Source organism: Mesoplodon densirostris, chromosome 11, assembly GCF_025265405.1.
Source record: "Mesoplodon densirostris isolate mMesDen1 chromosome 11, mMesDen1 primary haplotype, whole genome shotgun sequence".
Classification (NCBI taxonomy): domain Eukaryota; kingdom Metazoa; phylum Chordata; class Mammalia; order Artiodactyla; family Ziphiidae; genus Mesoplodon; species Mesoplodon densirostris.
In genome coordinates this window covers 71,549,908-71,694,086 of record NC_082671.1, presented here as the reverse complement: position 1 = coordinate 71,694,086, position 144,179 = coordinate 71,549,908, and the positions used below count along the sequence as shown (strand labels likewise).

Below are 144,179 nucleotides of genomic sequence, written 5' to 3'. Positions count from 1 at the left end.
TCCCAGTGTCCACTCTTGTCCTTCTAGGGTTCCTTCTCTGCATGATGATCAAAGTAATCTATTCACAACCTTCTAGCAGCTTCCCATTACGTACTTGGAGTAAAATACAAATATCTTCCTGTGGACTGTCTGGTCCTGGCTACCTATCATCTTTATAGCCTGCCATTTTATACTCATTCTCTGCTAGCTATCATGCTTTTTTTTTGGCCGCACTGCATGACTTGCAGGATAGTTCCCCGAACAGGGATCAAGTCTGGGCCCCGGCAGTGAAAGTGCCGTGTCCTAACCGCTGGACCACCAGGGAGTTCTCAATCATGCTTTTCTTTTTATGCCACAGGGCTGTGGTGAGAATTAAATGAGTTAATGTAAGTTCTTGGAATGGTACCAGGCACATGGTGAGCGAGAGTGAATGAGGACAGGGCAAGGCTACTCAGAGGGGTGGTTGGTTGAGGACACAGGCTAGTGAAGATCTAGGGGAGATGTATTCCCGGCACCAGGGAACAGCAGGTGACAAGGTCTCAAGGCAGGAAGGAGCCTGAGTATGACCCAGAAGGAGGAAGTGGCCACGTAGAAATGTGCAGTCCATGGAACAGAGTATGGGCTTTTATCCTCAGGATAAAGGTAAGCTACTGAAGGATTTTGAAGTGGGGAGGGAGGGAGGTCATGCCCTGATTTAATGTAAAGGAGGGTCATCCTCCTATCCAGTGGAGACTGGATAGGCAGAAAGAAGCAGCAGAGGCGTCCATTGAGAAAGGAATGGAGGGAAGATCTTCCACCCAAGCCCAGGGACCCATAATTGAGAATGAGGCAGACACTCCAAATCCTTCTTCATCTGGGGTGGGCAGAGACCTCACAGCCAAAATGGAAAAGACGATGAAACTCTGACACAAGAGAGAGACTGCGGCAGATGGCCTGTGGGCCCACAGCAAAAAAAACCCACCACCACCAAAAACCAAAAGACATGATCCGAGCAATTCAGCAAAAGTACGTCTCCCCCTATATTTTAGCACATATTACAACTTACTATTGATATTGAGTACATTATCATTAACTGAGTCCTTATTTATGTGCCCAGGGTAATGTGCTAAATTCATTTTCTCATTTAATTCTCACAAAACCCCATCATTCATTCAACAATTCCCCAAATATGTGTCACCAGGCACTGTTCTGGGTGAGACAGCAAAACCTCTGCCTCACGGAGCTGACACTCTAGAAGCAGAGACGGAGCCTAAACAAGGAAACAAAAATATTTCAGAGCACGAGGAGAACTATGAAGAAATGAAGCAGAGTTGGAGGGCGAAGAGGGATGGAGGGAGAAGCAGCCGTCTTAGGAGTGGTGGTCGAAGATCTCATTGAGGAGATAACTCTTGAGCAGACACAGGGCTGATGAGACCAGGCCAGCCGTGAGTAAATCTGGGTTCATGTATGTTTCTTCTGTCACATGGAGCACCCCGAGGGGGTGGGGGTAGGGCCTGTGTTCTCAGCTGCTAGAACAGTGTCTGACATAGAGCAGGTGACCAGTAAGAATTTGTTGACTAAATCAATGAATAAAGGGATCAAAATTGGTGTGAGGTCATTTATTCAGCTTGCATTATAAGAACCACCACTTTTGCAGCAGGACCCTGTGTATATAATGATCAATAGTGAGAGTCTTGCCTTCAAAGAGCTTCTGTTCTAGACGAGGGAGTGACTGCAAAAGCATTTTCTAAACTAAAAAGGGGAGACATAGGTGTCTGCCAGGCCCTCCACATTCATACCCTTACGTTGTGTCTAGAAGCAAGAGGCACCATTATTACTGTTTTCTGATCAGCCCTTTGTGCTGTTCTGTTCTGTCCTGTCCCTTCCAGATAAAACAAATGCATTTTCTAATAGGAACCTCCAATGTTCTAAAAAGGGAACCAGCATTTATTGACTGCGTACTATATGCCAGATGCTGTGCTAGAGCTTTACATAAATCGTCATCTCTTCAATTCTTTCTAAGAGTTCTCTGAGACATTCATGCAGGAGGGAGAAGCAGGCTCAGCGCAGTTGGGTACTTGGCCCAGTGAGTAAGTGGCTGCACTAGGATATGAGAGCAGTTTTGTACCCTTAAAAGCTCCCATCCCTGGCTCCCCTGGTGGTGCAGTGTTTGAGAGTCTGCCTGCTGATGCAGGGGACACAGGTTCGTGCCCCAGTCTGGGAAGATCCCACGTGCCGTGGAGCGGCTGGGCCTGTGAGCCATGGCCACTGAGCTTGTGCATCCGGAGCCTGTGCTCCGCAACGGGAGAGGCCACAGCAGTGAGAGGCCTGCGTACCGCAAAAAAAAAAAAAAAAAGCTCCCATCCCTTCCAGGGTGGTGGAGAAGGGCTTTCCTGAGGTTTGGGTTTTCTTTTTCTCACCACTCTTCTGTCTCTTGCCTCTGCTCTCTGATTTACTCAGACCCTTCTTATCCTGGATATCAGTGGCAGGTCCAGAATTTCTCCATGGGAAGGGAATAGTGAGAGCAATCTGGTGGAAAGGGGGAGCCCCGGGCTTGTCTTGAAGCTGTGTTTGCATAGCAGATGTCCTGCTTTCACTGGGGTTGTATGTTTATTTGGGGAAGGCACTCTGGAGACTGTGAGGAGGCTGAGCCTGCTCCTTAAGCCATCTCCTGGCAGAACTGCTGAGCATCCAGAAAGGACAGAACTGGGAGAAGGGGAAGGGACGAGAGGACAGCACCGATTTCTCGAAGGCTTTCTATGTGTGTGGCATCTCATGTATTTTGATTATTCTAGACTGTGAGGTGGAAGGTTGTTGCCAGCATCTGTAGTATTCTCTGAGAACTTGGCCAAATTCAGGGTGACCATATAATTTACCATCCAAATTGGGGCACTTTTTGGGAGAGAAGGGGTCACTATCAATAATTATGCCAGATAAAAGGTATAAACGGGGACTGTTCCTCGCAAATTGGGAGGTATGGTCACCCTAGGCAGAAAGGAAATAAAATTGGCCTCTGTTCTGGTCATCTGTTGCTGTGTAACATCTCTCCAGAACTTGGTGTTTTACAACAATCTGTTTATTCTCTCTCTTGGTTTCTGTGGGTCAGGAATTTGGGAAGGGCTTGGCTGGGTGCTTCTGGCCTGGGGTCTCTCAGCCAATGGTAGATAGATGTGGGGGGAGCTGGAGTAGCTGGGGGCTGGCCAGACAATTCTCTTTTTCTCGCCATTTCGTCTCAGGGTCTCTCTATGTGGTGAGTCCACATGGAGAGTTTGGGCTTCCTCACCACATGGTGGTCTCAGGACAGTCAGACTACTTATATGGGGGCTGAAGACTTCCAGAGGAAGTACTCTGACTAGTAATCTGGGAGCTACATGGCCTTCTACGATCTGGTCTCAGAGGTTACACAGCATCAATTCCACCCCTTCCCTGGGTTACCAGCGAGTCACAGGCCTGCCCAGAGTCAAGGCACAAGGTTCTAGAAGAGAACGTGGAGTGGGAGATGCTATCGTGGCCATGGTAGGAGCAGAAAATCTGCCGCAGATGTAAACTGGCCTTTTGTAAGAGTCACCAGTTGGTTGTCTGCAAATGTGTGGCTGAAGAGTTGGGGACACATCAAATGCCAGAGTTTCTGAGCGAGTCTGGCTGGAAGGAGTCCTGGAATGGTTTATCAAGGGAAACTGATCACAGGGAATGGAGGAGGGAATGGAGATGTAGAAGGGGGAGGGTCCTGGAGCCAGAGCTGGCCCTGTCGAGGGGGCTGGAGTGTCACCCCCATTTCCTGGGCAAGAATGTCCCCTCAAGCTCCCTCTGCTGATGAATGCTTCTTCAGAAAAACGCTGCCGCTTGTTTGGACTCCCTCCTATCATGACCATGAATCCTCGCTGAGCTTTTACTGAAGGGGAGTATGTGCTGGTCAGGCCAACAGAGGCGCCGGGTCCTGCTGGCGGCTGTATTTCTTGTGTTGTCTATTAATAGATGGATCATCTGTTTATGCGTCAGCCTTGCAAGCCCCTGCCTTGTGTGCAGACTTACCCCAAACTGCAATGGACTCACCAAGGCCTCCTTTGGGGACCTGTCAGTGTGGCCACCCTCTTCCAGTGCAGCAACCTTGTGTGCCTTCTAGGAACCAACACAGGGATTACCACCCCATTTTATAGACTTGAAAACAGAGGTGCAGTCAAAAGGAATGTCTTGCTCAAGGTCAGCCAGCTGGTAAAGGTGCAATTGGAATGGAAACCCAGATGTGCCTGAAACCGAAGCTGGCACTCATATACAATTCCAAGGTCCGAAAAAGCTCTGAAAACCAAAAGCTTTCTCATGAGGTTGGGGCAAGCATTTGATAACAAACCCGATGTGAATTGGATGTGAGGTTATTTATAGTCTTTCTTTTGTCCCACTTAGCATGAATATGTATACATTTTTTTTGTGTGTGTGTGGTATGCGGGCCTCTCACTGCTGTGGCCTCCCCCGCTGCGGAGCACAGGCTCCGGATGCGCAGGCCCAGCGGCCATGGCTCACGGGCCCAGCCGCTCTGCGGCATATGGGATCCTCCCAGACCGGGGCACGAACCCGTATCCCCTGCATCGGCAGGCGGACTCTCAACCACTGCGCCACCAGGGAGGCCCAGAATATGTATACATTTTGCTGTATAGGAATATTAAAGAGTTTATACTGTGTATGAAAGGGTTTATGGCGTACTGCCCCAGAGCTTGCTGGGCATGTTGTGTAATATACAGTAGATCCACCATAAAACCTTTCTGAAATCCAAAGAATTCTGTTAGCAAACACATTGAGCCCCAAGTGTTTCAGATAAGGAATCGTGGACTTGCACCAAACTTTTCTGTCTCAGTGATGCAAAGGACACTACCTCCATTTTACAGATGAGAAGGACTGACTATGGGGGAAGTGGTGCCCAGGCCAACTCTGTGGAACCGCAGCATTTTATCATCCTGTAGGAGGGTGCGCCGGGAGGAAGGGAAGCCTTTGAATCACCAGCCTACCCTAGCCTCCTAAGAGCCTTGTTGCCCCAGCAAAATTTTAAAAATAGAAAACCTGGAAGGATTAAAGCATCCCAAAGGATGCTTTAAGTCCCCTGGAAGAAAGGGAGGCTTGCTGTAGGTTCTGATGTTTGGCATTCAAATTTATTTTTTTATCTCAGCTGGATGTACACTCACCCATCACAGGATCAGTTCTCAGAATAGAGAGGTACCTGTTGAATCAAACACCCCACTTCCTGTCTGGTGCGGGCATCTCTCCAAATGCTGAGCCATCCACTTCTCTGCTGTGGCCTGAGATATATCAGGATTTGCAGCCCTGGTGACAGGAGACAAAATAGACTCCCATTTCCTTCGGAACCATTTAGCTAGTTTAGAGAGTGCTTGACTGTTTCAATGGGATGAGCGAGAACCAGGCTTCTCCTGGCTCCTCCTTTCTGCCCTATACATTTTCCTTTGTTAGAAGCTGGGGTTTGTTGCTCTGGGGTAAACGGTAAACACTGACTTTGGCTTGATCTAGCTGTATAGTCTTGGACTAGTACATACCCCTCTCTGAACCTCAGGTCCACTTTCTGCAGTGCATGCATTGTTCTCTGTTTCTGCCTCATGCCCTGGCTCCCACTGTCCTTAAGACTGGAAACCATACCTGGAAGCTTCCCAGAGAGCTTTATCCCCGATAAGTGACTGCAGGTGATATTTAAAGGGGGGGGGTGCGTCTCATGGGGCAGTATGATATCACAGCAATGCAAGCAGAAATTTGTGGAGACAGACTGCCTGAATTTGCATCCTAGGTTATCACTAGCCACGTGACCTTGGGCAAGTTGTGCGACTATCTGAGCCTCGGCATCCTCATCTGTGAAATAGACAGAATCATAGTAGGTAGGTAATGGGAATTAAGTCACATAATATGTAAAGTGCTTAAACAGTGTTTGTGTGCAGTAAACCCTTAATCCATGCCAGCTGGATTGGCATGGTCACCAGAAACCTGTAGGGATTTGACTGGGGCAAGATATTGCAGCATTTCAAAAGCAATCTCTTGTCACTTGTAGGGAACCAGTTCCTGGGCTGCTCACTCAGAGTTCAGAGAGAGAGAGACCCAGTTGTGCTCTCAAGCAGCCCAAAGTCTAGTGGGAAAGTAGGTGTGGCTAATCCAGGGGCTGCAATACCTATGAAGTGCTTAATGAAATAGATTTTGAACTACCTTTAAAAAGCAGATTTCACATAAAAATCCAGAATTTTGGCTTCTCTTAAGATCGAGCAACACTGGGTTGGCTTTTCTGCCTGAGGATAAGAAACTGGCACTGCATACGGGCTGCCCACAGACCAGGGGCTCTCTACCACAGTCCCCACTATTCCTTATTGCATCGTATTTGACCCACTTCACGTTCATGAATGTGCGCTGCCTGGCCCCCTGGGAATTCGCAGATAAATTACAATGCAATGCTGTGAGTGCTGTGGGAACAGGATGAGGGATAATAATTCAGCCTTGGGCAGTCAGGAAGAGCTCCTCAAGGGAGGCGAAGTCACAGCCGCTTCTCTCTAAAACCTGCAGAAACCGCTGAGCACCCTCATCTTTATGGCTCAAGGACACTAACAGAGGACACAAAGGCAGAGCTGGCAGGGATCTCTGACATAACCAAAGCTAAGTGGCCTGGCTGAGGATGGCACAGCTAGGGCTAGAACCAGGACTGTCAACCAGAAATAGCTGGGGGCCTTGGGTGTCAGGAGAATTTGTACTCTGGAATCTTCTTCTTCTTTTTTTTTTTTTTACATTTGTTTATAGTAGGCCCTGAACTGATACAGTAGTTAATAGAAAATTTTAAACAATTGTGTGTTTTCAGGTTGTTTCTGTTCTTTGGTTATTATGAATAATGCTACTATGAACATTCATGTTCAGGTTTTTGTGTGGCCATACGGTTTCTTAGTTATATGCCTAGGAATGGAATTGCTGGGTCGTATGGTAACTCTGTGTTTAGTTTTTGAGAAACTGCCGACGTTTTCCAAAGTGGCTGCATTATTTAAAAAATCTCACTACCAGTGTAGAAGTTTCACCCTTCTCTCATGCCTTGCCAGCATTTTGATATTGTCCATTATGTACTCTGGAGTCTTGAATTTGAGGCCTGTCTCTGCCACTTACTTGCAGCATGACCTTGGATAAGTTGTTTCATCTCCTAAAACCTCGGTTTCTTCATCTGTAAAAATCTCTAAGGATTCTGACCTCAAAGGAGCATCGTGAGGGCCAAATAATGAGAAAATGGATAGGGGGACACTCATAAACTCAAGAGGGCTCTTGACACATGAGGGTCATTATAATTGTTGCAAATTAGCCACCTTCCCCTGACAGATTTGTCACCATCTCTTCGACAGAGACCTTGAAGGGGACCTGTCCCCCATCTGCCTTTGCCAGTGCCTTGTGGGAGCAGGCATGGCCTTTTTCCAGGTGTGGACCCAGGAAGGGAATGTTTTGAGATTCTCTTACCTTGGCTGTGAGCAGGACTCTGGGTGCAGAGCCCAAGGGCTCCCCTCTTCCAAAGTCAAAGGAGGTACTGAGCTAGAGATGGGAAGGAAGCAGAATTTCCTGGGAAAAAGAGGAGAAATGTCAATAATTCCTTAATTTTCTTCAAGATCCCTACCCCTGCATATCAGGGGCTACCTTGAAACCCCTTGTCAGTGGCTGGAACTATTGAGGCAGTATAACATTGTGGTTGACTATCTCGATTTGGGGGTCACCTTGTCCTGAGGTCAAATCTTGGCCTTCCTCCTTACTAGTTGAGTGTGTGTTTTGGCAAAATTGTAAACATGCCTAAACCTCAGTGTTCTCACCTGCAAAATGGGATTCTTTTTATTTATTTATTTTTATTGAAGTATAGTTGATTTATAATGTGTTAATTTCTAGTGTACAGCAAAGTGATTCAGTTATACATATATATACATTCTTTTTAAAATATCCTTTTCCATTATGGTTTATCATAGGATATTGAATATAGTTCCCTGTGCTATACAGTAGGACCTTGTTGTTTATCCATTCTCTGTATAAAAGCTTACATCTGCTAACCCCAGCCTCCCACTCCAGCCCTCCCCCAACCCCCTCCACCTTAGCAACCACCAGTCTGTTCTCTCTGTCTGTGAGTCTGTTTCTGTTTCGTAGATAGATTCATTTGTGTCATATTTTAGATTCCACATATAAGTGATATCATATGGTATTTGTCTTTCTCCTCCTGACTAGTATACTTCACTTAGTATGATAATCTCTAGTTGCATCCCAAAATGGGATTTGTAAAAGTACCTATCTTATAGAGTTTTGTGAAATTAAATGAGATTATACCATAAAGGGTTAAGCACAGTGAGAAGTTCAATAAATGCGTTATTAGTATTATTGGAAATAGTAATAACTATCATTTTTGTACATGATTTTACCATTTATGAACTAGTTGTGCTTTTCTTATCCCATTTGATCTTCACAAGAACTCTTTGAGGTGGCCAGTGTAGGGATTATGACCTCACTGCACAGATGAGAAAACTGGAGCCCAGAGAGGGCAGCAGTCTGCTCAAGGTCACACAGCTTATGAGTGACAGAGCCAAGTTCAAGTCTTCTCAGATGAAGGAATGACAGCGTTGTTCACAGCGCCAGGCCAGTCCACCTGCAAAGGTGGCTGGGCTGCTCCTTGGGCACACCAATTTTCCCAATGACCTCTTCATAGAGAAATAATCCAGTGTTGCTTCAGACCCTCGTTGCCCCGTTTATACTCTGAGCCTGTACCACCTCTGAGGGTGAAGAAATTTCTCCTTGTTCTGTGGTGTCAGACTGATTTTTCCTTGCATTTGTCCTAAAACGACCTCCATGGGTTCCCAGCCATCCCTTCCCAGCCTGATCCCTGTTGACCACCGGGAGGTCCATGTGTTCTGAGTTCTGGCCACAGGATGGCGCTGCTCCCCAAGGCATGAAGAGTCCTAACCAGCACTTGGACTGCATTTCAATGCATTGACGATCAATTAAACACCTACTATGTGCAAATCACTGTGGCTGCTGAGGAGAGGGCTTCAGTTATTTATTAATGTTATCATAAGCTATATAAATAACAACAACAGTAATAATAACATTGGTACAGATTTTCATAGTTCATTGAGCAATTCTCATACGTTCCTTTTGCCAAATAATCCTGATATTTTAGGTGAGGTAGGTCTCCTCACCCCCACTTGGGGAGGAGACTGAGGCACAGAGAGGTGACAGGACTTGCATAAAGGCACAGAGTGACACATGGCAGGCACTCGATGAATCATAGGTGGTGGATTGAATGGGGTGGACCCGGCAACCATCTTTTCCATGCCATTATTTGTCTGGGAGGGCAGGGACTATCTTATCTGCCTTTCTGCCCCAATACTAGGATGGTGCCTGGTCAAGGGCTTCAGCAGAACTCTGCAGCAGGGAGAGGGGGAGCAGGGGGCTCCCTGCAGGCTGCTCAGTCTCCCTGAAACCGCAGTGCTGAACAGCCAGCCAACTGCAGCTCCCAGGCCAGGCCTGGAAGGCTCTCTGGGTGCACTCAGGCTGAGAGATGCAGCCTCTGGCTTGGAGCTGGTGGAAGACACTGCAAAGAGAGGTCACTGCTTTCACCACAAGGCATGGGCAGGGCATGAGTGACTCACCATAATTTGCCCCCTGACGGCTGCCAGGTGGCTGAGGGGACAGGAATTGCTCATTTATTCATTCACTCATTTATTCATTCAACAAACATTTCCTAAGACCCTGCTGAACACTAGGGATACAGAAAATGTATCCATACATTTGAAGTGAAAAACGCAGCCCCTGTCCTCTTGGAGATTTCAGAGCAGTAGGGGAGACAGAGGGTAAATAGTGAAGAATACAGATTGATAGGTGTTGCTCAGAGGTCTGTTCTAAGTGCCATGGGGGTGACTGAGTCCACCAGGGGCAGGAGGACAGGCTACACAGAGGAGGGAACTTTTGCAAAGGCCCTGAAGGATGAGATGAGTTTGCAGATTACCAGGCAAAGGGAGTGCAAAGGTGGAGGGAAGGAAAGAGTCAGGGGTGATGGCAAGTGCACGGAAACAAGAGCTGTCAAAGGCCATTGGGCATTTGAGGATTGGGTAAGAGGTGCAGCCGAAAGACGGGGGGGCAGACAGAGAGGGGCCATGAAAGCCATCCTCATGACAGTGAAATGTGTCTCGTAACCGTCAGGGAATGTTTCAAGAGTTTTAATCATCATGCCAGGAGCTGTGCTAAACTCTGGAATCCAAAGTGGAACATTGTGGTTCTCACCGTCTCCCTGGTCAGGGAACTAAGATCCCACAAGCTGCGCTGTGCAGCCAAAAAAAAAGGAGCTCAGAGTTTCATGGAGAAGGTGGACAAAGAGAAAACCATCAGTCATGTTTCCTGAGCCCTGACTGTTTGCCATGCATGGCGCTAAGTGCTTCCTGAGCACTGGTTTATCACCTACCTTGCAAGATAGATACTGTGATCACCCCCATTTTACAGATGAGTAAACTGAGACTTGGAGTACTTAAGTACAGTTGTCCAAGGTCAGAGAACTAGTCATGGTGGAGTCAAGGCTTGTCATTTTGGCCTTTGAATGGTCACCTTTACTAAAGTTAATTCAATCATGTTACATAGATTTTTTATGTATATGGTTCCAAATTCAAAAGATGCCCAGTGAAGTTGGTTTCGCTTACATCTCTGCTTCCGGCTCTCCCTCCCCAGAGGTGACCACTCTTACTGGTCTCTGGTGTTTCCTTCTAGAGATGTTCTATCCAGACTCAAGCACAAAAGGTAAGAAAAGACAAGTGCATGTGAGTCACAGGCGTGGGCTTTGAGAACAGCCTGCAGGGGGCTGAATCCTGACTTTTTTGTCTGAGCTTTAAGAGTGTTATCATTATTTGAGCAGGGGGACAGGAGGGCTTGGAGGGCGGGCAGGAGGTGTCAGGGTGTGTGTGTGACAGTGCTGGGCTGGACTTGGGGGGACGGTGTGGTGATGGAATGGAGATGAGGGAGGGAGGACCGTGGGACCTGGAGAGAGACTGAATGGGGGCCCAGCAGGGAACAGAGGCTGCAGAGGGGTTGTCATGCCAGGCAGGTGTCTGGCAGGGCTGGAGGTACGCTAAGAGGGACAGAGATGGCCCCTGGGGCCGGGACAGTCCATGTCTGAGGCCTCGTGTGAACTCCTGGAACAGTTCCAGCTCATCGGGCCACACACCAGAGCTGAGATGCTGGCAGTGGACTGACAGGGAGGCCGTGGGCTCTGGAGCCTGGAGGTCTGGCCCAAGTGGCCCACAGGGCAATCTGGGCAAATCCTTTCCCTCCCCAGGAGTCAGTGCCAGTGAGCGCTTCACAGAAGTTTATCTCCCTTACTGTTTTTCACTATGGAGGGAAAGGTGGGGTCGGGGACGGGGAGTGGAAGAGTTTGGGAGATGCTCAGCCTGGGATAGGCTGTGGGCTCAGGATCCTGTTCTGGAGGTTTCCAGGCTGCATCTGAATGAGTGTCCACAGTGCCTAGAGCTCTCCTAGGCAGGGTCGGAAGCCTACCTATGGATAGAATACTACATGTTATGCTAATGTGTATGTAATATGTTAATAACATGTAATGCATGTGGATTTTATTTTGTTTGATTATCACCTCTCCTCTTCTGGAGCCCCATCCAGTTGGATACTGAGCCTTGTGACCCAGCCCTCAGGAGTCTCTGGTAACTCGCTGGCTTTCTGGAAGAACAATGTTCCAGACTCATCTTGTGCTTTCCCTTCCCCAGTCCTGGAATCAGCCTTTTCTCCAAGGAGCCCTGGTTCCCTCCCGTGAGGAGTGCTCTTTGGGGGCTACGGCCCCAGGGGGAGAGACGGAGGGAAGTGGCAAGTGCTGGGGGGAAGAGCCTCTGATCTGGGCAGCCCCTTAGCTCTGAACAAGTCCCTCCCGCTCCCCCTGGGGTGGGGGATTAGAAGACCAGTTAAGTCCTTTCTCAGACTCGACTGAGGCCTAGAACAAGATGTGGGAAATATTCACACTGTGTGCCCTTGGGCGGCAGTGGCACCGTGGAAGCCCACGGACCTAGATTCAAGCCCTAGCTCTGCTGCCATGTGTCTGAGTGACTCTGCATGCATTACTTAACCTCTCTGAGCCTCGGGGTCCTTGTCTTTGACAAGGGGATAATAGCACCTACCTCACAGGACATCCAGGGGGATTACATGAGACGACACGTGTAGATTTCTGACTTGTCTCACCTAGAGCAGGTGCTCAGTGGATGCAGATGCCCTTCCTCAATCATGTGACTTCAGCATCCCAGGAAATGAGGACTGGATTACCGGACGGTTTGGGAGGGGGGAAGAGAGGAGGCTAGGGAAGAGGAGGAGATGGGAAATAGAAGTCCATGGACAAATAAAGAGGAGGGAAGGTTAGCTCAGAATAGGGAAGATGAATCATTGTCAAATCTGTCCAACAAAGAAGGCTGTCATTGCTTGGGGGAGGTGTAGAGCCTCCTGTCACCAGAGGTGTGCAAATGGAGGCTGAGGGACCATGCGCCATAGAGATGTTTCTGTGAGGACTCCTGCATTGGCCAGGAGGTTGATTCATCCACTCAGCGAACTTCTGGAGAGGGCTGTCCTTGTCCGGCCCTCTAATGGGACAGGGGATGCCAAGGTGAATGGGACATCACCCCTGGCCCAAGGAGTGCCCAGTCCAGGGAATGAGCTGGCCTTGAGGGTCCCTTCTACTCTGCAGTTCAGTCCTTTAAAGCATCCATGCCTTGGAGGGAGTTGGCTGAGGATTTTCAATATGTGCCTTTTGGTATTGATCCACTGGAGCCGAAGCCGGCCGGGGAGCGGCAGGAGAACGCCGCAGTGTTATTAGTGCGGAGGACACGCTGTAATCTGTCAGTGTCACCCTGGTCGCAGCTGGCCGGGGAGCCATCCTGCTGTTAACTCCTCCCTTCCCAGCAGCCGCCGACACACAACCTGCACAGCACCCTCGTCAGTGCCTCCATGTGTTCCTGTAGGAGGCGGAATGTGGGTGTTTACTCTTCTTCTATTTTCTCTGGCATGAGCCCCCTGCCCCAGTCACAATGGTTTAGTCAGTGTTTTCCAAACATACCTGGGACATTCCTACCTCTGTACCTTCAGTTAACAGCTTTCCCTACCAGCTATGGTCACTGAATTTACTTTCCATCCATCCATCCATCCATCATTTCAGTAACTAAAAAAAAATCTATCCATTTTTCCACTTCTCAAACCAGCTCTCCATCATCCATCAATCCATTCAATCATCCATCTTTCCACCTATCCATGAATCTATCCAGCCAGCCAGCCAGCTATCCACCCACCACCCACGCTCCATCCATTCAACCTTGCAATTTAGTTCAGTCCAGTTCAGTTCAATTCAGCTCAGTTCAATTCGGCCCACCTTTATTCAGTTCATAAGATTCCTAGGTCTTGCCATGTGCCAAGCAAGTGAAAAGTGAGTCACGTCTCTGCTGTCAAGGAGCCCAGGGAAGAGGCCTCCTCATCCTTCACAGCCAGCTTTGTGTCTCACTTCTGTTAACCCTTTGCCAGTCCCCTAAGCAGAAGCAATTGACTCTAAAGGGCTGTTCTGTGGAAGAAAGTTTAGTCTGGTTTTCACAAACTCCACAGGACAGAGCTAAGGCAAGGAGAGAGGCAGAGTGTGGGAAGGAGGTGAGAGTGAGGTGAGCCAGTGGGGCAGGGGGAGGGAGCTTCCATTCAGTGGTGAGCACTCTAGCAGACAGAGTGGTTGTGTACTGGGGGATGGAGGTAAAGAGAAGGGGGCGAGGAGATCACTACTGGAGAAGTAAGTTCATGTAGGGGTGAAGACATGAGCTCTGGAGTCGACAGACTGCTGGGCTTACTGTCTAGCCTCTACCGTATTGTTGCTGTGTGTCCTAGGGCACATATCTTAATCTCTCTGAGCTTCAGTGTCCTCATTTATAAAATGGAGATAATAATAGGATCTAGCTCATCATGTGGCTGTTATCGTTATCATGGAAAATGCTTAAAGCCTGGCACAAAGGGAAAGCTCAACAGCTTCTAGCTATGATTATGATCACTCTTTGTTGAGTACCAGCTACCTCAGGGCACTGTGCTAGGAGCTTTCACATTCAGTGCCTCCTCAGAGCATCCCAGCCACTAATCCTACATAGAGATCATTGAACCCATTTTGCAGATGAGGAAATGAAAGGCTCAGGGAGGCTGTTTATTTTTAATTTTAATTTTTTAATTTTTTGGTTGTGCTGCTCAGCATGCGGGATCTTAGTTCCCTGACCAGGGATCGAACATGCATCCCCTGCATTGGAAGCACGGAGTCTTAACCACTGGACCGCCAGGAAAGTCCAAGGCTGTTTCTTGTTCACGTCACGCAGCTGGTTAAGGATGGAGCTGGGCTTCAAATATAGGCTTTTCTAACTCTACCAATGCTCTCCTGCCGGCCCTTTTCTGCTGCCTTTCAAGGGGTGCGTGCTCTCAGATGCCAGGATTCAAAGACTTTCATCTCAGTTTCTGTTTGGGACACTCTTTTGGCCTTCCGTACTTTTAGCCTTGATTGTTAATTATTGTTGCATGTGTGTTTTCTCTCTTTTCCAGAGAGTGTGAGATCAAGAAAAAAATTTTCTTTTCTACAGCAACTGAAGTGTTGACTTTGACCATGAAAGCTACAGAATTTATGATGTTTCTCTTTTTGCCTTGCTTGTCAGGAAGCTTGTACTTTTGTCACATTGCTTCCTTCTCCTTTCCATGGTTTGGGTTTCTACCTTTAACATCCTTTTTCTTTATGTGTCTTTTGCTGTAAGCTCTTTCACCCTTGGGAGGAGCTTTTCATAAATAGACATTAATTGAATGGAAAAGGGCAGATTACAAATCACCAGTAAATAACTCAAATAAAACTATGAACTTAAGGAAAGGGATGTGTTTTACTTATATCTGTCCCTCCCACTGTGTCTAGCCGTGGCTCTGGCTTGGTGAATTTTGTATGGAAACCTCAGTGGTGATTTTTCATGTCATTTCTGGGTCAGGGGCTGTCTTTGTACTTGGAATAAAATTCAAAGGTCTGCCCCATGAGGACCAACCCCTGCCCATTTCTTTCACCTCCTCCTGTGTCACTTGTCTCTTGCTCACCTAGGATAAAGATTGGATCATCTTTTAGATCTACTCACAGGCCAAGTTCTTTCCTGCCTTAAGAAATGAGTATTTGCACATGCTGTTCCCTCTGCCTGGAGCCTCCCCCTCTCTTCCATCCCATTTTCCTGATCCTCCCTCCTTACCCTTCAAATTTCAGCTGAAAGCCAGTGTCTCAGAGAGATTTGTGATTATATAATTATTTGATTCTTAACTTGCTAATTTTTCCTCTTCCCCACTTGAACATGAGTCTTCCTTTTTTCTTTTTTTTGCAGTACGTGGGCCTCTCACTGTTGTGGACTCTCCCGTTGTGGAGCACAGGCTCCGGACGCGCAGGCTCAGCGGCCATGGCTCACGGGCCCAGCCGCTCCACGGCATGTGGGATCCTCCCGGACTGGGGCACGAACCCGTGTCCCCTGCATCGGTAGAGGGACTCCCAACCACTGCGCCATCAGGGAAGCCCCGTTCTAATGCTTTTTATTCATTAACTTCCTAACATAACTTAACCTTAACATAACTTAACCTTATGTATTAGGTGCTATTATTATTTCCCTTTTGCAGATGAGGAAACTGAGGCATAGATACCTTGTCCAAGGTTGTGCTGCTAGTAAGTGGCTAGAGCCTGGTTTGAGCCCGGGCAATGTGACTCCAGAGCCCACCCTCTTAACCCCCAGAACTTTCTGCCTCTCTGAGCCTCAGTTTCCACATCTGTGAAGGGGGTGACAATACTTGCTTGCTAACCTATAATAGTATGTGATTTGGTAGTGCCTGGCACATTGTAGGCTCCCCCAAATTCCAGTTTGCTGTGGCAAGACAGATAACCAGGAGTCTGGCCAGGGAGGGCATTAAAGCCTTTACTGTGAGGGCACTGGGGAGGTTTTCGAGTAAGGGAGTGACATAAAGAAGCAGTGGTTTAGCTCAAGTCCTACCCTTTCCTTCCCCTGGCTTCCTCCCTCCTCTCCCCCAGGAATCACCCTCTGACAGCTAACTACATCCTGCCTGACGTTGCTGTCTGAATTTCACATCCTTATGTCTTATCACCCCCGTGAGATCTTGAACTGTTTAAGGGCCATGACAGGCCATCCCAGACTTCCTGACCTGAATTGGATGGGAAGGGCTACTCTCCTTCTCCCCCTCATTACAGACATTCTTGCTCTTGTCGGGCTCATCTCAGAGGGCTGCCTCAGAGAGCACATCTGTGGGCCTCTTTCCTTCTCTTCTTTGAGTAGTAGAGGTGGAGAGAGGTGCCTGGGGTGATCTTACCATTTGCTTCTTATTCCCTTGGGATCCTTTGCATAGCAGTGTGGGTGAGGTGAGACAGACGGGTAACTTGGTGGGAGAGGAAGGAGGGAGAGAAAGCGAGGGAGACTTGGGGAAGGAGAGCCAGAGCAAGAGAGAGAGGGAGGCTGAAAGAGAGAGGAGGAGGAAGGCTGGGCTTATTGCTTCAGGGCTGGGTACTCCTGGTGACAAAAATGGGCCATCTCACCTAGTGTGGCGTTCCTTTGTTCTGACCGATGTTTTGAGCACGTATGGACACATGAACATACACATATGCTACATGTGTCCATATAGATGCGAGCACTTACCTGTGCCTGTAAATGCACAGATGGGTCTACAGGTGCATGTAGATTAAGTACGTAGAGAAATCCTTGCGGCGGGGGGCACATCATGCTGAAGCACCACCTGCTCTGTGTGCCCACCCATGTTAGTTCACCCTTCTCGCCACGCCTTTGTGCAGCTTATCGCATTTCTCAGCAAGCCTCTGTTTCCCTGTCCATGATCCTGTCTCTACTGAGCGCTTCCTGCAGGAAGGTCCGTGTCCTTGTCATGTCTGTACACTTGGGACCAAGATCAAGACCTGGTGGAGGGGATGTGGTCAAGAAAAGTTGACAGACTGAATGGATATGTTTGTGTGAGTGGATCTAATTCCATAAGTGCATGTTTGTGTGCACTTGCACACGCAGGCATGCATACACATAAGAATACGTACATGCACACATGCTCACCGGCACACCCACTTTAGGGGCTATGAATGTGCCTCAGAGGTGTGCATGAGTGAACATATATGCACACACCATAGCTACAGCCTTATGCAGTGATATGTTGGTGTTTGACAATCGGCTCTCTATTAAAAAAGAATTGCCTGATTTGTAACATTTGCCCATTTCTGTGGTGTAAACACTCCTGTCACAGCCAATTTCAGGGTGCCAGTGTGTTGTCACTGAACTCAGAGTGGAGAAGAGATGCACGTGGTGGGTTCGTGTGAGCCTGCAAGAGGTAGCCCTTGCACACGCTGGATTTCTGTCTGTGAGAGAGTGGCGGAGAGGGCGGGCAGGGCCCAGTTCCTCTGGCCTGGCCTGGGGGAAATCCCTGCAAGCTGGCCCCCAGACACTTCTTTCCAGAGCCTGTGCACCAGGGGAGCGGGGCAGTCGTTGGCTACCAGCTGCCTTTCTCACCATCGGCTTGGAAGCCGGTCCAAACTGATGCTCCTTGTTAGGCAGGTCTAGACACTCACCAGAACAGCAGCCTTCTCTCACCCCCGGCAGACACTCTCAGAGCTTTTGGAGTTTGGTGAGGTCAGCACTCCTGCGAGGAGGAATCTCTAAGCTTGGAGCATGAACGGAGGAGGGGGAAAGAAAGCTTCAAACCTTCATCAGATGGGGTGGCTGGGGAAGCCAGAGGTCAGGTTCTGGGGCCAGCAGCCTGCTTGAAGCCAATTCACTTTGCAAGTCTGGTTTGCAAGTTGCTTGACCTTTCTGGGCTCTAAATAGTACCTTTTTCCCATGAAGGGATAGGTCTTCTGAGCTCTACATCCCCTTACCTGACCCTCCGGGAGTAGGAGCCCTTGGATTGGACCGTGAGATCTATATTCAAAAGCCAGAGAGAGGATAAGCTGCTCCCAGACATGGACAAGAGGGGCCCTGGGCTTTAGGGGACCTTGCTCTGGCCCTCCTCCCACCATGCCCCTCCCTGTGGGGGGAAGAGTCCATAGGCCAATGCGATGTGCTCACCCTGAGCCCACACCTCTCTTGTAGCCCTTTCTCTCTGGTGCCTGCTTTTCAGAATTTCTGCCCAAAGTCTCCTGAGCTGGCTTCCAGGGCTGGCCACCATCTGTCTTGAGTTTGGACTGGCCTGAACAGTGGCCGAGGAGTCGCTGTTTCAGGCGGCTGTAGCTGGAACTTGGATATGCAGGCTGGGATGGGCATCCCCTTTGCAGGAGAGGCCCTGCATGTGCCGGGTGGAGCTGCAGATGGGAAGGGAAGGGGGCCGGGCGGTAGGCTCCAAGCCAGGGTGGGCTTGCCCTGTGCCACTTTTGGGAACAGAATTCAGAGGGGGGTAAGAATTCTAAATTCGAACCTTGTATTTTAGGTCATCAAGGAGATAGATTTGTCAGGATAGAACATATTTTAAAGTCAGTTAGTTTGATTTGTAGCTGTTAAATATTTAGATTGATGGTATGGGGGCCCCCATTTGACTCTTGCTCTCGGACCAGCAAATTTTTTTAAAAATTATTTATTTATTTATTTATTTATTTATTTATTTATTTATGGCCTTGCCATGTGGCATGAGGGATCCTAGTTCCATGACTAGGGATCGAACCCACACCTCCTGCTTTGGAAGCTAGAGTCTTAATCACTGGACTGCCAGGGAAGTCCTGGGACCAGCAAATGTTAGGGGTGAGCTTGGAGGAAGAGATGCTTGAGATTGATGGGAAGCTTGGCAGTGTGGCCCAAAGGCTGAATTGAGCAGGGAGTTGTGAATGTTGGCCAATTCTAGAGGGGAGTCTTCCGGGGGCCCCGGGGTGTAGGGCTGGCCTTCTCTTAGGTCTGTGTTACTCAGGCCTCCTCTACATGCCCTCTCCTTTCTCTTGAGCCCCAAGGAAAGCTGTACAATGACTAAGCTTCCTGCCCTGCATCTTAGACAATGTCTTGTCCCCAGAGACCCTACCTCCTGGAGCTCATGAAGAAGCCCTGGTTTGTGTCAGGACTGGGGTTGTGACGTCTGGGACCCTCCCTGGTCCCCATCACTGTGTGTTGTTATGGCTATATCTAAGGTGACCTGGTTACCCCTCATAGATCACACATCTGGCTCTCCAAACGAAAATATTAAAATAACCAGGGCAGTGAATCCCAGCCATTGTAATGAATGAGACCTCCATGCATTTTTTTTTTTTTTTTTTTGTGGTACGCGGGCCTCTCACTGTTGTGGCCTCTCCCGTTGCGGAGCACAGGCTCCGGATGCGCAGGCTCAGCGGCCATGGCTCATGGGCCCAGCCGCTCCGCGGCATGTGGGATCTTCCTGGACCGGGGCACGAACCCGTGTCCCCTGCATCGGCAGGCGGACTCTCAACCACTGCGCCACCAGGGAAACCCAATATGACAGTTTTTAAAGTCTAAATGAACTAAATTAAATGTATTTAATGCATTTTGAGAGGAGCAGGGAGTTGTGAATGTTGGCCAATTCTAGAGGGGAGTTTTCCAGGGCCCCCGGGTGTGGGGTTGGCCTTCTCTTAGGTCTGTGTCACTCAGGTCTGCTCTGTGTGCCATCTCTTTTACAGCTTTCCTTCAAATAACTGACCCTGACAGTTTGACCAGAACAGGGCCGAATATTGGTGTGTTAGTTCTTTAGCTGCCTTCAAATGGGGCCTTTCTCTCATGTCAAGGGTCAAATCCTCCTGAGAGATTAGCCTCCTTTAAAGGCTGAATGTTTGTGTCCCCCCAAAATACATATATTGAAACCCTAACCCACAATGTGATGGTATTTGGAGGCAGGGCTTTGGGGAGGTAATTAGGTTCAGATGAGGTCATGAGGGTGGGGCTTCCACGGTGGGATTAGTGTCTTTATAATAAAAGAAGAAAGCCCAGAGCTCGCTCTTTGTGGTGTGAGGAGAACACAGTGAGAAAGTGGCTGTCTGCAAGCAGGAAGATTGTTTTCACCAGGAATGGAATCTGCCGACACCTTGATCTTAGACTTTCCAGTCTAAGAAAGTCTAAGAAATAAATGAGAAATAAGTGTCTGTTGTTTAAACCACCCAGTCTGTGGTACTTTGTTACAGCAGCTTGAGCAGACTAAGACACATTCCATCTTGCCTTTCACATTAGGAGAGTCCCAGGGCCCCCTGCTAGACCCTCCCCATTTGTCTCCCAATCCACAGTCCCCTCCAAGGAGCACCCCTGTATAGGGGCCATCGAAGTACAGCGGCAGGGTCATGCCCATTACGGGCTGCACACTTTCACGGGGAAAACTGAAACCCTGGAGTGTCACTGGAATTTTGATGGGGGCTGATTTATTCTAAAACTGAAAACTCAAGGATGTCATGCTCATGGCCTTCAAATATCCAAGGGACTGTTGTGCTAAAAAGGGAAGGGATTCATTCATTGTTGCTGGAGTCAAAGGAAGAAGTGGATTGAAATTCATTGTGGGGAGGAGACTTTTACCAATGAGCACTACCCTGCACGGGCTGGGGCTGCCTAAGGAGGGAGTGATCCCTCTGTCACTGGAGGTGTGCAAATATCAGTAAGGGATATTTAAGAGGAAACTTATGACCTGGGGACTAGGGTTATTCTACTGCCTGGCTTCTAAGCCTCCCATCCCTCAACTGAAATCTGAGAATGTGAGTTCTCAGATTTCGGCTTTAGGATGGTTTTAAATGAGATGTCAGAAGTTGGGAAAGCAATGAAAGAAATCCACCAAAGTGAGGACCAAGCTATAAAAAAAATCTTTATTTCATGTACCAGGATTTTTTTCCTTTTTTTTTTTCTTTTTTTAGTTTTCAGCTTTTTAAAATTTTTTTTCTGTTAACAGTTTGAAAAAAAAAAAGGACCCACCAACAAAATAAAATGGAGGTTGGTTTCTTGAACTGGTTTGAGCTGGACATGAGCAATTGTCCACCCTGGCAAGCTGCGCCTTTGCAGTCCTGAACACAGCTCCTTCCCTCCAGGCCCCCTAGCCCTTTCACCCCACACCTGGTTGGCCTTCTTCAAGGGAACCCAGGCTCCAGGTCTCATGGCCTGGGAAGAAACGCTGATTGCCATCCCAGACACTCTGCCAGAACTCAGAGAACTGGGACCAATTTTCCTCTTTGGACCATGCCCATGCGTTTGCTGTTTTCTTTCTTTCTCCCTTCTCTCTAGTCCTTGATCCTTTCAGGTTTGGGATCTGATGGGGGCAGTGGGCAAGGTTGAAGTGGGGAGGGAGAGATTGTGATTTCTGCCCAGACTGAGAAATACTGGGTGACCACCACACCTGGCATTGGCCGTCATGGCTCTGTCCTGGGGCTCCCAGGGCCTCCCGTGCACTTCTGGGCTGGCAGACAGATGTTCTGTCTTGTGGCTCAGGCTGGATTTAGGGTCCCAGCTGCTACTGACCTAAGAAAAGAGCTTTCCTTTCCCAGACAAAAGATGGAAAGGGCAGCTGAGAGTGGGCAAGCCCCCAAAACTTTTCCAGCCACTCCCCCCAACTCCCCAGAGCTCAACATAAGAAGCTTCAGGACAGGCCAGTGTTAAGAAAGAGACCAACCAAGCCATGTTGATGGGGACAGCAGGGGCCCCACCTTCAGCAGAGTGACTGGCAGGCTGGGCTGAAATTTGAGCTTGGGAAAGTGATTGGCTTTCTTTCATTCTGAAGTGGCCTTGTTGCTCTGGGAAGAAAGGGGAGCAACATGGGATGCCCCCAAACTTTAGTCCGTGGTCTAAGTTTAACTTTGGGGGTTGGTCCTCATGCTGGGACCAAACTTTGTGAATCTCTGCTCTCCATCCCTCAGCCTTCACCCCTCCCAGCAAACCTTGGAGGACCCTCCTTTTCCCTGACCTCTAAAGACAGTGGGGGAAGCCTGGTGGCTGATCTTCTCCCAAGGAAGTCCCCTCTGCTCTCTGTGACGGGGTTATGGCATTCAAGAAAAGGGACACAAAATCAAGAGTGGCTTTGGGGACTTCTGGTACCTTTCCCTCTCTGAACGGCAGAAGACGTTTGCTCACATGTGTGTATTTTTGCTTTGACATTGGATGTGGGGGCAGAGGGTTGGGAGCACAGTGAGGAGGCATATGGGGTGTGTGTGTGTGTTGTGTGTGTGTGATGTGTGTGTGATGTGTTGTGTGTGTGTTGTGTGTGTTTGTGTGTGTGGTGTGTGTGTGTGTGGTGTGTGTGTGGTGTGTGTGATGTGTGTGGCTGAGTGGCTGATGTTTTGGGAATGTTCTCAATGTCTGGGGGCTGGATGGCAGCTATTTTGGTCATCCCTTGGCATCTTCCTCTGGGCAGGTGGCAGATCTTAAGAGTCATCGACACCAAGAAGAAGAATGGGCCTTTGGAGTTTCATCTGGGTCAATCCACATGCTTACACAGGGGGAAACTGAGGCCCAGGGAAGCCACACAGCCAGGGATTCCAGAATCCAGAGCTGGATTCTAGACTGGTGCCCTTTCCTTGCATGCGAGCGGTGTGTGTGTGTGTGTGTGTGTGTGCACGCGTGTGCGCACGTGTGCATATGTGACTGTGGTGTGGTGGGAGTGCGCACATAGCATAAAGGCCAATATAGAGCTTTGTCGTCAATGGCTTTGGTGGGCATGAGTCAGTCTTCTCTGAATCCTGCCTCTGGTTGGGGAAGGGGATGGAAGGATATGGACTGAGTGTGTGTCCCCATGAGTGATTCCAGTGCTGGGCTTCGAGGACTGTGCATGCGTGTGTGTGTGTGTGTGTGTGTGTGTCTGTGTGAGAGTGGGGTGTGCGATCTCACTTGTGTAGACTGATTCTCTCTCTTTCACTTTAGTAGCATTTTCCTGGAGTAAGGAGGAAATCTTTTCTATCAGCCCCGTGCAGCTCCCTGGGGCCTTTCTCCTCTCCCTCCTGCTTGAAGCCCAGCTCTCATCTCTCACAGCAGCTTGTTTGTTTGTTTCTTAAAATGGATTTGTATATTTGTTTTCTGTTTTCTCTTTACAAGTTCCCTGCTAAATTTTAAGTCCCCCACCCCACCCCATTTTTTTGTTTGTTTTCACAGTTTAAAGCTGGAAAAGAATTAAAAGAAAAATACTATCTGATTTTCTTGCAAGTAAATCCACTTATTATATATTTACATTTATTTATAGTCTGTGGTTTTTTTATTAAAAAAAATCACCACTTGTTTTTCCTTTTTCTTTTGTAAAAAGAAACCTTTTTGCAGTGTCATTGTTGGACCCGCTGGGCCCTGAGGGGGCTTCAGTGAGTCCAAGGACCCCCAAAGGGTCTGTGAAACCCCTCCCAAGGGGCTGGGGGCTTCTGAGTCTGGGGGTCCACCATCGCCCCAGGGTCATCGCGTGGCCCTGAGGTGAGGGGTGAGGAGGGAGAGATGCTTTATATCCCCCGGGGGGTGGGCATCTCCTGCCCCCAAGGACAGGAGCTTGGGGCAGTGACCCCAAGAGGCTCACCCTGAGGATTCCGGGGTTTTCCGGGCATCTCTGCAAGCCACCAGCAGCCATCTCCTCTCCTTCCCTTCCCTCAAGGCCTAGGAAGTCATCACAGTGGGTTAAGGACCATTAAGGACTGGGAACCCTGGGGCCGGACAAGCCCCAGGTGCACCCCCCTCCAGGCACCTTTCGGATAGGAGGGACCAGGGACTCTTGGGTCACCTGGAGGCTTACAATTGCCCCATCAATGCTGGGTGGAGCCAGTTTGCAAGCCACCTAGCGTTCCTAGGGCACTCATGCAGAAGCTCCAGGGACCTGGCAGTGACCGGGAGGCTCACCTGGCCCCGGGGCTCCTGAGTCTCCACCCCCCCCCCAACTCACCCAGTGCGGCAGAGCCAGCTTGGGGTTAAAGGGACCAGAAAAGTAACTCTTCCGCATGAAGAAAAAGTAACATAAACCCCTGATAAATGCAAAGAACATTTCCCTTCCTTTCTGCTCCTTCTCCTTTTTTTTGCTTTAATATTATCTTGGTTCCCTTGTATGTTTTCATTTAAATTGGTTTTTATTAAACGTTAAAATAATGGTACATGGGAAATCATGCATTTTCTTTTAGATTTATTTTCTATTTTTAATTTTTATCCTCTCTTGCTTTTTTTAAAGTTTGTTTTTCCTTCCCTCGTTTATAGTTTTGCACATTTTCTATTGTTTTGCTTCTTTGTTCCTCTTATATGTTGTTCTTTTTTTTAAAAATTTACTCATGTTTTTCTCTTTTTTTGTTGTTTTTGCTTTTGGAAGGTTTGTCCCCCGTGGATGTTTTCGTTTCCTCCCCCTCCCCCCCACCCCCTGGCCCACCCCGCGGGCCACGCCCCGCTTCCCGGCTCTGCCCGGGACCGCGGCGGCGGCGGCGGCGCCGGCGAGGCCCGCGGGAGCTTCATACGGGGGTGGTCCGGCGGTTGGCTGCGTTGGAGTGGAGAGAGTCTTTGTTCTCTTTCTGGATACAGTTGTGAACTTGGAGGAAGCTGTTATCCCTGTCGGAGTTGTAGGTGGCGGTGGGCGTGGTGGCGGCCTTCAGGGGGTCCCTGCTGAGGGTGTACATGGAGATCTCCGTGGACGGCAGGGTGTTGAAGCCCTTGATGCCCGCGGGGGACGCGTCCCTGGAGTGAGAGGGCTCGCTGGAGCGGGAGCTGGAGCGGCTGCGGCGCTGGTAGCGGTAGCGGTAACTGGGGATGCGGGTGATGGCGGAGGCCTGGAGGTAGTCCGTGGCGCGGGCCGTGGCCCGCAGCTGTTTGTGCCGGTCGATAAACATGTGCACGGCCAGCACCCCGACCATCTCGGCGATGATGAAGGACAGGGCTCCGAAATAGAAGGACCAGCCGTACGAGTAGCTATTCTTTTTGGAGTCGCTCTTGGAAGGGTCTCCGGCATTGGCAGATATGTACACTATGATGCCAATGATGTTACTCAGACCTGCAGGCAGAGGGTGGGCGCGGGGTGGGGAGGGAAGCAGAGGGAAGGATCGTTAGTTTCCAAGGAGGATGCCAGGCCCCGGGCAGGATGAAGGGACCAGGAACAGCTGGAGGGTCTTTCCCTGGTCCAGCGTTTTCATGGAGAACAGATGGGCCGGTCTAGAGGGGTGTTGCAAGCATCACCGTACTATCCTATTATTCCATTTGGAGAGAGCTGCAAAGGGAAGAGCTAGTGGAAACAGAGCTATGGGAAGAAGGGAAAGAAGCAAGGGGCATCCTACAGTGTATTGAGTAGTAATAATAATAGTAATAATAATAATATTGTTTATTGAGCATTTACTACCTGCTTGCACTGCTGAGTGCTTTTCAAGGGGTTTGCAGATGAGAAAACAGATTGCAGAGAGGTTAAGTAACTTGCTCAAGGCTGCACAGGGATTTGAAGCTGGTGTAGCAGGGGGTTAAGACTGGCTCCTAGAGCCAGACTGTCTGGATGCAAAGCCTCTGGCAAAGGAACTGTTGTTTGAGTTTCCATATCTGTACTGACGAACCTAGTTGCAGGGCAGGAATAAAGAGGTAGACATAGAGAATGGACTTGAGGACATGGGTTGGGAGGGCGAAGCTGGGGCGAGGTGAGAGTAGCATCGACATATATACACGACCGAATGTGAAATAGCTGGCTGGTGGGAAGCAGCAGCACAGCACAGGGAAATCGGCTCCGTGCTTTGCGATGACCTAGAGGGGTGGGAGAGGGAGGATGGGAGGGAGGCTCAAGAGGGAGGGGATATGGGGACATGTGTATGCATATGGCTGATTCGCTTTGTTGTGCAATAGAAATTAATGCAGTACTGTGAAGCAATTATACTCCAATAAAGATCTATTAAAAAAAATAATAGGACTTACTTACTCCTGTCGGGTCATGGGGAGGATTAATATATTTGAATACATATGAGTTGATGCATGTGAGTTAATACACATGAAAGCTGTTAAGTCTGCATGTGGTAGGTGCTGCTTAAACATTAGTCGTTCTTATTAAATGGCTCATACTACAGCCCATGTTCTTTTTCTGGCATCTGAAGCCAATGTGACTTGTCACGTAACTGGGCTGAGAAATGTGGTTTTGGGTGCCTGCCTGCTCCCACCTGGGTAGGACAGTGAGAGGAGAGGGCAAGTGAGGATAAGCCTAGTGTCCTGAGAGGATCCTGAGATTGGGGCCTTTTTCCAGGAGGTGGGAGAAAGATGCATCGTTGGGCTAAAGGACATGGTCTGGGGATGGTCCTGGAGGACTCCATGGGGGGCTCGGGCATTGCGTTGGGGTGGGAGCCCCAGCACAGCCTGTCTTCCTTGCGGCTCAGCCTGTTGCAAGGCCTGGAAATTCCTCTCTGTTCTCCCCTCCTCTCTGTGCCAGGTCCTCCCAGCCACTGGGCACCCAACCTCAGCCTTCTCCCCACCGGTGGGCCTGGACTCTGGCCCACCTGGCTCAGCAGCTGTTACCTGCAGACACAAAGAAGATGCCGGCACTCAGGATGATGTTGTGTCGAGTCTTGTAGAACTCGCTGGCTGCGATGCAGAGTCCACCCATGAAGAGCAGAATCACACTCAGGATGGGGAAGATGCTCGAGGCCCTCACAGCCCCTGGAGAACATGGCGGGTGGGGGAGAGAGAACGACAGGGCTATGAGACAGGGGTTGGGGGGGAGGACACAGGAGGGAGGAGTGAGAGCAGTCCACAGGAGCCGGCTGGTGGGTGGGTTATGGACACAGGACCAGAGTGGAGGTTGTTTCGCAATACTAGAGAGGGAGGGAGAGGGAGCAATCCACTGCCTGGCTCACAGCCCTTCAGGGACGCTCCACTTCCTCAAGGATCAAACCCCAGCACTTCATGAGCCCCACAAGGCCCCGTGGGACTTGGTCTCTGCCCATCCCCACATTCCCTCTCATCCAGCCATGGCAAACTTCCCATGACTCATTAATGCACGTTTCTGACTTTTGACATACTGAGCTTTCTTCCTAGAATGTCTTTCCTGTTCTTTTTCACTCAGCAAACTTCTATTCATCCATCAAAACCCAGCTCAAAAGTCCCCTCCCCACCACAAAGCATTTCCTGACTTCCTTAGGCAAAGTTATTAGCTCTCTCCTCTGCACTTTGGGGCACTTGGGGCACATGGAAAGGCAGTGTGTTTTAGTGGTTGGACGCTGGCTTTGGCGTTTATTAGCTGGATAAGTTTAGGTAAGTCATCTCACCTTTGTGCCTCGATTTCCTCACCTGTAAAATAGGGATGGTGACAGTGCCTGCCTCCTAAGATTGCTGTGAGGATTAAATGAGTTAATTCTGATGATGTACTTAGATAAGTCTCTGAAGGCACATAGTAAACATTTGATAAATGATAGTTATTATAGTAAATATGTGCTTATATATATGTGTGTCCACCATAGGTCATGGGTTCCCATGAGAGCCAGGATGTAGCTGTTTTTTCAATTCTCTCTCTTCATTCGTTCTGTCCCCACCATCTAGTTCAAAGCCAAAGACACAGTAAGCCTCTGATACAAGCTTGCCTTGTGAATAAACGTGGAGAGGTGGTCCAGGAAGAGGAAGAAGCTGACACATTGCAAAGAAAAAAGAAAAGAAAAAGAAAAACAAAAAGCAAATTAAAAAACCCTTCAGGATAAGTTAAGAAGGAAGGGCTAACAGGCAGGAGAAGAAAATATTTTAATGACTATTTTACTCCTGCGTGTGGGAGGATGAGAATGGAGAGGGGCACAGGCGGCTGAGGGCAAAGGGAAGGCGGCAGAGGGTCTATAGAGGGGGGGACAGTGTCTGAAAGATGACCCAGAGGGGTGAAGTCCTCTACAAAGTGTGTCTGGAAAGTAAAATATTTTTTTCTATCCAGATTCAAATAGGCAGAGAGTGATCTCAGGGCTCCTGACTCCCTGTCCTGGGAGCTATGGACAGGCAGGAGACAGAGGTGTCTGGAGGCTAGTGTAAGGAAAGGGATGCTTTCTTGACATGTTTGGGTGGCTTGAATGGTAACCTAGGAAGTTGAGTCCTTTTAGACAGAGGGCCCTTTGGCTCGGCCCAGAGGTTGGCTGGGGGGTCTATGTTTTGGAGGGGAAGTGCCTCCCCAATGCCCCACCCCTGTTCCTTTTGGTGGCAGTGTGACCACGAAGGATATGTGAAGAAGATAATTTTTCTATATAGCACTCGAAGAATTTTTCTAAGAGTTTCAGGCAGTTTGCTGTGATGTGTGATGTAAAACCCTTCTCTTCTCTCCCCCCTGGATCTTCTTCAGTAAGGCTACACTGCTAGTGATGCTCCTGGATGAGTGGATTGTTTTGAGGGGCCTTGAAGAAGGGTGGAGCTCTGCATCCGGGGTTGGGGGGACCTTGCTGCCCGTATAGAAGCAGTGGTGAGAGGGTGGAGGACAGCTGTGTTACTCGGCAATCCAGTACCCCTCCCCCACTGCAGGCAAGGACAGTGCTGCCTCCCGCCCAGACCCGAGCGGATGTTCTCTTCCTGCAAGTCATTTCTGAGATGACAAGCTATATCCCCAACCCGATCCCCCAGCCCACACCCCCCCGCACAGACACGCATGCCCAGACGTGCACACTCATAGCTACCTGGATGCCAATCTTCATAAGCACACAGAGATGGTAAGAACGTATTGAAGCACAAGAGATAGTATTGGTGAAGCACCCACACCATGCTGGGTCTGATGTACATGTTATAATTTAATCCTTGTAACACCCCTGCAGGGTGTATTTTTTGCCACAATTTACAGATGAGAAAACTGAGCTTCAGAGAGGTGAAGTAACTTGCTCAAAGCCACCCAGCTAGTAAGTCAGGATTCAAGCCCAGGTCAGCCCAACTCTTGGACTACCCTGGACTCTCTCTCTGGGGATTTCAAAGAGCCTGGGAAGCATGCAGGGTCCAGAAATCGGGATTCTGATCTCAGCTCTGCCACTCACTTGCTGTGTGGCTGAGATAAGTACCTTGCCCTCTCTGGTCTCCCCATGTGTAAAATGGGTGTGGACCGTTAGCCGATTTCTAATGCTTTTGCCCTCTCCACGTGGATATGATTTCTGACCAACTGGAAAGGGGGACGACAGCATAAAGAAAGAAAGAGAGACTGGTGTGACTTCCAAGGGGCAGTGGTGACCGCTCAGATGAGCAAGGCAGATGAAGTTCTCTGACCTTCTCCCTCCAAGAAAGCAGGTTCTTCCTGCCCGCAGTATGCTGCATTTGGCAGACTGGGACTGTGTCCTCAGAGCTCATGCCTCACAGCAGCCCTGGGCCTGACGTTTCCAGTTCAGTCTGGTCTGCTGTGGGAGCCTGGGTGCCCCACCTCAGCCTTCCTGCCGGTAGAGAGAGGGAGCACCAGCTGTGGAGGGAGATGAGAAACTGTGTGTGCGCGCGTGCGCATGGGCATGTGTGTGTGTGTGTGTGTGTGTGTGTGCGTGATAAAGAGCGGGGAGGCTGGAGGGAGAGGTCTGTTGTATTGCAGCCAGCAGAGAGCAATGTGGAGAAAACAGGACCACTTCACAAGGTATCAAAGCAGCTTATGATATGGTGACAAGCAGGCAACACAAACAGAAGCCTCTTCACTCCGGCCAACCCAGACACTAGCTTCCCTTGGAAGAGGCCTCTTTGCCCAGAAAAAAGGTGACAGGGGGAAGCCGGTAAACAGTGCCAAGCCTAGGAAGGCCGAAGTCCGCAGGACCCAGATTCAGGCTGGCAGGAAGCTGGTTTGGAGCAGGCAGGGACCCCTACACTGAAACAGTCTCTCAAAAGAGGTCTTTCTGGCTGGGCAATGTCACAGACAGAGTGGGGATTTTGGAGTTAAGTCACACCTAACTTCAGATCCTGGCTTTGTCACTTACTAACTGTGTGACCTTGGTCAAGAAATTAACACAACGTTGTAAATCAACTATACTTCAATAAAATTGAAAAAAAAAGAATCTGCATTTTAACAAGATCCTGGTAACAAGACTTGTATGTGTCTGAAAGTTTGAGAAGCACTATTGTAAGGGTTAAATTGGATAAGATCTGTATTGTTTCTGATGCTAGGCGGGCAGTAAAAGGTAGCAATTTTTCTTTCTTTTTTTTTTTTTTTAAGAAGATGGGGGTAGGAGTTTATTAATTAATTTATTTATTTTTGCTGTGTTGCGTCTTCGTTTCTGTGCGAGAGCTTTCTCTAGTTGTGGCAAGCGGGGGCCACTCTTCATCTCGCTGCGCGGGCCTCTCACTATCGCAGCCTCTCCTATTGTGGAGCACAGGCTCCAGACGCGCAGGCTCAGTAGTTGTGGCTCACGGGCCTAGTCGCTCCGCGGCATGTGGGATCCTCCCAGACCAGGGCTCGAACCTGCGTCCTCTGCATTAGCAGGCAGACTCTCAACCACTGCACCACCAGGGAAGCCCTTTTTGTTATTTCTAATGTCCTTTCCCCTTCATGCCAGACACATGAATTGTCCTGACTTCCCACTAAGGCTGGGGTGGTCTTACCGCTAAAATCTATCGTGAGGGGCAGAAAATATCTCATTTATTCAATGCACAAGTATTTATTGATCTCCTATGAGTAAGCATATTAACACCTACTGACATTTCTGGGGCTCTTCCTATGTGCCAGGCCCTGTGCTAAGTACCTTCCATGGATGAACCCACTTAAACCTCCTACCAACCCCATGAGCCATGGGCCTTGGCTTAAAGGAGATTACAAATACCTAAAGCAGGCACTGGTAAACTTTTTCTGTAAAGGGACACATCGTCAATGTTTCTGGCTTTGCTGGCCATATGGTCTCTGTTGCAATTACTCAACTCTGCCCTTGTAGCCTGAGAACAACCATGGGCAATATGTGAACAAATGAGTGTGGATGTGTTCCAATAAAGCTTTATTTATAGAAACAGTTGGTAGGCCAAATTTAGCCTAACCGTTGCAATTTGGCCACCCCAGGCGGAGAGCATAATACACTGTACTGGGGAAAATCTGTGTGGTTCAGAGCGGGGAGATGCTTTGCTCTTGACTGAGTGGCCATCACCGTGCCTTGTTCCAGGCTGGGCACAGAAGGCATAGGGGAGCAAAACCAGGCCTGGTCCATGCCGTTAGAGGGCTTTCGTTCTCATGAGGGAGATACAGCACAGATGAACATGTAATTACCAACCAGGATGAAGTGCTGAGGAAGAAAGGTACCCATACGGCACCGTGAAGGCAAGGGACAGGCTAATGTCACCTGTAGATGGCTGATGTTGCTTGAGGGATCAGAGTATGGTGGGACTGTGTACATATAGTACACTGCTTTCATTTACAACTCCATGAAGTAAGTGCTGTAATTATCCCCATCACACACAGGCTAAAACTGAGGCTCAGAGAGGTTAAGCCTTCACTCAAGGCCACCCAGCGAGGAAATGGAGGAGCTGGGTTGTGAACCCAGGGATTCTGAGTCCAGGCTCTGCGTGCCTAACAACTGCACCCCCTGGCTCTCAGAGCATCCTCTGAACTCACATGGGCAACAGGGAGGGTTTCCCTGAGAGGGTGATGTTGGTGCTGAGATGGATGGATAAGAGAAGCTAATTGGGCAGAGTAGAGGCAGGGTGTTCTAGGGAGGATGTGGCATGAGCAAGGGCTGGAGGAATCATGGCTCATCTGGGGACGTGAAAGGGCTGGTCACAAAGAGTCAGTGCGGGGCCTTGGGGAGCTCTAAGGAAGATGAGGCAGGCTGGGGCCAGGCCACACAGGAACTCACGGGCCGTCTTTAAAGAATCCGCCTGCCAATGCAGGAGACACGGGTTTGAGCCATGGTCCAGGAAGCAACTAAGCCTGTGCCCCACAACTACTGAGCCTGCGCTCTAGAGCCCGCGAGCCACAATTACTAAGCCCACGTGCCACAACTACTGAAGCCCGCATGCCTAGAGCCCGTGCTCCGCAACAAGAGAAGCCACCGCAGTGAGAAGCCCGCGCACTGCAACAAAGAGTAGCCCCCGCTCGCTGCAACTAGAGAAAAGCCCGCACACAGCAACGAAGACCCAGGGCAGCCATAAGCAAACAAATAAACAAACAAATAAATAAATTTATAAAGGCCTTAAAGCCGACAGGGCTGTCATGATCTGATGTGCATTTTAATAAGCAAATGAATATGTCAATCCCAATCTCTCAATTTATCCACCTTCCTTACCCCCTAGAAACCACAAGCTTGTTCTCTACATCTGTAACTCTATTTCTGTTTTGTAGGTAAGTTCATTTGTACCCTTTTTTTAGATTCCACACATAAGCGATGTCATATGATGTTTGTCTTTCTCTGACTTACTTCACTCAGTATTAGAATAGATAACTAATAAGGACCTACTGTATAGAACAGGGAACTCTACTCAATACTCTGTAATGGCCTATATGGGAAAAGGATCTGAAAAAGAGTGGATATATGCATGTATATAACAGATTCACTTTGCTGTACATCTGACACTAACACAACGTTGTAAATCAACTATACTCCAAGAAAATTTAAAAAAATAAACAAAGCAAATGAATTAAGAAGGGGTCCAGGGTAGCTACAGGGCACCAGGCGTAGGTGCTGCTGACCGGGCGATGGTGGTACTTGGACCAGGGTGGGTACAAAGAGTGTGGGCAGAGGTGGCTGGATTTGAGGGATGTTTAGGAGGTGAAGTAAAACGTGGTGATGAGTGGATATGGGTGGAGAAGAGGGTGGCGTTGAGGATAACTTCTGGGTCTCAGGTTTGCTGGCTGGCTGGATACAACCACTTATGCAACTGGGAGAGGATCAAGCCTAAGGGGTGAGGGGAGGGAAATCAAGGTTTGGTTTGGGGCACGTGGAGTCTGAGATGTTTTGGGGACACACACGTAGAGTGTGGAGGGACAGTTGAATGTGTAAGATTGGGAAGTGGAGGTGCACTCTGGGCTGAAGCTGTAAACAGGGGCGTCACAGACACAGGTGAGCACAGCAGAGCTTGAGCTTGGAAGAGTACAAGGGTTCACCTTGAGGCTTGGGGAGCCCCAGTGTTCAGTGACTGGCTCGGGAAGACCTCGGGCCAATCTCATGGTGTCCCGGGGCCTTCACTTCCTTGTCTGTAAAATGGGGCTGAAAATTGGAACTCTGTCTAACTTACAGGGTGACAGTGGTTAACTAGGAAGAAGAATGTGGAAGCTTTTGAAAATACAGAGCCTTGGTAAACTATGAACAATTTATTGTTTTCTATGCTGGTGACAGAAATGAAGAGTGTCATAAGTACCCAGGAGGGAATGACATCTTGCCTTTTGGAGGGGGCGGTCTCAGCCATAACCTCGCTCACCCTCTTTTTGGCCAAATTCTGTAGACAAACCATCTCGTGATCCAGTGCCCTGTGGGCCTGGCACCTATGGTGTCCTGCTGTGGTGGACACAGCTGGAGGACAGGCAGACAGCTGCACACAGGGGCTCCACTTCCTCACTCAGTCTGGCAGGGGTGGTCCCTGGGGGTGGGGAGAGGTGGGCAGACTTCTTCCTGGGGCCCACTCTTTGCCTGGCCCATCCTGGGGCCTGAGTGTGGGCTTTCCCTTCTTTGGGTCTCAGGTCTGGCTCAGATGAGGTTGGACCAGGTGACGCCTAAGGTTGCATCCATCCCTGGTGGTCCTGTGACCCCCAGACCTCTGCTTAGGGACCACTCAGCCAGGCTGGCCAGGTGCTGGTCATGCCTTTGATCAAAATAGTTGCCATGATCAGGTAAACAGAAGGCAGGCTCCTTATTTTCTGGGCATATTTAACTTTATGCCTGTTATTCCATTTGGAATTCGATCCATTCTAATGGGATAGAATCGCAGATGTGCTGGCGTTGGGAGGAGCTTCTAGGCTCTGGGGCATCTCTCGCCCTCTCCTCCTGAATGCTGTGAAAAGGGATAGACTGCCGTAAACGCATGCGAGAGTGAGTGTGAGAAAGTGTGAGTGTGAGAGAGAGAGTGATGGGAGAGAGAGGAGGAGAGGAGGGGAAAGGCAGGGGGAGGGAGAGAGGGAGGGAGGCAGAGCCGTCCTGAGTGGTGGTTAGGAGCGTGGGCTCCTGATGTGGACTGCTTAGGGTCCCATCCTGGTCCCCCCACTGGCTGTGTGGCCTCTGTGCCTCTCCTTTCTCATCTGTATAATGGGGACACCAACAATACCCACCTCCTAGGCTTGTTGTGAGATGAATGAAGATAACCTATAAAGTGTCAGGCCAGGCACACACATAGTCAAGTGTCCCATGAACGTTTGTGATATGTACGGACATAGGAAAGGGATTTTGGTGTCCAGCAAGCTTCCTCTGGGAGCACCACCTGTGCAGGTGCTGGATGCTTTCCCACTTCCTGTGGTCTCTGGGGTGGGTGATCAGCTGCACGAGCTCAGGAGAGACGGCCTGAGTGCATCTCACTTGCTGTGCTGCCCGCCACCCCCCTGAGCCTCCATTCTCTCCTCTGCTGCAGGGCAACCATCAGCACACCCAGGTCCCAGGGCAGCAATGAGGGCTGTTGAGTCAATGCATCCGAGGCTATTAGAACAGTGCCTGGTACCCACTGGCAACAGGAGATGTTAGTTCTCACACAGCAGAGCGTATTATTGCTGCTTCTCATGGGCCTGGGGTTACCTCCACTGATGTTTCCTAAAGTGCAGGTCGTGGAGTCAGCGTGGTGGTAGCTGCATCCAGCACTTAAATAAATGAACCAGGACAGAAGAGAAACTGTCTCCGTGGGCGGAGGGCGCGAAGGGGAGGCGCCGTTCGAGAAGCGTTCGTTCTGGTTGCGTGGATGTGAGTTAGTACGATTTATAGCTTAGATGTTTCCTGACTGCAGGATGTGGTCACACCCACTGTGGTGATCTCTGGAGGGAATGTCCCTCACGACGGGTTTGCTGGAAGGGGCTTCAGGTCCGGGGCAGAGGACAGGAGCACGCAGCCTGGAAAACCATCACAGAGGCAGATGGCATCCCAGAAAGTGTGCTGGGCTGGGGTAAGTCACTTTCCCTCTCTGGGTCTCGTTTTTTTTTTTTTTTTTTTTTTTGCGGTACGCGGGCCTCTCACCGCTGCGGCCTGTCCCGTCGCGGAGCACAGGCTCTGGACGCGCAGACCCAGCGGCCATGGCTCACGGGCCCAGCCGCTCCACGGCATGTGGGATCTTCCCAGACCAGGGCACGAACCCGTGTCCCCTGCATCGGCAGGCGGACTCTCAACCACTGCGCCACCAGGGAAGCCCTCGGTTTTTTTCCTCATCTGTAAAGTGGGAGGATGGGGCTGGGTGACCCTCGGGGCGTGTCTATCTCCAGCATTTCCGGAGCTGCAAGGATGTCTCCTTGAACTTCTAAACTCTAGTGGGAAGGAGGGGGTGGTGGACTTCCCTTAGTGCTCCCCTGGGGCAGCTGGGGAGCCCTAACAAAGCACCTCCCTAACCCTTGTCTCAGTGTATCCTCAGAGCCCCCTGGGGGACTGGTATTCATCGAGGCTCAGAGAAGTTGAGTAACTGATCCAAGACCACAGAGCAGAGCTCGCCTTGGATTCAGGACCTTTCACTCCAAGTCCCAAGCTCAGACCTTGACTCCTGGCATCCCTCTCACCTCCCACCTAGGAACCTGCTGTGTGCCTGGTGGGACTGGCAGAGGGGAGTGGAGAAGGGGGAACAGGGAGGAGGGGGGTTCTCCGAGGCTGGGAAGGGTGGCTTTGGCTCAGCTTGAGACCCTCCATCCGCCTCAGTCCTCATTCTGGGGAGAGGGTGAACGTTCCAGGCGGCTCTAGCGAGGGTGCTTCCTCATTCATTCACTCAGCAAGCATCTCCTGGGCCTGACTGGGGGCAGGCCCTGTGCTGGCCGGGGTGCGAGCAGACCCCCTATTTGCAGCTACTCCCTGCGGTGTCCTCAAGCTGTTCACCATCCAGTGGGAAAGAAGAGTCCGCAACAGAAATCGTGACGTGCAGGCTGGAAAACAGAGCGGTCACCCCCCTGCGACCCAGCCTTCTCGACATTCCCAGCCTCAGAGAAGGGCAGCACTGTCCACTGTCTCCCAGCCAGGATGCCTAGGTGTCCTCTTGAGTCCTCTTTCTCTCACCTCCCCCCGTGCAGGCTGTCAGTAACACCTGCCGGCCTCAGAACCGGCCCCCTTCTCATCTACCTCCCCGACTTCCGCCCTGGCCTGAGCACCTGTGTGTCCAGCCTGGATTCTGGCCGTCACCTCCTACTGGTCTCTCTGTTTCTGCTGGGACCCCGTAGTCAGTTCTACAGCAGAAGCAGAGCGGTGCTGTCAGCGTGGATGTCAGTCCTCGCCTCTCTGCTCAGAACCTTTTCGTGCCCCAGTCTCAGAGTAAAGCTGACACCCACAAGTCCTGGCCTGGCTTCCCACCCACTGCTCACACCCTCTGCCTCGCTGCATGCCATCCTCAGACACTTTGCACTGGCTGTTCCCTCTGCCTGGAACCCTCTTCTCAGGGCACCTGCAGGACCAGACTCGCTCCCTCACTGCCTTCAGGTCCCTGTTCAAACATTACCTCCCCAGTGAGGACCTCTCTGACCACTGTACTGAAAACTCTCACACTCCCTCTCTCGCTTCCTTAATCTTTATCCTTTGTACTTTTCACTGTGTAACATACCGACAATAATGGCTAACGCCTCATGAATGCTTACTGTGCTCTGGGCTGGAGGGAAGAGCTGTCTTATGCTGACTCACTCAAGCCTCATTACAACCCTGCGAACGTAGGGATGAACATCCTCCCCATCCGGAGGAGTCTGAGTACCAGGGAGTTAACTGATAAGTGGCAGAGCTGGATTTGAACCCAGGCAGTGTGTGCTAAAGCCCGCTGTTATGTTCTCCTGTCTCCTACTGGTGGTAAAGTTCTGTAAATTTACCCCCAAATAATCCTCAAGGTCCTGCCTGCCTTGGCTGCTTTCCACCTCCCTTACAAATGGCCCCTCTGTCTCCCTTACAGGTGTCCGTTCCTGACACACGGCTGCCCCCAGGGAACTCTCCTCCTGCCTGTTCTTGCTCTCAGGGGGTCAGTGACTCTGGGAAGATGTCAACTCCCAGTTCAAGCGTAATCAGGTGAGATCTCTCTTGAGGGGGAGGAATAGGCCCTGTCCAGAGTCCTCCCTCCCTTCCTCCTTCTGTCCACTGCTGACTCTGGAAAAAGAGTAGTTGGCATGGCAAGACCCTGATACTGCAACTCTGATGTGTATGTGTGTGTGTGTGTGTGTGTGTGTGTGTGTGTACATGAACGTGTGACCTATGGGGGCCAAACCCTCCCCTCCCCCTGGGCAGAGTGTGTCAGGGACAGTAGCCGTTGCTGGGACCATCACCCCCAGCCCCAAGCTCTGACTGTGGGGTGGGGAGAGCTTCACCCTACCCTGCAGTTTGGGGCCACACTACAGTGGATTTTGAGGTCTAGCACACAGTAGGTGCTTAAGACATGATTGTGGAAGGAGACTAAATTCTTCTGAATCTTCTTCCCCACTCCAAATCTCATTGGGACAGCTGGGAAATACCACTTCCCATCTCCTGGACGCAACACACACACACACACACACACACACACACACACCACGAAGAGACCCACGCGCACACAAGTGGACACATGCAAACACACAGGCACTTACATTTAGACTGATAGCCACTCAGACGCATGGACATGCAGGCATCAAAAAACACGGAACACAGTACCGACTCATGCCCTTGTGCACAAGACACAGACACACCAACACACCCTGAGAGTCATAGGAAGTCACATCCTGGTCACCACTGCCTCTGTGCTTCACCAGCTTGAGGTAAGGAGCTTTGGTAAGGAGGGAGAGGGCTAGGGAGGCGCCACACACCGCAGACCCAGCCGATGGCCCCGCAGAGCTGCCTGGGAAAAACAGGCTGGTCACCATTCCTTTGTGGGTAAGGTAGCAATAGGTGGGCAAGGCTTGTATCAGCCACATCTTCTTGGGGCCAGAGGTCCAGTGGCCCAGAGTGATGATTGGGACCGGCTACAGCTGTTCCTCCCTGGACTCTGCAGCTCAGGAGAAGCTGCGGACCTCCTCACATACTCATGGAGACTGGGGAGTAAGAGCATGCATGCATTCATTCAGTCATTCATTTGTCCCATCAGATGTTAATTCGGCACCTTCCTTCTGCCCTATCCTCCAAGAGGCGCTGGACTTGCCTGAAGCTTGGCCTGCTGGCTTGAGAGCAAGGGAGCCCCACTTTCTCTGCCAGCCCAGGAGATAAGCTCTGCGCTCCCGGCCAGCCACGCCCTCCTAGCATTCTCCCTCCTCTCCCTCTGCTCCAGATCCTGCATCCAGCTGGTGGATCATGGATGGCAGGGGTTAACCAGGCCCCCTCGCTGGCCACCCCTCCTCATCTTCTTCCCTGGGGCCTCCTCCTCTGCCTCTAAGCCTTGGAGTCTGAGGCTCAGTTCGGGCACCTCTTCTCTCTCTGCACCACTCCCTTGGTGCCTTCATCAAGTCTCACGGCTCTAAATATCATCCCCATGCTGACAGCTCTTAGACTCCTGTCTCAGGCCAGGACACCTCCCCGCGGGCCTCTGTAACTTAGTGTGGCCGATACTGAGCTTCCCTCCTTCCCCGTCCCAGCCTGCTCCCTCCACGGACACAAACCTTGGAGCCATCCTTGATTCCTTCCTGTCCCTGGAAATCCTCATGCCGCCTTTCAGAAAACCCTGTATGCATACCCTTGGGAATACTTTCAGGCTCTGACCCCTTCCCACCTCCTTCACTGCCACCACCTTGGTTCAAGCTGCTGTCATCTCTTGTCTGGATGATTATAACAGGTTCCTTGCTTTTTGCTTGTTTCCTTCACCAGAATGTAACCCTCACAAAGGCTCTGACTTTCTTTGTTTTGTTCACCTTTGGGTTCCCATACCATCAACAGTGTCCTGTACATGGTGAGTGGTAGTGAGTGTCTCCTGAGTGAACGAATGAATGAATGAATGCTTCTAGAGTCCAAGTCTCTGCATTGGTGCCACCTTCCTTAGGGAACCCTTCTGGAATGATCGCCTCCAGTCAGGCTCCCTCAGCACCCCACACTGCCTTCTATCCCTGCCTGAGGCGTCTATGTTAGGTTCATGAGTCTGTCTAGCCTTCGTGGCAGGTGTGCTGTAGGTTTAACAGACCAGAACCGGAAGCTGACTCAGGCCCCGCCCACCCGGGTGCAGCTCCACTCACCTCCCTGGGCCAAAGGCACACCCATCTCCAGGAGAAGCTCCGCCCACCTCGCTGGGCCCCAGCTTTGCCCACCTCATTGGTCCAGAAGAATGACCTCTCTCTTCTAGCTTCTCTAGCCAATCAGGTTAGAGCTTAATGGAGGATGATGGGAACTCACATCTTCCAGCTTTAAAACCTAACTTCTGGGCTTCCCTGGTGGCACAGTGGTTGGGGGTCCGCCTGCCGATGTGGGGGGCACGGGTTCGTGCCCCGGTCCGGGAGGATCCCACGCGCCGTGGAGCGGCTGGGCCCGTGAGCCGTGGCCGCTGGGCCTGCGCGTCCGGAGCCTGTGCTCCGCGACGCGGGGGGCCGCAACAGTGAGAGGCCCGCGTACCGCAAAAAAAAAAAAGTCACTTTTGTTGTCTGGCCCAGACTGGCATATTACAGATCAAGGGTCAGCAAACTCTGCCAGATGAGGCCTTCTGCCTGTTTTTGTGAGTGAAGTTAAGTTTCAATGGAGCAAGCACAGCCGCGCTCACGTGCTTCTGTATTTGCTTTTGTGCTGCAAGGTCAGGTATGAGTAGTTGGGACAGAGACTGTATGGCCCACAAAGCCTGGAATATTTACTATCTGTCCCTTTACAGAAAAAGTTTGCCAATCTCTGTTACAGATGCTCAAAAAATATGGTTGGATTAAGTCAATTCAAGTTAGACCCTCGGAAACCTGCACTGCTAATGTACATTCAAGTCTTCTGTCCGGAGACACCAAAATGAACCAAACACTCTAAGCAATTCTCTCTTTAAAATTAGGGAAATGGAGGTATAGACTAGGTAGGAATAGCCACTGAAGAATCCTATATCTTTCTTTTATTTAACAAACAGCATTTATTGTGAACCTACTATATTCCAAGAGCTGTTCTAGACAGAGCAAAGAATGAGACAAGGGTCCTGTCCCAACAAGCACTTGGCATCTGGCTGATAAAGCATCACGCCCTCACTGTGTTCAGCCAGTGCAGCTTTGGGTGCTGGCTCTGCTTCGCCCCTCCTTCCACCTCTGCCCTCGGGTGTGTCTCTGCCGGCCCCTGCATCCCAAGTCCAGCTGTTCTCAGAGGGTCCTCCCGCCAGGCTGTGCTCTACCTGCAGCCACGGACTGTGTCTCATTCATTCCTCTGGATCACCACAGCACTGAGTACGGCCTCTGGCATACAGAAGGCGCTCAATCTGCCTTTATGCCACCACCAGGCTCCTTTGAGAGCCCCAGACCTGGTAATGGGGATGACAACCAAATGACCCTTTAGGAATTCCATCTAAGAGCAGCATCTTGCAGGAATTCATACAGGGAAAGGATGAGCTTTGTAAGATATTTCCCCCCTTTAAAAATAAAGTGGTCAATGACGTGATGTTTCCTTCCCTTCTCTTCCCAGCCGCCTGGCTGGCTTCATGTTCCATGGGCTTGCAATGAAACCCAGATTTCAGGCTGACCTGAGAGTTAGGTTTTATGTGAGGAGTAATTATTGAAAGTGACAGGGATGATCCATACAATAAAATGCCCCCTACATTTTTCATAAAAGTGATCCAAGGGTAATACTAACTGATGCTGTGGGGGGATGGGAAGGAGGCTTTGGCCCGGGAAGGGGACCTGGGAGCAGAAGAGGGGGACAATGCTCCTGGGAGGAGGGTAAACTCCCTCAGGAAATGCTGCCTGAGAGCCTGGAGCAGAACTTTCAACCACTTCTGCTCGGGGCGGCTTTGCTGTACCAGGCATCAAGGACCTTTAGCCCCTCTCCTGGAAATCCTTTTCTCCCAGAACATTTTGCCTTGTTAGTTTTTGCTGATTCTTGAGAGATTTCCTTTGGGTCTCAAAATACTTTCTCTTGATAATATGTCTCAGGTGGATTTAAGATCACAGCTATTACATCAGGATTTAACTTGGACTTGACTTGTGGGGAAAGAAAAAAAATCTCATTGTTTCAGTAGAAGTTCCAGTCTGGCACAGCCTGATGAGTTTCTTCACTGGGTTATTCAAGAAATAGCTACTGAGTGCTTTTTACGTGCCGGGCACTGGGCTGGGAATACAATCATGAACGAGATAAGTAGAGTTATCAGAGTCCTAGTGGAGTTGGCAGCACTGTGAGGGAGCTGGTTGCTCAAATAGACAAGGACCCCACAGTGTGATAAAGGTGCTAGGTTCTGGGAACCCCTTCAAGGGCATGGAGGACTTCTTGGAGGAGGTGATATTTCAGCTGAAACCTGGAAGATGAGTAGGAACTTGCCGACAAAGAGGGGAGAGAAGCGTGTTGCAGGCAGAGGGAAACAGCATGCATGAAGGTTTGGCCACTGGGCAGGAGGGGAGGAGGGAGGCTCAGCTTTTTCCTGCCCTCTGTGGTGACAGGGACCTCTAGATAGTCCTGGCCTTTGACTCTCGAAGGATGGAAGGGCAGGACCCACCACGAGGAAGGAGATAAAAAAAAAATTGCATGCACTCACGGAGGAAATATTCTGCTGTGTCAGCTTCGTAATCTGCATCCTCTGGGAAGTGATCGATTTGCTTGCAGAGGCCTTTGAAGTTCCCTGGAAAACAAGGGAAGAAAGAGCTCGTCAGACATCCTAGGCTCCGGGGATTCAGAGCCCACCGGCCTCTTCCAGACTTCTCGCTCTTCTGAAGCTGGCTCAGCCCTCTCCCTCATCCCCGGAGGAAGGTATCGCTTTGTCTGTTTGGACATCTGTCTGGTGAATCAAAACACACACACCCGCAGTGCTGTGGAGAGGATCTAAGGCTTAAGACTTCAAAACCCAGCCTTCCATCTCTGCATCAGGGCTTCTGAGGATTAGCTGAGGCATGGCGGGCAGTGGAGGTTTGAATCTGTGCTGGGGACTGTCACGGAGGAAGCTGGTGAATGTCAGTACACCTGCCTCTGCGCCCCAGCCCGGCTGGGAGTCACCTCGTGTCTTACATGCGAGAAAGCAGATCGCTTTCCAAAGAAGGCCGACCCCAGACGGGGCTGGAGAACATTCCCACAGACCTTTAGATGAGCTTGCAAAGCATTTTCTCACTGGCAGTTACATAGAATTCACTATATGGAGCCCCTGAAAGTTCTGAAATACCCCTAGGGTTGAGCCCCGCCTCTGCCAGGCTCTTGGACTACGACTCAACCTGTGAGAGGGGTACTAACATCTCCATTTTACAGATGAGGAAACTGAGGCTCAGGGAGGTTAAATGACTGAATAAGTACTCATGGCCAGGAAATGATGGAATAAGGGCTCAAGCGAAGACCTTTTGGTTCTAAAAATTTCCTTGGTGATTGCTGAGAAAGTGAGAGCTGGCTCAGATGAAAACCCCTAGCCCAGTGTCCAGTGGGCCCCCAGCAGTGATCACTAAATGAATGAGTGAACTATTGAATGTGAACTTCATAAAAACACATGTGGAGACTAGAATTACAAGCATGGCTGCTTCGTGACAGCAGAGACTTCGTCTGTTTTATTCACATTGTATCCCCAACACCAGCATAGGCACTATGGATATTGCTTAACTTTCTCTGAATGACTGAACCCTCGGACCTGTGTAGGGAGATATGGCAACAGCGGGTGAGAGGCAGGCTCTGCGGCTGGACTGCCCGGGCCTTGGGTCTGGCTCAGCTTCACGAAGACGCCTCAGTTTTCTCAGAGGAAATTGGAGATCAGAGCAATTCTTCCTTCACGATTGTCATGGGGCTTACACGAGTTGACATGTCTAAAGCGCTCAGAGCAGTACCTGGCACGTTAGTAAATGCGCTGGGGGTATTGACGTGAGAGAGATATGAACCTTGACTACATTTAGCCCCTGACATTCAGGATTTTCCTGTGATGGTAGCTAATGTAACCTAATTAATACAGTCCCCAATACGTGTTAGCAATTTCTTTTCTTATTACAGGATATTGAATATAGTTCCCTGTGCTATACAGACCTTGTTGTTTATCCATTCTATATATAATAGTTTGCATCTGCTAATTCCATCCCTCCCGCATACACCCTCCCCCTTGACAACCACAAATCTGTTCTCTATGTCTGTGAGTCTGTTTCTACTTTGTGGATAAGTTCATTTTTGTAATATTTTAGATTCCACATATAAGTGATATCATATGGTATTTGGCTTTCTTTTTGACTTCCTTTATTTAGTATGATAATCTCTTGGTCCATCCATGTTGCTGCAAATGGCATTATTTCTTTCTTTTTTATGGCTGAGTAGTATTCCATTGTATAAAGAAGTTTTATTATTATTATTTTCAATTTTATTTATTTATTTATTTTTGGTTGCGTTGGGTCTTCGTTGCTGCATGCAGCCTTTCTCTAGTTGCGGCGAGCGGGGGCTACTCTTCGTTGCAGTGTGTGGGCTTCTCATTGTGGTGGCTTCTCTTGTTGCGGAGCATGGGCTCTAGGTGCGCGGGCTTCAGTAGCTGTGGCTCGCGGGCTCAGTAGTTGTGGTACACGGGCTTAGTTGCTCCACGGCATGTGGGATCTTCCCGGACCAGGGTTCGAACCCATGTTCCCTCCATTGGCAGGCGGATTCTTAACCACTGCGCCTCCAGGGAAGTTCCTCTCTGGAGGGCCCGAAAGCCACAGACCTCCCATTTTCAGGAACGACTTCCAGCCCGCTGGCGTGGAGCTTAACACTCCCGCCCTCACCCGAAGGAGCAATTTCTTTTCTTATAGAATCCTGAGCCTTTGTAGCCCATGGAGTAGGTTTTATCATGTACTATAGAAATTATTTAGGAATTTTAAGGCATTAGTACACAGACCTGTGTATCTCACATATAGCTGTATACATAGGATACAGGTGTGCTTATATATCTAAGTATTTTAGGTATTTCTTGCTGTTATTATGTTACGTAGGTAATTCTATACTACATATTACAGAGAAGATGGTTGATCCTTACTCTCCAACCCCCCCTTAACTGTCTCTGTACCAAATCCGCTTCCTTTCCCAACTTTTGCAAGAAAAACAATTCCCCAGAGCATAACGGAACTTCAGGTAGCTTCACTGCAGCTTTGTAGGATCCGAAGAGCACAGCGTTTCACTGCAGATGCTCCCATCAGGGCAGGCGTCTTCCAAGTGTGGTGGGCAATCTCTTCTCTTGCTCAGCACCCTCCCCACCCCACACCTTGCTGTCTCCCCCTCCTCTGTTGTCCTGATCACGTCCCACTCTGCCCTCAGCATCTTGCTGCCTTAACCGGAGACCTCCCGCTCCCCCTACTAGCTTATCCTCCATCCAGCCACACACTCTTCTCTCCTGAGAAGAGTCTTTGTACCCGCTGCTAAGAGGATAACATAGCCTCCCCATTGTTAAAAGTACAAATCGGTGTATTTACAAAGCACTTTGCAGAGCACTTTCATTTTCCCTCAATTCGGTCTGACAAATATTTCGTCAGTGCCAGCTTGGTGCCCGGCATCTTTACAAGGAATCCGTACAGGAGGTGAGGCGCGGAGAACGGTACTGACGTGCCCCGAGGCTCCTAAAGAATTGGGGGCAGTGTTCAACCCCCAACCAAGGGATCACAGGTGGTGCCTCCACGTCTCTCTTCTAAGGGCCCCACCCTTCGGGCTGGTGGACCACACCTGAACTTTCTCCCCACGCAGCCTGGCTGTCCCGCTGCCCCAGCCCGTGCCTCCGTCAGCCTTGGACCGTTGGGTCCCAGCATGGTGGGACCTAGCGCAGGAGAAGCACTCCGGAGATGCTTGTTGAGAGGCTGTGTCAAATACTCAGCAGCCAGACCTCTCCGGTGAGGTCCAGACCTGGGTATCCAGCTGCTTGTTTGATGTCTCCTGGTGGATGTTTTAAAAGCACTGTACACTCAGCAGGTCCACACTGGAACTCATGATCTGTCCCTCAAGCCTAGTCTTCTGGAGGCACCAACTAGGTCAGCCAATGCCTCACCATCGCTCCCTTGTGAAAACTGAGCCTAGCCATCATCGCCAACATCTCCTCCTATTCCCTGCAGGCTCCATTTATCACGACGTCCTGTCTGTATTAGCTCTCAGTATCTCTCAAACCCATCGATTTCTTTCCAACAATAGTGACACCCACTGCCAGGTGGGTGCTTCCTTCCCTGGATGACTGCGGTAGGCTCCCCACTGGTCATTTTGTACCCACTGTTATCCGTCTCTACAGAGTAATCATAGTGAACCTTTGAAAATGCAAATCTGTTCAAGCCACATCCAGTTTGAAACACTCAACAGCTTCTCGATGCTCTTAGGGAAAAGCTCAACATCTTTAACTGGGCCTGACCCCGACTTCTGTCTGGTCTCACCTCCCTCTTGGTGCGTGTTCCATCTCTGCTGTTCTTCCTGCCATGCTTGCTCCTACCACAGGGCCTTTGCACACGCTGGTCTACCTTCCTGTGCCCCCATCATATCCTTTGTTGTCCCTCTCTCAACCTTCTTTGGCCCTCCTGCACTGTGCTAGTGGGGTGTCTGCCACTATGCTGGCTGCTCTGTGTTGGGGGGAGGTGTTAAGGCATGAATGATGCTGGTGGGAATGTTCTGGTAGAGAGGGAAGAATTGATAACCCAGGGAGGGGATGGAGCAATGCAGGAGCAATGTGAGAGGGGATGAGGTCTGGGACACAAGTGCAAGGTTGGCCTTATATGGACGATGGTGTGTCCACCGCACCGGGAGGGAAGGGGCATCTGTGGATACAGATGCAGGGGATGAGTAGGCGTGGTGGGAGCTTGGGACACTTCTCTTCTGGTTGCTTTTCTTGATGAAATGGGAAGCATGCTCATCAACTGAGAATGATGAAGGGGAGGAAGGGTTGGAGATTTGAGGGAAGTGGAAAGTGAAATTTTTCTCCATGAGAGTGGGAGAGGGAATGGGCCAGGCTTGAGACATGAAGTATGGGTGTTGGTGGCTTGAAGGTCCCTCTTGAGATTCTGTGGTTTTCTCTGAACACATTTAGAATGTGGCTGCAGTCTAGCTGGAGAGTTGCCTTTAACCAGGATGAGGGTCAGTGAGATGAACGCAAGAAGGTGAGGGGAGAAAGGCAGTGATTCTGACTACTTTTTTTTTTTTTTTTTCTTTTGCGGTACGCGGGCCTCTCACTGCTGGGGCCTCTCCCGTTGCGGAGCACAGGCTCCGGACGCACAGGCTCAGCGGCCATGGCTCACGGGCCCAGCCGCTCCGCGGCATGTGGGATCTTCCCGGACCGGGGCACGAACCCACGTCCCCTGCATCGGCAGGCGGACTCCCAACCACTGCGCCACCAGCGAAGCCCTAAGGCAGTGATTCTGAAGATGGATCAGATCCTAAGCTGGTAAAGGGGACAGTGAAAAGGTGGTGCGATCAATGTGCTGGAAACGTAAGGTGAGGGTCAAGGGATGGTGGCGGGAGTGAGCTGGAAGGATGGGGCATGGGAGTCAGAGAGCAGATGCAAAAGACTGAGATTGTGGAAGGGGCATGGTTATTGGTAATGTCAGGGTCAATGATAAGACCGTGAACCGGGTGGCTCAAGTCGGGTGGAGGTAGGGATGTCATTCAAAGCATTTAGCAAAGCTCATACAAATTAATATACAAGACAAAACTAAATAACTTTTGTACATAAAACAAAACTAAATGTTTGCTTTTATTTCCTATATACATCAATTACATATTATAAAACTGCTTACCAAGTTAAATGTTGACATGCAAATGATTCATCAAATTATTCTAATAAGCCCCAAATCAATGGTTGGTTTTTAGAAATTATTGGTGTGATCTTTTGATGATGAGGCTCTTACAAGCTAAATGATGGCCCTGTCTGGACCGAGATTTGACACAGGGAACCACACCAGATGCTCTGGCCTTTCTGTGTTAGAGGAAGAGTCATCCTGTCTCTGTGATACAGAATTTTCTCCTAACCTGCCTGTTGCAGTTCAGGTGAGGACTTCTCCGAGAAAATAGCCCTCTGTCCTGGAAAGTGCCAGAGCTGGGAGTGGTAGAGTGGGCGTGGTGGTGGAGGTGAGAAGGACGGAAACCTCAAGAGGCGGTGCTCTTGTGGGCAGTGGGGTGAGCACAGCCCGGCCCTGCCACTCAGGGCCCTTCGAAGGTTCTGTTCTTCTTGGGTCCTTGCCTACCCCCTGCAGAGCCAGATGTACCGGAGCCTGTAGTGGCACAGAGCTCACCCTCCATCCATCCTTGGGGAGCGGGGAGAGGCCATAGGCCTCAGTCCCAGCCCCTTCCTTCTGTGCCTATCACAACCCTGCTCAGCCCTCTTCCCCATACTTGGTGGGGCTGATTGATGCTATGGGGTTTCAGTATTAAACAAGCAATGATGCAGGACTTGTAAGGGCTGGCTGGGCGTGGGGGAGAGGCCAGGTGCTGGGAGGGCTCTCTGCCTGCTTGTGAAATCTCCCAGAGGAGGACCACAGGAGTAGCACTAGGGAATGAGGGAGCAGCAAGTGGTAAACATCTCAAAGAGTGGTTGGGGGGAATGCCCGGGAGGCAAAGAATAGAGGCGAGGGGGAGTCAGGGTAGAGAAAGCTGGGATGAACTTCAGGGAGAAAGGATTTTAGGAGAGAGGCCGGGAGATGGAAACAGCAGGGAGGGTCCCACCACCCCCAGGCCCAGGGGTGTGGGTGATAAAACACCCCCGTGTGGGGGAGGGCAGGGGGTGGTGTCCTCAGGCGAGGACAGGTTTCCATCAGAGCAAGAAGAGAAGAGATTGAGAACAAGGGGGATTTTGCCAACATCAGGACAAAATTCCTGAAATCCCAGAGCAAGGATTTGTGGGGCTGGGGGAGCTGGAGATTGGGTCAGAGCTCTGAGGGATGAATGGTTGGTAGTGAGGAAAGACCCAGATAACCTGGAACTCAGGCTATGGCAGGATTGGTCCCAATGGTCTCTGAGGTTGATGGTGATGATGAGGCTGTGAGTGTCAGCTGGAAGCATAAGGGGTCTCCAGCAGCACTGGGGGCTCTGTGGCCCAGGACTCAGTCTGACTAAGGTGGGGCTACCAGTAGCACCCCATCACTTTTGGTGGGATTTAAGTTTGGTAGAACATCTGTGTCGGCAGACGTTACAACCAAGAGCGAAGAGGGGTGTCATCTTGTTTTCCTGATGCCAGCCTAGAGTTCTGCTGTATTTCTTTCTGGCTGGTGGTCATCAAGCCCAGGAGTTGACACAGCTTCAGGCATAGATGGATCCAGGTGCTTAAAAATCTGGTGTCTCTCACCATCTCTGATCATCCTTCCTATCTCCCCAGGGTAGAGACTAAGGGCTGACTAAGTGCTTGGGCCTGGTGTGGTGGAGGGAAATCTGACCTGATTCTTGCCCTTCAGGGGCACACAGTCTGGGAGGAAAGACAGAAAGCATGGAATTTACTAGAATGTAATGTCTCACGTCGTATATTAGAGGGATGTATAAGGTCTTATGGGAACATAGTTGTTCAGCTGACATTTATGTAGCACCAACTGTATGCCATGTTTGTGCGATCTGCTGAGGACACAAAGAAAAAAATATACTTTCTCCCACCGAGCATGTCATCTATGGGAGACAGAGAACAGAGGCTGTGGGGTAGCAGGATGTGTGTTGTGACAAAGCAGGACGTGTCTGGGAGCACACAGAGGGCTGCAGATCCAGGTGTGTGCGTATGCAGGTGTTGACACAGGCCTCTTAACTTGCAAGGTGGAGGAGTTAGCCAGGTGAAGCAGGTAGGTAGGGATGTGTGTGTGTGTGTGTGCACGCATGCGCGCGCGCGTGTGTGCGTGTGTGTGTGTGTGTGTGTGTGTGTGTTGGGGCATGTGAGGAAGCGGTGGAGGGTGAGAAGGGATTCTAGGAAGAAGGGCCAGCAAGAGCAAAGTCAGGGAACTGCTGGGCCCACAGGAGGGAGCAGAGTGTCTCAGGGGTCAGGCAGGTCGTCCAGGGCAGAGTTGTGGGTAACAGGGAGGCCGGAAAGCAGCGGTGTGCTGGAGCCGGCTTACATCAGGGGAGCTGGTTGTTAGTGTCTCTTCCTAACTCACATGAGTAGCTTGAAATCAGCCATGGTGGTAGTATTTGCACCACGGGAATCGGCAAACACTACAAATCAAGGTCCCCTTTCCCTGCCCAGAGAGCCAGCTGTTAAACATTTACCAGGACACCCTTGCATGAAGGGCAATCCCGTATGAGGGCTTGGCTGGTGCAAAGACGTGACATCTTCCTGGGATTGGAGATTTACAGAAAGATTGGTCCCATTGAGAGGGCTGGATGGGTCAGCGTGAGGGCAGGAGATGGCTGGGGAGGGGCAGGGGCCAGGTCCCGCAGGGGCTTGTGGTCCAGACTGAACTGAGGAGAGGGTATCTCAGCGTCCACTCCCCCTACAAGCATTGGCTTTGAGCTTTTGGAGGATGAAGAGGTGGGGGGACTCTCCCACCATGAACTATATAAAGGATTATTCTAATCACCGCGAAATCTCTACTGAACCTCCACCCCAGAAGGGCCAGCGATGCCCCGCCAACCCCAGAGCCCAGGGACTTCAGGCCAAGCTGAGGTGGGAAGGCCGAGGGCTGTGCCTGAGGCAGCTACAACTCTGCCTCCAGGAATTTCCCGCTTCAGACTGAAAATTTCAGCTTGCAGGTATTAAGTAGTCTAAAGGGAGGTTTCATCAGCTTTGTGAAAAGCACATTAATATCTCACAGCACCAACTGCCGTCTCATTTATTTGAGATGCAATAAGCTCTTCATAAACCTGGTCATTAAGGGTTGAACAGACACTGTTTTATTTTCCACATATTCACGGGAGTCTGAAAGAGCAGCTCGGAGCCGGGAGGGTGCACAGAGGGGGCCGGTCGATGCATGGGGAGGAGATCGGCTAAGTAATTTTTTAAGTGAAGCAAAGACAGGGCTTGGTGGGAGCTGCTTGTGCTGTGTTTTAGACCTTTTCTGCTCCTGGCTGTTTGCTTAGCTGGCAGGGCCCTCCCTGACCGCAGGGATTAAGGAGACCTTGGGGCAGGTGGGCGAGGCCTGGCTCGTCCCTCTTGGGAGCCCCAGGCCCCAAACAGCGCTGGCACGGGCTGCTGCTGGAAGGTGTGAAACAACAGTCTTTGTGGCTGTCCATAAGTTCACTCATTCCCCGTTCATTCATTCACTGAATTGTTTTGAATGCCTGCTATGTGCTAGGTCCCCGTGCAGGCACTGGGCCGGATTAAGTGGGGTAAGAAGGCTGTTCTGCATGCCTGCCTTCCTCGATTCTGCCCTATCTTGTGCCCTGAGCTCTCACCTTCCAGAAGCCCTGGGCACAGCACTGAGCACTTGCCCACACAACCTCTGGGAGTATATCCTGTCCTGATTCTTGTCAGCTGCTTCTTTAGTCCTTTCAGTGTGATGTGGGGAAGAGATTGGACCCCAGACTCAGAGAGTTCCAGCTTCTAAGCCTGGCTCTGCTAGCTATTAGCTGTGTGGCCCTGAGCAAGTCATGTGACCTCCCTGTGCCTGTTTCCTTAGCTGTCAAAGGGGGATATTAATCTCTGCCCCCTGGGGGAGATTCTGAGGACTCAAGGAGATAACAGAAGTGAAGGCCCCTTGTGCAGTTCCTAACCCAGAGCAGGCACTCAACGAATATAATCCTTCTTTCTCTTTCTTCTTCAAATGATGCCTCTTTCAGGAAGCCTTTCTTGACTGCTCTTAGTTGGAAAAACTCTTTCCCTCCTCTATACCTCTATGAAGTGCTTCTAGATTTTAATGGGCATAGGAGTCACTGGGGGATCATGTTAAACCAGCTTCTGACTCAATGGGTCTGGCGTGGGGCCTGAGACTTTGCATTTCTCACAAGTTCCCAAGTGAGGCTGATGCTGCACGGTCCCTGGTGGACCACACTTTGGGTTGGTTTTCGAGTGCTTTGTATCTGCTTTGATCCTATTTTTTGTTCTGGTATCACTGTTTAGGAACAAATGGCTGCAAATCTGTAAGTTTCTCAAGGGCAGAATTTCTTCTAGAGAGTTTCCTGAACATACCACATTTCCCTTGATTCCAAGATGCTCACATGCACATTTCAGTGAAATTGGGTTATGTCTTATAATTGATGCGTTCATTTACTGCTGTGTGTCTCTTTTCTCCTGAAAAATCATTATTACTTTGATGGTGTGTCTCATAATTAATGATAATGGCTACACAACAAGTGTTTATTGAACAAATGGACAAATAAACAAATGAATCTGTGTGCGTGTGTGTGTGTATGTGTCTGTGTGGGCAGAGGGTGTTCTATACATTTCCATTCTCCTGAATAGATGAACATTATGACAACTATTAGAATCCCTGGGGCACCAGGATCTTTTGTACCTCTCTTATTAAAAGCTTATTTGACAGTATCAAAATATGTGTATATGGCCTTCCCTGGTGGCACAGTGGTTGAGAGTCCGCCTGCCGATGCAGGGGACATGGGTTCGTGCCCCGGTCCGGGAAGATCCCACATGCCGCGGAGCGGCTGGGCCCGTGAGCCATGGCCGCTGAGCCTGCGCATCCGGAGCCTGTGCTCCGCAACGGGAGAGGCCACAACAGTGAGAGGCCCACGTACCGCAAAAAAAAAAAAAAAATTATCTCAATGTTCCTCACAACCCCTTTGTTCAGGATAAACTTTGCTCTGGTTCAGTGCTGGCTGTGCCTGTACATAAGGGAAGAGGTGGGCAGGGGCGTTGCTGAGAATGAGCTTGCAAGGGAGAAAGTCAACTTAGACAAGGGAGCCAGGAAGGAGGTGCAAGACAGTGGGTTTGACTTCAGACAGGAAGAGTGAATGGATCCCAGTGAAGATAAGTGAACGAGGATTGTAAGTGCTTAGAGGTTGTGGACGAGGCCCCAGAGATGTTGGTCAGGGCCTTACACTGGGGGCTCTGGGTGTCACAGGCAGGGGTGTCCTCATTGGCTGGTGGATCAATAGGAGCCTGACAAAGACTGAGAACTTGGAAGGATCTGGGTTCTGAACATCAAGGCCCCTTCATCACAGCCTCGCAGCTCTGTCCCCCCTACCCCATAGTGCTGACACTGGAGCAGGCTCCCGGGGACAGGAAGACCTCAGACCCACAATCACCACCATGTGATTGAAAGCCTGTTCCCGATGAGGTTAAGGATACTCCACAGAGGTTACAAGTCAACCTAAAATGTACTCTATAAAATAGGCTGTAGGTTTGGGTGTTGTCATAAGCCGTGAGGAAACCTCTCCCAAATACAATTCTATTAGTTCAACTCCTGCTGCTAGAAAGATAGCGAAGGTCAGTGGTTAACCTCAGAGTCTGGAGACGGGCAACCTGGGTTCATATCCCAGTTATACCACTGAGCCTCTCTGAACCTCAGTCTTTTCATCTGTAAGATGGGGAGACAGTAGACCTATCTCATAGGGCTGTCAGCATTGCATAACACACTGAATTGAGAGGGCTTAGCACAGTGCCTGGCATCCAGGAGGTGCTCAATAAAGTAACACCAGTCCGGTGCTACTGCCTGGGCCCCATGCTGGGGGTACAGATGAGTTACACACAGTCTCTGCTCTCAAGAAGCTCACAGACGAGTCAGAGAGAGTAGTGATTACACTCCGATGTCAAGATTGCTCCCAGGTGGAGGCAGGCCCAGGGAGTACGGGAACCTGATAGGCATAGATCCTCTGGAACAGGACTGGTCAAAGGACTCTGTCAACCCCAGAGCCCCAGGAGTAGGCGGATAATGAATAAATACTGCCATGTGCCAACAGCTCTAAATTCTTCTTGAGAGGCTGGTGGCATAGTGGAAAGATGGCTGGGCCACTTAGTGAGAGAGCTGGTGCTTGAGCCGTCTTTCTGCCACGTCTTAGCCATGTGATCTTGGGCAAGTCATTCACTCTGGGATTTATTCAATATTTCAGCTGGTCCTCAAACATCTACTGAGCGTCCACTAGCTATGGTGGTTGAGCTGGGCGCCGTGGTAGAGAGGGGATCAGTACAGCAGGAGTCGCCATCCCCAAGAATGGTGTCTAGGAGACACTGAGACAAATAATCAACTTATCTGACCCAGAGTGAAAACAACAGCAAGGGCGGGGATGGTCACGGTTTTGGTCCCTTGGAGAAGATGCCACGAGCTAGGTGCTGGGCTAAGCACTTTACACTTAATCTTAAAAAAACCCTTTTATTATTGTCTCCACTTTAAAGGTGTGGAAATAGAGGCACAGAGAGGTGAAGACATGCACTGAAGGATTCACAGTGTGAGCGAAGGAGCTGGGATTTGACCCCAGGCAGTGGGGTTCTAGTGACCACTAGGTGACATTGTTACAGCAGAGCACGGGAAGGTGGAGGGTGGGCGGGAGGGTGCCTGGCTCCGTCTGGGTGGTGGTGGGTTGTCAGGAAGGCTTCCTGGAAGAAGCTCCATCTCAGATGAGCCACGAAGGATAAGTAGAAATTGGCAGAGGAGCGGGAGGGTGGGGAGGTGCTGGGAGGAAGAGCAAAGTTTAACCAATAAGGGGAGATGGGATCCTGCGGCCAAGAGCTTTGGTCTGTCTGAAGGACAGATGGTTGGGCTGGATATAAGCCTGTGTGTGTAACCAGTCCAGAGAGATAGTAGCTGTGGTCAGATTATTTGGGACCTAATAAGCCATGCAAAGTATGGACTTAGCAGCAGTGGGGAGCCACCTGCTTTTAAGCAGGTGGTTAATGTGACCAGACTTGTGCTTTAGGATGATGGGCCTGGTGGCTGCATGGGGAGTGGACTGGAGGGACAAGCCTGGAAACCATGAGGCCAGTCCAAGCCACCAGCATCTCTTGCCTGGATCAGTGTGATGGAAGTGGTCCAGGTGAGAGATGGACGTGGCTCAGGCAGGGTCAGGACGGTGGCGATAGAGAGATGTGGGTGGATATGAAGTCAGTTGAGATTTATTTATCTGTAAAATGGGAAATGGGCCAGTTCTGCTTTCCTGAGGGTGTAATTGAATAGATGAAATGAGGTGAAATTGAGAGCTAATAAACCCACTTGGTAAATTGCAAAACTCTGCGCAGAGGTGCAGGCTGATTAGCACAGTTATCCTTCAGTGAATGAGATGGGGCCAAACAACTCTCCCTCCATATATATACCTCCTATTCCCTGGACAAATTGCTGCTCTAAAACTCACTAGTTGTGCCACCTTGGGTAAGTCACTTCCCCTCCTCTCAACTTCTATCTTCTCCTTTGTAAAAGTGTTTATGTTGTAAAAATGAATAAGATAAGGTGCAGAGTACTTGACACTATGCCTGCCACATAGAAAGTGTTAGGAAATAAAAATCTTTCCAGGGGCTTCCCTGGTGGCACAGTGGCTGAGAGTCCGCCTGCCGATGCAGGGGATGCGGGTTCGTGCCCCGGTCCGGGAAGATCCCACATGCCGCAGAGCGGCTGGGCCCGTGAGCCATGGCCGCTGAGCCTGTGCGTCCGGAGCCTGTGCTTCGCAACGGGAGAGGCCACAGCAGTGAGAGGTCCGCGTACCACAAAAAAAAAAAAAAAAAAAAAAATCTTTCCAGAGCTAGTGTCTCTTCCACTACTCTGTGTACAAAGATCACAGGGCCTGGCTGCCAGGCTGCGTCCCACAGGCAGCATCTTGTGAAGGTCTTCAACATGTTGCCCAGATGTCTCCATGGAATGAGAAAATGCCAATGGCCTTTCCCGCTTTGCATAATCTGCCTTGATTTTTTTGACCACCAATTTCCCCAACCCTCTTTGATTCATTTTCATCTGCTTAGGTGTATTCAATTTCATGGCAGAGATCCAGGCCAAAGTGGTCAAATGCCATCGAAACCACTGGCCCACAAGGATGGAAATGTTCCATAAGATGAGAATCCATAGGCCTGGGGATGCCCATCTAACCACACTCTTGTTTCCAAACCAAACATGCTCAGAAATCTTCAAGTCTCCCATTACCTGAAGCACAAAGGGCAGACATCACGGCAGAGCCACATTCTCAGCCGTGTCCACTTGGACCCAAAGCTTCCCACCTTATCTGCTCTGACTCTTGTCTCCCAGCTACGCTGGACTCAGGAGAACATTTGCCTTTCTCCTTTCCTCACCATTGCATACACTTTCCTTCCCTGCTGAACCAAGCTCTCCCCTCTTCTCCATCTGAAACAATGCCCGTTTCACTCCAGAGGGTAGGAATGTACAGGCAGGACCGGGACTAGGGTCAGGTGCCTAGGGTCCAATTTAAGGAGGCACTCACCCTCAGGGTCGTGCAGGTGCAGTGAGCACCTCCTTCAATTTTGCAGTTTGTCCTAGCCTGGCCCAGTGAAGGGGAGATGTCAGATTAGTACCTGGGTGGGTGTTGTGGTTTTCAGAATTCCCACGGTAGTGAGCTCCCTGTTACTGGAGGGGTTCAAGCAGAAGGTGGTCAGCTGCCTCTTAGGGATGCTGAAGAGGTAATTTCTGTACTAGCCAGGAGGTAGAGTAGGCGCTTCTGAGGTCTTCCATCCTCTGGAAGCTAGGATTTACGGAGCCCTCCCTAATCCCACAGCTCAGAGCTGCTTCTCCTTTCTTTCAACTCTGCTTTCACCTCCAAGATCACTCATCTGGCAATTAACCACAGGCTGCCTCATGACAGCTCTGGTATTGCCGTCTTGTCATTTCAAATTTCACAAGTGTATGTGTCATTTTCCTAATAACGTTCCACATGCATTGAGGAAAAGGATTGAACTGTACACTTTCTGTTCTCTCTCTCAGTGGGTGAGGGAACCTCTCTCATGTTTATTAAAAATCTTCTCTGTGCCAATACTTTACACCTCACTTGATTCAATTATCACATCAACCCCTTGGGTAGGTTCTGTTAATGCCCATTTTACAGATGAGAAACTGGAGGCTCATAGAGCTTGATTAATATCAGCTACTCTTTTTAATAGAAACTCAGGACTGATGCTATCAGACTGCCTGGGTATGCAGCCTCCAGCAAATTGCTTAAGTGCTTCTGGCCTCGGTTTCCTCACTATAAAATGGGGTAATACGGACTTCCCTGGTGGTTCGGTGGTTAAGACTGTGCTTCCAATGCATGGGGCACGGGTTCGGAGAACTAAGTTATCCCTGGTCAGAGAACTAAGATCCCACATGCCACAGGAGTAAAAAAAAAAAAAAAAAAAGGGATAATAACATCTCCAATTTCACAGGTTCCTGTGAGGGTTGAATAAGTTAACATGCATGTCAAACTCTTAGAACAGTGCATGTCATGAGCTTTCAGTACATGTTACCTGTTATTAGTTTCTATTGTCATTGTTATCAAAAGAGTGGTGAGACTTGTCATATCTAGAAAAAAAAATGATCAGAATGCGAGTCTTAGTATTTCCCGGAGTTTAAATAAATCTGGACCAGTCATCCAGGTGGGAAGACAGGGCCACTCACTGTCAGAGCTTGTGATTTTCTCAGAATTGTCCCTCTCTCCGGGAGAGAGACTCCTGCCCAGAAGCCATTTGTAGAAATGGAAACGTGAGTATCTCATGAGTCTAATTGGCAGGAATCCATCCCCCAGAACTTGATTACCGCTGGGGAAATTGCCAAAAGAGTTTTCAAGACTACAAAACTGGGACTTCCCTGGTGGTCCTGTGGCTAAGACTCCGAGCTTCCAATGCAGGGGGCCTGGGTTCAATCCCTGGTCAAGGGAGCTAAACCCCACATGCTGCAACTAAAGATCCCACGTGCCGCAACTAAGACCTGGCACAGCCAAATAAATAAATATTTTTAAAAAAACCCTGAGCAACTATTTCTAGAATTAAAAAACTAAAACAAAACAAAAACTACAAAGCTGCGGGCAAGACTTGGTCTTCAGTTATTGATTAATTGATTGATCAAAAACATGTTGGCAGACTTCCCTGTACTAGGCACTCTGCTAGGGAAGCACATAGGGATGAAAAAATCAGAATCTTTGCTCTGAAGCCTTCGTAGTCTGGGGGAGGGGTGGACCCAGTGAGCCTCAGCCCCACAAAGCCAGCCTGTACTCAGAGAGGTGCAAACAAGACAGCCAGGCTGCCTGCCTTCTGCCTTTTCACCACAATCTGCAAGAGGAAAGGGGTTCTTGAGGGATGAGGAAAATTACTGAGAGAAGTTGTAGCTGACCCAGGCAGCTCAGCGAGGACAAGGATCAGACGGAGCTGGTTGCACCAGTTGCCAGGTGTGCATGGAAGAGATGGAGGCAAGCTCTTGAAGTGGGTGGACCACCAAAGCCTCTGCCACCCCGCTGAAGAAGAGTGGGCTCTGGAAAGATCTGCCCTGCCAGTGCCTCTGACTGCAGTTGGCTGCTAAGAGCAGCACTTTGGTTGCTATTGGGAAGGCAAATGCCATTTGCATTTCTGTCACTTAAAACAATGTGGTGTTGTGACACTCTGGAATTTGAAGATAAATGTTTAATAAAAGGATTCAGTTTGATATAATGTCAGAACTTAATTAGATCAACAAAGCACAGAGGGTTTTTCAAGCCCTTCAATTAGGACCTATTTCGGGGTCTGCTCTGATGAATCTCCAGCGCCATTGAGGTACTGCATGGGCTGGGATGGCACTTTCAAGTCTGAGGTCTGCCATTTGCAGATTCTAGTTCAAGGGCACTGCTTTGTGCAGCTGTAGTAGAGGTAATGCAGGGTTCCAGCCCACTCTGTGTGAAACCTACATTTGCTAGGGTTGGGGCTGCAGCAGTAACCGTACAATGACGCAAATGAACCCTAAACTATGTGAGGTTCAAGGTCATGACCCCAGGTCAGGCGAGGACTCCTTGGACCGAGGAACTGTCTTCAAGCCCACTTGGCCCTGACCCCAGGGGCAGAGAAGGTCCAGGCTGCTGGACACTGGTAAACAATCATGTTTTCGATCCTAGCCAGGGCTGATGTTTTGCAGATATGTACTGATACAACTAGACTGGTTGTCATATGTGGGTTAGTAACGAGAATACTGTCCAAACACCCCCAAATCCCCCTTCTCCCCACTTGCCTGGTCACACTGGCCCCCTTTAGGATCTGCTGGACTGTTTCCCCAACCAGCTACTGAAGTGTTGGAGCCTGATGTAGGTGTCTCCAAGATGCTGTTCCAGCGCCATGGCCAGCCTCCGTTCTGCCTGGTCAGGGTCTAGGTCTCAGCAGTCATGCAAAATGCTATCACCCCAGTTTCCGCCTTAAAAGGGACAGCAGTCTGGGCGGCAAGAGATTACAGACCTAGTAGTAGGAGCTTCGGAGTCAGACCCCACTGAATTCAAGAGCTTCAGCACTGCTGCCTATGAGCTGTGTTAGTTCTCTGAGCCTTCTCTGTGAAGGGGGTTAATAACACCCACGTCAAAACATTGCTGTAAAAATCAAAGAACATAAATAGTGTAGGTGGTTCCTGGGTATAATGGTTAGCACTTTAGATTCATACTCCAGAAATCCAAGTTCAAGTATCAGTGGGATGTGTTTAAAGGGTGTAGAATGTATAGTTTAAGAATATAATGTCTGGAGCAGACTGTCTAGGTTCAAATCTCAGCTCTGCCGCTTACTAGCCACAATCTTGGGCAAGAAATGTCACCTCTCACTGAGCTTCCTTATCTGGCAAATGAGATCATAAATATCTATGGGGTTGTTGGAAGGGTAAATAAGCTAATGGACTTAGGAGAGAATTTGGTGCAGAGTAGGAATTCAGTAAATGTTACTATATTTATATTATGTAAATGCCTGGCATAGAATAAGTGCTTAATACATGGTAACAACTACAACCACTTTTGAGAATGGTCCTTACCAGTATTCTTCACTGCCTGTATCAATGTTTTGCATGGCTTTTGTTCCCCCAAACCTCATAACTTCTTAGAAGAGAGAAGACCATCTCATGGTGATGCTTCTTCCCTCATCCCTCCCAACTGGCCAGCATCTGCCAGGTTATTTGGCTCGTAATATAATGAACACAAGCCTACAGGTCCAAAGAATGCCCTCCCCCAGGTCTCCTCTATCCTGTTCCCCTAAAAGTAGCATGTCCATCACCCTCCAGGCTATGCTGCTACTTAGTAGGCAACCAATAAATTTAAAATCAATGAATAATGAGGGAATTCGGATCAAGGAAGTCTTTCATCCTAAACTTGGGAGAGGATGTTTTTAACCAGTGGTTTACAGCTGCAGACATTTCAACAGTTAGACATGCCCTTTTCCATGAATATTGTGATTTCCAAAGTGTGTTTTGCTGATGCCAGCCCAAGAGATGCTAGTAAGAGATACATCATGATGGGGTTCCTTTAAGTTGGGGCAATGCTGGGTCAAATGGGGTTAAACACGTTTCCTTACTGTAGGGCTTTTCTGAGGCTTTACTCTGCTAATTGCATTCTCAAAATCACCTTTGGGAACATAGTACACAACCTTTCCAAAAATTCATTTCAATAGAGATGTGTGTGTGTGTGTGTGTGTGTGTTTTTCATATCATGGGGCAGATTCTTTTTTTTTTTTTTTTTTTTTTTTTTATTTGCTGTACGCGGGCCTCTCACTGCTGTGGCCTCTCCCGTTGCGGAGCACAGGCTCCGGACACACAGGCTCCGCGGCCATGGCTCGCGGGCCCAGCCGCTCCGCGGCATGTGGGATCTTCCGGGATCGGGGCACGAACCCGTGTCCCCTGCATCGGCAGGCGGACTCTCAACCACTGCGCCACCAGGGAAGCCCGGGCAGATTCTTTAGATCCTTTAGATTGTCCTTTGGGAGACACTGCACTAAATGAATCTTGGATTTTACACCTATGCTTTCATGCAGAGCAGAGGGTAATGAAAAAGTAGAGTACAGAGGTTTCCAACACCTTTTTTTTCCTTGAGTGCTAGCACGGGAGGTGTTTTTACACATGTCCCTACAACATCCCGCCTCTGCTCTGCCCTGTTGGCACCATTTGACCCAGCCAAGTACTCCTCCCTCCTGAGGCACCCTCTTCCCGTCATGCCTGGGACCCCATGGTTGCCTGGTTTTCTTCCTGCTCATTTCAGACTCCTGTGCAAGCTCCTCTTCCTCTGATTGTCTTGTTCATTTGGTGTCCTTGGGGCTCTCCCCTTGACCCTCTTCTCTTTTCATTTTACGTAAGTTCCTCCAAGAATCTCATCTCATGGCTTCAATTTTCATCTACATACTGATCACCCATGAGTCTCTATGTCCAACCCAAACCTGTCTTTTTACCTTTGACTTTATGGTGCACTGGCTTCCCCTCACACACATCTCACAGATGTCTGCACCTCAACCTGAACTTACTGCCCACTGTCTACATAGACCCTCTTCCCAGAGGCTCTTTCTGAATAAACCATGCCTTCATCCAGCCGGTTTCCCAAGCAGCAAATCTCGGGGTCATCCTTGGTTTCTACCTCTCCATCCTCACTCTTGTCTAATTGCCAATTCTTTGTTTTGTTTTGTTTTGTTTTGCAGTACGCGGGCCTCTCACTGTTGTGGCCTCTCCCGTTGCGGAGCATAGGCTCCGGATGTGCAGGCTCAGCGGCCATGGCTCACGGGCCCCGCCGCCCTGCCACATGTGGGATCTTCCCGGACTGGGGCACGAACCTGCGTCCCCTGCATCGGCAGGCGGACTCTCAACCCCTGTGCCACCAGGGAAGCCCTAGTTGCCAATTCTTTAACACGTCTTGAATCATTCATGCCTCAATGCAGACTACTACCCACTTTCTGTGCATTATTACAACACCCTCCACCACCCAACTGGCTTCCTTGCTCTCCTCTTAACCACTTCCAATCTACCCTCCACCCTGCAGCCACTGTGATTTGCAAAAGGTGAAATCTGGGCTGCCTCTTCTCTGCTTAAAGACCTTCAGTGGCTCCCCATTCCTACAGGATAGGGCTCTTTGGCAAGGCCTCCAGGATTCAGCACAATTTGACTGCCTCTCCAATCTCTAGCCTCAGCCCTCTCCAGAAGCCACGCCCCAGCCACCCTGAGCTGCCCTGACTCCCACTCCACGTGCCTGCTCCTACCTCGAACTTCCCCACATCCTTTCTGCACGTACTTCCCTTCCCTCTTCCCTACAACTCCCTCCTCTCTGCCCCCCGCCCCGCCCCCATGCCTCCTACTGGTGCTTCAGTTCTCAGTTTACTCATCAGTTCCTCTAGGAAGGCTACCTTGAAGTCTGCTCCGGCCTCCACATCACCCCAAAGAATGGGCTGACCCCTCTTCTTCTTCCCACAGCCCGCCATGCTCTCCCATTTGGTAACACTTCCCACACCACCTTGAGATGGTACATTGGCCTGTTTCCTTGCCTCTTAGAGAGCTGCTGGGTTTACCATCATGTCTTTAGGCAAAAGGCAGTCTGCCCACCTCCTCGTGTCTCCAGATGTGCCCAAGCACCATCTCAGCCCTTGCCAGGGCGCAGCAGGGAGTTGGGAGCAGCAGGTAGTGGGGACTATGATGCCACAATCACTTTCCCTGTGTTCATGTAGCTAGCGAAAGGCTTGCGGAGGGAAGAGATTGCAACTATGGACTTAAATGAGGTTTGGGGATTTTCTGCAACAATTGTTTGCAACAATCCATTTGCCCGTTACCAGCTGTGATGTGGAATTGACAGTCCTGACATACGGCCTGACTTGCTGCACAGGGGAGAGGGGCTCTGGAACCTGGAGGGAGAACTGACTTCTCCTCTCCCAGCTTCTCCTGTGCCTTCCCTCACCCGCTGAGCAATGCCAGACTGGCAGCCAGGGTCTTTGTCACCAGGCACTATGACTTGGTTTACTTCCTGTTTCCCTCACAAGAGGATGCCCACCATTAGAGCAGGGACTGTAGAGGTTTTATTCACAATGTATTCCCAGTGCCCAGTGAGGGTCTTGGCTTATAGCAGGTGCTCTGCAGAATGAATGAATTTAATGAATGTGTTCGCAGCCATATGACCGCTACAGCATATAAGGTTCCATCGGATTGCGTAGGAGGAAAAGTGCATGCACAAGGTTTGTAGTGATTGGCTGGGATCTCATACAGAGAAGACCAGTGAGCAAACTGCATGAGTTGCTGCCCAGTGTACACATTTTGTATATCTCATAGGTACCAGGCTTGGTTTAGTCTGTGATGACTGCTACACTTAGCTGCCACCCTCCCCCATTCACTCTGCTCTAGCCACATAAGATTCCTAGTTTGTCTTGAAACACATCAGGCAGGCTTCCCCCTCGAGACCTTTGCACTTGGGACTCCCACCCACAGTGCACTTATCCAGCATCTACGTGGCTGCCTCTCTCACTTCATTCAGGTCTCTGAACAAAAATCGTCCGACGACCATCCTATGTCCCCTTAGCAGGATTTATTTTTTCTTCTTATTTAATCACTAGCTGATGTCTCATCACATTTTAATTTGTCTCTCTTGTTAGAATAGAAGATCCACAAGGGCAAGGCTTTGATTTGTTCGCTGTTGCAGCCCCAGTGTTTAAATCAGTGCCTGGCACATAGAAGGTGCTTGACAAATACTGACGGATTACTTGAATAAATCTCTTGCCTGCTTTGATTTAGCCTTCTTCTTTCTAAAGAAACAATGTCACAGTGGGTATCAGGTAAAAAAACCAAGACCTTAACTGGCAAACTGCACTGAAAGGTAAGGAAGTGTGTTTATGTTCATTCCCCCATTTATTCCTCACAACTACTTAGGAGGTAGGGGGAATTTTCAGTTTCTATTTTTCTAACCCAGGGCTCAGAAAAATAAAGTCATTTGCCCCGAAGATTCCAAACCTCATATCCCTTGAATGACAATGTCCTCGAATTACTTAACCTCTTGTTGTTTTGGTTTCCTTATCTGTGATACCGGGATAAGAAAAGTAAATGCCTCATTGAGTTGCTGTGAAGGAGTTAATTTGGTTCAGTGCTTAGGGAAGTGCCTGGCACATTCCAAGAACCCTTTAACTGTTAGTTATTATTATTGAGCCATTTTAACACTGAATTATAATTGAAATTCTCCCTTATTAAAATTCTATCCTTGAGTTTCGGATGTATTTTTCATGCAGTTGTATTGTAGGTAAGATTTCTATTAAACAGTTGTCCTTTATTTTTGAGCGCTATCCTCGTGAGGCTGCACCATATTGAGCAGGGCTTTATGGTGCACTGGATTTTATTGTTTCCAGTTGTTCTTGTTGCTCTGTCTTCCCGATGAGAATGTAAGTCCCTGAAGAATATAGAGTATTGCTAATAGAGACCTGGATGAAGTTTACATTTCCCTTTCTCATTTAGATATGCAATTTGCTAGCAATTGATTTTTTTCCCATGTGGTGTGAGGTAGGGGTTGAGATACATTTGGTCCCCAATTGGGTATCCAATTGCACAGCCCCATTTGAGTATCCAATTGGCACAGTCCTGCTTATTTGGCTCATAAGGTACTCCCTGCCTGGATTGGCATCTCCTTTCTCATGATCTAGTTGAGTCTCCCACGTTCTTCAAGGCACAACTAAAATCCCTCCTCCTTCATGAAGTCTGTCCTGATGAATCCATTATTCATTTATTCGATCATGGTTTATTTTCTACTCTGTGTTGGGCATTGTGCTAGGCATTAGGGATGCAAGGCACTGGGGCAGAGAGAATGAATCAGGGACCATCCTTGTGCTCACGACATACACAGGGGAGGGGCACAGAGATATTGACTGAGTGATGGTACATGTGGGGGGTATAGGGAAAGAGAAGTTCTGAGAATCCTAGAGATGTGTAACTAGGACAGGACTCAGTCTGGGTGTTCAATGAAGTCCTCCTTGAGGAATCTGTGTTGACGTGGAGACCTGAAGGATGACCAGGAACTAGCTGGGCAGAAGGCAGGGAAAGGGGAGACTGATATTTCCCCATCATCAAGTCTGTTAGAGCACTGGTGTATTTATCACTCTTCAGGCTTCATGTCTTATCTACCTACCAGGATGGATGTTCCTTGGGGACTAGGAGCAGAAACTATTTTTTAAAAAATTATTATGGAGGGGCTTCCCTGGTGGCGCAGTGGTTGGGAGTCCGCCTGCCAATGCAGGGGACACGGGTTCGTGCCCCGGTCCGGGAGGATCCCACATGCCGCGGAGCAGCTGGGTCCGTGAGCCATGGCCACTGAGCCTGCGCTCCACAACGGGAGGGGCCACAACAGTGAGAGGCCCGCGTACTGCAAAAAAAAAAAAAAAAGGTCAAATGAAAAATTATTATGGAGCCTAGCATAGGGCTGAAAGCAAAGTAGGTGCTTAATGTAAGTTAGCTGATGATGGGTAGGATTATTATATCAATCTAGTCATGTTGAAAAGGTTGTAATCTGGAAGTTGCTCAGAGATTGGACCCAAGGGAGGGGAAGTTCACGGCCTTTTGGAAGTGGACACACCTGGTGTGAACCTTGGCTTTGTCACTTACTTAACCCATTTGAGTCTCAATTTCCTCATCCCCCCAAAAAAAGATGTATAATCATATCTACCTCATAGGCATATTATGAAGATAAAAGGAAGAAATCTATGTAAAATCCCTATCCCTGGCACCTAGAAGGTATTCAATAAAACATCAGTCTCTTGTCCCTCTTCAGTTCAAAAGGCAATACCGTGTGGTGGGATGGAGATGGGCTTGGGAATCAGACAAGGATTGAACTCTGTGTTCATCGCCTCTCTGAGCCTGTTTGTTCACCTATAGAATGGATTAATAGCTTCTGCTTTTGAGGATTTCTGAGAAGATTCATCAAGATAATTTATGTTGAACACCTATCCCATTCTAGGGTCTGGTAACTCTGTTAGTCATCAATGTAAAACTTAGAAGCCTGACATGTTTTAGCTGTTTGCCAAGAGTATAAACATGAAGGCCTTGTAGTGTCTATCTGGCCATAGTAGCTGACGAATTAACATGTGTTGAACGACTGTCTGATTTTACGTGGCTACACTCCATCCTAGGCAGAGGCAGAGGGCAGAAGGGAGGGGTGGGTGGTGAATTCTGAGTCGTGTGCTGGTGACACCTGGTGGTTTTTGGATGGGTCCCAGGACTCGGGTCTGGGACACTGCCAATCTCTCCCCTGTGACTTTGCTCCCTTGGGTCTTGGAAGCACTGACCTCCTCTTTCTTCCTCCTCTTTCTTCCCGAAGAGGAGCCCGCTGCCATATGGCCATGACTTCATTTGGGCTGGAACCTGGGTGGAACCCAGAGGAAAGCAGCCAAGTGTGCCTGCAGGGGCCCCTCTGAGGCAGCTGCTCCACTGTCACATTCCAGGCTGCAGAGGCTGCCCCGATTTGCTGCCAGGTCTGCTCTCTGCCCTCACACGAGTGACTGGCTTTCCCCTTCCTGGGGAGGCAGGTGGCAGCTATGTGTTCTTGGTCCCTCTCCACCTCTCTGTCATCCTGATGGCCACGGAGGCTTGCCTGCTCCTTCCTGCTCCTGACAAACCAGAAAGAATGAAATGGGCGTGATTAAGCAAGAGGTGTCGCTGTCAGTGGATGTGGCTGCTCTCCTAGGACTATCCTCCAGTTTTGAAAGGAGTCAAACAACAGAATGGCATGCAGAGGGAGATAACACTTAGAGAAAAGGGCAGGAAATTCACTTTTAGTGAGTGCCCACTACAGGCCTGGCACTTTCCATAAAAGATCTTTTAAAATTCTCACAGCCAACCACTCAGATGAGGAAACTGAGAACCAGAAAGGTTGATGAGGGCTTGCCCAAGCTCATACAGCAGCCACGGGCCAGAGCCAGGATTCAAACTCAGTTCTGTCCACCTCCCAATTCTGTGCTCATCCCACTGCGTCAGGATTTCTCAAACTTGAGTAGCGTAGGGGGTGTATTAAGTGAATATAATTCTTATGGCTCTGTAGGATGACAGAATAAAAAAATTCTGATGTTTATAATGTAAAAACAAATTTCTTATGCTCACAGCATATAAGCTTAGAGCTCTTATACAATTTTAAACCATAAACAAAATTACCAAGGAAATACAGAGGTACTGTACTAATTGAATTCAAATGAACAACACTGATTTAATGTGATGAATGATGTTATCTTGCTGGAGTCTCTTTTGAGTTCATTATGCCTCGGCCAGTACGTGCCAAGTGATTACTCTGTTTATCTACCAATGTTCTCACTGTGAATTAACTCAAGACCCTAACATGTAAATATCACCACCAACTAAAAAAGAATATATATATATATATATATATATATCTGAATCACTTTGCTGTACATCTGAAACTAAGACAACATTGTAAATCAACTATACTTAAAAAAAAGAAAGACCACCGTCATGTCACCTCAGTTCATAGGAGCCTGTCATCCACGTTGCTTCTGTCCTTTTCTCCTTAGTCTGTGACAATTAAGGCAGTAAATTTCCTGCCCAGTGATACTACTTTTGTGATGTAAAATTAAATTTATCAAATAATCTAAGAGGTGAAAGCGATACCCTACGAGTCTGATTTGCCATTGCCACAGACCACAGCAAGAGAGAAGTTCAGTCTTTGTAATGTAAAAGATTTCAACCTGACGGCCGATTGTTGTCGCTTGAAAGTTGGACATACCTGCCACTCTAGTGGCAGCTGGACATGTTTATCAACCTGTTAAAAGTTAAATGCTGGGCTTCCCTGGTGGCGCAGTGGTTGAGAGTCCGCCTGCCGATGCAGGGGACATGGGTTCGTGCCCCGGTCTGGGAAGATCCCACATGCCACAGAGCGGCTGGGCCCATGAGCCATGGCCGCTGAGCCTGCGTGTCCGGAGCCTGTGCTCCACAACGGGAGAGGCCACAACAGTGAGAGGCCCGTGTACCGCAAAAAAAAAAAAAAGTTAAATGCTGTCACTTGGGGTGGTTGCTTTGTGTGAACACAAAGGCAAGCTCCAGCACCGAAATGGTGTTCAAAGGGGCCTCTTCAGATCCATATAAGCCAGTTATGCATAAGTGGATTTTAAAAGATTATCATCAGCTAGAAAATGCATACGAGTGTGGGCGTACACACACACAGAGCCTGGACCGTGAGTCTAGGAAGGACTTCACTCTGGGAAATCCTCCCCTGCCCCCTGTGACTGAGCTCAGATTAGACTAGTAAAGACAAGTGATGGGCCATTCACCTTTCAGCAGAAATCTTCCCAGTCTGTTTGCAGAGAGCAAGTGGCTCAGAGAAGCATTCCCTTACTGGCAGGAGAATTTAAGGCAGGTGGTCCCCTTGGAGGCAACTGAATGATTCTCAGCCAAGTGATAGCACAATTCTCACTGCAGAGTGAGGCTTATAGTATGGAAAGGAATGTGTTCACATGGATGCACTTGGAGGAAAAGGATTCTAAAATTTTTTCTCTTTTCCTTCAACTAAACAATTGCTACCTACAAAATCTCCTCTTCTGCCAGTTCATTTGTTCTATGATGTCATGGAGTGTTTGAGAGTATAGACTTATGAGTGAGGTGTCCCGGATTTGAATGCCAGCAATGCTGTTTACTGGCTGTGTTACCTTGGGCAAGTTACTTAACCTCTCTGTGCCTATTTTTGCTCATCTGTAAAATGCTGCTGATAGTAATGTGTAGCCACCTACCAGGTTTGTTACGTAGCTTACAAGAGGCATGCATATTAAATACTCAGTGTGTGGTTTTGTATCATTGAGTCCATTAGCCAGTGCAAGATCACATCTGCATTATTCACCACCTTTTATCTGGCCAGAGGCCAGTAAGAGCTCCAAAAAGAAGGAATAAAGTATTTACTGTTCAAGTCCTTATCCTTCAAGATGGCTGAGTTGTGTTGCACCTCCTCTGGGAAGCCTTCCCCACTTCTGGAAGCTCGGGGCGAGAGCTCTCTTCACCAAGCCCACTCCTGGCTGCTGGATTTGCCACCCAGTCCAAGTTTGTTTATTCTGGTCACATATTTTATCTTTAAGAATCTTTCATCTTATGAGATGGGAGCACTTTGAGGGCAAGGATGATTTTGTTTTTGGCTTCAGCCTAATGACTGATAATGATATGGCATAGGTATTGAAATCATTCTTGAAATTGAAAAAGAAGTCATAAGAACAGAATGAATTCCATCCCTAGTGTCCATGTGTGCTTTTTACTAAAAAAATCAAAGGTTGAGTAGAGTTTGTGCACGTGTGTGCATGTGCGCGCACCACCCCGCCCCCCCAGGAGCTTTCCCTTTTTGCTCCACACACCCACAGGTGCTGGGACACATGCCTGTCTCCCTCCTTTCCCCACAGTACAGCTGCATTTGTCTCCTGGGACAGTGTCTTATTCATCCTGGCATCACAGAATCGAAAAGGTACTGGCAAATAATAGATGCTCAGTAAATATTTCTTTAAAAATTTTTTTTTTAAATTTATTTATTTAATTATTTTTTTTGGCTGCGTTGGATCTTTGTTGCTGTGCGCGGGCTTTCTCTAGTTTCAGTGAGCAGGGGCTACTCTTTGTTGCAGCGTGCGGGCTTCTTATTGCGGTGGCTTCTCTTGTGGAGCACGGGCTCTAGGCACAGGCTCAGTAGTCATGGTACACGGTCTCTAGGGTGCACGGGTTTCAGTAGGTGTGGCACACGGGCTCAATAGTTGTGGCTCGTGGACTGTAGAGCACAGGCTCAGTAGTTGTGGCGCACGGGCTTAGTTGCTCCGCGGCATGTGGGATCTTCCCGGACCAGGGATCAAACCCGCGTTCCCTGCATTGGCAGGCGGATTCTTAAGCACTGCGCCAGCAGGGAAGACCCAGTAAATATTTCTTGAATGGAGCTGAATTAAAAAGACAACTGGTGCTCCAGCCATTTAAGACAAACTTGCAGGTTTGCAAGACAAGCCACAGTGTTTTCCATCTTGTTAAATATGCATGTTGGTTCATGTATTTGCCAACGACGACAGCAATTAAACAGCGGGTGACATTTACTGAGGACTTGCTATCAGCTGCTCACTCTACTCAATGCTTTATACCTATGATCTCATTTAACCCTCCAAACATGATTATAAAGCAGGCGCTACTATCACCCCCTGTTTAGAAACTGGGAAACAAACATAGGTGAAGTGACTTGCCCAAGGTTGCCTAGCTAGTCAGTGCAGGTGAGGGATTCAGACCTGGCCAGTTGGCTCAGACTATGTTTCCCGAGTCCCCACTATGCACTGGGCACAGTCTAGGTGTGGTACAAATCACTCCATCAGTAGCTGTCAATCGTCAGTGTGCCCCAGAATGTCCTGGAGGGCTTGTCAAAATACAGGCTGTTGGACCCCAGTCCAAGAGCTTCTGACTGAGTGAGTTTGGGGTGAAGCCAGAAAATCTGCCTTTCTAACAAGCTCCCAGGTGCTGGCAGTCTGGGGATGCACTCTGAGAGCCATTGGTCTAAATCTTTCTCCCTCACTCTTAGAATAGGAAAAGCGATACTAGCAATGTATGTAGACACAAGCTATCGATGGGTTGGGCCGGGGCCAAAAATTGTCCAGTGAGAACAGAAATTCAGCTCTGGAACTCAAGTGGGAAGAATGAACAATTTTTAGCCCCTTCTTATATGCCAGCCCTGCTCTGACACTACACTACTTCAAAGGCAAGACATCTTCCTTATTCAGTCTTCAGAATTTGGAGAAGTAACAGAGGCATAACTTTGGAGAAGATTTTGAAGTGTTAACAGTATAGAACACTTGACATTCATATGCTGGGGCCAGACCAGCTCAGTAAAAGTCACAGCTGCGCCCCTTCCTGGTCATGTCATCTTGGGCATGGGATGTAATTGCCTTGTACTCAGTTTCCTTGTCTGAGAAATGGGGTGACAAGAGGACCTACCTTATAAATGTTCACTGTGAGGGCCAAGTGAGTTAGAACAGCAGTGCCTAGCCCGAAGTTTGTCAATGACTTTGTTAATGGGTAGTTAGCCCAGAAAGACTGAAAGAGTGAGGTTCAAGCTGCAGAAAGGGAACTGGACTGAGAGTTTGGGGACTGGGGAACTGCTTAAAAACACATGGTAATAATACTGATGATAATGATGATGATGATAATAATAATAATAATAGATACTGGTATTGCTCATTGAGACATCTGTGGGCCAGTCATGTGCAAAATGCTTTACTGCAAAATTTCACTGTGTCCTCTCAGTAATCGCAGTTATTACCTCTGCTCTCAGGAGGGAGAGACTGAGTCTCTCCCTGGCCTCATTAATACTCTGTGTGACCTTGGGTGAGTTGCCTGACCTCTCTGGGCCTCCAAGGTGTGGTTGGCCTCAATGTTCTCTAAGGGCTGTGCTGCTCCTACCTGGTGGCTCCTCAACCCGTATCATTAAGACACATCAGTTCTTAAAGCCTTGGGATCCCCAGAGCCGGGAGCTCCTCTCCCTCGAGCTTCAGGTGTCAAAGGGCCAAGCGCCCTGGAACTTGTGATTTGGAATTCTAGACACCTCACGAATCATTCCCAAACCATGCAGGACTTTTAACTTCTGGACCTCTGTGTGGGAGGTGGCAGGATGGCCTGAGATGAAGCTGTGAACCAGGTAGTGGTTTCTGGCACCTTCTCTTGCCCACCCGGTGGTGGAAGTAATGGCCCTTCTTTATGTGGCGCTGACAGCCTGCCAGATGCCACACGACATCCCCCTGGGCTCCCTGAGCCTGTGTAGCGAGCCTATGATGGAGGGACATAGAAAGTGTCCCTTTTACAGATGAGAAAACAGGTCCGGAGAGGTCAGGCTGCTCACCCAAAGCCACCTGGCTCAAGGGTCAGAGACAGGATTTGAACCCCAGCTTGTCTGTGTCCCAAGCCCATATTAGTGACCACCACCCTAAACTGTCTCTCCATGTTTATTTCTTCCACTTTCCCCTGATTCCTAGTTGTCCCTTCACTCTGCTGGCCTCTCTCCAAACCTGCTCTTAGTGTCCCAGGAAGGATCTGATAAGCACCTTCAAGGTACTAAGAAGCAGTGAAGACACCCAACCGCCAGACTCTGATTTGGTAGCTCTGGGGTGATGTGTCCTCTTGATTATGAAACACAAGTTCAGATGATCCTTGGGGTCCCTTCTGGATCTAACATTCTTTGAGACTAGGGTCCTAAAATCTCTTAACAGGGGAATCTCTGCAGCTCCATTAGGCTTTGTACAATCCCAGGTGTGGGGTTATAGCACATTTCAAAAATTAAACTCAAATCTATTCTTTATACAGAGGAAGAGCACTGGATATGGAGCCTGAAAACTCCCTCTTGCTCCCCCAGTAACTCTCTGTGTATGACCTTGGGCAAGTCCCTTCCCCTCTCTGGGACTCATTTTAAACGACGGTTGGATGAGATGATCCTTCTTGGTTCTACAATTTGGAGATCACATTCTGCCTTCCAAATGCTTGTGTACCTGCCCACCCCCTTGCTGGAAGGCAGGGTCCTTCCAGAAGGGCACCAGTACCCCTCCTTTGCCTTGGTCAGTGTTTCCAGGGTCCAGATTCTGTGTTCAGTCAGTACTGTAGAATGAAGGAATGATGCCTCAAATGTATCTAGTAGGCTGTTCCATTCTGCACATGGTAACGTATTACATCCAGATAATCATCCATGATAGCAGCTAATCTGGGTTCTTAAAAAAAAACTGTATTCTGTTTTGTCTGACTTGATAAAATAGCTCAGCTTTGGAGACATTGTGTTTATCTTTAACTACAGTTTAAAAAATAATTTCTAGTAAAACCTTCTGAAAGTAATTTGACAATCTGGAGTTTTCTACCTCTAGTCATTTTTCTTGGAGAAAAGCAAACAATGAAAACAAGTGTTACTCAGTATCAGGCAATGCTGCTTGGGAATTTAAAGGTACAAAGAGGAAAAATTGAGCAGGGTGAGCTGGCCGTCTTAAAACCTGGTTATACATTTTCATTGACATCTTTAAAATTAGTGTCACTTGCAGACCAACTAAGAGCTCCAAATTCTAATGCTATTTCTCATCCTGACTTGTCTTAGCCTCTGAATGAGTCATTTAAATGCTCAGCCCCAGTTTGCTCTTCTGGCAAAAGATGACAGCACCGACCTACTTCCTTCTTATGCACTGTTTCTTTCTCTCCCCATCCCCACTTTTTTGTCATTTAAAGACTCATCTAAGATGTCCGTATCACTCTTCCCCATTTTCCCCTCTTCTTCCTTCCTCTTTCTCCTCCTTTACCCTGTCTCTTCTTTCTTATTTTTCGATTGGATGAAATGTGGGATTAGAAAAGAGAAACTGTCAGGGTTTTGTTGGTCTGTTCCCTTCTTTATCAATGAAGGCAATATTTAAGGAAGAGCTTTGTGGATTTCACTGCAAAGGCAAGCTGAGAACCTCAACCAACCAGGAGAGATCATTCTTAAGAGTCGAGTGATATTTTGGTTCTCATCTACTCAATATTTTGCTTTTAAAACCAGATTCCCAGCCCTTTGTGAGAGTTCCAGCTGCAACGTTAAAATGTATGCCTTTCTCCAAGCAGAAAAGTCCTGGCTGATTAAGGAGGTCTTGGGCTTGGCCTTGGCCTGAGGAAGGATGGACAAGTTCAGAGTAAAACTAAGGCCCCAGAGCTGGTCAGTGAGCCTATGATGAAGGCATATATGTGGTGCAAGCTTTTGTCAGAGATTTTTGAAATTGAAGTATAGTTGATTTACAGTGTTGTGTTAATTTCTGCCGTACAGCAGAGTGATTCAGTTATACATATTCATACATTCTTTTTTATATTCTTTTCCATTATAGTTTTTCCCAGGATATTGAATATAGTTCCCTGTGCTCTACAGTAGGACCTTGTTTATCCATCCTATATATACTAGTTTGCATCTGCTAACCCCAAACTCCCACTCCATCCCTCCCTACACCTCCTCCCTCTTGGCAACTGCGAGTCTGTTCTCTATGTCTGTGAGTCTGTTTCTGTTTCATAGGTAAGCTCATTTGTGTCATATTTTAATGCTTTTTTTTTTTTTTTTTTTTTTTTAAGAAGATGTTGGGGGTAGGAGTTTTTTATTAATTAATTTATTTATTTTTGCTGTGTTGCGTCTTCATTTCTGTGCGAGGGCTTCCTCTAGTTGTGGCAAGCAGGGACCACTCTTCATCACGGTGCGCGGGCCTCTCACTATCGTGGCCTCTCTTGTTGCGGAGCACAGGCTCCAGACGCGCAGGCTCAGTAGTTGTGGCTCACGGGCCCAGTTGCTCCGTGGCATATGGGCTCTTCCCAGACCAGGGCTCGAACCCGTGTCCCCTGCATTAGCAGGCAGATTCTCAACCACTGCGCCACCAGGGAAGCCTCGTGTCATATTTTAGATTTCACGTATAAGTGACAACATATGACATTTGTCTTTCTCTGTCTGACTTACTTCACTTAGTATGATAAAGAGATTACATCATTTAATTGTGGTATAATCCTGCAAACTAGATATCATCCTCACTTTACAGATGAGGAAACTGATGTTCAGAGAGGTTAAGTGACTTGGTCAGGGCCATACAGACAGGAAGTGGCACAGCCCTTCTGACATCAAAAGCTTATTTCCATCAAAGTTTGTCTCCTTTCTGCTGAGCAATGCTGGCTCCTGGCATCAGGCTCCAGATGAGTGGATTGGAACCAGACAGGACAAGACTGAGGGATCAGGTGAAAGCCCCCTACTCCCATTCCTGCCTGCCCAGGATCCTGGAGGGGCAGGGGAGAGGGAGGAGGGAGGAGGGATGAGTAGGGGTTGAGGTTGTGCACCTGGAAAATGGGAGGTGGGAATGGGGTTCCTGGCTGTGCTTGCGTGTGTGTGCGTGTGTGTGTTTGTATAGAGAGAGAGAATGAGGATGAGAGAACCAGGGTAAATATATAATTAGGTGTTGTCTATTTCCAAAATGAAAATAGCATTATGGTTTATTTCTGATTTTAAAAGCAAGGCATGCTTGTGGTAACAAATTTAGTCTGTACAGAAAGGAATAAAAAAGAAAGTGAAAACAGCCTATTATCCCCAAATCTAGAGATAACTGTGACCCACGGCTGGACTTTGAGTTCTACATTCCCAGGTTTAGCTACCGTAAACTCACCTTGGTCTTGCCTATTGGTGAGTTGCCTCCAGAAAACAGTTAACATGAATAACTCTGATTTTCAAATTTTAAACTCACTTGTCACTTTGGGATAGCCAGGTTGTTGTCACCCGATAACTTCTTTGGGTTTATTTTATCTAAGAAGAATTGTAAAGCTAACAAAAGAAAATTAGCCCATTAAAAGTCATGTTTTCAAAGATTAAGGAGATGGGAAAAGTTTTGATATGATATTACGAAAAAAGAGAACATAGAAGTATGTATCCAATGTGATCTGAGTCTTGCTTAAGATATGTATCTACAATAGAGAACAAACTAGTGGTTACCAGTGGGGAGAGGGAAGGGGGAGGGGCAAGATAGGGGTAGGAATTAATAGGTACAAACTACTATGTATAAAATAAATAAGCTACAAGGATGTATTGTACAACACAGGGAATACAGCCAACATGTGATAATAACTATAATGGAATATAACCTTCAAAAATTGTGAAGTACTGTGCTGTACACCTGAAACTTATATAATATTGTACATCCATTATACCTTAATAAAAGGAGATATCCCATTCACAGAAAAAAAGACATAGAAATTCAGTATTTTTCCTGAAATGTTATCAATGTTTATTTCTGGGTGAATTATTTTAATTGTCTTCTTTATATTTTTCTGTATTTACTAAAGTTTTGTAATGAACATGTTTTGCTTCGACAAAGCATAATACATGCTGTTTTCAAAAATGATAGATGTTTGGGACCGAGATATTTTCGAAATACACAGTGACTTGTATGTGCAGAGACAAAATGAAGCTGAGTATTAAGCAATTTCCCATTGACCTTAATCAACGTTCTAGTCTGGATGGATATTGGGGGCTGGGGTGGAGGAACTGGCAGGGAGTATGTTTGAGTTTGCGAAATATTTCTTTCCTGCAAATGCCTCAACTCTGCACCATCTCTTATGAGTGGAAACACCAGTTAAAATGAGCAAGAAAAAGTTTCTCTCGTGATTTCCCTGGCGGTCCAGTGATTAAAACTTTGCACTTCCACTGCAGGGGGCGCGGGTTCGATCCCTGGTCCGGGAACTTAGATCTCGCATGCCATGCAGAGCAGCCAAAAAATGTTAAAAGTAAAGAAAAAAAAATTTTTTTTTAAAGTTTCTCTCTTTAGACACCCCAGTTTCCCATTGGAAACTGATGGTTTTGCCCATGGACATCTGCCAGAAATCAAACAGAAGAGACAGGTAGGAGAAAATGGCCTGTAATTTTGGCTCTGTGGATGTGTGTCATATAGTACATTCCCTCAGCTTGGTATGTGTTTCTGGTAAGAAACTGTCAAGAACTCCCTTGCAAGCTCCCTCTGTTTGGGTCCACTGGCAGGGAGATTGGGAGCCCCAGTCCCTCCTGGGTGGAGCTAATAAGCCTCTCCAGCCTCCCACTGCTCTGTCCTTTCCAAATGAGTGGCAAAGACAACAATAAAAACCAAGAATCCTTAAGTCTCAGGAGAGAGTGGAGAGGTGAAAGAAGGTCTGTTTTATGGTACATCTTCAATAAAAAACGATTTACAGTTAAGTCATTTTCTCTTCTTTCTAGGTGTTAGATTGAGAGGACCCAGTAAACTAAACCCCAGAGAGAGCTTGGTCTAAATAAAAAATTCTGACAGCTGTCAAAACAAATAGCAGCCAATCAGAAATACAATGTCGAGGGAGGCTCCAGTTCCCAAATAATTCAGAGAAGTGTTAGCCTGTTACAGCAAGAGTATAGACTGAAAGGGCCATTGGGAGGAACTTTAGGATGCCCCCCAAATCTCAAACTTGGAGGCTGATTGAGAGAAATGAGTAATACAGGTCTAATTTTATCTCTTAAGGAACAATCAAAGCCCTAACTATCAGTGAAGAATACATTCTTTCACTCATTTACTAGATAGTCACTGAGTGCCTTCTCTGTGATGGGTGTGAACTGGGTGATGGAGATGCAGAGTGAAAGAACCCATCCCCAAGGAGCCTGGAGCACTGGGGGAGGAGCCATAACTATAATTCAGGGTGTTATATACAGTGATAGGGGCAAATGCTGGCTATTACTGTGGGAGATAGAGGAGAGGCAACTCTGTGTATGTATGTGTGTGTGTGAGCATGTGCCTGCGCACAAGCTGATGACTGGCAGTGCTGAGTCTGAAGGATGTGAAGGAGTTAGGCAGGTAAAGGGGGCCAGGTGATAAGCATTTAAGCCAGACAGGTAGAATAACCATGTGTTCATTCATTCATTCAACACGTATATTGAGCTCTTATTGTGTTCCAGGCACCCATTCCAGTGACTCATTACATGTGTGAGATGAGGGAGAGGGTGAAGTCTTATTTTCTAGGTTTCTAAGTTCACAGATGGTGTTTCCATTCACTGCAATGCAGAGTAGAGCATGGGGAAGGTTGAGGAGAAGAAGAGTGCAGTTATGGACTCCAGTGTAATCGATACGGTGTGCTGCTCCCCTAGTATCGGCCCTTCCTCCTTCCTCACTGAATGCTGACTTTGTTCACAACTGCCTCCCTCCCCTTCCTCCGTACAGTCATGTCCTTCAGGGGAAGCTGACCACACCCTCAGCTCCAGGGATGGTTCTTGTGTTTAGGCAGGTAACCCACCACTGGCCAATGATTAACATGAGAGCAGTCATGTGACTGACTTGGACCATGGAGATAGGAGGAGAGGTTTTCTGGGTGCTTCTGGGAAAGCAACTTCCTTGCTTTTACCCTGAAAGCACCTGAAAGTGACTCTCTTTGGTCCTCTGGGTGTTGTCCTTTGAGGATGTGTAGCCCTAAATCACTGTAGCTGTCTCACTATCACCCTGAGGATATTGAGAGAAACAGGCAAATGGGCTGGAGCAACCCAGTTATGTGAGCAGCCCATTTCCATATTGTGAAGCCAGTTTGAGTTGTATTTTCTCTTACTTGCGGCTCAGAGCATCTAAACTGATACAAGGGGCAGTGGGACATCCAAGTGGAGATTTCCAGCAGGCACATGGGCTTTCTGTCTAGACCTGGAGATCAGGCTGTGGTCTGAGATGGACAAAGAACTCTAATGCTCACACTGTTCTGAGAGTTGGTATTAATAGGATGGTTTTCCTACCCAAATAAGGCTTTTTTATTCTTTTTTTAAAACAAGGAAGGAGGTGGAGTAATGAAAGGAAGAATGTACTTGAAGAACACATTCCATGGTGTGGTAGTGTACAGAGGTGGATTATGGAACCTCTTTTATTAAAAATCCAAAAGAGAGATGCTAATCATTAAAATGATTCAGACACTGTTCAGAGAGAAGCCGAATGACCTATTTTCTGAGATTTTTAAAAAGTGGGAATTCATTTTGTGTTGGTTGCCCCAGACGACCTCTAAGGGATTTGGCTAGCCCAGAGGACAAAGACGGGAGCTTTGGGATCTGGCACACATGAAGGTCAAGTCCAGCTTTCACACTTTGGAGCTGCATTGTCTCCCCAAGTCTCATTTATAAAATGGAGGAAAAAAAGGTTGTCCTGTGAATGAAATTGGGAAACTCATAAAAATCCTGTACTGTGTCCAGAAAATAGTACGGGTAAGACAGGAAGGGAAGAAGGGAGGGAAAGAGAGAGAGAGAGAGAGAGCTTCTTTCTTCTCCTATTCTCTCTTCATCTCTCCCCCATCAGGCCTTCATCTCCAGCAACCTCTGCTTGTCGGATCTGATGGTTATTCTCTGTCCTACCTTACTTGACCAATCAGTGGTGTTTGATCTGATTGACCACTCTCTCCTTGAATTTCTTCACTGCCTTCGGGCACTCCCTTGTTTGGCTGTCTTCCTACCTCATTGGCTACTCCTTCTCAGGATATTTGCTGGTTCTTCCTATCTTCCCTGAACCATGGAGTGCCTCAAGTCTCCTTATCCCAGTTCAAGTAGAAAGCCCAACATCGTTATCATGGGCTATAAGGCTTTAGCCAATCTTTCCCCGTCTCCAATCTGATCTGGCACCTCTCCTACCACTCTTCCAGGTCACCTGGTCTCCTTACTGTTCCTGGAAAATGCCAAGTACACTCTCCCTTCAAGCCTCTTCACTTACTATCCCCTCTACCTAGAGTCTCACAACCCTACTTCTTTCAGGTCTTTATTCAAATGTCATTGTTTCAGAGAAACTGTCCCTAGCCACCTCGTATAACCCCAGAGCACCCACACCTTATCAGTTTTCATCATCTCTCCTTAATCTATCTCCATAGCACTCAGCACCATTCAAAGCATTATATATTTATTTGTGCATTTACACCATTAGAACAGGGATCTTGTTTTATCCACAGTTCTATCTCCAGTTTCTACAACTGTGTTTAGCACAAAGTGAGCTCTCAATAGATATTTATTGAATGAATGCATTCATTGAGGGTTACAGCTACTGTTATTACTAATGTCATTATTTTTCCCAACTTTAAGATTCTATGGTTTAAAGCAAGAGGGAGAGCCAGTGACTTCCCAAGATCCCTTTCAGGTTCCCTAGCCCAGGATCTGTAGCACAGTGGATGCTCTGTAAATTGCTTACATGGGAAAAGATCCAAACAGAATTACTGATGCTAAAGAGCCTCAGATCACCACACTCCTGGATGTCCTAGACTTCCTGAAAAGCCATCCTGAGCGATATGGTTAGACAGCCATTTAGGCACGTGTATTTTGGAGGCATTTTGACCTATGGTGAATGTCAAATGAAACAAAAACATTCTGACACTTTAAGAGCTTTAATTTACTCATGATAAGAGCCATAGCATCTGGATATGTCAAGTTTATAAGGCAAAGACTTCAGAACAGGGATATATTCCTATCTAATGTGAGGGCATGTCAGCGAGTTGACTGACTGCTGAAGGAGGACACCAGTAACATATTTGGAAGTAACAGAAGTTGAATCTGCAAAATACCCCTGAAAATTGGGTTTAGGGTGAATCTGTCACTATCACTGCCATTTGAGTTGGGTTTTATGTGAAATCAAACAATTGCCAAAGTGAGTCAAATAGACGCATCTTAGAGGCCCTGGAAGGACAGCACCCCAATTGTTGCTGTCAATCAGCAGGACATGGTGGAGAAAGCATGAACTTTGAAATTATACAGACTGGGGTTTGAAACCTAGCTCTCTTGTGTATAGACTGAGTATCATCAGGTAAGTTACTTAGCATCTCTGGACTCTGGTTTCTATCATCACATGGCAGAGACTGCTATGATCACCCAAATCTGTTTTGCCTGTAGTCTAGCACTCAGCGTGACTGCAATTCTCAGCCCTCCTTGTAGCTATGCATGATCCCATGGCTGAGTTCTGGCCAGTAGAATGTGACAAATGTGATGTGTGTCACTTCCAAGCTTAGACCATAAGAATCTCTCCTGGGCCATCTGCCATGCTCCTTCCCCTTCTGGTTTGAGGCAGAGGAGCCTGGTGCCTTCAGAAGCCATGTGCTGAAAATGGTGGAACCACAGGTGGAAAGGCATATGTCTCTGAATCAGTGCTTGGAGGAGAGCTGTCTGTTTTGGACTTTCAGAGTGAAAAACAAATGCGAGTGAGAAGTAGACTTCCATGTATTAAGCCACTGGGATTTGAGTGTTTAGTTGTTATATCAGATACCATTACCCTAATACCTTTGTAAAATGGGGATAAAGATTTTTTTGGAGGGGTTGATATATATTTTGTTTAAAAGCTCTCAGAATGTCTTGGTATGTAGCAGGGGTTTAATAGCTATTGGTTCTTACCATCCTCTTGCCTAGTTAATCTACAATAGTCATCACACATTGACCCCGTGAGGGTTTTGCTAGACCCCAAGGAGATATAAGGAGTGTAAAATATAGTCCCAGATCTCTAGTTCCAGATACGTACAATGGGGAAGACAATTACCCGTCATGTGTATCTGTATCCTAAAATATGAAGCCTCTGAAGGACAAGAAAGGAGGGAGTGTCTCTAGTATTAATCAGTAGAATTCAGAGAAAGAAGGTCCCTTTGGTTGGGCTAGTTAGGGAAGACAATAATCAATATCAGAAGAGAGCAGTTACATAGGTCGCCACAAATAGTGGGCAATCAAAACAGAATTTCTGTTTCATTTGGAGCACTTGATATATTCATTCTTTTAGCAGTTATCCATTGTTAACCATGTTAGCAAGGAAGGCTATTTAGAAAATTAACCTAGAATATGGAAAAAGCTATAAATTAGGACAAGGATGCTCATTACTTGGACACTTATAATGTCAAATGATCAGAAACAACCCAAATGTTCAATACGGGGAGAATGCTTAAGTAAATCAGGGCACACTCTTTAGATGTAATCTGTCCCTAGGAAATCTCATCAAAGTCCACAGTTTAAATTACCACCTGCACAGAATGACCCCTGCATTATGACTTTGGCCCTGATTTCTCCAAGCTCCAGACCGATGTCTCTAGCTGCCTACAGGATGTATTTATTTGGATGTCTCAAAAACATCTCATACTCAGTGTTCCCAGACCTGAGCTTATGATTCACACCCCTTCCCCACCCCTCCAACTTGCCCCTCTTCCAGCATCTCCTGCCTCACCATCTCCGGTAGTGAGAGTCAGGATTCTGGGAATCATCCTTGATCCTTCTCTCTCTCATCTCCTATCCAATCTATTAGGTCCTAAATATCTTTAAATCCATATTCTTCTCTTCATCTCTGCTGTCGCCTCCTTGGTCAAAGCTGCCATCTCCTTTCACCTGGACTGTGGCTTAGCTTCCCATCTGCAAACTAGGTTCCTTTTCAGTCTGTTCAAGGTCACATCTGATCATGTCACTTCTGCTCTTCCTCCCCCCCACCCCCCAAACTCCACAATGACTTCCCACTGCTTTTAGAATAAAGACCAAAGTTCTTCATACGGCCCACTGAAAACCTCATTGTCTGAGCCTTGCCTGTCTCTCCACCCTTTCTACTCTTCTCTACCTCCTTCTCCACAATCTAGCCACAGGATATGGGACAGCTGTTCTCTCTGCTCAGAATTCACTTTCCAAACCCACTCCTCTGCCTCCAAATGCACCCTTGCCAGGTTCATGTCTACATGTCTTCCAGATCTCATAGACTCAACGACTTCAAAAATGCTGTCCATGGTCCTACATCTAGGTCAGGTTCCTTCGGGACCTGCTTCGTAGCTTATACGGGCAAAGGAAAAGGTGGCTCAGGGACTTCTGGATGGTAAGGAGCCAGAAATTAAAAAAACACTCATCATTGATGACACAGACTGGATATTCTTCCTTTATACGACTCAGTGTCAAGCCGTAGAGCATAATTCTGATATTGAATTTGAATCAGGGCTGGTCATTTATGCCAAAAATATTTATGATGTGCCAGACCCTCTGCTATTGCCCCTTCTCTTGTGGAAGTTACCACTTACTTAACACATTTCAAAAACCCGGTATCGGGAAAGCAAATTTGTATTCAGGGAACTCCTGCAAATGTGTTTTATTTCCTTGAGTAAGACATTTAATTTTCTGGGTCTCTGTTGCAATAACGATCCTTGCTGACTGCCCTGTGGTGGCTCGGGGCTGGCATTCATGCTGCTGAAATCCTTGGGCATTGACTCAGGCCTTGAATATGATGCAGAGGAGAAATGGGGCTTTGAATCTGAGCAGTTGAAAGCATGGCTTTCCCAAGACTCTTCCTTGATCCCCACAAAGGACTTGTGTTTTTTTTTTTTTTTTTTTTTTGTGGTACGCGGGCCTCTTGCTGCTGTGGCCTCTCCAGTTGGGGAGCACAGGCTCCGGACGCGCAGGCTCAGCGGCCATGGCTCACGGGCCCAGCCGCTCCTCGGCATGTGGGATTCTCCCGGACCGGGGCACGAACCCATGTCCCCTGCATCGGCAGGCGGACCCTCAACCACTGCGCCACCAGGGAAGCCCCAGGACTTGTGTTTTTAAACCAGAGGGCCGAGCAGGTCCTGGCTGGCAAGGACCCAGGGATTAATGTCCAGGGCGCTAACATCATAATTGGGGCACCACTGAAGGTGTCAAGATCTGCTGTGTGAGGCTCTGATGCCAGAGCCCCTGTTGCACACCCTCTGGCTGGCCAGGACCTCTGTCTTGGGAGGCAGCCTGGGTGGCCTTAAGGCTGCACTTAGCACATGCTCAATAGCTACTGTCAGGTGTTGAAAAGCTTTCATTAGGACCAAGAAATTGACTTGTGTCCTGGGCTTCTCCGGAAAACAATGAGGACCCATGGGAGAGGCTTTGTGCCTGAAGGTGCCCAGGAACTGGTAATTGAGTTACTGTTAAGGCAATGAGAGGCTGTGGTCAGTGACAAGTATCAGTGGCATGAGGTTGGCAGGCTGATGCAAGGCCACCCTGCATTTTCTGTTTGGCATGGAGTATACAGGGATTAATTCTTTCTTTAAAAATATTTACTGGGGCAGTAGAGCCCAATAATCTAGGAGGGGTGTTGGGAAGTCAGACTACCAGTATCTGGAGGTGGCGAAGGGATGCTTGTTTGTTGGGGGAGGGTCATCACATTCTGCACTGTCACATGTCTCATTTAATGACCGCATTCTCCGGATGCTGGTTCTCTTATCCTCATTTTCTTTCTTTCTATTTTTTAATTTTTAATTGAAGTGTAGTTGATTTACAATGTTGTGTTAGTGTCTGGTGTACAACAAAGTGATTCAGTTATATATATATATATATATATATATATATATATATATATAGTGGTAAAGAATCCACCTTACAATGCAGGGGACATGGGTTCAATCCCTGGTCAGGGACCTAAGATCCCACATGCCGCGGGGCAACTAAGCCTGCGTGCCACAAATACCGAGCTCGCGCTCCTCAAATAGAGAACCCACATGCAACAAACTACAGAGCACGTGTGCCCTGGAGCCTGCGTGCCAAAACTAGAGAAGAGAAAGCCCACACACCACAACTAGAGAGAAGCCTGTGCACCTCAACGAAAGATCCCACATGCCTCAACAAAGATCCCACATGCCACAACTAAGACCCAAGGCAGCCAAAAATAAAATAAATAAATAAATAATAAATCTTTAAAAAATAAAAAAGAGTTTAAAAATCTATTCTTTTTCATTATTTGTTATTACAAGATACTGAGTATAGTTCTCTGTGCTATACAGTAGGTCTTGTTGGTTATCTATTTTATATATAGTAGTGTGCATATGTTAATCCCAAACTCCTAATTTATCCCTTCCTCCTTCCCCTTTGGTAACCATAAGCTTATTTTCTATGTCTGAGAATCTGTTTCTGTTTTGCAAATAAATTCATTTGTATCTTTTTTTTACATTCCACATATAAGTGATATCATATGACATGTGTCTTTCTCTGTCTGACTTACTTCACTTATTATGATAATCTCTAGGTCCATCCATGTTGCTGCAAATGGCATTATTTCATTCCTTTTTATGGCTGAGTAGTATTCCATTCTGTATATATAGCACACCTTCTTTATCCATTCATCTGTCGATGGACATTTAGGTTGTTTCCATTCTTGGTTATTGTTACTAGTGCTTCTATGAACATTGGGGTGCATGTATCTTTTTGAATTAGAGTTTTCTCCGGAATATCCTCATTTTCCAGTTGGGGAAACTGAGGGTCCAAGAGGTTCAATGCCCTGCCTACAACCACATAACCATAAAAGATAGATGGTGGATTAGAATCTTGCCTGTTTCCTAAGTCCACACTGCCTATAGTACACCGTGGGTCCTTTACTACATCGTGGAAGTGACCAAGTTGTGTAAATATTGTCTTGTGTGCTCAATATCCTGCTTCCAAAGGAGATCTCCAATCCATCCATTTTTCTTCACTACGCCTGGCCCCAGTGGTTCCTATCTGCATGACTAAAATAGCCTTTTAACCAGTCTCTCTGCTTCCTTCTCTGGTCCCCACGCGCACATAGCAGGATCAGATTTGAAGATGTCACGTCTTCGCTTCACACCCCTCAAAGGGTTCCCATCGTCATTTTGCTAGAATCCAAGATGTTTAATGCGGCCGACAAGGCCCTGTCTGTGTCTCTTTCTCTGTCTCCTTCCATCTCCTCTACTCTTGGCTCTATCTACACTGGTCTTCCTGTACTTTCTGGAAGGCTTTAATCTCTTAGTCCTGCCTTAGGACCTTCAAATATGTCCTGGATGACTTTTACTCAACCTTAAGTATTTCTTACTCAGAGATTGTCCCTGTCTAACCATAACCCTGTCCTTAGTATCCTGTACTCTCCCTTTATCAATTTGCAAGTATTTTTTCCTTTGTGACATCATTGGCTGTTAGCTTGTCTTTGGTCTTTCTCCCCCTTTACTTTATGAGCAACTCAACATTAGGGGCCTGGATGGTTCTGTTCCCCACAATCTCATCAGCCCAGTATGCAGTAGATTTCCAATAAGCACTTTTCAAATTTGTTGAATGAATAAATGGTTCTCAAAAACTGTTGGCATTGTCTCTGGCAATGTAAGTACATATGAGCATATTTATAGAAGCCAGTTCACTGTAACTCCGTTTTCATCCATTTATTCATCTGTGAATCATCTCCATCAATATTTACTTAGTACCAACTGGGTGCTGAGGATGCAAAGGGAATGAGAAAAAGTGCCATCCCTCCAGTAACTCAGTTGGGGGTGAACTAGGGTAGATGTGGAAACATGGGAGGGCAAAGGCCTGAGTCAAGTTGCTCCAGGTTTGGATTACTGGTACTTCAGCTCATTGACTGTGTGACCTTGGGCAAGTGACGGCATATCTCTGAGCTCTGAGTGTCTCGTTGTACAATGGAGATAACCACATGCATCTTGCAGGGCTGTTTTGACGCTAAATTGAATGAGATAAAGTATTTAAAAGAAAAGCTCAATAAAGAGAAAATGTTGTTATTCTTGTTTGTTTTTATTACTTGGATGTGACATAAAGAGGAGTTTGGTCAGTTCTACCTAAGGAGGGTGATTAAGGAGGCTCTTATAAATGAGTAAATGCTCTTGAGGGAAGGTAGATAAAGAAGGAAATGTTTTTGGAGTGAGAGCAAAAATGGTTTTCTGGGGGAGTCTGGGATTGTGGTATTTTGAGAATCAGCATTCTCCCATTTCTCCCTCTCCCTCTCTCCTTCCCAGAATAGTTCAGTTTGTCTTTTGGGAATCCCTCCCCCCCCATCCACTCCTCCTCCCTGACTCTGAACCCTGTTCCCATTTTTATCCTCCCTGTATTAGCTTGTACCTCTAGTTACCTCTTTCCCCTTAAAACTGGGAAGAAAGAAGGGTTGGAAACATGTCTGTCATCCATCAAATAAAACTGGGAGTTGGCAGCTGTGGTTTTGTTAATGACTCTACTCAGTTCTTCTCTCCCAACATCTGGAAGATGTGTGCCCTGGGATGGACAAGCCAGTGATCCACGAGGAGGGATTTGTCAACAACTTGGAGATGGATGGGGGCCTTGAGGCCACCTCATCCAGCTTTCACCCTGGACAGGAAGCCCTTGGCAGCACTCTTGAGAAGGGACATTCAACCCCTGCCTGGACATCTCCAATGACCCCCGAGCTCATGTCAATGGACGTCAGCTCAAATGTGCGTCAGTAGTGTGAATTTTAGTCTCCGAGCCCCAAATTCAGTACAAAGGTACTGAAAAGTAAACATCTCTTCAAGGAAGAAATAGTATGATGTTCAAGAGTGGGGGCACTGGGAACCAGACTGCCAGGGTCCACATCCACACTCTATCACCTTGGACCAGTTAACATAGCTGTATCTCCATTTCCTCATCTGTAAAATGGGAATGAAGATAGTTCTTCTATGGCAGCTGCTGTGAGAAATAGGTGCAGTAACAAGCGAGAAGCACATAGAACACTGCCAAGTCCATAGTAATAGCTTGGTAAGTGTTGAGTATTATTATTGACTCTTGGGGGAGCCCTTTTAAAGCAAGGACTAGAGTGAGATTACAAGGGCCCAGAAAAATCCTCAGCTTCCCCAAATCCTGCTTCTTCCTGCTCTATATTGAATAAAGTTTATTCACCAAGGAGAATTGCCTTTCATCACCTGGTAACAGAGAAGCTTGTGGCAGACTAAAGGGAGTCAGGCCTCTGCAGCTGGGCAGCCTGTAGGACTTGATTTGGCTAGTAACCAACTGGCCATGAGTAATTGCCTACTTTTTCTGTACCTCAGTCTCCTTACCTGCAGGATGGGGACCATCCTCCCCACATCAGAGGGTTAAGTCTGACTGATTAGCCTCACTTCCCTGCTTCACTCCTGTCCAGGCTGCCTTCATTGCTTGCTTTAGTTTCTGCAACTTTATCCTAATTGGCCTCTGTTTCCACACTTGTTCCCATACAAGCTATGTTTCACCCGGCAGCCAGAGTGAGCTTCTGAAAACCCAAGACAAGGAATGTCGCTCCTTTCCTTAGACCCTCCAGTGGCCTCCGATGTCCTTCAGTGTGAAATCCTCATCCTAGCCTCTACAAGGACCCCCACGTCCGGCCTCCACTTCTTTTCTGTCCCACTTCCCTCCATTTTCCCCTTATTTACTCTGCTCTCTTCCACTTGCCTCCATCTGGAAATGCTGAGCATCTCAGGGTCTCTGGACTTGCCATTCCCTCAACCTGGAAGGTGTTTGGCCCCGATATCAAAATGGCTCATTCACTCATCTCCTTTGAGGGCTTTGCTCAAGTGTCACCTCCTCTGAGAGGCCTTCCAGAGCCACCCTGTCTCGTAGAGCATTCCCTTTCTTTTTTTTTCTTTCTTTTTTTTTTTTTTCTTTTTTTGCGGTACGCGGGCCTCTCACTGTCGTGGCCTCTCCCGTTGCGGAGCACAGGCTCCGGACGCGCAGGCCCAGCGGCCATGGCTCACGGGCCCAGCCACTCCGCGGCACATGGGATCCTCCCAGATCGGGGCACGAACCCGCATCCCCTGCATCGGCAGGCGGACTCTCAACCACTGCGCCACCAGGGAGGCCCGAGCATTCCCTTTCTGTCAAAATCCTCTACGCTTCTTTATTTTTCTGCATAACACTTATCAACCCCTGACAAATGTTTATGTATTTGTTATTTTATTACTTCTTTCTTCCCATTAGGGTGTAGAGCCCATGAGGGGAGGGTCTGACTTTTCTACCTCGGCTGGATCTCCAGTACCCAACTGCATGTCTGGCTCGGTGTAAATAGTAAGAATTTTTTGAATGAACAATTGCATAATATGCAACCAGAGTTAACATTGTTTGTGAAAATGTGCCTGGTCCATGGTAGGTGTTTGATAAATGAAAGTTTTTAATCCCCTCGTTATCAAACTAGGAAGAACATTAAAAAAACAAATACCCGTGGGAGGGGCAGCACATTGATTTAAATTCACATGGGATTCCTGTAAAAGGGAGGCCTGGGTTGGGAGGGTAAAGGGAGGCAAGCCAGGGGCTCCACGAACTTCACTCGCTAAGCAATTTTGCCTCTGGCCAGCTCTGTTTATGTCTGTGTGTACAATGATTCTCCAGGCAATTGAATTGCATTACCCTTTTCATTCTAATAATATGAACAGAATTCAGATGTGGTATTTGATGATGTCTTTTCTATTGAACGACTTCAGGACTGCCTGGCACATTGCAGGAAATTACTGTCAACTTGAGGGCCGCCGTGCCTCTACCAAAGTGCCAATATTTCTGTGAAAAATCCTGGTCATTTACAGTTTATGTCTCAAAAATGAATTTTTATTTCATTGGCTTAATCTTTAGAGTTATCAGAAATGTGTGTTTATTCCCAGGGCGACTTCAAATGCAAGATTCTTATAACAAGACCAGAACTGGAAGATTTCCTGAAGAGGGAGAAAGAAAAGCGTTCCCTGCCTGGTTGGAATTGCTGTGTGTATAATACCTGCTGAGAGAGAGAAGAGGGTAGACTGGATTCCTTCCAAAACTCAGAAGGGAAGCTGATTCCAACTTGGAAGTGTGTTAATATCTTAAGACCAAGGCCGACAGACAAAGGGGAGGAAGTGGAGGAGAGAGGGAAATGTGTGAGCATCTTTTCCAATTCTTAATGTTCAAACCAAATGCCTGAAAATTTGCTGCATCCAGCAATTCCCTGGCCTGGCACATAGTAAGCACTCAAGAAACGTCAATTGAATTAGAACTGAATTTAGCTTGTGAGGGTTTGGAGGCTGTGTTAGCTGCTGTGATGTGGATGGGGATTTGACCATGTCTCCCCTCTCAGCCCCCCTGTGCATTCAGGTTGCCTAATAATCTGTCCCAAATAGCAACAGTGTTGAAGACTTTGGCTGTGTCACAAAGAAGGATCCAGCGCTTCCCAGGGGAATCTCCCCATCACAGATATGGCACATCTCGGCCCACACACTGGGTCTCTTGAGCCAGAAGGGCAAGTTTTTGCTGTGACTGATTTTACTACTGTTGTTTCTATTTCATTGGTTAAATCCTGTTAGCTTTTTAGGGAAGGAGCCTGCATCAGCTGAGATCTCAGTATTAGTTACCTTGATAAAGAGGAATTTCCATAACAAGCCTCCTACTCTGCTTCCTCACTTTATGTCCTTAAACAACAGGGGAAAGATAGACTGTATTGTGGATAGCATTTTCACCGAAAAGTCCCCTGCAGGTTGTGTGCTTGGCAAGGGCTCTTGGAATCATGGATAATTAGTGAAGTTGTATCAGCCAGCTAACCCTGCACCACTGCAAAGTTATTGGGTTAGTGATTGTAGTAATCCAAGTAAAAAGATTATTCTAAGCATCAGTTATAGGCAGATGTGATTGCCTTGTACTGTCCTAGTATAGCAAGTATAGCAACAAATAAAGCAGACGAAACTCATTGCTCACTTGGGGCTTATAGTCTAATGATCTACATCTCTCTACCCATCTTATGCAGTGACCTGAAATGACACAGACAATAAAATCAAAACAAGAATCAGGATCAAAAATAGGTCAGTCAGAAGGGAAGATCAGCACAAGAGGAGAAGAAAAGAAATGCCAATGGGCAGTCCATAGGGTCCTAAAAAGTTGCCAGTGACAAGTGAGAACTTTGGCCCAAAGCTCCCTGATAGCCAGGGCAGAGTGGGAAAGTATGTCAGTGACATGAATCTCATTGTTCAGAAAGAGACATCACTACTTTCCCTATTTCTCCACATAATAAAATCTGTTATCTAATCATGTTACTTTATGTAAGCCTTAGAACAAGCTTGCGACTCAGTGACCACTATTAGCTCCATTTTACAGATGTAAAAACTGGGCCTTAAAAAAGTTAAGGATCTTGCCCAAAGTCACAACTGGAAAGTGGCAGGGCTGAAGTAAATTTCTGGGCAGTTTAAATTCAGAGCCTGTGCTCTTAACCACATACTTCACTGCCTTTCCTGCAGGGTAATCTGAAAAAGCACATCAATAGTCCTTGGGCAAAAGCCTATTTGCCAGGGGAGATAGTCTCCTGCCAGGGATCTGGGAGGAAAAAAGAAAAAAAAGAGCGAGAGAGAGAGAGAGAGAGAGAGAGAGAGAGAGAGAAGCAAATCCATATGCAGTGGGAAAATTGGATGTTAAGTATGAAATTCATCAGCTTTTAGGCCCAAGACACCCCAATAGTCCATGAATGGGAAAACCAGAGCTGTCAGGTCCCAGGCTTGAAATGACCGGGGCTAAACTGGCCTGACAATCCTGCACCTATTTTCTGTTGTCTTAAAGGGATGATCTTAGTAAGAAAAAGGAGTAAAAACAATCCCCGTTAGCTTAGCTCCTGCCTATACTCAGGCTCACCCTGTTATCATGGAACCTCATTAGGCCTCCAAGAGCTGCTGTATTGGAGGGGAAAGACTCGGAAGGCACTCTCCAAGGTGCTGAAGCAAGCTGAGGTTATTTTTCTTTTTCTCAGATTGGGTTCTTGCCTCTGAATCACTACTCCTGGTAACCGTATGACTGGGGGAAAAAAACCAACCAACCAAACAAAAAAACTCCTTGAAAAAAGATACAACCTGCATGACCAAGTTGAGAAAATGTGCCAATTTTCAAGAGTTCAAGTTTATTTCAAGTGATGTCAACCCTGAGAGGTAGCGTAAAGGATTCTGGAACCAGACTATGTTGGCTCTGTTATTCACTGGCTGAGTGACTTTGGGCCATATACCTCAGTTTCCTCATCTATAAAATGGTAACAACAATAACAATCCCCCAAAGAGTTGCTGTGAGGATCAAATGAGTTATAAGTTACTAAGCACTTAGAACAGTGCCTGGCCCCAAAAAAGTTCTGTATATGTGTTTGTTAAGAAAGTCTGTTACATTCCTTAAGGCAAAATTGCTTGGTAATGGGGTCATCTCTGGGATGATAAACCTGGCAGAGCTACTTCATGCCAAGAGGTAAATCTAGCCTTAGGGGATGCAGTGATGGCAGATGACATGGAAAACAATATCTTGCTATCATGCCTCTTATCACATTTACACAAGACAAAAATCATGCACCAAATCCAATTTTATGTTGCATCTTGGAATTCTGACTCCAATAATTTTCTAAAATGTTGAATTCTGTTTGCTATACAGTTTTTAAACAACAGCTGTTCATCCACCCCAGAGATGACAGCGAGTCAGTGTTGGGAGTTGTTTAACGCATACCCACATCTCTTGGCTCCCTCATGGGGATGTTAGGGGGTCTAATTAATTTCTGTTTGCAAAACGCTGAGAAATCCTCTAGTGAAAGTTGCTATAGAAATGCAAGTTGCTGTGTTATCATTACAGGTACTTGTAATTGTTTTCAAAATTTACTTATTGGGTAGGGAAAGAGGGAGAATATATTTTTTCCTTGATGGCAGTGGATAATGTTCTGTCAACTGGCATTTATGGATGTTAAATCACTTTATGGAAACATTGTATCTCTAGAGTTACAGGAATCTCATAATGGGAAATATACATAAAGCATTTCTTCTTTCACTTTTGTACCCTCCCCCTCATTCAACTCCTATTTCCACAGTATAACAAATGTGAAAAGAAACATTATAAGAAGCAACCATGTGTATCCAAACCTAAGAAGCCCAAATACATGTTTCTACATAAAATTTCCTGTATAGAGTCAGTTTTTTTCTGAATAGAACACCCTTCCCATTAATTTATGCTAAAGTTTGAGCAACGTTAAGTTGAAATAAAAATATAAAGCAGAAACAAAGGAATTAAGGATAGACATAAACACTGATTAAAATTAGGTGTTGGGCTTCTTATCCTGAAAAGAATAAAAAATCTTGGCTTGGGCTTGATTTTATTTAAAAAAAAGTGTGAAATGACTAATAGCAAGCTCACATCTCAGAAAGATCTTTCCATGGTTATACGTGCATTTCTTTTCCCTTTATTATCTATTTCCCTCTGTTTTATAGGGAAATACTTATTTTATAAGTATGGTTGGCCACTGTTAGATGAAACTTATCCATTTACTTTAAGGTATCTGTTTCCTGACTCAAGTTTGAGATAATGACATCAATCCTGGCATACTGCAAAAAGAAATTTCACTGGAAGTAAAATTTAGCACTACACAGGGGAAGAACATAAGACTTTGTTTGGGAGCTGTTCAAGTGGTGATGAAACCCGAATCAGATAGGAATGCTATCATTGTTCCTATTAGCAGCTCCTCAGCTAAGTTTATCCACAGCCTCACAAAAATTGATTTGCAATCAGCTATATTTGCTTTTTAAACTCCCATAAAATCTAAGAAGCCTATTTTAGTCCGTAAAATGGAGCAAATAATTATCTCTTTTCTGTGAATAAAATGTAAAACCCATATCTAGAGTAATGGCCCTTTTCTTATTCCTCAACACTTTGAGCTCCCGTCACACCACACACCTCCTAGATTTTCCAGTGTTATGATTTTTTATTCCGTTTGGGATTCTCATCAGCTTTCCTTACTTTTTCTTTCCCCCTGCCGCACCCTTCCCAGCTCCAGACCTTGGTGTTCTCTCCTCTGGGCTTCCATAATCTTTTATATCTTATGAGATTTCTCACAATAATAGTAAACAAGAGAAAAAATGAATAGATGAGCTGGGTGTTACTTCATGAGGTAGGGTGGGTCTTCATTTCATATTTTCTTATAGCCTTTGGTATGGTGGTCTGATTGCAGGGGGCAGGCAATGATGCTGTTTATTCAAACCATCCAGTCACTATAGGCTCACAATAGCTCCAGAAAGCTTTTGTTCCTAGTGGATTAGCCTTATTGCAAATGATCAATAAGTCAAATGATTCTGGCATATCTTTTTTTTTTTTTTTTTTTTTTTTTTTTTTTTGCGGTACGCGGGCCTCGCACTGTTGTGGCCTCTCCCGTTGTGGAGCACAGGCTCAGTGGCCATGGCTCACGGGCCCAGCCGCTCCACGGCATGTGGGATCTTCCCAGACCAGGGCACGAACCCGTGTCCCCTGCATCGGCAGGCGGACTCTCAACCACTGCACCCCCAGGGAAGCCCCGATTCTGGCATATCTTCATTTAAAATTCCTATGGATGCTGTCACTTACCTAACTGCATTCGGTCTTATTGATTTACCTCTCAAATCGTTCCACTTTTCTCCCTCTCTACTCACCATCCTAGTCCAGGCCACCATCATCCCTCACCTGCACAGCTGCAGTGGCCTCGTCACAGGTCTGCCCTCATTCGTTCTTGCTCCTTCTTATCTCTTCATCTGCACGTACCCAGAGGGACCATTTAAAATGCAAAGCTTATCACATCAATCCTCAGTTTCTTAAGACCTTTCAGTGGTTCCCATTGCTCTAAGGATAAAAATAAACATCTGCCTTGGTTTTGCCTTCCACAAGTCTTGCTTTACTTTTTGCTTTAGCCACTCTGCCTTCCTTCTTGGTCTTTGTCTCAGTTTGCTCTCCTGCCTCAGGACCTTTGCATATGCTGTTACTTCTGCCTAAAACTTTCTTTTCTTCCTCACCTTTCACCTAATTACCATGTCATCCTTTAAAGCTAGCTAAATCTCTGGTTACACACTCTCTAACTCCCAGTACGTTTCCTTCATAACACTTAGCACAGTTTGTAGGTGTGTGTGTGTGTGTGTGTGTGTGTGTGTGTGTGTGTGTGTGTGTCTAAGCTTCATGAGGTTAAGAACTGGCTCAGTTGTTTGCTCCTCACTCTATCCCCAGAGCTCAGGCTCCCCTGGAACAAAGTAGGGTTTTACAAAATTTTGTTGAATGAATGAATGAATAACTCTGGGATAAATTTAAGATCTTTATCTAATAAAGCAAAAGCCAGAGGAGAAATCTATATGCTCAAAAGTCTATTTTCCAATTGCCGGGAAGGTGTACATCACCCAGGTAACAGCATCACCCAGCTCTACTATCAGCAAGTCCTTGGTATCAACCTGAGAAATGATGCAATTCTTTTCCCAGTGTAAGTTCAGCCCTTTATAAAATGATTCCATCAAGTCGTGGCAAGTGTCCAAGAGGTCCATAGTGAAATGAAAATAAAAAATTTGAAAAGACCATATGATTTCTAAATCAAGCAACAGAAAAATATAGTACCATATATTAAAACAATGATGATTTTTTTATTAGTGAAATAGATAACGAAGAATCCATTGATGTAGAGTGTCCTCATGACCCATAGCTCGCGGTAACATGAAATAAATGACTCTCCTTCACTAGGCTCCTGCTGGCATTTCTAGCTTGTCTTGCCATCCACTGTTCATATCTTATATTCTAGCACAGCCTTGTTCAGAGTGCCCCAAGCAAGTCCACACTGGAAACACGTGGTTCCCTCTGCCTCAAACTGTCTGGCCTTTTCCCTCCTCCCTCTTCACGCTTCTATCTCCAGGATCCCCTGGGTGAGCATCCTTTTATCATTTCCTTGCCCAAGTAACACCTTATCCAACATTTCCATATCCAACTGCAGTTTTAATTTCCCCTTTTCCATCTCAGTAAATGGCCCCATCTACCCCCGCATTTGCTCAAGACGGACCCCTGGGATTCACCTTTACTTCTTTCTCCTCTCTCCAAGAGCAGCCATATCCCATTCATCAACAAATCTTGTCCCAAATCTGTTCCTTTTCTCCAATTCTATTGTCCTAATTGTAATCATCATCCTCTCTGCAGAGATTTCCCGATGAGCCTTCTTGCCTCCACCTCACCTCAGTGGTCAGCATCATCTTCTGAAAGTAAATTAGGTAGTACTTAAAGCTCTTCTATCGTTTCCGATTTCACCAAGAAACATATTCAGGCTCCCCTCTGTGACCTCCCAAGCCCTATGTGAGTTGGTTCTTGTCTTTCTCATTTTACTGCTGTCCCCACCTCAGGGCCTTCCCAACTCAACATCCTCACTTCAGGGTTCACAAACTTGACATGTCTTCAACTGAGCTCCTGATCCCCTCCAGCCCCCCATCTGTCCCTTCCCCAGCTTTCTGCCTCTCAGGAAATGGCAGCTCCATCCCTCCAGTTGCTCAGGCCAGAAGACTTGGAGTCACCTCGACTCCTCTCTCTAATTCACACCCTGTTTCCAATCGACCAGCAAGTCTTGTCAACTCCACTTTCAGAAGGTGCCCCAAATCTGGCCACTTCTCACAGCTTCTCCTGGGACCACCCTGGTGCAAGCCACCTCCAACTCTTGCCTGGATGATGTGGATAGCCTCTCAGCTTGTCTTTCTGTTTCTCTACTTGAACTCTGACCCATTGCCATCATCTTCCTTCCTTAAATTCTCAACTCAGAGTCTGGAGTCATGATGTTAAAACACAGGTCAGCTTAGGCCATGCTTCCACTCCAAACCCTCCAATGGCTCTTGAGCGAGTGACGTGTGGCAGGATGCCCTGCTGAGCAATTAATTTAGGTTGAATCTTCATTGGGTAGTTGGTTTTCACACTCCATCCCAAGGAGGCAGAAACACCTCAGGGGTAGGGCAGTGGCATTAGGCTGTAGGGCCAAGATGCAATGTTGCCCCCATGCTGGAGGGCCTGGGCTGGGATGCAGAGATGCTTTGTTTGGCAAGCACAGAGTTGGCCCACATGGTCTTTCCTTTCTTCCTTCCAAAAATTTGGATGGGTTGCTAGCATTGAGAAGCTGAGAGGTTTAGCATAAAAATTTGAATATTTGGCTTCTTCTGAAAAATCGAAAGATCCAGCAACTTTGGGCCTGCAGTACGTCAGCTGACTGGAGTTGACTTGGGGCTGCTTTGGCTGGGTCCTGTGTGTTGCAGCTGCCCGCAGTCCCCACCTGGAATGCTTCCTCCATTACGCTACCCATCTGGCCTTTCTGAGTACTGGAGGTGGTAGCATCCAGCCTTGGCTTATGGAGACCACAGAGCTGCGTTATCTAAAATGAGAAGGGCTCCAAGGGCTGTGAGAGGTCAAGGAGACACAACCTGGAGAGGCCAGAGGTATTCGTAGACTCTAAAGGCTCTGGGCTTTGTGGGGGACCCTGAAACTGAAATTCCAGCTTGGGCCAGTCCCCTGTATCCAAGCTTGTGGAAGCAATGGAGCTGCCCACCTTCAGGACCAGGAGGACCCAGACAAGGAGATGACCTGAAGACTACAGGCCATTTCTTAGAGGTTCTTGATAGTATAAGACCTCAAGGCTTCTTACATGATGACAGGGAAAGAAAAGAGGCCTCTCAAAAATGTGACAGATATCAGAATTTTTTTTTTTGGTTGCTCCAAGAACAGTGTGTTTGCATGTATTGAGAGTTAGATTTAATTGTTTTAGAACAAATATAGTAACGCAGCTTTTTTACATGCAAAAGCTGTGGGCCAAACTCATACCTGCGTCATATGAATGGTGTTTCCTGTATTCTCAGAAGAGCATTAACCTTTCTCTTTCAGGAGTGTTTTTCATTTCTTCTTCCATCTGTTTGTACTAAGAAGTGAATTTGCATTTGCTTTACTCTGCATGTTCCCATTTCTTCTTGTGATATTTTAAAAAATTTATTTTATTTTATTTTTTATTTTTAAAATTTTCTTTTTGGCTGCGTTGGGTCTTTGTTGCTGCGTGTGGGCTTTCTCTAGTTGTGACGAGCAGGGGTTACTCTTTGCTGCGGTGCGTGGGCTTCTCATTGCAGTGGCTTCTCTTGTTGTGGACCACGGGCTCTAGGCACGAGGGCTTCAGTATTTGTGGAACTCGGGCTCACTAGTTGCAGCTCACGGGCTCTAGAGAGCAGGCTCAGCAGTTGTGGTGCACAGGTTTAATTGCTTCGCAGCATGTGGGATCCTCCCAGACCAGGGCTTGAACCCGTGTCCCCTGCATTGGGAGGCGGATTCTTAACCACTGCGCCACCAGGGAAGTCCCTCTTCTTGTGATTTTAAAACCCATACTTAGAAGAAGTCTGCGTTAGGGCACTGCTCATTGTTACGTGTATTTGGAGAGACTGGAGAAAGCCAAGCCTTTCAAAAATCAAAAGTCAAAAACCAGATGTAACAGTCCATTAAGAAGTGCTGTCTTAACTTCAGCATTATAAAAATGTTCTAGTTTAATTCAGACCTGTTATAGTGTCAGAGTGATCTTCATTTAGAAGAATTTCAGAAGGACCTCTTAGAACTTCAGATGCTTGAGTTTCTTCTCCATGTTGGGCACTCTGGTTATCAAGGGAGGATCTCAACCTCCTTACACAAATGTGATGGGACATATTCCTCTTCTTCCCCATCTCAACTTAGTTTTTGCTAAACTGGGGTCTGAGTCTTTGTGATGCAGAATGAGGAAAAACGTTGAGAGAATCAGAGAGGCAAACAGAAAGGGGACAGGATTAGCGAGGAAGCCCAAGGTCATCTCAACTAAAGGTGATTGGGAGAGGAGAGAATAGAAGGCTGGGTCTGGGGCTGGAAGATTTTGGTATTTGGTGTAGGAGGCTCTAGAAGTGAGAAATGTTTCTGTGGGTTATGAATTGGAGGATCCTCTTTTTAAAAAAAATACTTATTTATTTTGGCTGCTCTGGGTCCTAGCTGCAGCATGTGGGCTTCTTAGTTGCAGCAGGTGAACTCTTTAGTTGCAGCATGCATGCAGGATTTAGTTCCCTGACCAGGGATCGAACCCGGGCCCCCTGCTTTGGGAGCACAGAGTCTTAGTCACTGCTCCACCAGGGAAGTCCCTGAATTGGATCCTCTTTAATGTTCTTTAGGGATCATGAGTAGAGATTGGATTGACATTCTTTTTCAATTACTCTTTGGCTGGTTTCTTGATAGCGACTCTTTGCAGAGCTGAACCACTTGGAGCTTTATTATTTGTTAGGGTTACACAAGTTTAGGTTAGTGGGTTTATGGCAATATAGTGCCTGTAAGGAGAATATCAACTCTTCTACCTGAGGTCTTAGTTAAGTGACAAAAGTCTGGATCAAGTGAAGCGTTCCTCTCTTCCTCTGCAGTTAGATAGTTTCTTGACACCCCCACACCAGTTTGTTTTTGGTTCTATTGTAGCGTTCCTCTTCCCCTGTATGGCAACTTATCAATTTATGTTTGTTTCCCTTCCTTGGCCATAAGGCTCTGGAAAAGAGACATTAACTATGTTTTATTGCTCTTTATGGATTCAGCTCATAGCTAAGAACACAGCAGCTGGCACATACTAGACACTCAGTAAATGTTTGTTGAACAAATGAATGAGGCTCCCAATGGATGTGATTGACTTAAGCCTCTCAAATCTTAAGCCTCTCAAATCTCTTTAACTAGGTTCATATCAAGGGCTACTGAAAATATTCAGGCAGCAAAGGATGGAGTGGTCTGATGAATAGACCCTAATTGATTACTTCTGGGAGCTGATTTAAATTAGGAAATGTGTTCCAAGGAAACAGTGTTGGGCCCTTTAATTTTGTTTCTTATAAGTGATTCAGGGGAGGGAGAGACCTTCAAGAGGGCAGAGGAGTAATATGTGGAGATCACCTTCCTCCCCACAAATACATCAGAAATACATCTACATGTGGAACAACCCCTACAGAACAGCTACTGAACACTGGCAGACCTCAGACTTCCCAAAAGGCAAGAAAGTCCCCCACATACATGGCCATGTGGCTGACAGGGGCTTGGTGCTCTGGCCGGCTGTCAGGCTTGTGCCTCTGAGGTGGGAGAGCCGAGTTCAGGACATTGGTTCACCAGAGACCTCCAGGCTCCACGTAATATCAAATGGCAAAAGCTCTCCCAGAGATCTCCATCTCAATGCTAAGACCCAGCTCCACTCAATGACCAGCAAGGTCCAGTGCTGGACACCCTATGCCAAACAACTAGCAAGACAGGGACACAACCCCACCCATTAGCAGAGAGGCTGCCTAAAATTATAAAAAGTTCACAGACACCCCAGAACACACCACCGGATGTGGTCCTGCCCACCAGAAAGACAAGATCCAGCCTCATCCACCAGAACACAGGCACCAGTCCCCTCCACCGGGAAGCCCACACAACACACTGAACCAAGCTTAGCCACTGGGGACAGACACTGAAAACAATGGGAACTACAAACCTGCAGCCTGAGAAAAGGAGAACCCAAATGCAGTAAGTTAAGCAAAATGAGAAGACAGAAAAACACACAGCAGATGAAGGAGCAAGGTAAAAACCCACCAGACCTAACAAATGAAGAGGAAATAGGCAGTCTACCTGAAAAAGAATTCAGAGTAATGGTAGCAAAGGTGATCCAAAATCTTGGAAAGAGAATGGAGAAAATACAACAAACGTTTAACAAGGACCTAGAAGAACTAAAGAGCAAACAAACCATGATGAACAACACAATAAATGAAATTAAAATTCTCTACAAGGAATCGATAGCAGAATAACTGAGGCAGAAGAACAGATAAGTGACCTGGAAGATAAAATAATGGAAATAACTACCACAGGGCAGAATAAAGAAAAAAGAATGAAAAGAATTGAGGACAGTCTTAGGACAACATTAAACGCACCAACGTTCGAATTATAGGGGTCCCAGAAGAAGAAGAGAAAAAGAAAGGGACTGAGAAAATATTTGAAGAGATTACAGTTGAAAACTTCCCTAATATGGGAAAGGAAATAGTCAATCAAGTCCAGGAAGTGCAGAGAGTCCCATACAGGATAAATCCAAGGAGAAACATGCCAAGGCACATATTAATCAAACTATCAAAAATTAAATACAAAGAAAAAATATTAAAAGCAGCAAGGGAAAAGCAACAAATAACATACAAGGGAATCCCATAAGGTTAACAGCTGATCTTTCAGCAGAAACTCTGCAAGCCAGAAAGGAGTGGCAGGACATATTTAAAGTGAAGAAACGGAAAAACCTACAACCAAGATTACTCTTCCTAGCAAGGATATCATTCAGGTTCGATGGAGAAATTAAAACCTTTACAGACAAGCAAAAGCTAAGAGAATTCAGCACCACAAAACCAGCTTTACAACAAATGCTAAATGAAGTTATCTAGGCAGGAAACACAAGAGAAGGAAAAGACCTACAATAACAAACCCAAAACAATTAAGAAAATGGTAATAGGAACATACATATCGATAATTACCTTAAATATAAATGGATTAAATGTTCCAACCAAAAGACATAGACTGGCTGAATGGATACAAAAACAAGACTCATATATATGCTGTCTACAAGAGACCCACTTCAGACCTAGGGACACATACAGACTGAAAGTGAGGGGATGGAAAAAGATATTCCACGCAAATGGAAATCAAAAGAAAGTTGGAGTAGCAATTCTCATATCAGACAAAATAGACTTTAAAATAAAGACTATTACAAGAGACAAAGAGGACACTACATAATGATCAAGGGATCAATCCAAAAAGAAGATATAACAATTGTAAATATTTATGCACCTAACCTAGGAGTACTTTGATACATAAGGCAAATGCTAACAGACATAAAGGAGAAATTGGCAGTAACACAATCATACCAGGGGACTTTAACACCCCACTTTCACCAATGGACAGATCATCCAAAATGAAAATAAATAAGGAAACACAAGCTTTAAATGACACATTAAATAAGATGGACTTAATTGATATTACAGGACATTCCATGCAAAAACAACAGAATACACTTTCTTCTCAAGTGCCCATGGAACATTCTCCAGGATAGATCATATCTTGGGTCACAAATCAAGCCTTGGTAAATTTAAGAAAATTGAAATCATATCAAGTATCTTTTCCAACCACAACACTATGAGACTAGATATCAATTACAGGAAAAAAATCTATAAAAAATACAAACACATGGAGGCTAAACAATACACTACTTAATAACCAAGATATCACTGAAGAAATCAAAGAGGAAATTTAAAAAGTACCTAGAAACAAATGACAATGAAAAAATGATGACCCAAAACCTATGGGATGCAGCAAAAACACTTCTAAGAGGAAAGTTTATAGCAATACAATCCTACCTCAAGAAACATCTCAAATAAACAGCCTAACCTTACACCTAAAGCAATTAGAGAAAGAAGAACAAAAACTCCTCAAAGTTAGCAGAAGGAAAGAAATCATAAAGATCAGATCAGAAATAAATGAGAAAGAAATGAAGGAAACAATAACAAAGATCAATAAAACTAAAAGCTGGTTCTTTGAGAAGATAAACAAAATTGATAAACCATTAGCCAGACTCATCAAGAAAAAAAGGGAGAAAACTCAAATCAATAGAATTAGAAATGAAAAAGGAGAAGTAACAACTGACACTGCAGAAATACAAAGGATCATGAGAGATTACTACAAGCAACTACATGCCAATAAAATGGACAACCTGGAAGAAATGGACAAATTCTTAGCAAAACACAACCTTCTGAGACTGAACCAGGAAGAAATAGAACATATAAACAGACCAATCACAAGCACTGAAATTGAGACTGTGATTAAAAATCTTCCAACAAACAAAAGCCCAGGACCAGATGGCTTCACAGGCGAATTCTATCAAACACTTAGAGAAGAGCTAATACCTATCTTTGTCCAACTCTTCCAAAATACAGCAGAGGGAGGAACACTCCCAAACTCATTCTATGAGGCCACCATCACCCTGATACCAAAACCAGACAAAGATGTCACAAAGAAAGAAAACTACAGGCCAATATCACTGATGAACATAGATGCAAAAATCCTCAACAAAATACTAACAAGCAGAATCCAACAGCACATTAAAAGGATCATACACCATGATCAAGTGGGGTTTAACCCAGGATGGAAGGATTCTTCAATATATGCAAATCAATCAATGGGATACACCATATTAACAAATTGAAGGAGAAAAACCATATGATCATCTCCATAGATGTAGAACAGTCTTCAACAAAATTCAACACCCATTTATGATAAAAACCCTCAACAAAGTAGCTAAAGAGGGAACTTACCTCAACATAATAAAGGCCATATATGACAAACCCACAGCCAACATCGTTCTCAATGGTGAAAAACTGAAACCATTTCCACTAAGATCAGGAAGAAGACAAGGTTGCCCACTCTCACCATTATTATTCAACATAGTTTTGGAAGTTTTAGCCACAGCAATCAGAGAAGAAAAGGAAATAAATGGAATCCAAATAGGAAACGAAGAAATAAAGCTGTCACTGTTTGCCGATGACATGATACTATACATAGAGAATCCTAAAGATGCTACCAGAAGCTAATCAGTGCTACTAGAGCTAATCAGTGAATTTGGTAAAGTAGCAGGATACAAAATTAATGCACAGAAATCTCTTGCATTCCTATACACTAATGATGAAAAATCTGAAAGAGAAACACTCCCATTTACCATTATAACAAAAAGAATGAAATACCTAGGAATAAACCTACCAAAGGAGACAAAAGACCTGTATGCAGAAAGCTATAAGACACTGATGAAAGAAATTAAAGAAGATACAAACAGGTGGAGAGATATACCATGTTCTTGGATTGGAAGAATCAACATTGTGAAAATGACTATACTACCCAAAGCAATCTACAGATTAAATGCAATCCCTATCAAACTACCAATGGCATTTTCCACAGAACTAGAACAAAAAATTTCACAATTTGTATGGAAACACAAAAGACCCCAAATAGCCAAAGCAATCTTGAGAAAGAAAAATGGAGCTGGAAGAATCAGGCTCCCAGACTTCAGACTATACTACAAAGCTACAGTAATCAAGACAGTATGGTACCGGCACAAAAACAGAAATATTGATCAATGGGACAGGATAGAAAGCCCAGAGATAAAGCCACGCACATATGGTCACCTTATTTTGATAAAGGAGGCAAGAATATACAGTGGAGAAAAGACAGCCTCTTCAATAAGTGGTGTTGGGAAAACTGGACAGCTACATGTAAAAGAATGAAATTAGAACGCTCCCTAAGACCATACACAAAAATAAACTCAAAATGGATTAAAGACCTAGGTGTAAGGCCAGACACTGGAAGACTGTTAGAGAAAAACATAGGTAGAACACTCTATGACATAAATCACAGCAAGACCCTTTTTGACCCACCTCCTAGAGAAATGGAAATAAAAACAAAAATAAACAAATGGGACCTAATGAAACTTAAAAGCTTTTGCACAGCAAAGGAAACCATAAACAAGACCAAAAGACAACTCTCAGAATGGGAGAAAATATTTGCAAATGAAGTAACTGACAAAGGATTAAGCTCCAAAATTTACAAGCAGCTCATGCAGCTCAATATCAAAAAAAACAAACAACCCAATCCAAAAATGGGCAGAAGACCTAAATAGACATTTCTTCAAAGAAGATATACAGATTACCAGCAAACACATGAAAGGATGCTCAACATCACTAATCATTAGAGAAATGCAAATCAAGACTACAATGAGGTATCACCTCACACCAGTGAGAATAGCCATCATCAAAATCTACCAACAATAAATGCTGGAGAGGGTGTGGAGAAAAGGGAACACTCTCGTACTGTTGGTGGGAATGTAAATTGATACAGCCACTATGGAGAACAGTATGTAGGTTCCTTAAAGAACTAAAAATAGAACTACCATATGACCCAGCAACCCCACTACTGGGCATATACCCTGAGTAAACCATAATTCAAAAGAGTCATGTATCACAATGTTCATTGCAGCACAATTTACAATAGCCAGGACATGGAAGCAACCTAAGTGTCCATCGACAGATGAATAGATAAAGAAGATGTGACACATATATACAATGGAATGTTACTCTGTCATAAAAAGAAACAAAATTGAGTTATTTGTAGTGAGGTGGATGGACATAGAGTCTGTCATACAGAGTAAAGTAAGTCAGAAAGAGAACAACAAATACCGTATGCTAACACATATATATGGAATCTAAAAAATAAGGTTCTGAAGAACTTAGGGGCAGGACAGGAATAAAGACGCAGACATAGAGAATGGACTTGAGGGCACGGGCAGGGGGAAGGGTAAGCTGGGACGAAGTGAGAGAGTGGCATGGACATATATACACACTATCAAATGTAAAATAGCTAGCTAGTGGGAAGCAGCCACATAGCATAGGGAGATCAGCTTGGTGCTTTGTGACCACCTAGAGGGATGGGATAGGGAGTGTGGAAGGGAGGCTCAAGAGGGAGGAGATATGGGGATATATGTATACATATACCTGATTCACTTTATTATACAGCAGAAACTAACACACCATTGTAAAGCAATTATACTCCAATAAAGATGTTAAAAAAATGATTCAGGGAAAGTAGAGACTATGCATTCATGAGTTTGTCAGTGATACTAAGTTGGTCCCAAACTTAGACTCATCCTTGACTCCTGTCTTCCTCTCCTAACCCACATTCGGTCCCTAACAAATCCTGTGGGCCTTAGTTTCAACGTGTAGCCGGAATCCAACCACTTCTCATCACCTCCTCCCAACCCCCCTAACCCAAGCCACATCCTTGCTCAGCCGGACTATTGTAATGGCTTCCTAAGTGGTCTCCCTATTTGCGCTCTGGCCCCTGGGGTCTGTTCCCCTCCCACCAACCAGATCATGACCCTCCTCCACTCAAAGCCCTCCAATGGCTTCCAACATGCTCAGAAGAAAAACCAAAGAAAGTCTTTTAAGTCTGGCCCCTGCTGCCTCCCTGACCTCCCCAGCTCCAGGGACACTGGCCTCCTCGCACTTTTCAGACACACTGAGCACATTCTTTATTCTCCTGTTACTCGAGGCCCAGATATCACTGTGGCTCTTTCCCTCATTTCCTTCCCTGGCCTACAAATTGCAGGTCCTTTGCCCACCCTCCCTGGCCCCCTTCCCTGTTGAATTCTTCCCCATAGCACTTACTTCCATCTCACCTACATTTGGCTTTTTGATTTGTTTATTGACTGTCTATCTTCAGTAGAACGAGGGCCCTTCACGAGGGTAAGGACTTTTGTTTTCTCTGTCCACTATTGTGTCCCAGCACCTGGCATGGTGTCTGGCGCATAGGAGTGCCTGACTGTGTCTGTGAAATAAACGCCAAGAGCTCTCACCAGCAATGGGTGGTCGCTTCCGTGTGGCATGTGCCTGGGTTTCTGAGGTTTGCCATGATCATGCAGAGATGATTGTGTATATGTGTGAAATGCCTGTGGCTTAATTACTGTGGATGAATGTTTAATTCTTGCCTTTGTGCTTTCTTCAGGAGAGATCAAGTGGCTCTGGGCATGCAAGGAGAGCTGAGCAAAAGGGAACCCAGGTGTCCACATCTTCAGTTCAATAGGAGATGGAAACCAGTGAAGGTTATGTTTTATGGTTAGACTTGGGGGTATACAGAACCCAGCCTCAGAGGAAAAGAACCACCGGCCCTGGAAGACACATGTGGCTCACATGTCAAGGACAGAGAAGCCTGGCCTGGGCTCAGGAAGCCTCTGCCTGGGAGGAGAAGGGGTGCGAAAGCTGCTCTAGAAGTCAGGCTGTGGGGCCCTTCGGCTGGTGTTGCCTTTATTGGATGAATGTTCCCTGGATTGTGTAGTTTATCTTTATAAGATTCTGTTTTCTAAATCAGATGGGGCTGGACACTGGATTTACACTCTGCCTATAATTTTTTTTTACCTGTATAAAGTTTTCATTTTTGTAAATCTTAAAACATTTTTTTGCTGGACATAGTAAGATTGGCCTGTGAATGGGCAGTGCCATCATGAGGAAGGATGTCCTGAGGTCTGTGCGTTTCCTCTGTCATGACCCAGGGACCGGAAGCTTCTGATTCCAGAATATCAAGCAGCACAGAGGGCTCTGGGGCTCTAGTGAACCAAGCAGGCGGTAAAATCCTGGTGTGGTTCTGGTGCCTGGGGGCTCAAAGCCGTTCTCTAATCCTTGTCCACTTCCAACTGCTCTGAGTGCAGAGGCCCTAGAGAGGTTTACTGAGACAGTGGGCCAGCAGGGACTCTGTGTTTCGGGAGATGAGCCTGTAGACTTTTTAGAGGGCTGTCCAGCACATTCCTCCAGATTGTCAGATATAAGCGTATTACCCTGGAGTATTACAGCATGTACTGGTTTGTAGTAGGGCTGCCAGCATGGTCCATGGGAATCCTTAAGTCGTTTGAACAAATACAGGGGCAACATTTATGAACAAAGACCTCACATAGCCACAGGAGTAAAGAAAAACTGGCCAGTGAACCCAGGTGCAGGCAGGGATAAAGGGAAAACAGCCTAACCTTGACTGGGAGAAAGATGGGCCCTGGGCTGTGAATTTCAAACCAGGACAAGGACCAAGATCAGGGCAGATGCTTCCCTTGACGTTAAGGGAACGTGCTGCCTCACCAAAAAGGGCAAGGGAGTGACAGGTACCAGCGGACAGACTGATGGAGACTGTTAAGGGATCTGGGGGAGGGAAGATGGGCAGATTGTAGCCCTCACTACAGACTAAGCATTTCACAAATGTGAGCACCTTAGAAATCCTGAAATGCTTATTATTATTCCCATTTCACAGATTAGGGCAATGAAGCTCAGAAACCAGTTTACTGACTGTCTCATGGCTTCTAAATGTTGGGCTGGGGTTCGCACCTAAGCCTGTCTTTCTCTTCCATCTCTTCTTTAATTCCTTCCTTCCTCTGATACATTCATATCCAATGCCCTCTGGGTGTCAGGCCCTGCTCAGATACTGGGTAGCCAGCGGTGGCCCAGGCAGGAATGTTTCTGCCCTCATGGAGCTTCCAATCAATGGAGGAGATGTCGACAGCGAACAAAGTAACAAACCAGTGAGACAATCACAGACTGTGACTGCTGTGAAGGGAAAACAGGGTGCAGTGATGGGAGAGAAAGTGAGGGTGAAGCCTCCCTAGGCTGAGAGGTCAGGGACCGGCTTCTACAGATACTTAAGATGAGATGGAGCCCAGCATGAGAAGGGCTGGGTGCAGGGCTGGGAGGGAAGGCCATTTTATGTCATGGGAGCCAAGAGAACACCTGGGGGGCGGCAGAGGAGTGAGCAGAGGGGAGGGAGAGTCTGAAGGTGTTCCTCCAAAGCGCATGCACTCCTCATGCTAGCAGGTGGCTTCGCAAGAGGGTGTCCAGTCAGAAGAGGAAATACCACTTTATACAGTGGGTAGGAAACCTGTGGCCTCTGGAAATGCGAGGGACGGTGCGGGGGGAAAACACCAACTGTTTTCCTGTAAGTGTAGACACAGTGCCGCTGAGAGCTTCCTAATGCATTATTAAGGCCACAGAAACAGGGGCTCCACCCTTTGGAGGGAGAGGTCCTGGATGATAACCTGTCTTCCCACAGCACAAGCTCTGACCCCAAATCAGAGACGAGGCTGGGGTGGAGCCACGTGGGGGTGGGTAGAGGCTGGGGGCCACGTGTGGCTGGGAGCCCACCCACCATGGAGATCCCGATGGCATTTCTCAGGGACCAGAAAAGGAGAGGGGGAGGGAGGTTATGCCGTCCAAAGCTTCTCTGCCCTGAACATTGTGTTACCTGTTTCACATGCCTCACTTCCTAGAGGGTTCTCTGTCTCTGTCTTACACATGGGGAATCTGAGGCTCAGAGAGGTTAAAGTAACTTGCCCGAGCTCACTCAGCTACTAAGGGTGTGACTGTCTTCCTGACTCCAAACCCATGTTCTTCCCTGTGAACCAGGCTGGGGGGCAGCGGATCAGGTGGGCTGGGGCGGGATGGGACCAGAGGAGTAGGACCTGGGGGTCATTCTTGGGGGGGGCAGGGAGTGGTGGTGAGGGGACAACTCTGGTGTGCTGGGGTGGACTTTGTTTTCGGGATCAGAGAGACCTGTGTTCAAATCGCCCCTGTGCCATTTGCTAGAATCTAGCAGCTAAAGGGAGCATCTTAAAGAGCCCAACTCCCCCGCTGCCCCTCCCCCAGCCTGCCCCCCCCGCCCCGCCCAAGCCCCTACAGCTTCTGTTCCCTCTGGCGGCCTGAGTAAGCAGTCCCCCAGAAGAGCCTGACTCATTCACCTTGGCTCCCTGCCACTGGAGTTGCAGGGAGGACAGTGGCCCGGTGGCCCCGTGCCTCCCCAGCCTGGTCTTACTGCCCAGCCTCCTCTGGGGGACAGACCAGGACAATCCCATCACGACTCTGATCCTGGTACCTGCAGAAGCCTCAGCCTCCCAGGTCGCCTCTCATCGCCAGCACACACCTGTACCGCTTTATTCTATGTGGTTGTATGTTAACGTGTCACCCTCATTAGGCTGTGAGCTCTTGCAGGGCAGAGATGCGCCTGAGTCATCTCCTGTCCCCAGTGCCCACAACAGGACCTGGCACAACGTAGGGGCTGCTCAGCAAATATTTGTTGAATTCCCTTCTGAATCGAACAGGAAATCGCCCCCATCCTTGCCTGGGGATGATCCCGGTAGAGACAGAGTCCCGTGATCACCGAGTCTGTGAGCTGTGCTCACTACAATGGATGCAGCAGCCCTCCATGCAAAGCACGCATAGGCATCTGCCACATTTCAGCATTGTTTTCCTTCTGATGCTTTCGATTGCTGGTTTTATTCCAGCCCATTCTCACTGTCTGTCTTGGAAAATCACAAGGAAACTCCACACTGCTCCTGGAATTCTTGCCAACTGATTCAAGCAGAATCGAGCACATGACCCCTAGTTCCTGCACAAACAAAGACTTTGCCACTTCCAGCTTGGTGGCCTCTTTCCCTCTGCCAGCCTGGTCCTCCAGCCTTGCCCAGAAGAGAGGGGGCAGCGTGTGTGCCTGGATGGCCCAGTTCTCACCCACATGGTGCCCCATGGTGGGTGCACCCAGGGTCGGGAGGTGTGGGCTGTGAAATAAACATGGACGTGAGCTGCCCAGTGGGAATAATCCTGTCAGTCACCACATCCCAATCCCTACTCATGCCCCCTCGCCCATGGTTTTCTAAATCAGGCCTCCTTCTAGTTTCTGATTCGCTGTGTGACTTGGGGTAAATAATCTACTCTCTGTGCCTCTGTTTCTTCATCTGGAAAATGGAGGTGTCATAACACGGGATGGTTATGAGGATTAAATGAGATATGGTTAACGTGATGGTAGGATGGTGCCAAAAAGTTACTTTACTTGACCAAAAGGAAAGAATGGAAACGTATTGTAATGTACATTTATAATGTAAGGTGATTGCAAATTACTGTAAATATAAAATAAAATGTCAATTCAAAAAATGTATAACATTTATTTTTTTCTGAATGTAACATTAATGCATGTTTATTGAGAAAACTGGGAAATACAGAAAGTATAAAGAAATAAAATATGTCAACCTTTAACCCAGGGATAACCACTCTTAATACTTGTTTTATATCTGATAGTCTTTAGAATGTATGCATATCTATAGCTTATGTACTTTGCAACAATACTATATATGCTGTATTGTAAACTTTTTTCCCACTTGTATAGATCCCGTTTTCCATATATTTAAATGTTAAGAACATGATTTTAAAAGAATATTATTCCATTTTTCATTTTTAAATAAAGCCATAATGAATGTCCTCATACTCCCCCTCCACACACCCCCCACAAGAAAAAGAGACCTAGTGACATCTCTGCACAGTGCTTGGTGGACAGTGCGTGTTCAGGAGCTGTTGGCTGTGATGCTGAGGTCCTGTACCAGCCTTAGCAAGTGTTCTCTGAGCTCAGGGCTTCGCAGGGCACTATGTTCCTCGGCCATACACCCCATGGCCGTGAAACCAATCATTCTCATTCTCAGACCCTCCCAGGTACACAGTTTGAGAGCAAATTGAATGAAGTCTCCAGTGTCGAGGAATGGCATGAGGGGCTGGGCTGACATGTGGACTGGCCTAGGTGTGGCTCTCTCCTGTCCTTCCATGTAGATAGCGAGGAAACTTTATTTATTTATTTTTTTGCGGTACGCGGGCCTCTCACTGTTGTGGCTTCTCCCGTTGCGGAGCACAGGCTCTGGACGTGCAGGCTCAGTGGCCATGGCTCACGGGCCCAGCCGTTCCGCGAATCTTCCCAGACCGGGGCATGAACCCACGTCCCCTGCATCGGTAGGGGGACTCTCAACCACTGCACCACCGGGGAAGCCTTCGAGGAAACCTTAAATGCTGGGTTCCTGAGAACATATTTCATTTGGAAACATATTGCCTACTCAGTTGGATATTATCCGATGAAGAGGAAAAATGTTGCCTTGGCATCGCACCTCTGCCACCTCTGAGCTGAGTTAGCTGGGACAGGGGACTCAACGACTCTTGCGCCAACGTCCTCATCTGTGAATCAAGTTGATAACTGCACCTACACTAAGGGAGTCGGGAGGATTTGGTGTGGTCTTGTGTGTCAGAGGCTTAGCATGGAGCCTGGGGTGTGGAGTTTAAAACCGAGTTCTGTTCCTGAGAGCAGCACCTTAACCAGTGATGCTGGCATTCTGAAACCCCGGAGTTCTCCCGCGTAAGGACTGGGGTATCCCCGGTGGAAGGCAGAGCTGTTTTGGAACGAGCTCCACTTTATGCCACCAAATGAAAGGGACACCAAAATTGATGGTCCCCTAGGTTGGGAGGACCTGGTCCAGAACTTATTGGAGGATGAAACTTCTGGGACTGGATTCAAAGTGGCCTGATGGGCTTGGGACTTGGACTGACTGAATTTGAACAGTGTTTCTGCCCTCACTCCCTGTGGGGCCTCAGACAAGACCCTTAAGTTTTCCAAGCCTCAGTTTCTTTGTCTGGAAAATGAGCATAACTCTATCCCTCTTGCGGATGTCTTTGTGAGATGCCATGTAGAGACGCAGGGATTCAAACAATAGTTACTGAATGAATGCTGAGCGCTCACGATGTGTTTCTGGAATAATCATAGTTTTTTAAAAAAGCAGATCTCAGTTAAGTATCCCCTGTTCCTAGGCTCCTGGCTGGTTTAAGACAAGTTTTATTAGGAGGGTAAGCCCTGGGAGGGCAGATGCATGTCTATTCCAGTGCCTGGCACAGAGGAAGTGCTCAGGAAATATGGAGTTGATAATTAGGTGCGTTTCTCCCTCATGTGTGAAATCTTAGACGGTTCTGCTGTCTGTGGATCCAGTCTTCTGTGAGGCCCCCGAGTCCAACAATCTTTGGCTTATGCCAAGGGATACGTAGAGGAAAGAGAGATCGCTACTCTCCCCAAAGGTAGAGAAATCAGAGTTCTGATGACTGCTGCATTTCATAAGCAAGAAATGAAATGACGAAGCGGTATGAAAGTTACAGCGCTCAGAATACCCATCTTCCCCAGACATCCTGAGTTTTTCCTTTTTAGAGCAAAACCCTGCAATATTAATAAATGACAGAGAGAAGCCTAGAAAAATGACTCTTTCGCTTTGACATGGTGAAGATCACAGGGACTAGAGGGACCTTTAATCTTTATTAATGTATCACAAGGGGGCCTCTCCCGCAAGCCGTGGGAAGCAGACATCCAAAGAGTTTGCATCGCTTGCAGTCCTCAGCATCCCTGGGTGCCTTAGATGACTGTCTGATACTGTTCAGAGTCTAGCAGGGCCACGTCACGGGGACCCGCTGTGTCCTGGGCAAGAACAAGGCAGCTCTAACCCAGCTCCCATCTGTGGGGGGCTGGAAGACAAGAGAAATTCAGGACACGGGCTTCAGTCACATGGGCCCGCTTCTAACCAAGGGCACAGATGTCCTGAAGAGGCTTAGAAGGAACCAGGCTGTTCATTGCAGGGACAAGCACAAATCATGCCTAGGAGGGGTCACGCCTGAGTTCAGTAAGGAGTGCACCCAATCACCGGCACCCTCATCTCCACCCACAGCTCTGCTCTTCATTGCCTGGCTAAATGCTTCTTCCCACGCCTCCTTCCCTGTGGCTGGCCATGGCAGGAGGGTGGCCAAAAAAATCTGTAACTTGATATCATGCAGACCTCATTCCACTGACTTAGTGAGTCAGGAATTGCAAGGTAGTTTCAAGAAAGCACAACAGAACTGAGAAGTTTTACAGTAATGACTCAGGAACCAAGAATGTTGCAGGGTCAGGCACACGCACACACACACACACACACACACACACACACACACACACCGAGAAATGGAGAGGCATATTTTGACATTCATTTGTTCAAAAATACTTATTGATCATCCACTCGGTGATAAGCACTGTTTTGGACACTGGGGGTCCAGCAGTGCACAGGACCGCTAAGGTTCTTGTTGCACTAGAACTTAAACTCATTTCAGTCTTCTAGTGGGAGAGTTTCTCCAGGAGCCAGGATGTCACAGAGTTAATCTCACTAAAGCCACATTATTATGCAATGGGTGCGGACACCACCTGAATCCCCACTTTCTGGACAAGGGATCTAAGCTCAGGGAGGTCAGCTTGTCCAAGTTTGTGGACCTGGAATCTGATTCTAGATTCTGGACCCCTTCTCTTTCTACTCATTGCTCAAAGCCGACTAAGAAAACTGAGCTGAGAGGGACTGGGCCATCTGGGAGGAAGAATGCGGCTGAAGTGCGCTCAAATAAGGCATCTCCTAATTCGATTATGTTTGCTAGACTGCAATGTAATAAAACGGAGTTCTCTCATAAGCTTCATCTTCTAATGTGTACAGAACAAGAAAGCAAAATTAAGATTGGAATTTCCAGGGAGAAAGCATGTGTTTTAGGCTGAAATGTAAAGAGAATAGACCCAGAAGAAATCGATTCCTGATTATACAACTCAGCACTGATGAAGGGGTGCCAGGTGCCCTGAGAGGCTGGCATGCCACGGAAGACCAGGCTGGTGCCTGGAGGGAGATGCCAAGGATGGGAGGTCCCACTGGAAGGATATCAGGATGGAGCAGAGAGGCTGATGAGAAGAGAATTGTTAAAAGGTAGGAGAGTTGGTGGAGGCACGCGAGAGTGAAGATCTGGATGACCCGCTGGATTTATTTCAAACACCTCCTCAACCCTCTCTAAGTCTCCTGCTTGTTCTTCCAGTGTCCACCTTCACAGGCAGGCAGAGTGATTTTTCTGTCAACAGTAGAGCCTGGTGATGAGCATGTGGACCCTGGAGCCAAGCTGCTTAGTTTTGAAGCCCACTGTGTCCCTTCTGATGCTGTGTGACCCTGGGCAGATTACTTGCCCATTCTGGGCACCCATTTCCTCATCTCTAAGTGAGGGTTGAAGTAGTGCCAGACTCATGGTTGTCATGAAGATGGAATGAAAGAATGTGCACGAAGCACTTAGAATAGTGTCCGGCATGTAGTAGGCGCTCAATTAAAGTGAGGTGCGGTCTTTGTTTTAAATCTATGTATAGTACAACCTTTCTAAAAACCATGGGTGGAGCCTCTTGGTTGCCCTCAGAGGAAACCCTGGCATTTGAGGCTTTTTGAGATCTGGCCTCTGCTGGCCCATCTAGTTTTCTGTATCACAGCTCCCTCTGTCCATCCCTGCCTTCCCACTGGACTCAGTGACCAACAGCTCCTGCCAGCACCTTGCTCTTTCCCCGTCTGGGCCTTGCTGGTACTTCTTCCTCTGCAGGGACCTCCCCCCGGCTCCCCCCACCCCCCACTGCCCATATGCAACACGAGTCAGCTTTAAGACTCAGCTCCCACCTTGGAGAGAACTTTCTGACCCTTTCGTCCACCCTGGAATTCACTGCTCCCTCCCTTGTGCCTGTACTGAGCCCTTCCAAGGTTCTGGCCCAGTCCCCTCATGATTTCATTGTTCTGAGATGTTCACATGACCGCCTCCACCACTCCACAGTTAGGGTCCAGGCTTGGCCGAACCTGAACTCCCTGTTCTGCTCAGTTCTTAGCACTGTGCCTTAGTCAGCAGCTGCAGAATATGGATTTGGCTGTTAAAAAAGGAGAAAGTGCAGGCCAGAAGGGCCTCCGTGACCTGTTATTACTATAAAGTAAGCACATGCCTAGTGATGGGGAAATGTTAAGTCCACACAGAACCTTGAAAGCTGCTCAGATTATTTCCCTGGTTAAAACCCCTTGAGACGAAGAGCCGGGGGAGGGAGGGCTGCCTTTGCGGGCACATCGCCTCCGGAACTGGGAGGAATAAAGCGAAGGTTGGTGTTTCTCCTTTGAGAAATTAGGTCACTGGGTGTTGTTAAGTGTGCCTTACAGAGCTATGCTAATCAGTTCTCTTCTGGCCTAAATATCCGGTAATTATCTTGGTTTTTTGCTTTGCCGGACTCGCCTTCCTAAAACAGTCCATCCACACCATTACTTCTCAAGACTTCAGGGATGATGGTAACCACGCCACCAGACAGCAAGCGCACCAGCTCCAGCCCGGGGCTGGGCGCCGTTCTAAGTGGCCCACGGACTCCTCAGATCCCTGCACGGTCTAGGAGGCAGGTGATACTACTATCACCAGGTTACAGGCAGGGGATGGAGGCTCCCTGGTCCGGGGCCTTTGGCACCTCTGCGTGGCTCTCAGACCCCCTCTCCCTCCCCATTCTTGTTTCCCAGGCCCTACCCTCACTCCTCATCCTGGTCATGTGGGGCATGTGGCTTCCCAGGTACGAGCCCAGGCTCCAGGGTGATGGTGTTCTGGGGCCCTGCCTCCCTATGCTCTCGCAAGCCTGCCCCAGGATGCCCGCCTGTCTCCAGTCTGTACCCCGCCAGGCATCCTCCAAGGCAAGGCTTTTGTCTAGACTCTGCCAGAAAGTACTTTCTGTACTCCTGTTGCACTCGGGTTCCAAACCACCTGCTTTAACGTTTGGTGGTCCAGGGGTGGTGTGCATGCTTGTCCGCGCCTGAGTGGGCATGTATGTGCAAGTGTGTGCATGCTTGTGGGATCGCTTTCTTTCCATGTTGAGATTATAAACCATATGGATGTAGGGATCGAGTCTCTGCCTCTCAGCTTCAATAGAACACTGATCTAACTGTAAGATTCTCCTTACAGGTTTCATTCATTAAAAAAATCAACAGCAAACATTTATTAAACACCTACTGTATACTAGACACCACCACCTGCACTGGGGTGCTGGACTAGACCGTGATTGACTGTTGATGAGTGATGTGAAAAGGGAATTAAGGAAAATCCAATAGATTTAGTGCCCGTGCAATTTTTGAAACCCAAAGGTCCACAGTCTCAGATTTGACCTGACACACCAAATGATGCTGTCAGTTACAAATAAAATTAAGTATGAAATAGACATATAGATTATATAGCTCAGCATCTTCTGACTAGTTGGCTTGTTTGGAGGGATATATTTTTGAGTATGTATCTTTATAACAGGACAATCTTGCTGGGCTGTGATGAAAGAATAATTATCATAATAGCTATATAATTGAGCTTTAAAAATAGGCTTTACTCACAATGTGTTTAATGTCCAGAACACCCTCCCAGGGCAGGCCTCCTCATACCCATTACTCTGAAGGAAAAACAGAGACTCAGCAAGTTTACATCATTTGCCCAAGGGGCAGGGTAGCCGGATTTGCAGGCTAGGTCCAAAATCTATTTTCTCTCTACTTCTGAGTTCTAAAATTATAGACACAGAGAGATAGTTTGACCTTGTAGTAATACATTTTCTGTAAGGCCAGAAATAAGTAAGTGAAAATTATTCCAACAATCTCCAAGCAGGCTGAAAAATACCACTCTGTTCCCCTTGGATTTGACCCCCATAATTGTTCCACTCATTGACAGCTGATTGGTTTAAATAATTCGTAGCCTTTCGTGAGACCTGTTGTTTGGAGTTGGCATTTGCCTGATGAGGGCTCTGACTGATGGGAGATTACAGGCTGACATGTTCCAGAAAGAGGCGCAAACTGTCACCTCCCCCAGCATCTTAAGGCAAATCTCTGTTAGGATCTCACCCTTCTGTAAAGCAATTTTTGGATATTCTGAACATATGTGTATCCTCAGCCTCCCTGCGACCCAAGGGAGAGGGTTGACCATGTTTCCTGGGACACCTGGAGACACCTGTGCTCTAAGTTACAGATCTGGCTGGAGCTGCTTGTTCCAAGGGTCTACATGGAACCCCTGCCTTCTCGTCCTTTAGTTCAGAGCTTCTGTCACCTTTCGAGGCTCACTATGACTCAGACCTTCTGCAGTTAAGGAGGGGGACTCCAGTTTCTACCAGCCACTTGTCAGGGATAGAAATTTCCCCTATGGGCAAAGTGGCCAGGCTTTTTGAAGAGAAGAGAAAAGAGGTATACTCCTGGAGATAAGAGGTTAGGGATGGGGGGAGGGGCTAGGAGGGGTAAGACAGTGGTAACTTCAACAGAAAAGAATGAGGAGGGGCACTAAGCAATGATGGGAAGAAAGAAACAGACCCAATTCTCAGAAAGGGAAAAGACATTTCCTCGGACCTAAGGTAAGAGAGAGAAGGTGAACACAGGCCTCGAAGCTACACCTGTTGGGAAAGCGTGGAAGGGAAGCCAGGAAGGGGCACGAGGTGGGGCTACCTTCTGAATAGGGTGGGAGGAGGCTGAGAAACCACAAGTAATGAGGGTTCTTCCACAGGCTGGCTTCAGCCAGGGTTTGTGGGGATAGCAGCCACTCGAATTAGCTGGGTCTTAAGATGTCCGATTCCCCAGCTTGTTCGGGTGACCTTGAACCTGGGAGCAATTTCAGTTCTCAGTTCACACGATCAGTCCTCCTTCCCCAGCCTCCCAGCAAACCCTCTGCTTCCTGCATCATCACTGTCAACGTACATCATTGGGTTCCCTACAGCAGGGCCCCACTCCAGACCCACTGAACCTGAATCTACATTTGAACTGGACCCCAGGTGATTCATGCACATTGAAGTCTGAGAGGCAAACTTGAGGACCGTAAGCTTGGTGCGTGGGCTCAGCAGCGTCTACCTTGCTGACTGTTCTTATTCTGAAGCGCAAGGCTGGACACTTAATGGGACCTTAATAGATACACACTGAAGGAGTGACCTCGTGAATCTCTGTAGAAGCAAAGACGATGGGGGCGAGGAAGGTGGTCCAGGGGAAGGAAAGAGGGCGATCAATCAATTTGAGTACACTGCAAGGATTAGGAGAAGAGAGAGAAGGCTGGTGGCCGGATTCTCTGAACTCTAATAATGTCAGAACCAGTGGTAAAACTTCTATGTGGCTGGTAGCCTGCCTATGAGAAAGACATCTTGCAGGACATACATATTTATCTCCTTTACAAATTCTTAAATGCTGTGAAAACGCATCTCCATGGAGAGGTCATTCCAGTGGAAAGAACAGTCCAGAGCAGGATAGGCAGATGGAGAGGCAGGACGGGGGAGAGAAGTTTGGGCCCCAAGTCCAGGAAGAGGGAAGAGGGGAGCTGGCCACCTTTCTGCTGCACTGTTGCTGAAAGACTGGAGAAAGGTGAGTGCAGGTAGGGGAAGAAGTGCATGGACTCCATCCAGGGGTGCCAGCCTCCGTACCAAGACCATGCATGAGCAGTGCACCTTACAATTTATGGAGTTGTCACTTATATCCTCTCTGCTTTTCATTTCCAGGAGGTGAAAACACTCAGGCAAGTGGGACAAGTGGCAGCATCTGGAGACACATCCAGAGGGTGGACACGCTTGTGAGTAAGGGGGACAGGGTGATCTGGTAATGGGTTCCCATGTGAATCTTTGCAGATTGCACTTGACGGCTGGTGGGTCATGGGGCTTGGGGAAGCTGATGGCTGTCCCTCCTTCATGATCAAGTAGGAAACAGGTCTGGTGGTCCCCGTGCTTGGCTGAGTCTGCCCTGGTGATAGGAGAGATAGAAGAGATTGGTCCCCACACTGCGGCTGATGGCTGCGGGCTAATGTTGGTCCTGGCTGATGGTGCCACGTGGTAGGCTCAGGCCAGGCTGTGTTCCTGGCTCTGCCACCTCTGAGCAGGGGGAGGGTGACTGTGGGAAAGCTACTTCACCTCCTCCAGCACCTGCTTCCTCAGGATAAATCTGCGATACACTCACTCATTCTCATTTAATTCTTAAATCACTCCTGTGATGGGGACAGTAGCGCAGCCCACTCAAAGAGCTGGATTGAACACAGGAAGTTGGAGTCCTTAGACCATGCTCTGATCCGCTGTGCCGTGCTGCAGGGGAGGGGGGTCATAGAGGCTCCGAGTGGGCGCTCTGGATCCAGACTTGAATCCCAGCTCTCTGCTAATTGGCTGTGTGACCTTGAGCAAGTTACTTCATTTTCCTGAGCCTCAGTTTCCTTATCTGTAGAGCAAGTTTAATTATAATAACTGTCTTAAAAAGTCATTCTGAGAAATAAAATGAGGTCCCACAAATAAGTCCTTTAGAACTGTATCTGGAATATAGTATGTGCTCGATAAATTCTCACTCTTATTATTCATAGGCTTGGTGGGAGGACGGAATAAATTTATGAGGTGGGTGATCAAAAATTAATAGCCCTTCCCCCTGTCCTTCTTCTCTGAACCAACAGGTAAGCTCTGATCCGATGCTAAATCCAGGCAGGAGTGAATTTCATCCTATGACGCACACACTCCACTTTTTTATGTTGACTTTTTTCAAAGAGCTGGGAGTACTTCCAAGATGGTGAGTCTCATTGTATGGATAATGGTTGTAGGAATTACGTCTCATCAAACAACCATGGGACTTTTGGGCTACCTTAAAGTTCTGACGTCACCCTGCCAGTGGAAGGCACGGCTGTCACAGCAGTGCCAGGGTTCCGAGGTGCCCAGCTTACAGCTCCTGTACTGCTGTGCCTCTCTCTTGCCTTCCACCTATTTCCTTGTTATTATAGCATCCTCCTCCTCCTTTTCTCTCTCCATAGGGAGATATTTGAGAAAGACAGAGAGGGAAGAAAAGAAAAGCTGCTTGTAATAGTCTGTTACTACCGCTAACAACAGTGACTATCAACAATTATAACAGGGTGATAGGAGCAGCCACTATTTTTACGGAAGTGTGCCATTGGCAAGATCAGGCTGAATCTTTGCAACCACCCTAGGAGGTTGGCGTGGCCACACCCCTAATTTTAGAAGGCACAGAGAGGTGAAGTAGATTTGTGTCCACAGGGCTGGGCAGTGGTGGATGCTTACCAGTCATACCTGGCCTGTGGGACTTCAAGGCCACTGGGTGGTTCCAACCTTCTATCCCACGTTACCTCTTGGGAAGGCTAGACACAGAACATTTGCTGCCCCGTGTGCATTTTCACAGACACAGTTGCTCTTGCCTTCCCTGGAGCTGCACTTTGACCTTTAATTATGACTGTCTTGGAAGTCCCTCCAAACCCAAATCTTGTTTGGAAGCAGCAGATCCTTCTCTGGTTGGGACCATGACCCTCTCTGTAGAAGAGTATTTGCCATCTGTAACTAATGCACCTGGCTGCCATTTATGTGTCCCTACTATGTGCCACAGGATCTCATGAAACAGCAACAGCACTCATTTTGCAAACGAGAAATGTGAGGCTCAGAGGGGCTAAACCACCGGCCTAAGGTCATCACCTGGCTCCTATTTTAAGTCATTCAATTCTCAGACCCACCCAGGTCTTAGAGTATTGTGTCAACACCCGCTTCCTCATGGGGCTCCTGTGGGGCTTGACGTGAGGGGCTACCTGGAAAGGGGCTTTGGAAGCTGTGACTTGCTCCTGAAACGTTAGGTGTTATCCACTCCCTCTGTTATGCAGAGGAAGAAATGGGTGCTTGGAGAGGTGAAGAGACTTGATCAAGGTCATTGTGCTCAGAAGTGGAAGATGTACCCGTCTCTAGTCCAGATTCTCTGCCTTCACATCTGGTGCCACTTCTTCTACCCCATTGCTGGGAACAGCTGCTGGGCCAGCCTTGGTGAGTACCCTGGAAAAAGGGCAGGGACCTCATTTCCCTCAGCTGCCTGTTGAAAGACTCGTTTCTCTTTCTGCTTCTTTTAATATGAAGTGTGTGTGTGTGTGCACAAATGCATGCATGTGTGTATTTAAAAAATCTTTTGTCAGTACCAAATTCATTTGAAATTGCGGCAGGAATAATACTTCAGTGTCCTCTTTACTCCCTCTGGTAAATCTAGCAGTATCAAACAGCCTCCGCTTCAGAGCAAAAATAATAATGAATGACTTAAAATAACTCTGCTGAAGAAACTGAAGGTCTGATTTGAATTGCAGAGGGAATGACTCCCTTTTAGTTCTTCTTTCTCTTCGTTTCCTGGCAAAGGCTTTCAGAATCTGCCAGATCCTTCTACATCCAAAGATTCCAAGAGTCAAGAAAAACCAGAGTCAAATTACTTGATCTAAAAATGTATTTGTTAGGTATCTATACTGGTAATTCCAAAATACCACCAATTCATCTTAAGAGTAGGAAGCACTGATGTTGTAGTCTCTCCTTGAAGCTTTCTCTGGTCCATGGGGAACGATATGGTCTCCTCACCACTGTACTGCCTGCACATGCATCTCCCTCTGGGATGGGTCAGTGTGGTCCATATGCCACAGAAGCCTATTACAGGCTTATCCCATTAATCACTGTGATCCGTATCAATAGAAGGGAATTCTCAGAAGAAGCCGAAATGCAGATTTAACCAATGTGGCCCTGAGCAGATTCATTGTAGCTCCTTACATAGGTCTCCAGAGGACATGACAAGTCATGGGTGTACTGTGTGCTTCAACAGAACCTCTACTTAACCCACATGGGCATAAATGAAGCTGAAATTACCAGAGAAATATACACTGGTGTATGCTGGCCCTGTGGCTCTGTTCAATCGTAATAAACTTCTGTGAATTTAATCAATTTTCTCTGTAGAGTGTCACAGCAGACAGAGCTGTGAATTGCACACTCTGTTTTGGCTTTGAGAGTAGTTCTATTCAACCAAGTAGCCAATGGGAGCACAGTTAATTAATAAAAGTACATTCCTTTTAAGTTCAATTTTGAGTATCGCTGTGGTTTGATGGCCTCATAATACCAGAGATTTGAACAAAGCCAGTTTGAAGGCCACTCAAATGAACGTATTACTCAGCTCTTATTTACAAAATATATTTTGAGGCTCCACATCACGTGGTGATCATGCAATGATGCCAGTGGTTGGGAAGGAGAGAGAATTGGTGCTGACTTTGTTGATGAGCGGAAACCCAAAGGGAGGGCAGTTGCTCACCGGGCTTACGTCCTGGGTGAAATGAGGCCACATCAAGTTATGGAACTGTTACTTCCCCAAATGCCAATTTGGGTTGGCTAGCAAAGTGCTGAAGAATGAGTTACACCCTGTCTTGGAGGAGACATAGGACACCTAATTTGGGATAGGAGTAGGAAAGCCTTACTTTGTCTAACGTTACATGAAGGAAGCCTGCAAGTCAATGGAATTGAGAGGCAATGACCATAACTCAGAGAAGTTCAAGTTTTAACCCCTATGTGGGTGCAAGCTGCTTCCTCATTTCCCTTCCCCTCCGATCTCAGAGAATCAGCCCACTCTCTATATCACCTTCTACTACCTTCCCTCCACACACATCCACACTTGACCCAGTTCCCCCTTCTATCCAAAGACTCGACCCAATTCTCGAGCCTTCTCCCCCACAGTTCTGACCCAATTCTCTCATCATTTCCACAAAGACATGACCCAATTTGCCTCTATCCTTCCCCATGCACATGCGATAACATTCCCCCTACACCTCCCCACACTACAGATCTGACCTAATTTCCACCTCCAGGCTAGTCATTCACACCTGTTCCCCACCCTCCACCCCAAACGGACCAGAGCCAGAACCGTTACATTCTCATCCTGCACACGGGCCAGCAGCCCCTTCTCTAAAAATACTGAAGACACAGCTTCAACTTCTGCACAGCAACATTTTCTCCCCTCAGGAATATGTGCAGGGATGTGATGTGACCTGATTCTCCCACTCCTCAAACCCTGCTCAGGTCATCCATCTCCTCACACCCCCTCTTCCCAAGGACATTGTGTCTGTGTCATTGCCAGAATGTTCAGCCCTCTGACACAGTCAACATTCCCAGTGAAAGTCTGTAGCACAACCCAGAGCAGGCAATTACTGTGGCACCTGGCATGGCCAGAGGAAACTGCACAGCTGCCTGTGCCTTAATCTGATATTCAGTTATTAGGTTATTTTTAAAGAAATTATTGTGTTGACAGCATATCTGTCAGCATTTTCAATTTTCTTTTTTAAAAAACTATGATGTGTGAATAGTTCTGGTGAAGTGGAGTGGACTGACAGTCAAGGGCTAAAGGCCTTTGTAGGAAAATGTGGGAAAGAACAAATAAATGCATCAGCCACCAAGCACCCCTCTCGCTATGTGATTAGGACTCCTTAAGAGGTTATGGGAGTTGGCTCTCCACGGACTCCTCGTTCTTTGCTGCTACCTAATTAAAAAGTAAATATGTTTCAGTTATCACAAATGATTTTTATTCATCCACTGGAACCGGACCACAATCATTTATGCATTTTATAAAAGCTACAAAACTGCTATCAGGTGACAAGGGCATTATGTACTATTAATTTTGGGCACTAATTTGTGTTTTTTTTTTTTTTTTTTGCAGTACACGGGCCTCTCACTGTTGTGGCCTCTCCCGTTGCGGAGCACAGGCTCCGGACGCGCAGGCTCAGCGGCCATGGCTCACGGGCCCAGCCGCTCCGCGGCCTGTGGGATCTTCCCGGACCGGGGCTCGAACCTGCGTCCCCTGCATCGGCAGGTGGACTCTCAACCACTGCGCCACCAGGGAAGCCCTTGGGCACTAATTTGGATGAATAACCTTGGGGCAGGAGCAATTGGTTGAGGGAAGACTGGAGAGGGCTTTTGTGGCATTGCCCTAGTTTCCATAACTGTCCGTTCATCCTTGTCTAACTGTCCGCTTATGTTTGACGGGGAAAGAGCCCACCACACTCCTTTTTCTCTGAACTTGGTTGAGTTGGGGTGACACTCAGGGTGGAACTAGGATTAGAAATAGTTGTTGTTTTGAAAAATCTAGCATCTTGTTGTGAACAGAGTTTTTCTTCTACAATGAAGTAATGCAAGTTGAAAGGCTTCGGATACCGTGAAGAATGTTCCAAATGGTAGTCATTGTTATGATGTCAATCCCTATCACCATCACAGTTATCACCACCTTCATTATCACCATCTTTATCATGACCTCTTCATCACTGTCACCATCATCACCACCAACTTCATCACCACCAGTTTCATCACAATTATAATCACCTTTGTCATCACCACCGATACCACCACCACCGCCGCCATCACCACCACCATCTTCACCACAATCTTCATCGTTACCACCATGATCACTACCACTGTATCCGAACAACTCCGATCCTGATCTTTACCTCTTAAATTCTTCTCTCCTGTCAAACTCTTTAGTTATAAGTTTATCCTTTATAAAGAATAAGAATGAAAAATCATTTCCTATTTTCTATTATTTTATTTTAAGAATTTTTATCTGTTTTATTCGTGAGTAAGTTAGAAGCTCAAGACCTGCCTCTATCTCTCTCTCTATCTCTCTATCTATCATCTATCTAATCATTTTCTTTCCATATTTGGTTGTATTTCTGTGACTATTCCTTTTTTCTTTTTCTTCACTCCTCCACCATCACTTACAGTTGGTTTAGATCTCAGAGCCTAAAGTGATGGACACAGCACCTGAAAATATAGAAAATGCTTCCCAGCGCCCTAGTAGAGATACCAGACTGTTCATATTTAGAAACAGCATGGTGAAGAGTAACTAAATTCCGTTATCTTTTTGTGGGAAAAAGAGTACAGCTCTTTATTCAGAGAAGAGGTTTCTAAAATGGAAGAAGGCAGTAAATCCAGATCTTTGATCAGCCCCTGGTACTTTAGCACCATGATGTGCACATTGGTGACATCCCGTGAATGCTTGTTGAATTGAATGAGTGTCAGCTTTTGCACAGGAAGGGAATTAAATCCATGGCCCCTTGGGCCACTTTATTCTCAGTCATAATCCTTTATTTTCAGGTCATATCCCCAATCTCTCCTACTTCTTCCTTTTGTCTTTTACCAAAATTCATGACCCAGATGCTAAAGTAAAATTAACCATTAATGTTTGGAATCCATTGGGTGGACTAGGGTTTAAATTCCAAGTCCACAAATGATTAGCCTGAAAAAAGTCATTTAACTTCAAAAGAAGTTCTTAGTTTTCTCATCTGTGCAATGGTAGTCACTGCCATACAGGAAATGTTGTGGAAATGGAATGAAATAAGGTCTATACGGTAGCTCCCAGTGTGTTCAGTGCATGGTAGGTGTGTGCTCAGTACCTGTACATTTCATGTGGAATATTGCTTCCTCTTCTCTCTGTGGTGTCCATTTCTGGTACAGCCAAAGGATGCCTGGGTTGCATGCTCTTGGGGAATCAGCTCTCCCTCTACCATCAGCTTATCTTTACAATGCTCAGCCATTAGGCAAATCTGATAATTGGATGAGGGACGTGTGACATAGACAGACCAGGAGGCAGAATTCCCATGTGAATTTGGTGTCCCTTTACTCACTGCAGGAGCCATACGAGACAGCCCATCTCCACAGGTTTCCACAGCCTGCTGATACTTAAAGATGGAAGCCCCATGCTGGAGTGGAGGGCAAAGAGGGAGTTCCGAACCTGACTCTTACCTCTGCACTTGTTAGCTTTGTGACTTTGGGCAAAGTATTAATCTCTCAGCTCTTTAGTTTCCTCATCAGCTACATGAGGATCCTAAAGCAGATTCTGCATGTTGTTCTGAGGATAAAATAAAAACATTTGGCACCCACGGGGGTGCTCAAGAGATGCTGTTTTTCTCCTTTTCCTTCCCTCTCTATCCCCTTTCTTTTTGAAGATTTCCTTTTCTATGTATTCCCCTTTCCTCCCAGGTTTCATGATACAGATTTTGAGAAATGCTGGGTGCTCATGAGTGGCTTGTATGGAACCTGCAGTCATTAGGACAATGGCCACTAAAAAAATCCATTAAGTGATACATGTTTGATTGCATAAATAAGCAGAGCAGAATTATTGGGGATCATTATTAAACTGTGAGATCAAATGAAACCAAAGTAATAATAATTGCATTGAAAGTCAGTGGACAGATACACCCTCTAATGTGTTTGAAAATACCACCCTAGCTCATTATTGATGCTCAATCATTCAATTATTAAAAAGAAGACCTCCAAACTGACAATGCTAATAATGGTGATACATCTTCCCAACACGAAGGGCTCTCACTTTGTTTTAATTGAAGGGAAGCAATGGAAGTGTTTTCCCTCATTTGAAAAAATAATCTTCCTTTTTTCTCAGACCATCTGTCTGGCTGTTAAAATCCCATCAGCGTCATTGCGAGAACGCTTACTTCCCCCCTGCCTGCCATCCCAAAGGGGGCTCTCGGAGCCGACGAGTTCATGATACCTCAGGACCCTCCAAAGGAAGGTGTGCTGCTCCCGACTCTTCCTTTGAGGCATCCTGCTTTTCTTTCCTGGCCTCTCCATTCACAGCTGCACAGACCCTGTGATCCATATCCAACCCCCCACGTTAATACCCAGAAATTAGTTTATATCTCAATAATGTGTTGATTCATTCAACTGTTTAAGAAATAACTGTCTCTTCTCAGCGGTTTAGGCTCTAACGAGACAGTGCTGGATCTTCACGATAAACAGGCTGGAGGTGAAGTCCAACACTTAAGTTCAGAGCATGCTTTATAGCTGAGGGGCCTGAAGCCCACGAAACGAAGTGACTCAGTCAGGAACAAAGGTAGGGGAAGTCATACCTGTGTTCCTCCGCTCGGACCCAACACCTGGACTCCTAACCCTTGAGACTCTTGGGCTTGTGTGTCACCTTATGTCAAACCCTTCTTATATTTCCCCCAATCCTTTCTGCCATTACTGTCATGGGAGATAGTCATTACTATTATTAAAAGGCTGACTTTTCACCTCCCCTCTGCCCCCCCACCCGCCCCCGCCGGGGCACATTCATTACTGAGAAATCTCATAGTACCTCTTCACACTAGAGGCAAATCCCTCTAGGTTTGAAAGACTCTAGCATAGAGCAAGAAATCCCTTCCCCTTTGGTAGATGCAGTGGAAAGAGCTAATTGCTCTCACTCTGGTGGTCTTGGGAAGGGGCATCTCCTGAAGACCCTGCAGGAAGACAAAGGGAAAACCCTCCAACTCAAGCCAGCATGTCAACAAGGGAGACGTGTTCACTACCCCTTTCCTTGGGCTGTAGTCCACACCATTGTCCTTTCTAGATGGAAGAATCTGTCAAATTATAACCAAGAGCTGAGAGTTCCTGATGCCGCAGAGCGGCTCTTGGAGTCCAAGCAATTTCTGTGGATTGCCCTCTGACCTTCTCTTCACTTTCCATCCCACTGCCCTTTTATCGTCTAAAGAAAAAAGCTGATGAGTAATGGGGATGGAGGAACACCAGTCTCTGCATCTCTTTCAAATCCAGTGGATGGTTTATTAGTCACGATGGTGCTTTGGCAAAGTGAATGATGGGTTTTTGTGGTATCTGAGATGAATTTAGTTGGTAGAGGGATGAATGTTTAAACAAATGTAAGCTGAGTATTATTAATGAGTGTCAAAAATTTAACCAGTGCATTAAATCAGTGATTCCTTAGATATTATTGCTTAGGATGAGGCTAAAATGGGATCAATTTAAAGATATGTGTTTGATTAATAACAATGTAGGTGGTCCCTGGATATGGCAAAAATAATGCAGGTGGTACCCCAATACTGAAGGATGGGAAATCTCGATTTAAAACAACATCCGCCAGCTTTTGAGTCCCTATTCTGTGTTCAAATCCTTTATACAGATTATTTTAATTTTTATAACACATTGATTGATAAGCAATATTATTCCTTGCAATATTATTTCTTGCCTGTTGCAGGCAAGAAACGGCGGTTCAGTGAGATTAACCACCCTGCCTGAGGTTGTAGAGCTAGTCGGTCTTCAAACCCAAGCCTGTCTGATGTCCAAAAGGGGCTCTTTCTCCTGGATCCTGCTGCCCAATCAATCCAGAAGAAACTAGGGCAGCCAGTGGTTGGGTTCTAGGGAAAATCTGTGGTCCTAGGCTGCCCCGGTGTGTGGTCCTGTCATCTGGCCTGTAATTTTAGCCTGAGTCCTGGCCACAGGCTCTGCGGTTTCCTCGCTCAGTCCACAAGCATTTACTCCCCTGCCGGGGAGTTCTCTTTGATCTCCAGGTCCTCATCGAGTTCTCCTTCAGCAGTGTTCCTGGGGCTGGAAGGCGTGTCTGTTCCTGCCTGGGGGGCGGGGCAGGAGGCAGGCCTCTCCCTGATTTCTGCTGCGGGTCCTCTTCCCTCCCACCAACTGTCATGGACTCTCTGGCCCTTGAGTTCCATCTGCTCCGAGAGGGGGCAGCCTCCGTGCCCAGGCAGCCTCTGCCCATCCCTGTCTCCTCTCTTCGATGTGGGATGGGGGTGAGTTCCTCTCCCTCTGCATCCCGCTTTCCCTCACACCAGCCACCCCACCAATTCTACCTCTGGCCACATCCCTGTAACCCTGGCACCAGGTACCGTGGCTATGGAGGCCCGTTGGGAAGCCTGAAAGGCACAGTGCTCCCAAGCTGGAGGGGAAGCCCTTTGAAACAGAACTTCGGGGCCAGGGTCTCTGGTTAGCCTGTGAACTCAGCGGGCAGGGATTCGCTATTCCAGAACCGAGGCCGGGAGAGCTGGGGAGCTGCTGCTTCCACGTCCAGCCAAGACTCAAACCAATTTCCTTCTCCCTCCCTTCCTCCAGCTGTCCTTCTTTTCTTTTCTGTTTTTTCCCTTCTTTCACTGAAAAATTGTGCTGAGAGCCCACCACGTGCCAGACACTGCCTTAGCTCCTTCATTTTGACGCATCGACCAATCCCCCATTTCTTAACCAAGTGCCTGCCACATGCCGGACACCATGCCAGGCAAGGGGCACAGAGGCAAACCCGACACCTCCTGTCTCAAGACCCTTACTGTCCCATTGGAGGGACAAAGGTTTGAGAACAAAGTACAAGAGAGTGCCCAGATCTTGTACGTCTGAACTGGCCGGAGTGAAAAATGCCCGACTGTGGAGCTCCTTTGACGTTTGCAGCCCGTGGGAAAAAGTTGAGAGTTGCCACGTGGCTTCTGGCTTTGATCAGTCCCCATCCCTCCTATCACTGTGTCACAACGAAAACTGTGAAATGCCAAGACAGTAGAAATGGTTTCTTGTCACAATCCACCCCAGATATAAAGCCCCATCTCTAAGCAGACGTCTCCCTGTCATAGAGAAAATCCCAAAGAGGAGAAAACTGTCCATTTCTCAGTGCTATTTGAGGCCTCTCTCTTGCCAAATCCTACTGCCCTTTCATGTGACTTTGTGGGACAGATAGAGAAGCCCAGAGCTTATCTGAGGGTACAAGCAGGGATGTAAGCTGGGAGGAAGGAGGATAAAGAGACCCAGGAGTGCAGTCGGCTGGGCCTCCGAAAGGTGGGATTTCATCTGCCTTAAAGCATCAGCAACAGAGTGTATGGTCCAGAGGGGAACGTCTGGTGCAGTGGAATGGCAAACTCTCTTCAGTTCCACAAGCATAACTCAGCTCCTACTATGTGCCAGGCACCGTGCTAGGTGCTTGAGGCTAAATGTTGGACTGGGACTGGGACTGGGGTGCGTGGGTCCTAGTCCCAGCATTGTTGCTAGCTGGCTCCATGGCACCAGCTCCCTTCCTTCTCTGGACCTCAAGTTCTTGGGTCATAAGGTGAGGGTCTGGACTAGGTGAGCTCCCTGGATACACTGCTAGTTGCTTTCCTTTTTTCCTTTCCTTGTAGCAACAGAACCCCTAATTCTTCACCATGCATGTGGTCACTTGGGAATACGATTCTATTTTCCAGACTTCCTTATCGTTAATGTGTGGCCACATGACAAACTTCTGGCCAATGAGACCAAAGCAAAAATATTGTGTGGTGTCTTCCAGGAAACCTCCTTAAGAGCCATGTAACAGGTGCCTTTTGCCTTTGTTTCTTTGTGCCATCCTCCACCTTGATGCCTGGAATGTGAAGACAGTGGCGGGAGCTCTGGCAGTCACACTGGAGATGTGAGGTTAAAGGCCATACACTATGGATGGTGGGGCAGGGAGCTGGTAGGAGTCTGCATTTGCTAACCAGTTTGTGGAGCCTCCAGACCAGCCTTGTATTTCATGTCTCCAGATTGGTTTCCTTGAGAAAGGATAAACTTTTTGGCTTATTTAAGCCACTGTTAATTTTCTTTTTCTGTTGCTTGTTGTCAAATCTAATCCTTCCTGATACAAGCTCTAAAATCCCTTCCAGGGGAGCCATTCTGAGCTTGTGATATTACGGGAATTCTTTAAGCACTCACTCCCTGTGCTAGGCAGAATAATAACCTGCCAAAGATGTCTACAGCCCAATTCCTGTAACCTGTGAATATGTTTCACATGTTATGGCAAGGGCCAATTAAAGTTGCAGATGGAATTAAGGTTGCTAATCAGCTGACCTTAAGATAGAGAGATTATCCTTGATTATCCAGGCACTGGGCAATGTAGTCACAAACATCGTTAGAAATGGAGGAGGGAGGCAGAGGAATTAGCATTACAGAGCTGCACCATGAGAAAGACTCTGTCTGATGCTGCTGGCTTTGAAGATGCAGGAAGGGGCCACTGGCCAAGGAATGTGGACAGTCTCTAGAAGCTGGAAAAGGCATGGAAACAGATTTTTCCCTAGAGTCTCCAGAAGGAACACAGTCCTGCTGACACCTTGATTTTAGCCCACTGAGACCAATTTCAGACTTCAGACCTACAGAATGGTAAGACAATAAGTTTGTGTCATTTTAAGCCATTAAATTTATGGTCATTTGTTACAGCAGCAATGGGAAATGAACACATTTCCTCTGGTTTCTTACTGACAAAGTGAGAATCATATAACACCTATGTTATAGAGTGCAGTGTGGTTTAAGGAAGGTGACAACTGAGTGGTCCATAGGACAGGGCCCAACACACAGGAGACCCTCAAACAACATTAGCTCTCAGGGAAAATCATCCCTTCCTCTCACACCTCTATACAATCGCCTTTAGCCGTTAATGACAATAATAGCTGAAACATATTGATATGAAGTGCTCAGGACTGAACTGATGGCTTTACCAAATTCAGGCACTCTGAATTTATTCAGTGTCTGGGAGAAAAGTTGTCATCATCATTTTAGAGGTGAGAAAGCAGGCCCAGTCTGCCAGTGGCAGAGGTGGAATTTAGACCCATGTTCACCAGAGCCCACTGGCCATGCTGCAAAAGCTTGCTTCTCCAAGTGTGGTATCAGCCTCACCTGGGAGCTAGAAGCACAGGCTCAGCCCCCACCTGGACCCCACATCAGCATCTGCAGTTCAACAAGATCCCCAGGTTATTAGGGTACACATCCAAGTTTGAGAAGTGCTGCTCTAGACCCAGTAATGCTCTGTTCTCTCCTTGACCTTATTCTTTGGGAGGCAGCCTCCAGTGATTTCATTTCCTTCATCTGTGTTGTGCCTTTCCCCTCTGTTCTACTTGGCAAACTCCTCTTCATCCTCCAAAACCCATTGCAGAGGGCACTTCCTTAGGACCCCTTCCGGACCTCCCCACATAGAGTTGTTCTTTTGTCTGGCCCTTACACAGGCCTTCACAGTGCGTGAGTTCACTGGTAATAGTCTCGGTACATGCCTATCTCTTCTTCTAGGCCTTGATCTCCTTTGGAGCAATGGTATGTCTTCTGTCATCCAAATAACATTGAAACTGACTAAGCACCCTACTAGGTGCCAGGTCTGATCTTAGTCCTGGGGCTATGGTAGTAAATAGGACAGAAAAGATCCTGGTTTCTCAGAGCTTATATTCTGGTTGGGAAAGAAATAATAAACACTGTAGACAAATTAGGAGAACACGAAATGAAGAAAAGAGAGACTGGGAAGAGGATGGTTGCTGTCAGCTGGGGGGATCAGGGCAGACCACCCCCTGTAGGAGCTGACTTGTTTCTGTGCCCCACAAATTAGCATAGAGCCTGACATATCAAACATTCAAAAACTGTCAGATTGGATCAGATCTGACCATTCTCCCAGATCAAACTGCATGTCTTTAAGTTCATGTCCTTTCCGAGCAATTGCTAGGCAATTTTTTTCCTACCAAGAAACTCCTGAAATTCCCCTCTTCTCTATGAAGTCTTCCGAGGTAAAAATTTAAAGTAGAGAATCCCCCATTCTCCAGCGAATCCCCTGCCTCTCTCTCTTCAGCCAGCACGGACAACGCGGACCATCTCCCTGGCGTCTGCCATTTAGTTATTGAATAAAGCACACCACGTGGTCAGCACGACAGGGTGCATTTCCCCGAACTGGGGTCAAGGTCAGAAAATGTCAACTTCTAAAAGAGAAGCTCTGAAGGTAGCATAAAATGGGTGAGAGTCTCTCTTTTTTTAAAAGCGGCAACGTACCCTAGAGCTGCTGAGTAAAAAGTAGGTGAGCTTGCCTTCCACCTGAGTCTTACCAGCAAGCACTGCTTGGGAATGTTGGATGTTTATGCATGTATTTCCAGATGCATGGCTTTATTCACTCTGTCAGCTGCTACACTCTGCCTGGGCTGGTGGTGTTTTGCTTACGTTTTCAGCCCTTGGAAGACAGAGACTCCACCTGTAATTTGTCATTGGCAGAGAGGAGCGTTTGCAAACTCGGATGCCGACAGAGGCCAGAGGAAGGCCAAAGCAGCCCAGCAGCCTCCAAAGATACTCGGGGAGCGGTGGGGACTTTGGGGAACTGCAGAGAACCTGCCATACCTGCCATACAGGATGTCCCTGTCCCATACCTGAAGGGACATCGGCTGCCCTGCTCCGATGTTGCCAAGCAGGAAGGGGGCTCAGGGTTACAAAAGTCTGATTTTTTCCCCCAAAGGAAGCCAAAGACAGGGCTTTTTTTTTAATAGGAAAGTTCTCGATTTGTAGAATATTTTGAGTTGCCAAACAGTGACAACTCACAGGTCACTGTTTGCAACTGTTGGTATAATCAATAATAAACATGCTAGGGGTAACAGCATCTGGCATTTAGAGAGTGTTTACTATGTACCAGCATCTTGTTAAGCACTTTGCATGGAGCATCTCACTAAACTTTCACAATCAACCCATGCGTGAGATACAATTTTCCCCACTTAGACACGAGAAAACCAGCTTAGAGAGGTGACATTCCTTGTCCAAGGTCACAAAACTGGTAAGTGATAAGGTTGGGATTTGAACCCAGGCTGTCAGATGCCAGAGCTGACACGAACTACAGGCCTGGCTAGAACATAATGCATTCTTTCATTATGATGATGCTGGGGAAAATCTGAGATTCAATATGCATCATAATCTCAAATGTAAAGCTTTCTTTTCTTTATTCATTCATTCAATACTGACTGAGCAGCTACTACTTGCCAGGCCCTGGAAACACAGGTGTGGAATCACTCTACCCAAGATTAAAGGTACCATCTTCTTCCTGCAAATTTCTCCCGTTTCCCCTGTCTCAGTGAAGGTCACTCACTGTCACACCTTGCTCAACACAAGTGACAGTCCTGGATCCTGTGGATCCTCTGATTCTGTTCCCTTGCTCGACAGCCCCCCTTGCCCCCTGCCCTGGGTCAGCTGCTTCATCACTTGCTGGGCTGGGCAACCATCTCCCCCCTGGACTCCCTTCTCTGTCCTCCTCTTCTTCCCATTTCTACTTCACATGGCTTCCTGAGCCATCCTCCTAAAATGCAAATCTGATCATATCATTTCCTCCTCAAAATTCTCCTCTTTAGACTCTTTACACATGAACCATCCCTTCATGACGTGGTCTTTGTCTAACCTCATCCCTCAGGACTAACACCTTCCCCAACCTCCCTTCCTGCACCTGATACTCCAGCAATACTAGAAACTTGTGTGGTCCCCCAAACATCGCATGCTCTCTCACACCTCTTCCTGGAAGAATCTCTCCACCCCTAGATGTGCTTGCATGGGTCCTCCAATCCCCCACTGGGGCATAAGCTCCTTGAGGACAGGGGCTGTGTCTTTTCGCCTTTGTAAACCCAGAGCCTAAGATGGTAACTGGCACATGGCAGTGACTGAGTACATTTTGTTGAAGAAATGGACAGGGGGACTCATGGTCTGGAGGTGGAGACAGAAATGGAAACAGGCAACAAAAAAGATGGAAGATGCTGCGTCGGAGACATGCAGAGATGCTGTGGAAGGAAAGAGGGAGGGAACGTGAGCCAGGTGGGAGCAGGGTGGGAGGGGGCAAAGCTGTTGGGGGAAGTGACAATTCATCTGAGTCCTGAAGACAAGTGGAATGTGGTTGGAAATGGCCCTCTAGGCAGAGGGCTGGGGAGAGGGAATATATGTATGTATTCACCTCCTCCCCCTCCACAAACTACAAAAAGAGGGATGTCTATGCATTTTGAGGCATCCTTCTGTATTCAGAGCTGTGGGAAAACCTGGTAGCCCCTCCACTTTTCCCTACTCTTCTCTGGGTAAGGAGCATATCCTAACTGAAGCTTCAAAGTTTTAAAAACTTCATCAAACGTAGAACACAAACAGCAATTTCTGCTTAGCTTTGCCTTCAAATTCTCAAAGAAATTTATTTATAGATTTTGGGGCCAGGGAAAAATTGTAAATATAATTCATGTAATAGAAGGCTGTGCACAGGTTTTTGGGTTGGACAGGCTTGGGTTAGAACTCCAGCTCTGTTACTTGCTGTGTGACCTTGGGCAAGTCACTTAACTTCTCTGAGCCTCTTATGATGGACATACTGGATATCATAGCATATACCTTTAGAATTGTAAAGATTAAATAAGAGTTAACCCCTGGAAAGCATCTAAACAGTGCTCAGCACAAAGGAAGCACTCAATGAATGATTAGTTATTATTATCATATTATTAGTGTTAAAATGATGCCAGAATAGTCATTTTCAGGGTTGCTTTCTTTGCAAAATACGTTGGAGGAGAATTGGGGAGGAGACTTCTCAACCATAGGGAAAATTCAAGAAGGATAAAGAATAAGACTTGTGCAGACAGAGATCCAGGTTGAGGGGGAAATGTGGCAGAAATGAATAAATGATCCTTTATGCAGAGAAAGTGAGAAAAAACAGCCTGGGGCAAAACTGGGATAAACAAAGGTCTAGGGGGCTTCCCTGGTGGCGCAGTGGTTGAGAGTCTGCCTGCTAATGCAGGGGACACGGGTTCGAGCCCTGGTCCGGGAAGATCCCACATGCCGCGGAGCAACTGGGCCCGTGAGCTACAACTACTGAGCCTGCGCATCTGGAGCTTGTGCTCCGCAACAAGAGAGGCCACGATAGTGAGAGGCCCGTGCACCGCGGTGAAGAGTGGCTCCCGCTTGCCACAACTACAGAAAGCCCTCGCACAGCAACGAGGACCCAACACAGCAAAAATATATAAATTAATAAACTCCTACCCCCAACATCAAGAAAGAAAAAAAATTCAGTCACAGCCTTCTCTAAGCAGTTAGGAATCTGATTAAAAAAAAAAAAAGAAAGAAAAGAAAGGTCTAGGGATGGATACAAGTATATGTACGGTTGAGTTGCTTTGCTGTACACCAGAAACTATCACAACATTGTTAATCGGCTATACTCTAATATAAAATAAAAAGTTAAAAAAAAAAGCAAGGTCTGGGGCTCAGCAAGCTCTGGTCACCAGTGAATTTTTCCCCATGACAAGGCCAGAGAGAGGCTGGCACTGGGGCATGTACATTGCATGGTGGATGGTGGAGCAAAGCAAGGTGCCAATTCCCCACTCAATGAGGCTATAGCAACTCTGCACCTGGGATCCCGTACCTAATCTGTGGCATGCTTGTTAGCAGCTGGAAGACTACCCAAGGTCGAGGACGTTCAGAGAAGAAGGAATAAATATAGTGTCAACACGGAGAAAGGGGAGGCGGCTCCTCAGAGGCCGACTCAGGGCTCCCAAGTCAGTGCCTCTGAGCCAGGCGATAACATAGGAGGGTTTGGATTGAGAGAAAAGGTGACGGCTGCCCAGGAGGGAACAGGCTCGCAGGGGCTTATCAGCTTCCCGAAGCTTTGTGGCAAAGCTGTGGCCCAGGAGGCACCCAAAGAGCATCCCAGGTTGCGGGGTGCCAGGGAAACCCTTGCCTGTTCTCAAGGATCTTTCAGATGCGGTTCCAGCCACACCTTGGAGGGATGACTGGTCAAGAGGAGGGAGTTTTTAAGAGCCCACCTCCCTCCCCTGATGGGAGCTCCTTGAGGCCAGGCACCGCTGCCTTACTCGTTCACTGCACATTTAGCTCCTAAGCACACTCTTTGTGCCAAGGCTGACACGCCCCGGCCCTCACGTGGCTCACAGTCTTCTAGGGGGACACAGACCATAAGCAAATAAATGCTCAAAAGAAAAGAAGTCAATGTTAAGATGTTAAAGAAGGAAATAAAATCGAGTAACTGGACAGGGAGCTACTTTAGACGGGGCAGTCAGGAAGGCTCCTCAAGACGGTGGTATTGAGCAGAGACTTGTCTGCATCCTTGTCACCCCAGCGCCCAGCTCATTGTGTGTGGCCAATAAAGGCTCGTTCTGCTGGGAAGGGAGCGCCTTGAAGCACCTCTACTGTATATCGCTTACGATCTTCTTCCTTCCTCCTCTTACTCTCTGCTCACTACAAGTGACTTAGGGCGAGTCACCTGGTCACTGCCACAACCAACGTCCTGTGCTCGCCTCTTCCCAGTTAAATCACACCAGCTCCGGCGACCCCAGCTCCCATCCATCGGGGTCCGAACAGCCAGTGATCTCACTAATGGACAAAGCCAGGTGCGCCCCTCCCTTGCCTCCCACCTCTCTGGACCCCCCTTTTCTCCCACGCTGAAACACAAACGGCTCTGTGAGAGCCATTTCTGTCCCTTTGGGATCCCATCTCCACTGCCTCCCACACTCCCCCTCCCTGCCTTCTACCTTCCAGCCTCACTGGACCATTGGCATGGCTGCTTGGGCATCTGTGTTTCTGCACATGCCGTTCCTTCTGTCTGAAGTGCGCTTCATCTCCCCAGCTTGCCCACCCCTATGCACCCTCAGAACCCCATATTCCCTGGCATCCCCTCCTCCCCAGTCTCTCTGCTCCCAGAATTCCCCGGGCTTATGCTTCCCACTTTGTCATCAGCATCGTCTGTTCACTGGTTTGTCTTCTACTAGATTAGAAGTTCCTTGAGGGCAGATGGAGACTTTGCCTCTGTCCTAGACTCTCACCCAGCACCTGGCAAGGACTTGGAAAGCTGTGGAACAAAGATCAACTATCACCCTTTCTTTGTCAAGAAAGGTTCTCCTAAGACCACACACTTCCCCCATGTTGTTTCCTGAGTCACGGGACACGCACTAAAGGAGACCTGGAGAAATCCCTTGGGCTCTCTCAACACCCTGCCTGCATTTCTCTCTGCCAGCAAGATAGTTTTCCATCTTCCTTTGATTCCAAGGCACAGATTTTAAGTTTTTAAGGTTTCTGAAATTAGAGTATGTTTTACAACTGATATGTACATGAAATTTGTTTTCCCCTGTCTCGAAAGCTGTTTAAGTAGATAGTTCATTTTTATAATCAATGGCATCAGAACTGAGGGAAGATGGAACTGGGAGATTAGAGCCCTTTATATACCCAGGAGAAAGGACCGGGATGCCGGCGAGGCCATAGAGTTCAGCCACGATCCCACAACGGCTGACATGCATTTCTTGGCACTGGGGAGCACAGTTCACATCCCTCTACTCTCATTCCTATTTTCAAAAAGTCTGGCGGATTTAACTGAGCCTCATTGCCATTCCAGCTCAAATCCTCAAAGATCCTAACTGATCGTAAGAGACGCCGGGAAGCTCTCTGAGTTGGGGGGAGGGTGACAAGGCGAGGTGGCAGCAGGCTGTGTCAAGTGTCTTGCCTGAGACACAGTCATTTTGTGAGGTGCCTGTTCTTTGGGATTCCCTGCTCGGGCTCACCTGGAGGGTCCTGAGGGAGGGTGGGTCTTGTTCACTTCTGCCTCCCAATGTCTACTGCAGGATTGGAACCTACCATCAACACCTCCACTAAGCATCGTTTGAATTTTGTTGATTGGAGTTGAATCAATCTATTTCTTCCCTTCTCTGTGCTGTCATAAGTTTTGAGGCCACAGAGACCACCACACTCAGATGTGGGTGGAATCAGGAAGAGCATGACAAAGAGAAGGGAAGAGTGCTCTAATCCTCACAACAGCCTTAGGGGCAGGCATCATCAGCACCATTAGATAGACGGTGTGAAGGAGGCACAGAGATAGAATTAACTAGCTCAAGGTCACACAGCTTATAAGCAAGAAGCCAGAAGTCAAAGAGCAAAATTCTTTAACAAGACTAGCAAGGCCCCACACCCTTGGGTGCTAACTATTTCTGCATCCCCCTCCCCACACCATCCAGCATCATCCCCTCCCCCATCTCCCCTCCCTCTGGGTCCTCCAGCCACCCTGGCCTCCTCTCAGGACTTGCTCCTTCTCTCCCTCACTGATCTTTGCACTTGCTGCCCTCCAACCTGGAAAGTTTCTTCTTCACCCAGTTAACTTCTATGCACCCTTCATATAGCCATTCACATCTCACCTCCTCAGGGAAGGCTTCTCTGATTAGAACGATCTTAATATCATAAACTCACAGTCTCCTGTGACTCTCCTTGAGAGGACTTAGCATAGTTGTAACTTACTTTACAATTATGTTAAGTGAGAGTCTTTAAAGTAAGGTCTGTCTCTTCCAGAAGGCTCTGAGGGCAGTGATCCTGAAGGGAGTTGCTGCCCACCATGACCCCAACACTTGGCCCAGCACCTGGCACGTTGCAGGGGCTCATCAAAGATTTAACAAATAAAATAAATGAGTGAAGGAATTGCTTGATCTGTGGCTGTAAACTAACCTGGAAACTTAAAATGCATATTTCATCTGAATATGGTTTTTTGGCCAAATACTTATAGTCAAGGCTAAAAGGAGCCATTGCATTTTTGAACCATTTAAAAATCTCCTGCATTATCAGTCTGGATACATATCTCCTCCTCCCCCACTGACCTGAAAGCAAACACTCATGGGAAACTCTCCCCGAGGATCTTTGTGACAGACGCTCTGGATGATGTGGAGAGAGGAAAGCATGGCCAGTATCTATTTAGAGGATGTTCACCCCCCAGCACTTTCTTCTCAGGCATTTATTTTCTCTCCAAACACTTTCTTTCTTATTAGCTTTGTTACTGTCCCTTGTGTGTTGAAACACTCTCTCTCCTTCCCTTCTCTCTTCTCTCTGTGTTGAGTCCATTATTTATTTTTTGTGATGTCAAAAAAAAAAAAAAAAAAGAAAGAAAGATGCTTCTGCCACCATTGCTCGCGGTTTGTAATTTAAAGAACAATCCTTTGACGATATGAAGGGATCATTATTTCTCAATGCCCACCCTGTAGTGGGCAGTGGCGGTTTCTTCATTTGCCAACAAAGGTGGGTTGATTCTTACACCATCATAATTGCTGCGGCTACAGCAATGGGCAGAACAAAGATCCCTGCCTTCCTGAGGCAGATAGTCTAGTGGTGCAGACACACAATAAATGGCATGAGTAAATTTCATAGTGTGCTGGAAGGTGGGATGTACTCTGTAAAAAAAAAAAAAAAAAAAAAAAAAAAACAGGGCCAGGAGGATTTATGAGGGGGTACAGAGTAGGGGTTGTTGACTGTAATTTCAAACCAGGTGATCAGGAAAGAAGGTGGCACTCATTGGTTTAATCCCAATGAATCACCCTGTGAGAAGGCTGTTAGACCTCCTTTTTGTGGAAAGGGAAACCGAGGCTTGGAGAGGTTAAATGACTTGCCCCAAATCGCACAGCTCATAAGGCTGCAGTGCTTGAAGTGAACCCAGGTCTGTGTGGCTGCAAAATTCTTTCCACTGCACCACATGCAACAAAGCTGCATCTGAAAACTTCTGTGACTTCAGGGGACATAAATTTGTTATTCTTTGAAAACTGCTTGCCAACATAAAACTCATGGAGAGTTTACATTGAGGATACTTCCAAAATGAAAGGGCAAACACGAAGAGGCATGTGGTGGGTCCAGCCTGAAGTTCAGTATTTGTTCCCTTGGGCTCGTGGGAGTGAGAAGATTATGGCAGAGTTGTCACCCAGCAAGGTGCAGGCAGCTGGAGGGAGGGGCATGTAGGGGAGTCAGGTGGGTCAGAGCTCAGGTGTCCTGACATGCTTGGGTTGGGCACTCAATGAGGACACTGATGCAGACAGAATAGAATCCAGTGCTGGCAGTGAATCTGAACACAAGGCCACAGAAGGCCAAGGTTCACGCCTAGAGCCCTCTGGATGTTTGCAGGGTGGAAACAAGAGGCCTGGATTCAAGTTCTCCCTCTGCCATCCCCTGCCCATGTGGCCTTGGTGTGAAGTGTCACACATGGCACCTGTAAAGGGAGGGGCAGGAGGGCAATGTGAATGGGCTGGGATTTGCAGGGCTGGTTCCTCAATAAAGGAATCAGGTTTGTCTTACAAGGTGAGAAGGGCTAGGAAAGTGGGGCCTGGCTCCATGGAAAACTGCTGATCAGAACCTAAGACCTTAGGCAAAGTTCTCGAGGTCCTGGGAACTGGGTGGGGAAGTTTGGTAAAGAATTCTGGGGAAGGTTTTGGGGAAGCTACAAAGGGAGGGTCCATGATGCCTGCTCTCTGCCCAAAGTGTCTGTTCTGGTGAGTATTAGGATCAAACTAGATTTTGGCATCCTTTAAAAGCTGAAGAGGGAAGAAAATCAGTGGGTTAATTTTTTTCTTCCCCATAGAGACTGATTGTACTGATAATTTTTCTTTAGCTAATTAGGAGCTGTGCAACCCAATGACTGAATCCGTTTGAATTTTCTCATTTTACAACAATGAAGTCATGACTCATTCTTTTAAAAAAGAAATTCCATAACCTATGTGGGAAAAGAATCTGAAAAAGAATGGATATATGTGTATGTATAACTGAATCAATTTGCTGTACACCTGAAACTAACACAATATTGTAAATCAACTACACTCCAATATAAGATAAAAAATTAAATTAAAAAAATAAAAAAGAAATTCTGGGAAGAACAAACAAATCATCCTGATTTCCTCACCCCCTTCCCTCTCTCTCTCTCTCTCTCTCAGTTACTTGCTTGTTGCATGTCCTTATGATCTTTGAATTAATTTCAATAATTTAAGAATTTCTGAATCAATCCATTGATAGATATTTTTTCTGTACCTACTGTGTGCAAAGGACCTAAAGAGAATCAAATTATCTTGGGAATTATGGAGCGATAGGTACACAGTATGAAGGCCCATTAGTAACTTCTAAACTCAGCTCTTCCACATGTAAAGACAAGAGTGTCCAGGGAAGGCAGTTCGCCTTTCTAAAATAAAAGAGATATACTTTCCTTCTGCAGAACAAGAGAGCCATGGCTGAACCCGGCATGGGGCACTGGGCACCTTGCAGGCCAAGCAAAAGCTATGCAATTACGAACTTGGAAAAGATAGTTCAGGAAAACCCAGACACCTCTTACTCAAAGAGAACAGGGATGGAGAATGGATGGCAGAGCCCCTGTGAGTAAGCAAGTTGTAGAGGAGAAGAGAGGAAAAGCCAGGAAGAAGAGGAGCTCAGAAACTCAGCAGAGGGATTTGAACAATCTGGACAGAGAGAAAGATTTTTGCTCTGCCGCACAGCAAGGAAAAGGGCGAGAGAGGGAGAGAGAAGGGAGGGTGCATTTCTGCTATGGACCACGTTGTCGTGCCGCTGGCTCCTCCTCTGCAGGGCTGGGAATCCTCTGGGGGAGACATGGAGCCCAGACAGAGGGGAGGAAGGTGTAGGAGAGAATAAACACAAAGAGTGAATTTCTTGCTGCCCCTGGAGACGATGATTCCTTTTGGTGACAACAGAGGTTAATATACTGAACAGCAAGTCACCGCGTGGCCCAGAGACAGCACGCCTGGAACAAGCTGTTTTAATGTCCTGTTGTAGATTTTACTGAATTCTTCTCTGAAAGGGCCAATTCATCTCTCCATTCGGAGGCTCTTAAAGCAGCTTTCCTGAAAAGTTCAAGAACTTTTCCTATCACTTTCCATCTACATGGATCCATGTGCAGACCATCCCCCATGCCCTCAAATCCCACTAAGGACAGTAGTCTGCTAGGGGTTTCAAGTTCACACACAGAGACACTACTACTCTTTACTCTGCGGAGGGAGAAAATAAAGGCTGTGGTTTCTTCTTGATTCCTCTCCCTTTCCCACTGTGTCTACCCCTAACAAGTGGTCCTGTTCTCTTCTCATTCCTCAACAGAGGAATTCATTTCAAAAACAGCCACAGAGGCAAAGGAATGTTTTCTGATTCTTATTTTCATCAAGAAGTGAACAACAACAAAAAACTCATCTCAGGAGATAAAAAGCCCTAATGCGAACCGGAGAGCCAAAGAGATCAGAAGAAGACAGGGTTGTTTTTCATGTGGAGTCATTAGCAGCATCTTGGAGAGAAGACTGGAAATCTGTTCACAACTTTTTGGATACGGGCAGGAAACACAGTAAAGGGGTGATGGGAAATCTTTTCTGAAGGTCCAGTTTCTCACAAAAAACACAGGTTGGGGGAACCTGGCAACTTGATTTCCATAAAGGCCAACCTTATTTTGAATGCTCAATAAAGCAAGCACATGAACGCCCCGCAAGAACCATCCGTGTCAACCTGCGGAATTAAGTGCATTTATAATCTTTGGAAATCAGCGCAGTCTTTGAAAATATGTGGCTTTAGAACCTTCAAACCACTTCTTAAGTGGCCAAGGCCCAACTTCCTAAGGGGGAGTCTGAGGCCCTCAAAACCCCATATGGACAGAGGCTTTGGAAATGAAAGGCCAGGGGCCCTGAGTACCCACCCTTCCTGCCTGGGCCTTGGCTACAAGTGGAAAAGGCACAACAATCCTAAAGGAGCCTGGCCCAGGCTTCCCCCACCCCCGACTGCGGGGAGGCCCCAGTCCTGGGGAGAAGAGCCAAACCCACAGCTCCTGGAGGAATCACACAATCCTTGGGAAGTGTTGCAACACTAACCCTTTTAGGGATGATTCAGGGAGGGAGGTGTGGGTACGGCTTGGAGAGAACGCTGAAGGGGGCGGGCAGCACATTTGGGGATGTGGACACCAAACAGATGGAATTTTAATGAAAATACTTAAGCCTTTTAATGCATAAGTGATCCAAAGCCACTGTCTAGTCCTCTTCCCTTCAGGGAATTAGAAAATGTTTAAAAGATCATGGTATTAAGAATTTGCCCATAAAACCCTGATAAAGTATATTTATACCAACTCACCAATCTCTGGGAATATTTCTCCTAGAATCATGTCCTGTCTTTCGTCTAATCTCTTGGCTGCATATCTTCATCCATCTAACTAAAATCCAAGGAAGGCAAATTGCTACTATGATCGTTTCCCTAAAGCAATCCTCATTCACTTTGCTTTTCTTCTCTTTTGGAATAAAAGCGTGCCATAAATGTTTAATTAAATGCAAGTCTTTCCACGGTTAGTGACTAGCTTCATGAAAGCCTCTTCATTTTTTTAAGGGAGGAGTGTGTTTAAAACAGTACCTATTAATTTCCTGATATTGATTCTCTGGCTGGGGAAGAGCATATAGTATTCAGCATAGAGCTCCGCTGCAGACTATGTTCAAGGCAGTGGCTTGGATTGAGAAAGGGCACCAAATGCAGTATGCGTCAAACAGAACATCGCTCAGTGAAGTCACTTAGCTATTCAAAACATGTTCAGCCGTCACTCAACCACTTGCACCAAGATTGTTGGGGGGGGGCATGGAATTGGTGCTCTTTCCCAGACGTAAACATTTCCCAAAGAGCAGCTTTTGCTCAGTTTGGGTTAGACTCTGGGGCCACATCAGTTCTCCCTCTCCCTGTCTGTTTCCTTCTCTTCTCCCCCATCTCCTGGCTTCAACTCCCTGCATCACCATCCCATGTTGAGCTTAACAAACAATCCTGCAGTCCCCGCTTCCCGACGCTGCCTCCAACGGCCTCCGTATTGGTTCATACCCGAAGCAAAGCACATAAGCTTTTCTTTCCACCCAGAAACATGTATCTCTCTGTGCATGTCTTCCTATGGGTGGCTGTAGCTTGTACACACAGACGTAAGTAGCTGCTCAAATGCAGCCCCTCATATTCAAGTCTGTTGTTAAATGCAGGTTGTATGACCTGCAGGAGTTTTTCCCCCCTGTGTTTATTAATGTGTCTCAAAGCACATGCTTTCATCCATACCCTGATCTTCCAGCCTTTCCACCGTGGGGACCGCTTTGCCCACAGCACATGCACAGGCACACGTGTCCCAATGACCCTGCAAGATCAAGGCAAACAGCTGACACCCCTGACCCACTGCTCTCTACTGTTTCCCCTCAACCTCCCCATGCCCTCGTCTCCCTCCCAGCCTCCCTGCACGATGTCTCATTCCCAAGCTGGCTGCAGTGCTGATTCTACACGCTTCTGGATAATAGACATGTCACTCTGTGTGGAAGTGAATTGGTTCTCAGTCTAACCTGCAAGTGAATTGCTGTTTATTAGAACTTGGGTCTGTTTCCTGTGAGAGACGTACGTGTTTTTAGACTTTGTAAACGTTAAAACACACATAGACACACAGCCAGTCGCCTCGAACGATATGTGTGGCTCATAGACATTACGAAATGCTCTTGAACTCAGCTTGCGATCCTGGAATAATTAGGATTTACCAAATAAGGGTTCTTAGAAAAAACAGATTTTTTTTAAAAAAGGAGATTTGCAGATGATGAGGTGTCTGGGACTTTTGGGGAGTAAGGGGAGGAGGATGGGAAAGGAAGAGCATTTTGGAATTCTTCATTACGAAAAGAGGAGCAGTGTTGAGAGAGGCAGTTATTTTCTACCCCCTCATCGATGGCCATACTACATCAAAAGGCAAATCCTAATGATTCCAAAGCAGGTGGAGCACATTTGACTTTTAAAGACAATCTCTTGTTGTTTTCATCATATCATAGATTATTTCAATGAAGAGGTTTGAAGGAAGGCGGGGGGGGGGTGGAGGCTTGAGAGTTGAGTATGGTTTTTGCTTATTGATTTTCTTTCCTCTGAAACTAACCCAACCAACCTTGATCTGTGGTGGAAGGAGTGAAGTAAGAAAATGGTGGAATGTAAAGGGAACTTATTTGGAGGCGGGTGGGGAGGGGGAGTGAGAAGAGGAGGGGGGGTGGAGAGGGGGAGGAGATGGGAAATCAAATACCTTCTAGGCAGCAGGTTCTCCATAATCCAGAATGGGTCATAACTTCCTCGTTCTTTTTGCTGGTTTCATTCTCACTGACACTTTTGGTCTTGCAAACCCCTCTGGAGTAGAGCCAATAGTCGGTCCCCACAGCTATGGTCATCAGACTGAAGGCAGCGAAAGCACCAACGGTGGTTAAAAGCATTTGAACACCTCGATCAAACAGCCCCATAATTCTTCATTATATAAACACCCAACCGACTTCTGGTTCTCGGGAGAGTGTGTGTGAGGGTGCGAGTACTAAAGCAAAAAAAATAAAAATAAAAATAATTCCACTACGAATATAATGGATATATGTGTTAATAGGGGATATGGAAAGATATAAAAAAAGGGAGGTAAGAAAGCTCACGGAAAAGAGTGTAAATTATAAAGATCACACGGGAAGAGAGGCTTGCCTTTTGAGATCAGAAACTGTTCCAGTTGCAGTGATTAAAAAAAAAAAAAGGAAAAAATAAAAAGACACCCCCCACCCCCCCAAGTGAGATGCCTTAATCTCTTTTCCTAAAATTCTGGTCTCCAGTTTCCATATGTGATAGCTAATTTGGAGAGGGCTTCCACAGTGAACCAGGGATCAGCCGCATTCTCAACACAATCTCTCATGGTCGGAACCTAGACAGTTAGAGACTGTAAAAGCCGAGATGCAACCTTCCGTCTTCGCTCTCGGCTCTGCGGCCTGCGCCATGAAAATCCTTTGCTTCGCCAGTTCTCTTCCTTGGGGGGGATCTCGGGCGTTTTCGTTTCAGACCAGACTTCCCAGTATTCTGTAAGCCCTTGATTTCAGCTGAACAGGTGCGGGGGTCTCGCCTTCCATGGTTGTGCCCCGGCAGCGGCAGCTGCAGCAGCAGGGCGGGCAGGCGCGGCGGCGGCGGCGGCGGCGGCAGGACGAGCAGCGGCGGCGGTTATTGTTGTTGGTGGCGGTGGTAGTGTTGGCGAAGTGGGGGAGGGAGGGGGTTTCTCCCAGAGAATCGAGGCGGGTTTCCCTCCCCCTATCTGCAAAGCTCCTGGAAACAAGGGAGCCGGCGTCTTGCTGCAGGATGGGCCGCCCGCCTGCCCCCTCCCACCCCACTCCCCGCCGGCTCGGCCCCCGGCGGAGGCGCTCCCACACCTACTGCATTACCGGGTGGTGCTGAAGTGGACAGCTCCCTGCGCCGCCCGCTTCGCGCGCTCCCCGGCTCCCCCGGCGGC

At 47.3% G+C, this 144,179-nt stretch overlaps 1 protein-coding gene across 1 annotated transcript; it reads right to left on the bottom strand.

The window, feature by feature from the left end:
- Positions 1 to 24,376: 24,376 nt before the first annotated feature.
- On the bottom strand, positions 24,377 to 143,166 carry CACNG2 (calcium voltage-gated channel auxiliary subunit gamma 2). Its single transcript, XM_060113341.1, has 4 exons — positions 142,956 to 143,166; positions 41,529 to 41,612; positions 26,403 to 26,543; positions 24,377 to 24,912 (listed from the first exon to the last, which is right to left on the bottom strand). Exons 1-4 carry the CDS (start codon positions 143,164 to 143,166, stop codon positions 24,377 to 24,379), a joined length of 972 nt encoding a protein of 323 aa, XP_059969324.1.
- Between the last annotated feature and the right edge of the window lie 1,013 nt (positions 143,167 to 144,179).

Coding starts and splice junctions, on each gene's coding strand:
- CACNG2 (XM_060113341.1), bottom strand. CDS start 143,166: ATGGGGCTGTTTGATCGAGGTGTTCAAATGCTTTTAACCACCGTTGGT. Junction 26,544..41,528: donor CACAGCAGAATATTTCCTCC/GTGAGTGCATGC, acceptor CATGTTCTCCAG/GGGCTGTGAGGGCCTCGAGC. Junction 24,913..26,402: donor CATCTTCTTTGTGTCTGCAG/GTAACAGCTGCT, acceptor CTCTGCCTGCAG/GTCTGAGTAACATCATTGGC.